This window comes from Pholcus phalangioides, unplaced genomic scaffold, assembly GCF_987345545.1.
Source record: "Pholcus phalangioides strain wild (caught in Gottingen) unplaced genomic scaffold, Ppha-v1.0 ptg000014l_1, whole genome shotgun sequence".
Lineage (NCBI taxonomy): Eukaryota > Metazoa > Arthropoda > Arachnida > Araneae > Pholcidae > Pholcus > Pholcus phalangioides.
The window spans coordinates 8,202,622-8,321,180 of record NW_028301607.1 but is presented as its reverse complement, the minus strand read 5'-3'; the positions used below and the strand labels follow the sequence as shown (position 1 = coordinate 8,321,180).

At 39.0% G+C, this 118,559-nt stretch overlaps 4 protein-coding genes and 1 non-coding gene across 9 annotated transcripts; 2 read left to right on the top strand and 3 right to left on the bottom strand.

Moving 5' to 3' along the window:
* Positions 1 to 1,080: 1,080 nt before the first annotated feature.
* On the bottom strand, positions 1,081 to 33,835 carry LOC149078081 (UPF0764 protein C16orf89 homolog). The gene is made up of 10 exons (XM_089241675.1): positions 33,715 to 33,835; positions 32,862 to 33,011; positions 26,532 to 26,611; positions 24,475 to 24,544; positions 21,743 to 21,896; positions 18,037 to 18,154; positions 16,886 to 17,033; positions 16,614 to 16,733; positions 14,513 to 14,572; positions 1,081 to 1,349 (listed from the first exon to the last, which is right to left on the bottom strand). The coding sequence occupies exons 1-10, from the start codon at positions 33,761 to 33,763 to the stop codon at positions 1,246 to 1,248; spliced, it is 1,053 nt and encodes a 350-aa protein (XP_089097801.1). The 5' UTR covers positions 33,764 to 33,835; the 3' UTR covers positions 1,081 to 1,245.
* On the top strand, positions 25,895 to 25,968 carry TRNAS-GGA (transfer RNA serine (anticodon GGA)). Its single transcript has one exon. It is a non-coding gene; the product is annotated as a tRNA-Ser (tRNA).
* A 13,702-nt stretch (positions 33,836 to 47,537) lies between the features above and the next one.
* LOC149078080 (myeloid leukemia factor 1-like) lies at positions 47,538 to 60,011 on the bottom strand. The gene is made up of 6 exons (XM_089241674.1): positions 59,749 to 60,011; positions 56,761 to 56,950; positions 54,169 to 54,297; positions 53,888 to 54,047; positions 50,389 to 50,536; positions 47,538 to 48,102 (listed from the first exon to the last, which is right to left on the bottom strand). Exons 1-6 carry the CDS (start codon positions 59,790 to 59,792, stop codon positions 47,955 to 47,957), a joined length of 819 nt encoding a protein of 272 aa, XP_089097800.1. The 5' UTR covers positions 59,793 to 60,011; the 3' UTR covers positions 47,538 to 47,954.
* A 4,907-nt stretch (positions 60,012 to 64,918) lies between these two features.
* Positions 64,919 to 91,445, top strand: LOC149078079 (solute carrier family 12 member 9). Of its 3 annotated transcripts, none has more exons than XM_089241669.1 (13): positions 64,919 to 65,070; positions 68,131 to 68,380; positions 68,613 to 68,747; positions 68,989 to 69,123; positions 69,283 to 69,579; positions 74,068 to 74,175; positions 74,368 to 74,479; positions 78,893 to 79,050; positions 79,663 to 79,745; positions 80,087 to 80,211; positions 81,554 to 81,746; positions 84,880 to 85,125; positions 85,326 to 91,445. In XM_089241669.1, exons 2-13 carry the CDS (start codon positions 68,131 to 68,133, stop codon positions 86,187 to 86,189), a joined length of 2,706 nt encoding a protein of 901 aa, XP_089097795.1. In that variant the 5' UTR covers positions 64,919 to 65,070; the 3' UTR covers positions 86,190 to 91,445. The 3 variants fall into 3 exon arrangements, with proteins under 3 accessions (XP_089097795.1, XP_089097796.1, XP_089097794.1); XM_089241670.1 differs by lacking the exon at positions 64,919 to 65,070 and adding an exon at positions 65,271 to 65,360; XM_089241668.1 differs by lacking the exon at positions 64,919 to 65,070 and adding an exon at positions 65,283 to 65,346.
* On the bottom strand, positions 91,443 to 106,861 carry LOC149078078 (uncharacterized). 3 transcript variants are annotated; one of them, XM_089241671.1, is made up of 2 exons: positions 102,794 to 102,921; positions 91,443 to 93,856 (listed from the first exon to the last, which is right to left on the bottom strand). In XM_089241671.1, the coding sequence occupies exon 2, from the start codon at positions 93,816 to 93,818 to the stop codon at positions 91,767 to 91,769; it is 2,052 nt and encodes a 683-aa protein (XP_089097797.1). In that variant the 5' UTR covers positions 93,819 to 93,856; positions 102,794 to 102,921; the 3' UTR covers positions 91,443 to 91,766. The 3 variants fall into 3 exon arrangements, with proteins under 3 accessions (XP_089097797.1, XP_089097798.1, XP_089097799.1); XM_089241672.1 differs by lacking the exon at positions 102,794 to 102,921 and adding an exon at positions 106,688 to 106,861 and having other exon boundaries at positions 91,449 to 93,856; XM_089241673.1 differs by lacking the exon at positions 102,794 to 102,921 and adding an exon at positions 106,683 to 106,841 and having other exon boundaries at positions 91,449 to 93,856.
* Between the last annotated feature and the right edge of the window lie 11,698 nt (positions 106,862 to 118,559).

The following is a 118,559-nucleotide window of genomic DNA, read 5'->3' as shown; positions in this document are numbered from 1 at the left end:
TTACAAATCACTTGAGTGATCTGTGGCATACTTCCAGAACACTCAAGTGTCACACGGCACATTCCCAGATCACTTAAGTCATCCACGGCATTATATTTACTGATCACTACAGTACAGTTCCAGTGCACTTGAGTGACCCACGGCAAATTCTCAGGTCACTTAAGTGACCCGCGCCACATTTAAAAGTCACAGATCTGGAGCACTTGAATGACTCGTGGCAACTTTACAGACCACCTAGTGACCCACGGCACATTTTCAGATTTTTCAAGTGGCCCGCGACTAATTTACAGATCACTTAAGTAACCCGTGGCAACAGAGAAACAACATGGGGAAGAGTAAGCAGGTCTGATGCCCCGGGTGCTAGGTCCGGCTAACTAAGCATCTACTTGCGGCCCAGCGCGGAACATTTCCAGATTACTTCAATGACCCACGACACGTTTTCAAACCAATGAAGTGGCCCACACTTCATGAAGTTGGGCACCCTTGCTTTAAACTATGATCCCCGTATTTCTGACCCGTATTTTCCAGATTTTTTTAAATATAAATTTGTCTTGGCCTTGTTTTTTCTATTATTCAATGAAGTTCACTCAAATTTTTATTTTCCATTGCAATGGTAAATATTATTTTCATAACTTATAAATTGCGTCACGATGAGATAACGAGCGATTATGTAAATATAGTACGTCTGTTACATGCAACTGGGCCGCAACTAGAGACAAAAATTGGCTCTGTCGATCGGGACAAAATTTCCAAACCAGTCCCTTGGCGCCCTTTCAGGTGTGGAGCACGGGTCACCAGATCCAATTTTTGCAAATAACTTTACGCTTGTGGATCTCATTCTCAGGGCCGCAACTGTGGGGGGGGGGGAAAGAGGCGGATCTCGTGCCCCGGGTGCTGGACCAGGGGGGGGGGCGCAAATTTTATTCTCAAACCTCTCCTTCAACATTACAAGGGGGCGCCAAAATACTCATTTACCCCGAGTGACCAAGAATGTAGTTGCGACCCTGCTCGTTTTGCACGTTCCTTCAGAATATAAGATGATATCGGAAGTCAGAAAAATAAAAAAAGATCTTTATGATATTATGCTCAAAATTTTTATTTGCAAAATCAATTCCGATTAGTGACACGAGATGGCGTTACGTATGCAGCGTATGGAATGGCGCTACGTACCGATATGAATCAAGTGATACACTGATATTATTAAAATAGGATAATTCCGTAATCAGGTCTTTTTTCGTACAGCATTCACATAGGCTTTGCGTCGTCGCCGTAGCTCATCTCTAGGCAGAAGCTTATCTGCGTGATCATCGCTATAACACCCATAGAGGTAGTGTGGGCCGAACATCCATCTGAAAGGAATAATAGTAGTATCAGTGTCATCTTAACGCATGGTCCCACCCGGGCACTGCCCGGGAGCCTCAAGAGAGGGGGGGGGGCTCATAAAAATGAAAACAGATTGAAATTTTCGAGAACTTGCCAGGTAGGGACTCAGAAAAGTAATTTGGCTCGGGAGCCCGCGATGCTCTTAAGACGGCTCTGGCAGTAGTAATTAAATTCATATAAAAGTCAGGTGTTCTCTTAACAGATGGGTCGCAACCCCGAATTGCGTCATAGGGGGCTTTGGAGATGGCTCGTGCGACTCCACTAACAGCCTGGGTGCTCTTGAGCTATGGGTCACGACCCAAATCTGATTCGCCGGGACTTACAAGATTATAGGTTGTACAAATTTATTTGCACACCCCAGTAGCACATCAATATAGAACGACGTAGATATTTCGATACCGTTCGACGTCGTTTACCGATGTCGTTCTACGTAAAAATGGCATATATTTGTCTGTATAGTTCGACCTGGCGAAATCCGACGTCGAACTATATCTGACCCCGACACTGTTCGACGTCGTTTACCGATGTCGTTCTACGTAAAAATGGCATATATTTGTCTATATAGTTCGACCTGGCGAAATCCGACGTCGAACTATATCTGACCCCGACACCGTTCGACATCGTTTACCGATGTCGTTCTACGTAAAAATGGCATATATTTGTCTATATAGTTCGACCTGGCGAAATCCGACGTCGAACTATATCTGACCCCGACACCGTTCGACGTCGTTTACCGATGTCGTTCTACGTAAAAATGGCATATATTTGTCTATATAGTTCGACCTGGCGAAATCCGACGTCGAACTATATCTGACCCCGACACCGTTCGACGTCGTTTACCGATGTCGTTCTACGTAAAAATGGCATATATTTGTCTGTATAGTTCGACCTGGCGAAATCCGACGTCGAACTATATCTGACCCCGACACCGTTCGACGTCGTTTACCGATGTCGTTCTACGTAAAAATGGCATATATTTGTCTGTATAGTTCGACCTGGCGAAATCCGACGTCGAACTATATCTGACCCCGACACCGTTCGACGTCGTTTACCGATGTCGTTCTACGTAAAAATGGCATATATTTGTCTGTATAGTTCGATGTAGCGAATCCGACGTCGAACTATATCTGACCCGACACCGATGTAAAAATGCCATACATTTGTCGACGTAGTTTGACGTTTACGATTACGTTAGCTATGATTTGTTATTACAATATAAAACATGTCGCCACATTTCTATTTCGAGAAGTCGGCCCTTTCTTTATCCTGCGGCACACTTAAATTCAAATAAAATAGAAAAATAATTTTTTAAATCCAAGTTAATACGGTTTACAATGTCTGCTTTTTCTAGGTTGAATTTTGGGCAGGGATAGGTTTAAATATCTTCTTGTAAGGCTTATTATTTGTAATAGATTTCTGTGTTCCATAGTATAAAATGAAATGCAAAAAAGATTGCTTTCCATAAATATGATAACGAGAACAGAAGTATTTCTATATGCTTTTTTTGGTGCAATTCTTGAAAATTCTTCCATTAAGTAATAACAGAAATGAACCATGGCCAATACTTCAAAACAAAAACTATTGTTTTTTTTCTCTCAATTGCTCAGTTTCTCCTCTTACACATACATCTCATTTGAAAAAAAGAATTAAATTCCTCGCACTTAAGTACTCAGATACTTTGACCTTTGAAGACTGGACACACCCCGCTTCCCATCTCATAGATATCTCGAAGCTTTCCCAGAGGATGGGTGTATAGTACTCAGATACTGTATAATCAATATCTGCGGCTTCAGACTTCTTTTAAAAATTAATCTGATAATTTCCTTAAAAAATGTTTATGGCGTAACTACAATTCTCACGTAGCACACTAGTTGAAAAACTCTGATGCATAAGTTCTAGTTACATTTAGAATTCAGTTTCTATACTACTATACGAAACACTTATGTGTTCTGAACGTAAAAAATAGAACTTACTGCTTGCTACAAAAAGTGTAACAATAGTGAGCCAGTTCAAAATATTTAATGTTATTTTTAATATTTGAAATAATTATTTGTATAATAATTTATTATAATTCAAACTCATCTGTTATTGTTATTAGATCAAATTTTGACTGCTAAGAATTATATAAATAAAATATTTACAGTCCATATAGCAGTAAATGGCCACCCAGATATTGAATGAAAACAATGAAAAATATGCAATAGGCTTGACAAAACTGTAAAAAGAAACATCACTGAAAAATATTATAAGTGGAATAGGTCTCTGGTATAATTTAGAATGAAAATTTGACTTTCTTGTATTCTTTCACAGGTGATATTTTTTATCCACAGAATAAACAAGGTGCTGCTCTTTCGATTTCAACTGTGGGAAATAATGCAATAATATCTGGACGTATTATGTAGACACATAATTTTGTACATGAACAAAACACCTATTATTTCCTGTCAAACTCAAAAACCTTGAGCAATTATTTTTCTTTTATTTCTTGAAACAGGCATATAGTTATATGTATTTTTGAGAGAGCTTTTGCTTTTACATTTGAAAGTGACACAAACACATGAAACTACTTTAATTTTCATTTTGAGTTGTATTTTTTTATTTATTCTTTTCTTTTCCAATTCTTGCTTTTTCTGTTTTCTCTAAGCTTCATTTTTTTTATATTTAAGCATTCGAGAAGTTGTTTTTGCAGGAATTTAATCTCATTCTTTTTTTTTTTTTTTTGTCTTAATATCTGTATGTAGATAGAAAAGAATTCTCTTAAAAGATATATGTTTGAAAGCAAAATGTATTTAAGATTGTTCACAGAGGAGGGTATCACTTCAGCAAGATTGGTAGTCCTGATTACAATGTCACATGTCATACAATTTGAATAATGTGAAAATGATTGACCCTAGAGTAGGCCACTCTTTCAACTTCATGTGCAATTTGTTTAACGTCTTTAAAGCACTATCAATTTTGTATTTAGAATATGAAATTATTACTCTTAATGCAAAATGAAATGTCTTGCTTTGACTGATTATTGGCATCCTTTTTCCACCTAGTTTTTTTTTTTCAAAACCAGCTTGGACACCGAACGGCAAATGAAAGAATATAGCTTGGTATCTGGTAAAAAAAGCTAGAGTTTTCTCATAACTTTTGATATATATTTTTTAAAACTTGAAAAAGGAAGCCTATTACTGGTGTACTTATCTCACACTATATACGTACAGGATTCTAGAAATTCAGGCCATTTGAACACACCACCAATAATTTTAAATGCATTTTATATGACCTGTTCAAATAAAACTGGTTCCAGTTTTCTGGGGATTAAATGAAGAGAGCAAAGATAAAGCGAGCACAAATAGAATTATTAGACATGATTTAATATTACTCCATATACAAGTTCTTAAAGAGATATTTTCAAACATTGATAAATTTTTTTAACACAGCTACGGACTTTTTATTGCGCATGGAACAGGGTGCTTCATGCCAGCAAAAAATTTCAGCAATCCTATGTTTCAGGCTCAAACTTGATTCGTTAGCGCTCTCCAGATGGGTCATACAAATTCACTTACAATCAGGGATTCTTGAACTATGGGTCATGACCCAAATTTCATTTACAAGTGCTTCCGAGATAGGTTGTACAAATCCACTAACAGCTAACGGTTCTTATGGGTCATGACCCAAACTTGATTCGCAGGGTCTTCCGAGATGGGTCGTGCAAATTCGCTTACAGTCAACAGGGCCGGATTAAGATGTTTGAAGGCCCTAAGCAATTAAATGATTTTGTTGCCTCCCCCCCTTATACGTATATTTCACATAATGTTGAATCTATCAATGGAAAAAAAATTTAATGAAACAATTGTATTTCAGAAGTAACTAATCTAAGACCAGCAGTGGATGCTGGGGAGTAGGGTGGGGAGTAACCACCCCTCCCAAAATCCGGATAATATGGTAAAACTTGGCCTGTCCCGTAAAATACAGGACAATCCTACAATCTTACACAATTAGCCACCCCTCATGACTCATCGCTGTGGATCCGTGACTGTGTCTAAGGTTGAATATATGATCTGGATATTTCTGAGCACTCGCTTTATTTACCTAAAAAGCTTTCTCCTACTTTTTCTAGCTCAAAATCTGATAACATCTTTAAAACTAATGCTATTTACCACATTTGTGTCTAAATTTAGTAGAGATATCAGCCATCTATATAGGGCGCCTTTCATCTCATCAACTATTTGTCGTAGAGGTAAGGTTCCAATCTGAAAAATGCTAAAAATTTGTCCAGAAACTACTCTGTTTCAGTTTTGAGAATAAAAATACAGTGTGCCACAAAATAAAAAAAAATTGATTTTACATGGACACCCTGTCCTAAAAAACCCAATTAGAAAGTTGTTGCAAATACAAAAATCTGCGAAAAGTTTTGGAAGAACGTGTAAACTAAAGGACAAGCCTCTTTCCCTCATTTATGCGGTTCTTTCCAAACTTGTCTCCGATCAGGACTGGACTTAGGGGATGCGAAAAGTGCGGTCGCACCGGGCCGAAAAATTTCAGGGCCGCAATTTTTTCAAAAAAGAAACCTTTTCTTTTCTCGGTAGATGCTTTGGAAATTTTTGATTCAAATTTAATTTTTTCCCCATTGAACTTATTGATTGTGTTAAAGGAGGCTTTCAGTTTAAAGCCCCAAGTATATTATTTTTAGCGTTATTAGGTATGGCAGTAGCTTATTTCTGAAAGGGAAAAGTGTATGTTATGCAGGTGGTCGCATTCTTTATCACAAGAAAGTCTGGCCTTTCTTTCTGCCGTTAAAGAATAACAGGGCTATATTAACAAAAAAAAAAACATGTTTAGAGCATCAAACGAAAAAGGGACACTATAGAAAAGATATCTAGCAATTTTTCCCGCTTGAAAACCTCCCCTCTCGTTAGAGTTACCATCTGGTCTGGAGGTACCAATAGCGCGCACCATGAGCGGAGATACGGGGGGGACGTGGCCCCCCCCCCAGCGTCAAAGGTGGAGTCGACTGATCTAATGTATATATGCATATATGAATTTTCATCATCACCATCTTGCCCCCCCCCAGCAATAATGACCGTTCCCCCCCCCCCAGACTTCCAAGTCTATCTCCAGCTATGGTGCGCACAAGGTGAATATTTGTAGTTTCATTCGGCGATGCTTCTTCCACTACTGATGTTCCATAGTAGTTTGTAGCATGGATATCCCTAGATCAGTGATTCCCAACGTGGGCGTTAACGTCCCCTGGGGGGGGGGGCGATGGAATGTTCCAGGGTGGCGGTAGAAGCTACGGATATAACATAAGATCCTATGGTTTAGATTGAGGTGGGGGAGGGGCGATGGGAGAAAAAAATTTCTGAAGAAGGGGGCGATGAGACAAAAAAGGTTGAGAAACTATGCTCTAGATGATGACTGCCCCGGAGCGAGGCAACTTCGACTGTCTTCTGGAGTGATAAATGCATGCCTTCCTGGAAACCTCTGAACTGTCGTGTTTCTCCAGGAAAGCTTGAGAATTTTTCAGTCGTAAACATTACCATTTGAATCATTCTCTCATATATTCCGGAAGACGGATATACAATGTGTAAATTCTAAATTTTGACAATTTTTACTACTGAACTTCCGAAAACAAAAGTAAGAAGTTTCTCTCTGATTTTATTTTCAATATAATTATTCACCTAGTACAGTACCAACATTAGAGAAATTTTGTTTCATGAACAGAGCCGAATCTTGAATCCTACGAACTACGCGGCCGCAAAAGACGCCAACTGAAAGGGAGTGATTTTTTTTTTTATCACCAAAACATCATTCGCTTACACTTGAAAAATGTCCAGAACCGACCCTTTTCATGAATAGAGATTTCATGCATAAAAACATTTAAGAGCACAAATTTCCGAACATTTAGGATGTAGGCTACGTTGCTTACAGCCCCCGGTAGTTCATTGCCTACTATTAAATAAATTATATCTGAAGTTTAGGCTGATTGCAGCTAGTGTTGTTGATATTCGACACAACCTGTTCCAGAGCGTCTTTTTTGAATTTCGAATTTGAATACTCAAATATTGAGATTGTAATCTTGGATTTTGTTTGTGGCACAAGAATTAAACAAGTAATAACATAGAAGAGCTCATATACAGTGAATCCCACTTATAGCGTTTTCCAAAAACTCATGAAAAACGTTGTTGGTGGGAAAACGTTTTGATGGGAAATTCTAATTGTTAGTAAAAGTTAGTAGATCACGAAAATAAATCGTACTAAGCGAGAAAACTTTAAATGGGACCGTGTTAAGCGGAATATGTTGTAGTTTCAGAATGTTTTTCTTTATTTTTGTGAATTCCACATCCTGCAGCAGAGCCCCTAAGCTGAGATCTGTAGCGGGCCCTAAGCCAGACTTTTCACGGGCCCTAAGCCAGACTTTTCACGGGCCCTTCTGTAATGAATTTATTGCGTGAAAAAAAAGATGGTTATTGTCCCGGATCACAGGGCTGGACCCACCCGGGTACGGCCCGCGGGGCCTCACAAAAATGAGATATAGTTGAAATTTCCGAGGAGCATACATGTAAATTTGCCTGGTAGGGCCTCAGAAAAATCATTTGGCCCGGGGGCCCATGGTGCTCTTAAGACGGCCCTGGAACCCGAACAAAGTGATATATCTAAGCCCCACCCCCCTCCCTTCTGACTGGAAATACTCACCTAATAATTTGTATGTAAAATGCTCCGAAAAAAAGCTCAAAAGCTCACCAAATCCTACTATTCTGAGCCCCCCCCCCCCCGGGGGACCCTGGTCCGTAAAAGGGCTATGGCAACTAGAGTCCTGCTTCGAGCAAATGGGGGCTTACGAAAAATATATATACTTATTTTGCACGATTATAAATCTTTTCAAGAGGCCCCAAGAAAGTCTGCCCCGGGGCTCCGAGAAGGCACGCTACGTCCCTGGGTGCGCGTCTTCCTTCCCACAAGCAGGGTCGCAACAGGGTCGATGCTTGGTCAGCCGGGCAGGATCACATTTTGGCGCCCTTTGTAAAGTTTGGTGCCCTCTCTGCTGGCACCGGACCCGCTTGCCCACCCTCCACTAGTTGCAACTAGATGCTTAGTCAGCCGGAGCAAGGACGCATGTTGGTGCCCACCCTCTCTGATCCGACGCCCGGGTCACACGACACGCTGCTCCCGAGGGCCGCAACTAGAGGGGAGCAGACACGGAACGATAATTATCATTTTTTTGTGTATTTTCCCACATTATAAACTTGCTACAGAGAGGGGGAGACATGAAAATTTTGGCCTGGAGACGTACCGGAAATCCCAGCCTAGGAGCCATGCTGTAGGATATGGGATCCATGGGTTTTTTATAAATTCATTACAGAGTAATGAATATCCGGTAAAAAAATCTGACACAGCGGCCCTGCTTCTGGAGGGTGGAGGGGGGGGCCTGATACACCAATATGCGTTAAGAACAGGGGTGACTCAAGAAGATATCTGTACTTGTGCGGAACCTATTTTTGGTGTCCCCTGCCCACGTTTTTTTTTTTTTTTTGTCGACAAAGCTTCTCACTTTTTCAACTCAAATTTCTCACTCCTCTTAGAACAGTGCCCAAGTGCGGATCCAGATGGGGAGCGATCGCCCCTCCCAAGAGCCGAATAATATGGGAGAAATTTGTCTGTCCCATGTGTGAAATACGGATGATCCAATGCACCTACACAGGAGTCGGTTCTCCGACACATCAACCTGGATCCGCCTGCCTTCACTCCATTCGAAGCTGAAGATGTCTGCCACGGCTTCATTAGCAGCTGAAGATACCTGCCTTCGTTCCATTCGCAGCTGAAGATGCCTGTACCTCCGCTCCATTCGGAGCTGAGTATTTCTGCCTCCACTCATTTCGCAGTTTAAGATCTCTGTCTCAGCTTCTTTCCCAGCTGAATATTTCTGCCTCTGCTCCATTCGCAGCTGAAGATATTCACCTCTGCTTCATTTGCAGCAGCTGAAGATGTCTGCCTTTGCTCAGGAACGGATCCAGGGGCGGGGGCGATAGGTAAGAACCGAATAATATTGGAAAATTTTCCTGTCTCGTAAAATACGGGATGATCCAACGAACTTACACAACCTTTCTTATCCCATCTCGCCCCCTTCTTCAGAAATGTTTTTCTCCCAACGCAATCTAACCCATAGAATCCTATTACTCGTAGCTTCTACCGCCCCCCCCCCCACTGGAACATTCCAACTCCCTCGGGGGCGTTAACGCCCACGTTGGGAATCACTGTTATAAACGAAGCTTATAAACTGACCTGAAAGATCAAACTTCTAGTTCAGTAATTTTTTCAAGACCCAAGGAGACGTCCAAAACAAAGTACATACCTCCACACAATAAGACGACAGGTAAGATCGTAAAAAGTCAATTTTTCTGCACTCCAACTTTATAGTAATGTGCTGCCATCTAATGTCAAATTTAAAAGTGACTCATGTGGTGACGATGAAGTTTAAAGTAAAAAAACTATATTCTTTATTCCACTGAGTTCCTTATAAACGAAGCTCATAAACTGAACTGGAAATTCAAACTGAAAGTTCGGTTATTTTATATGAGCATAAGGAGACGTCCAAAACAAATAACCTCTTAATGAACAGACGACAAAAAAGAAGTCGGTTTGTTCGGTTCTCTACAAGCTAAACTCACAAACTGAACTGGGAGTTGGAACTGCCAGTTCAGTAATTTTTTCAGGACACAAGGAGACGTCCAAAACAAGTGGAAAGAAGCAGACGACAGAGATTCTGATGCTTGCATCGAGCTTATATTACTGGAGGGAGCATCCAGCCGCCGCGACGGCAGCGACATCAAATGTGAGGCGTGACTCGGCGAAAACAAAGTTCCCGCCTGGCAATTTGCCCATAGAAATGTTCGGTCTCTAAATATTGGATTTCGAAGATTAAGAAAAAGGATAGAGAACTCATTTTTTATATAAAGGTGAAAAAAGATTAAATTATTTATTTTTCATTAATACTGGAATAATTTTTTTCATCAATTCTTGAATTTTCCTTCATTATTTCTTGAATTTTCCTTCATTATTTCTTGAATTTTCCTTCATTATTTCTTGAATTTTCCTTCATTATTTCTTGAATTTTCCTTCATTATTTCTTGAATTTTCCTTCATTATTTCTTGAATTTTCCTTCATTATTTCTTGAATTTTCCTTCATTATTTCTTGAATTTTCCTTCATTATTTCTTGAATATTCTTTCATTAATTCTGGAATTATTTCCTTTATTAATTATTATTTCTTACATTACTTCTGGAATAATTGCTTTCATCAATTCTGGATTTGTTTCTTTCATTAATGCTGAAATTATTGCTTTCATTGATTCTAGAATTATATTTCATTGATTCTGAAATTATATTTCATTGATTCTGAAATTATATCTCATTAATTCTGGAATTGTCTCTTTCATTCATTTTGAAATTATCTCTTTCATTAATGCTGAAATTATCTCTTACATTAATTCCAGAATATATTCTTTCATTAATTCTAGAATATATTATTTCATTAATTCTGGAATTATCTCTTTCATTAATTCTGGAATTATCTCTTTCATTAATTCTGGAATTATCTATTTCATTAATACTGGAATTATCTATTTCATTAATTCTGGAATTATATTTTTCATTAATTCTTAAATTATCTCATCGGTGCTGAAATTATTTCTTTCATTTATTGTTTTAAATTCCTGTGGAAGCCATAAGAAAGTAACGGGGGATCGTGTTTGTTTTCACCGAATCACGTGATCATCCCACGAAAGATGTTGGGGGTAAGACGCCTTCATATATGAAGGTGTTTAGAACCCCTTCATAATGATGAAGGGGTTCTAATTGGGGGACACCGTTCTCAGCACTGCCAAACGGCGGAGACCGCTGACGTCATACTCCCTCCAGTAATATACTGTAAGCTCGATGGAGGCTTGATTTATATACAGTTGGTGCTGCCATTTAATCTCGAAATTTCAGGCAACTCATGAGATGATGAAAAGAGAGAGAGTTCTCCTTGTCATTTTTTGTCATAAACTTTTTATGAGACGAAAATTTCGGTAACAAAATTCATAAATTTGCAATAATCGATCTACATAAAGTAGAAAAAATAATTATTTCTTTCCACAAAAACATACGGACAATATGGATGATCGAACAAATAAGTGAAAATACGGATTATGTGGTCTTCATATAGGGTTACCAGATTCAAAACTGAAAAAGGAGGACGCCTGGTGCGAACCTTAGGCAGTGCCGTCTTAACGCATGCCTCCTCCACCCCGGGACGTTCCCGAAGGGCCTCAAGAGAAGAGATGCCTCTGAAAAACCGGACGTGGTTGAATTTTTCAGGTAGGGCCTCCAAAAAAATTCCTTGACTCGGGGGGGCCCCATGATGCTCTTAAGATGATCCTGCCTGTCTGCCCCACCCTTGTGAGGGTCATGGAATTTCAGTACTTGATTCCTTTACTTCTATTAATTTACATTAATTACACAAAAACAGATAAAAAAATTCGAAAAATGACCAAAGTTATCGAATTGCAACGTATATTTGATAAAGAGATGATGAAGCGCTTCAAAAGTATGACAAAAATTTATGTCTGTTCAATACGGTTCGAGCCACGATGAAGTGTCAGCAGTTGGATAACGATAATTATTATTAATAATTTATGAATTTTGTAAAATTAATTCAAATGCCATTCCCTCTCAATGGATCGTGTTTCATTACGATCCAGACCATCAACGCGTTCCTGGAATAATGAAAAAAATTAGTGTATAGAATGCGTTTTTTCCTTTGTGGAAAAAATTTTCTCTTCATGATTTACGTTATTTAACTCGAAAAGTCTGTAAGTCGGGGAGCAACTACATAAAATACTGGGGGGGGGGGGGGCGCAAAAATTATTTTTGCATTGGTCCGCGAAATTCTTCTAAGCCCGAACCTGTCTCCCATTTTTGAATTTAAATATATCAGGGAATAATGCAGTTAGAAACATGTAATTTGTTTGTTGGGCTCAGAAGAGGAAGAGCAACAACAACTGTCTGATTGGAAGTTAGAGGAGGAGGGAGGGAGGGAGGGAGGGGGGGGCGTATAAAAATTTTTAAATTTTTTATATTGTGTACACTGTATTTCTATCCTTAAAACTCGTACAGGGTAATTTCTGGTCACATTTTGAGAATTTTTACAATTAGAACCATATCACTACGATGAATGGTTGATGAGATAAAGGCTGTAACAACACACTGCGAGGAGAAACCATTGAATCTTATAATGGTCATAATATTACCTACAGGCAGAGCCGCAACTAGTGGGGGGGGGGGCTCTGGTGCTCCGGGCGCATCACAAAAAAATGGCTCAAATTTAACTATTAAACCTATCATTCAACATTACGGGGGGTGCCTAAATGAGTAGTTGCCCCGGCTAACCAAGTATCCAGTTACGACCCTGCCAATAGGTATCTTATTTCTGACGATTCACCGTTATATAATATATTGGGTATTTTTTCTTTTAGACACATTCTCAAGTTTGTAATTTACACCTGGTAGCATTTCTTTTACTTCTACAGATCAAACTACATAGTTGATCTACCCATGTTGACCTACAACAATAATGTAAACTAAACAGCCAAAAAAACTGGTACAGGCATGCGTATGCAAATAAAGAGATATGGAACCAATCAGAGTACGGCGCTGCGGTCGGCAACGCCTATATAACACAACAAGTGTCTGGCTTAGTTGTTAGATCGGTTACTGCTGCTACAATGGCAGGTTATCGAGATTTAAGTGAGTTTGAACGTGGTGTTATAGTCGGCGCACGAGAGATGGGACATAGCATCTCCGAGGTAGCGATGAAATTTGGATTTTCACGTACGACCATTTCACGAGTGTACCGTGAATATCGGGAATCCGGTAAAAAATTAAATCTACGACATCGCTGCGGCCGGAAAAAGATAATGCAAGAACGGGACTGACGAGAATCATTAAACGTGACAGACGTGCAACCCTTCCGCAAATTGCTGCAGATTTCAGTGCTGGGCCATCAACAAGTGTCAGCGTGCGAATCATTCAACGAAACATCATCGATATGGGCTTTCGGAGCCGAATCGTGTACCCTTGATGACTGCACGGCACAAAGCTTCACGCCTCGCCTGGGCCCGACAACACCGACATTGGACTGTTGAGGACTGGAAACACGTTGCCTGGTCTGACGAGTCTCGGTTCCAATTGCTTCGAGCTGATGGACGTGTACGGGTATGGAGACAACCTCATGAATCCATGGACCCTACATGTAAACAGGGGACTGTTCAAGCTGGTGGAGGCTCTGTGATGGTATGGGGCGTGTGCAGTTGGCGTGATATGGGACCCCTGATTCGTCTAGATACGACTCTGACAGGTACGTAAGCATCCTATCTGATCACCTGCACCCATTCATGTCCATTGTGCATTCCGAGGGACTTGGACAATTTCAGCAGGACAATGCGACACCCCACACGTCCAGAATTGCTACAAAGTGGCTCCAGGAACTCTCTTCTGACTTGAGACACTTCCGCTGGTCACCAAAATCCCCAGGCATGAACATTATTGAACATATCTGGCATGCCTTGCAACGTGCTATTCAGAAGAGATCTTCATCCCCTCTTACTCCTACGGATTTATGGACAGCCCTGCAGGATTCATGGTGTCAACTACCTCCAGCACTACTTCAGACATTAGTCGAGTCCATGCCACGTCGTGTTGCGGCACTTCTGCGTGCTCGCGGGGACCCTACACGATATTAGGCAGGTGGACCAGTTTTTTTGACACTTCAGTGTATTTATTCTGTAGAACTTGGTTTACTGCTTAATGGTCAATCCGGCCCTGACAGTCAAGGATTCTTGAGCTATGGATCACCACCCGCACCTGATTCGCAGGGGCCTCTGAGGTGGGTTGTACACAAATTCACTTGCAGTTCTGTCATAATACATTTATTGCGTCATGGGTTCCACTAATTTCGGGAAAAAAGCAGTCCCATGGGTCGCGAAGCTGATCTTTTTGATTTTGGGTCGCAACTGAAAAATGTTAAGAACACCTGCTATAAATGGTGAGAATTAATTGTAGGTTCCAGAGAAAAGCATTTATCAGTTCTTATGAATCTCACCTTTAAGAAGAACGTCATCTCTCTTATGGCGCCTGCTTTTCAATAGCTTGCTCTTGTCGTCTATCGAATATAGGAGAAAAAAATATAACCATTTTGTGTGTTATATATTATATAAAATCATGCTCATGTAACATAATGTGGAAAAATCAAGTTCGATCTTATAAGCGAAAAAAAAAACTCTTATATATGGATCGCGAGTAGTCACGGTTCCCCCTTCATTTAAATGAAGTTGTCGTAGAGATTGAAATTATGCACAGAGTTTGAGCCTACGTCCGAGTTACCGTGAAATGAGGAATTCGCGACTGCCGGTGTGGTGGTTGAGTGGTCATAGTTACGGGCTCGCATCACGAGGACTCGGGTTTGAACCCTACAGAGGGGATTTGCCAGGGCGGGACTTGGGTAGGTGCGAAGGTTGCGATCGCATCGGGCCGCAAAATATTAAGGACATAAAACTGAATATTATTACATTCATTACGTATTCGTTCAACTATAACTGCTTTAAAAAGCATGTTTTGTTGATGAAAAATATGTCGATTAACAATGACGATTAATGACACAAATAGGCAGGTGCCGTCTTAACGCGTGGGCCCACCCAGACATGGTCCAGAGGCCTGAAGAGAAGGGACCCCTCAATTGTCGGGTAGGGCCTTAGAAAAATCACTTTTCTCAGAGGCCGTGATAATCTTAAGACCGCCCTGCAAATAGGCCTATGATCATGAATCTGTGGCCCTTACATCATCCTTGAATGGGTCTTTTATTTTTGACAGGGACCCCATTCCCAAGACTAAGTTTCTTAGCTGGCTCTCTATTGTGATTTTCAAGAAAATTTATAGTTTTAAATATTGGAAAAAAATATGAGCAATACCCAAGGCCCCCAGAGCCCTGTCAGCCTTTCCCATGGGGGAAGAACATGAGCCCTCGAAAACAGATTCTCTGGGCACGTTCCCCTATCAGTGGTGCCAGCCACCCAAATTCAAAAATATTTCCATGTTTTTAACATCATTTTACTTTGCAAAAGTCTCGTTAAAATGAGACTGCTTATGCACCTAGACAAACATAAGTTAATATCTCTGGGCGTAATCCCTATCATATCTTTCGGGGGGGGGGGAGCTGTACGCATATAAACATTAAAGAGGGCCGCAAAACTTTTTTCGCACTGGGCAGCTAAATGACCAAGTCCGGTCCTGTGGTCGGCTGAAGTTTGTTTTCCTATGGATTCCAACTTCGTTGCGCGAGTAAAAGTCTCGCCACAGAGAGCGACAGGCCTGCAACGGTTAAATCTTTAATTATAGCTCGGAAAACAGATGGCAGCACTATAATAAGCATTACACAGAAACAAACTTCATGGCAGGTTCACAACACATACCAATCACTCCAACAAGTGCCGATTTGTTAGAAGTTCCGCAATGGAATATGGACGAGGTACATGTGTGGTTTAGTAATAGCAGTAGTAGTGAGGGGGGGGGGTGACATATTGGGTTTGTTCGTTGGATCGCCTGGTGTTTTACGGGACAGATAAATTTTCCCAAATTATTATTATCTTGGGAGTACGATCGTTCCCATCGCTCCCCGTCTGCATAAACGCCTTAACGGAGGCAGATATCTTTAGCTACGAATCGAACGGAAGCAGGCATCTCCAGCTGCGAATGATTCCAAAGCAGATATCTTCAGTTTTGAATGAAGCAAAGGCAAACAGCTTCATCTGCGAATGAAGCGGAGGCAAGCGTGAGTTCAGGACAATGTTATGGTATAGGTTCGTTGGATCATTCCGTATTTTACGAGAGAGACGAATTTTTCCATATTATTCGGCTCTCAGGTTGCCCCAATCGCCCCCTTCTGAATCGGCGCCTGTGTGTGTGTGTGTGTGGCCATTAATGTGAGCAATATGTAGTACTGCCATCTAGTTTCCAAATCGGAAGCGACAAACTGACATTAAATTAATATGCATCGAATACAACACTTATGTTGTTACTAGACTCTCCCGAGGAGAGAGGATACCGGCTTTTTTTCTCTTTTTTTCCCCCATTTGCGAACTAACTGTCAATTGATGCTATTGGTTAAAAACATACAGTATATTTCAATGTCATTTATAAATCTTTACCGATGCAAGTATATACTTCCGGTATGTAGTAGCATCCACTCGGCTGCCTCCAGGACAAAGTTGCGTCGATCCAGTCTTTCCTTAAGAAGTCTGTGAAACCGTACAACGAACAAAGTCCAACTGGATGAAAGAAGTAAAGGAGAAATTTTAGAACTCCAACAAGATTAGAACCAGTAATAAAATGTTGGAAGAGCGCATTAAAGATACGCTTATTAAATGTATAGTGGGGGGGGGGGGGTAAAGAAAAGGAAGCGTAAGCCCGTTACACTTACTCTGCTCCAAGAACAAATCATGAGTGGATGCCGGGAAATCCTTGTCCGCAAGTTCCCGAGCGTCGCGGAAGACGTTCGCGCAGATATAATTCTGCAGAAACTGCACGTTTTCCCTTTGGGCTTTGTTGATTGTCTTGAAATAGCCATTCTGTCCGCGACAAAAGAAAAATATATTTGTTTTGAAATGCCCGCAAAATCATGCTCGGATTAATAAAGTTATAATGATTGAATATGGCAATGGTCAGGTAAGCGGCAGAGGCAGATTTAATGGCGGGAGCATCGGATGCGCGCCCTGGGCCCCGCCTTCTGAAGAGTCTCGAAAAACCCCAATTTCACACTTTTTAATAACTCAAGGGACCCCAATATTTTTTTTCTGCGCCCGAGGCTTCAACTGACCGTATTCTCGAATGAGTGGTCAAGAAAATTGGACTAAAATCAGAAGCGGACTATGTCGCTTGAGGCCCCGAGAGGCGAAGAAAATATTGAGCCCCTGAAACTAAAAAAATGCGCGAAGTTTAGGTTTTTTTCCGGAGGCCTTCAGAAGTCAAAAGGGCCCAGGACTCGCGCTCTTTTGTGCTCTCTAAGTTGTTGCTCTTTCAGTTAGGGCTGTCTTAAGAGCATCATGAGCCCCCCCCCCCCCCGGGACAAGTACGTTTTTTGAGGCCCCACCTGGCCAATTGTCGAAAATTTCAACCGGTTCTCGTTTTGGTGTGGGCCCCTCTTCTCTTGAGGCCCCCAGGCCGCACCTGGTTGGGCTCATGCGTTAAGACGGCATTGCTTTTAGTCACTCGTCGACTTCTTTGTCCCTCTTTTTCTAGGCCACTCAGATGCTTACATACTTTCTTGTTCAGTCAATGACTTGGTTCCTTGCTGCCTAGCCAATCGAAGATTTATGGTTTCGCCACCTGTGTGCAACAAAAAAAATTTTGCTGCCCTCCTCCCATTAAACTAATTTTCTTGGCCACCCATTCCTCAAATTTGCCCTCCCACCCTCCAGAACTGGCCAGCCACCATTGTTATCTCATGAAATATCACGATAGTGGGTGACTGGCCGCCCTAGGCCTTAATGTAAATGCACTTCTCTCCCCCTCCCCCATAATTACGCTTTAAATATAGTACGTAACGCTGGACGGTTCTTAAGGAAGTCTCACCGTTTCCCCAAAGATGAGGTAGATCAGTTCATGGGTCAATGGATAGTCTTTGTATCCCAAACGGGTCATGTACGACCAGCAATCTTGGGTCACTTCGCTTTTCGAATCTTTTTCTGGCCTGAAAGACACAATCACAAATTATAAAGTACGTGGTACATACAATGAGTTGCTACTTTATCATGACCACCTGACAGTTTCAAGTAAATGAGCTATGGCATCACACTGTCCTGTAATTTCGGCCATGTAAACATAATACTGTGCTTGAATTTTCACACCGGTCACGAATGTTTTTAGTGAGAACTGGAGAAACCGCGAGACACCCAGGCTCTGTCGCAAGAAGCAACGTAAGCACTGGGTATTTCCGGTTTTTAGGGGTCCGAAAAGAAAGAAATTAAAAAAATAATAAAATACTTTTTCAATCAACTTTTCACAGGGCCTTGCAGGTGCGAAGGGTGCAGCCTCAACGGGTCGCTAAATTTTAGGGGCCGCAAAATGGAATAAAAATACTTTGATTACATTGAGTTACATTTTGACTTCCTCCCAAAGAAATAGCTTAAAATTCTGTTCAAGACAGGGAACCCAAAAGTCTAGTGTTTTGAAATAACGCCCCCTTCCCTAAGCCAGGGCTCCCAGATTCAGCCCTGGGGCAAATATAAATATTTGGAGGGGTCCCTTATGTAGAGTGTTCTTTGGGCTTGGACGGAGTCACCTCTGCCTGTAATGCAAAAGACAGTCAATTTAGTGGGCGTGAAAATTTGGGACCCTGGGCACGTGTACCGTTTGCTCATGTGAGGAAACAGGCTCTGCTCCAAGCAAAGAGTACACGTGAGGTTGATGCGCTGGGTTCTGGAATAGAAAGAGTGCTGAATTCGACCTTTGACGACTTATTTAAAACTACACAGAAAGGGAGGGAGGAGGCAAAATATGCATCTTGCGCCCCAGCTGAAAGAGTATTTAGTTGCAGCTCTGGGTAGATAATCCGTCGGTTAGCCCTGAAGGCCCTTCCATTGTGGTGTACTGCGTTTAGAGATTGAACTTGAACTACCAGACAGATATCTGCGTACACATATTGTAGACATGCCCCCTTCGCCATCTTACAGCAGAAAGGGTCCATAGGCTGTGATCTTTGGCAGGCCCCAGAACAGATATTTTTTACGTACCCCTCTATTGTGAATTTATAAGGGAAGAAACAAAATTAATAAGTGGTGACTCTTTGGCCGGCACCATTTATTATTGACTGTCCCCCCCCCCGGACTGGAACACTGTCAGCCCTACCATCTCTGTGAGCCATGATTATAAAGCAGTGTGTTCTCTCATAGACGTAAAGTTATTGGAAATACTGAGGGCACTAGATTTTTTTTTTGGGCAGGGGACTCGAACCTAATATTGTCATAGGTTATTATAGAGATGGTGGCAAATATTGGGGGGGGGGGGGGAATGGAGGGTCGGGTGCATGGATCGGATACAAGTTTACGCCTGGCGATATTGTTGAGCGATAGACCTAAATTTATTGCCAAGTGGCTTTGTATTAGTACGTATTTGATATTTGATAGTCGTTCTCTGGTGCTAACGTAAACCTGGCGTCAGGGTGCCTACGACACTGAAGGATCGGAGGGGAAAACATTTTACATGGCCGCAAAATACCTAAGCCCGTTACTGTCAACTCTGTGTCATAAAAAAGCAGCAAATTTTTTTGTAACTTCCACGAAATATTTTACCTGCTATTTACAATGAAAATGCATTTTCGTGAAAATAGCACGTATGTTTACGAAGAATAGAAATGCTTTCTAAAAAAAAATTCCAATTTTCATTTTTTTTTTGCTTATAACATGGAGTTTTCAACCACTTTCTATGAAACTTGCAGAAAATTTTACTCTTTAGATCAGACACGCTGTAAAGAAATTCCAAATCTAGTACAAATCAAAACAATGTATAATTCAATTAGATATGAGCATTTTTTAAGTAAATAATGCATAAAGGATTTTTAATTATTCATGCACACAGGAAATATCTCTATTTTATTTTCTCATAATTTGATGCCAGATATACAAGGTGTGTGATCCCCTTGCCGCATTTCACTGGCAAACCGCAGATCCTAGAGCAGTGTTTCTGAATCGTCGGGCCCTGACATCAGCCATACCGAGCCGTGAATGGTTCTCCGATTCATTTTTACCCATTTCTGCCCCATTAACAGTGTATGACCGGGCGGCCTTCTACTCACATAAACGAAATCAATCGGACCGCGGGCTTCCAAAGGTTGAGAACCACTTTCCTAAAGGCATATACTTGCAATTAGGAAAAAGTATCCAAATAAGTTCTACACGTTATTTGGATACTTTTCTAATTGGAAGTACGCCTATTGGATCAACGGTTCGCCACTAAAATGCGACAAAGGGAGGAATTGAGTAATCACCCTGTTCATGTGTAGTGCAACTTATATAAAATTTCCAATTGAATGGCGTGAAAATTCAGAAAGATATTGGCGATACAGTGAGTAGTAAGTTAAGTTACTGGCTGAAAGTAGCTGGATGACAAAGGATTTGCCGCAAATCGATATTTCGATTATGTTCTGTCACTTCATTATTTCGAAAATATGACTCCCCCCCCCCCATTATTGCGCAAATGAGCGTAGACGTGCATCTGATGATGTATGAGAGAAGAGGGCCACAACTATTATAGAGGGTATCAGATGGGCCCGGTGTCCCGGGCGTTGGACAAGAAGGGACATTGAATTCACATTTTAACTGCTCATTCTACATTGATGAGTGCTAAATGAGTGCTTACCACGGATGACAAAGTATCTAGTTGTGGCAAGGGTCATCTTAGGAACATCATGGGCTTCGAACCAAGTGATTTTCTGAGGCCCTCCCTCGCAAATATACACTCTTACTCTTGAAAATTTCAACCAGATCTCATTTTTGTGAGGCTCCCTGGCCCATTAAGACGGCACTAGTTGTGGCTGTGTGGGAGAAGGGCTTGATCATAACACATGTGTATGATGCAAAAATGAAAAAAAAAAACAAAAAAAAACTGAGGGAAATAATCAAATGACAGAAAATAATAGAAGATACTGATTTGTGGAAAATCCCTTATCATCCAGCTACTTTTGGCAAGTAACTTCAATTACTGCTCACTGTATCGGCAACTATTTCTGAATTTTCACTCCATTGAACTCGAATTTTTATATAAGTCACACTATATATATGGCAACCAAATTATGAAATGAAATTGATATTTCCTGTGCATGAGTAATTAATAATGAGTGCATGAGTAATTAATAATGAGTGCATGAGTAATTAATAATGAGTGCATGAGTGCGCGAGAATTGTGATAAGAAAAAAAAACATGCGATGGAATGAATTGGATTTTTATAAGAAACATTTACCTAAATCTTCGTGAATGTACGAGCTATTTTGACGGAAGCCAATACCAGTATTAAAAATAACAGGTAAAATATTTTTGTGAAAGTTGCAAAACATTTTCAGTATTTTATGATACAGGGTTGATCAAAGACACTTTTCCTCTTTTTTAATTTTTTGTCGGTCCCCTAGAAACGTTCTTGGCACTGGAAAGTGAGTTAAGTATCACGGTTGACAGTGTGACGCTATAGCTCATTTGCTTAAAGCTTTCAGGTGTTCATGATAAAGTGGCTACTGATTTGAACTGGAAAAAAAAACCAGTTACTATATACTCGAATTGCAATCACTTGTAATTGAGCAGCTGAGAGAAACAGTAATCGGACATGTTCCACGACCAATTTATCTGGTTGCACGTCATGGGTGTTTCGATCAGACTCCTATTTAGGGACCGGAGAGGGTAATGCAGCTCCCATGACCCTGGTTTGATTGCACGTCCGAGTACTGTGGAGTAAAGACATTATCGTTAATACTGTATCAAACAATACTATAGCAGGGGTTGTCAAACTGGGAGGTGTCAGGCCAGTGAAAGCACGGGCCCAACTATGACAAGTAGACCAGGTACGAAGGAAGCCGATAAAGGCAAGGTAGGGGCAGAAACAAGGTTATCTTGAAGCATTGGCTCTCCTGGCCGCTGGCTGGGAGGGGGGGGGGGGGCGCTCAAGCAACACCCCGTATATACAGTGTATAAGATAGCAATCTATAGATAAATCTTATCTATGGGGGGAGGGTGTTGCTTCAAGTGCGGAGGGGGGGGAGTTGGGGAGCATGACCATGATAAGATTTGACACTGGTATTTTTGACCGACAACAAATTCAGCGCCACGCAATTAACCGACAGTACGTCACAAGTGAGTGAGTGACCGAGAGATTGGCCGAATGAGTTGGTGAATGAGGTAACGAATAAGCTGGTGAGTGATTGAGTGAGTGACCGTATAAGTGAGTCTCACTCACTGCTCATTCACTCAGTTGTTCACTCACTAGCTACCTGACTCATTTGATCTAGGTCTATCGTCGCTTACTGGTTCATTTACTTACTCACTCTGTCTCTTTGTCGATGAATTGCTTATCTGTAAATTTTCCTAGCGGTGCATTGCTTGGAGGATCATTTTGTCAGTGATGAATTATCCTTTCGGTGGATTGCGTGGTGGTGAATTTCCTGGGCACAATTATTATCGAGAATACGTATACGAAAATTCGTAGGCACTAGGCTAGGCTAGGCTAGGGCTGCTCAGAAGACAAAATTTGTCTGGGAGTATATGGTGCTGTTAAGATGGTTCTCGGATGAAATTCGAAAAAGTGCAAACTTACAAACGCCCCTATTTTGGAAGAAGGTAGGAAGAGACACCCTGTCTTCGGCGTGCCTAGTACTTTACCTGAGACTATAGCCACTAGATATTGCTCCTTATTCCAGTTGTCTTACTTCTCTCACACCCCAACTCCGGTCATATCGCCATACGACAATTTTCAACAAGTGGAATCGGGCGAGAAATGAAAGCGCCATCTATCGGTGGTCGCCAAAGGATCGCTAGGTAAAGTAACTTATTTTCGAATTTTCAATGTTCCTCTCCATGAATCGAACCCGTAGACCTTGACAGTAACCTTCGTGGTGGAAGACGAACACCTTACCACTACACCAATCTGGCGCTCCGGCGTCCCTACTGGGACCTTCATCTCCATGATAAAGTAAGCATATAAATTGATAGGCTGGTGCTTTTTTTTGTAGGTGCTCCCCCCCCCCCTCCCTCCCAGAAGACCACTGTTCAGACGGCCCTAGGAAGAGCTATCAAAAGTTTTTCGGGTTCACATGATCAATTGAAAATGTTCAAAACTAAGTGATGAGGAATTTTTTGTCGACACCGAGGGATGTGAGGCATAGGAGCTTCGGGGTGGGGGGGGGGGGCGCTACACCAAAAAGTTTGAAAACCCCTGTTTTAACATTTCAGAAATATTTTCAGAACAAATGAAAATTCAGAATTAAAGGGAAGGAAATAATACCAGCATTTATATCAGGGAAAATAATATAATTTACGAGGGAAATAATTTGAGAACCATTGAATGTGCCTACGATTATTTGGGAGCCCCCCTACCCTTCAGCACGCCTCTGTTCGTTTGGATCAAGAAAACCATTTGTGAAACCCTTACCTGACTCGTAATTCCTTCTTCAAAAGCCCCTGCAAACCATTGCGACAGTCTCTGCTGCTGTTTTCTTCGAAGAAAGAAAACAGAACTTTTGATTCAAAACAGACTGAGAATGAAACTTAAAGACAGACGCTCGTGAGGAAATCTTGCTGATTTTATAATCCATACACACTCGACCCATGACCCTGGTATCATTTGATGTCACCCACGACGACCTCTAACCTAATTTTGTAAGCAGCACATTTACAGATAATTTAAATCAGTGCTTCTCAACGTTTGCGACAGCCCGCGGCCCGGTTTCATTCATTTTTGTGAGTGGAAGGCCCCGTCAAACACACGATCAACGGAACATGAATGAGGGAAAATGAAATGGCTAATCACTCGCGGCACGGTATGTATGATGTCAGGGTCCGATACCGGGCCGCGGCCCGGCTGTTGAGAAACACTGATATAAATGACCAGCACAGTCCCCCCCCCCCCAAAAGCATTTTCCTGTAACAGAAATGTATTAATATATATATATTTTTAAATAATTCAAAATTAATATTTGTTAAAATTAATTGAATGTTTAAATTCTATAAAATATTTTGAAATATATTTGTGATCGTTTTTTTTTTTTGGGGGGGGGTGCCCCTCTACGCAATTAATGAGTGGCCCGCGGAACGCGAAAAATTTTTTATGTGGCCCTCGAGCGTAAAACGTTGAAGACCCCTATTATACACCTTTTCCTCGAGGTCGTTGCTCGGTGAAGTGATGCGGAAGTTAGTCACGTACATGCACCATGTGGAAGCAGTCGGTTGTATCTTCCCGGAAATAAATATCTTGAACATCCCTCTCCTTACATCCCGTGTGTTATATACTTAAAGTACATGATACTCTACCGGAAAATTTCTGTGGCTCCGCATCTTTGAGAATGTACCAGTACTTATTATAAGTATCTTCTGCGTTATCCTGCGAGGAAAAAAATAAAAAAAAATAAAAATTAACAATTAAAAATCGAAAATGGCTGATGAAGAGTATTCGTGAATAAATACCGGGTGTCTCGCCTGCTTCGAGCTGCCCACAGTTGCTACAGCCGAAAGAAATCTACGAAATTTTGGGAGCATTTTTAATGCCATGGGTTTAAAAACATACAAAAAAATTAGATGTCAAAATCCACCTCTAGATGCTAGATGGCGTTGCTAACGCGAACAGTAGCGCATGACATACTAATTTTCGTGTTTACGTGACTTTGCCTAGGAGTGGAATTTCCGCGCCGTGTCAATACCTTCTAGAGCAATACCTTCAATACCTGCTCTAGAAGGTATTGGCCGTGTGTAGCATGAAAATGCTGATTGGCTAAAAACCCGAAATTCAGGTTTTTTGACCAATCAGTGTTTTTACGCTGTACGCACTATAGAAACCTGCTTCTAGGAAAATCTAGCTTATGGCGGCAAGAAAGGAAGGCGGTCTCTCGTTATCCTCCATCTTTGATTTAAAAAAAACTGGTTTCGTCGCTCCAAGTAACGTCTAATCGTTTAAAATAGTCAGGATAGGGACCTGTGTGTGTGTGTGTGCGCGCGATTGGCTATAGTGGTGATACTAATGTCACACCCGGACTCAAAGGTAACGCTGAGTCAGGCCAAGACACCTTGAGCAAACGGGATCATGGGGGGGGGGGCAGTTTTCTATTCAATGCGACGTCTAATCGTTAAAAAAAGGTATAAAGGACAGTTATTGGCTGCAGTGCTAACTGATGCCGCCGTGCGCATTAATGATGAGTCGGCCTGGAGTTATCAAGTGACTATTAGTCAGGCTGGGGTTTCAAGAAGCCCTAACTCTGCCAATACAGCACCTCAGGAACCGGGTTGTTTTTCCTTCAGACAGCGAGACACTTGGTCAGCCAGGCAGGAATGCGATTCTACTTTTCGTTTCATGTTGAAGAAGCTGTTGAAGAAATTCGGCTTTCCCCTATGTTCTAGCGCCCAGAACGCAACCCATCTACCACCCTTCTCCCTGTTTTGATTTTAAAGTCATCAGTCACTTCTTCCCTAATACTCGATCACTGAATCCGAATCCCTGAAATTGTTAGCTCTGCTCAGGACCCTCTTAATGACATAATGCTCCAACACGAAGGTTTTTAACAACTAGCTGTTGCGAAGACATATTTCGGAAAGAGAGAAAATTCAACTGCCCCTGCGGGGAATCAGTTGTGAGCAGCAGCAGTCAGCATTTGTGAGCTTGGCCTGAGTCTGGTCCGGCCGTCCATGTACGGTCCCTTTCAGTGTACACGAGCTCCAAGGAAAGATTGAGAGATTCTGTGCCTCTGTAGTCTAGTGGTCTAGGGCGTTCACCCGGAAAGTGAAAGGACGTGGGTTCGATTCCCCGCGGGGGCAGTTGAATTTTCTCTCTTTCCGAAATATGTCTTCGCAACAGCCAGTTGTTAAAAACCTTCGTATGGTAGCGAAGAGTGACGTCATCCTTGTATAATGCTCCAACCCCGGACCGACGAATGCACTAGCACCTCCCACTACTGTGGGCACTAAAGCTACAACCAGATACATACTTCATCACTCATGTCACGCATGAATTTTGGCGCCCCGCAGTAGTGTTGAATGAGCAGTGCCAAAAGAATGGCTAGTGGATGGATTCAACTCCTGGTGTCAGTAGAACCATTTGCTCTTCCGTAGTTGCGATCCTGCCCTCTACGAGTTTGACGCAATTGATGGAAATGCTTCAAGACGCTCCTCATATACGTAGTTTAGTGGAATTTTGGTCAATAGTTCCGGATGTAGATAGCTCGAGGACAGATGAAATTTAATTATAGAAACCCTTACATTTTGATGAATCTGATCAATTATCAGCAAGAGTCGTTTCAGATATTAAAAGAACAGGCTTCGGTCTTATTCCGAAGCCCATGCACAGTTATTCCATAAAGTTTAGCAAAATAATACTTCACCCGTATTGCGTACAACTTGTCCTTCAGTCTTTGAGGCACATTATCCATGTTCATTTGGCTCTCGACAACTTTCAGCCTGTCTGATCAAGACACATAGTATATTGGCTCATTAAAATCATAATATGATCAGTATACAGGCTCACCATAATTAACGGAAAGGAATATAAATTGTATGGTTCATTTTAAAAATCAACAAAAATATGAAAAAAGATACAGCAGAGACCGGTAGTTGAATCTCTCTAAAAAAAATAATTATTAGAGCGAGAGAATAAAAAATTAAAATTTGTATACGGTCCCCCCAATATGAAAAATGGCAATTAGTAAATTTTGCGTTTTTCTCTATGAAACTCAGAGAAATTTGTTTCGTAAAATTTGGATCAAAATTCACCTTGATATTAGTTTTAACATAAATAATATTCAATATTCAAACATAACGGGGAATTGTTTGTGGGGAGGACTAACCATTACATGTAAAAGGGAATTACCACTTATCATACGTCAACAGATATGATTCCAACAATACGGAACTGTTCCTCATCAACACGAAAGAAGTGTGATCAGCTGGTTAAATTCAGAGTTCCCTAAAACATAGTTAAATTTTCGGAGAATGGCCACCGAGAACATCCGATTTAACCTCTGTCGACTTCTACTTTCGGGGAAACTTGAGACGAATGGTGCACAGCCTTCAGACGTCACAGATCTTCCCGACGGAATAGAAAGCGCCTGCCGTACTCTAACAAAGTACGAGCTAGAGCGAGATGAAAATCCTCTCACCCAAAGGCTGATGTTATTCATAGGGATTGACGGTGGGAATTTTAAACCTATTATGTGACCAATGTTACTTAACCCCTTTGCGATCAAGGACGTAACATTGTGTCCAAACGCGAGTGGAATAAATTTAAACAAGTTCTCTCTGTTTTCTTTCTCTCATAATCATCGCGAGGCGTTGTTGTAACGAATGTTGTAAATTATTTCTGTACTCCTAGTGATTTTTCCTTTCCTCATATAATGTATCCTTCCACTATTTACATATAAGAGCGAAACAGAACTAGGTAGGGGTGAGGGTGAAAAGACAAATCTACTTTTCTATTATACTGTTTTACTTCCACACATTTGTTTTTTTCCCTTCCTTTTCTTCTACTTTTTTTTCCGATCTCTTCCTTTTTCAAACGCGCGGTTAGGTTAAGATACAAGGTTACCATATTTATCGCCGATTCGTCAAATAGAGATGCTCCAAATTTCTTGCAAATGGCTTGTAAGCGAAGGGTTAATGAAATTTTTTTGGTATGCAATCAGTTTATTTGTGTGAACAATTAATCTCACCGAGTGGTTTTGTGATGTATAAATTCAACTGTATGGTTTTTTTTTTCCATACTTTATTATTCTATTTATTTCTGTGCTTTCATTCAGATATAAATGAATAATAATACAAATATTCACAGTATCCTTTTTAATTGTAAACTCAATCTTGTATGATGGTTGAAAAGACGAGATTTACTCTTTTTTAAATTTTTTTATATGGAATGCTCGTTCAGAATTTTTACAAACATGAATTTATTGATGTTTCCCCTCGAAGGCTAAATCGACTTTCAGCCAAAAATCACGAGTTTTGACTATCAATATCAAGACGAATTTTGATCCAAATCTTACGGTGTAAATTTCTTTGAGTTCCATAGAGAAGAGCGCAAAATTTCCTAATTGACATTTATTAGATTGGAGGCCGTATACATACATTAATTTTTGTATTTCCACCCAATGATGGTTTTTTGGAGTTGTGCAACTATCACCGACAAATTCCGTTCTCCTTGCTGATCATTTTTCATATTTTTGTTGAATTTTAAAATGAACCATAGAGTTTTTATGTTCCTTCCAGTCGATTGTGGTCAAATATGATGAAACAGCCTATATACGCACCAAGTAAATTTACAATGCAAAGAATGATAATAAAGGTCACTAAAATGGGCTCCAGGGGGCATGAGATATCTCATTTCAAATTCATTCATCCGCCCTCACCTCTTGCTAAAACAGCTTGGTGGGAAGAAAAAGTACGGATCGCCAACGGTGTGGGCTCTATGCAGAACATTTTAATTTTAGTGCATGTTCCCTCTCCTAAGGGGTGGAGGCACCGACACAAAAGTAACGATGAATAACGTGGAACCAGTGTATAAAAATACTCTCTATGACGATACACCTGACTATAACGCTATTTTCTGTGGTCCCGGTGGAATTCCTATTCAATAAGAATTAGCGGAAATGGTCAAACTGTCTGCAATTATAACCTGTGTGTGTTTATATACAACGATATTTTTTACATTCCTCTACAATATCGTTAAAGACAGGTTTTACTGTATATACAAAAGACAAGGATCTTGGCCCAAGAAAATCTCGACATGATCTAGGCAAAAGCCACAAAGCAATAAAACGGACTAGTCAGTAGGAACTTAATTGCAAAATAGCAATATATCCAGAGTTGGTGTTTGGTGAACAAGTCAGTAGGAACAATTCATTACAAGCGAAAAGATTCGCTTGTTCATTGTTCGGGATCAGTGTTCATTTTTTTTTTCTGTTTTCTTTTTCTTTTTTTATAGGTTCTTTTTCAGTTGGAAAAAATTATCGATGGCTTTTGTGTCAGTATAGTGGTACCATCTGTTGTAAAAACTGAGGAAAGTGGCGTTTTCAAAGATGCGAGCGCAGGCGTCTTCCTTTCTGAGTTTTTCAATCTGGTAACCTTATATATAGTGTTTTGCGGGAACTGTTAGCGCCGCCATCTATATTTCACATTGTGAGTGTAATGATTGAATATTCGTACCGTCGTAGGTCTGCCTGACAGAAAAATCTGCTCGCATTCCCTCCTTCTCGAAGTTGGGAACCACAATAAACCAACTTAAACCGACCACCAGTGCCGCCTGTGGGAATCAATACCCACACCACGTACACAATAATACGTCCGGCACGTAGTACAAAGCAGATATAGTATTTATATTTACAAAAAGATAAAAATATGATTTAAAAAAAGACAAGTAAATTTCAAAGAAGTCTTGAAAAAATGATAACATTATAATCTGGAACGAAGTTCGACCAGTTCACAAATTAGCCCATCAAAGCTCCAAGTGATGTTTCTTTTCATAAACTCTGACTTTTGGCCAAAACTTTGTCAATAAGCGATAGAAAGCCATTTCACTAACTGACCAGACTCCGACATCAACGATGGCATATACAATAAAAACCTCAGTAAGTCGTCACTCCGGTTAAGTCGTCATTTTAGTTAGGTCTCGTCTGGCCTCCATAGATAACAATGTTATTAAACACTCGGTTACTCGTCACTAATTTCGGTCAACTCACCTGTATGGAAAAGTTTGAGAGAGAGGAATGGATGATTTCTATGGTTTTTCCTTTGAAGAAAAAGCTTGATACAACACTATTATATGTTCGAAAGTGACCATAAAAGCCTTATATACCGAAACGAGGCGCCGAGGAAATTCATTTTTCGACTAAAAAGACAGAAGTTCTTGAAGGGGGAACTAACGCTTCGAGCTAGACATAATTCTTTCATGGGGGCTCTCAATAATGTAGGGTTTCAATTTTAACAAAATATATTTGTTGATAAACCAGATATATATATTTTTTCCAGTTGAGAAGGCTCTCTAATATCTGTTTTGCCCTGCCCAGGGATCCCTCAAGTCAAAATTTGGCCCTGTGTTCGAAATTACTTCATACAGTATTTGTACCATGAAAACTACTGATAAATAATTCAAATCACTGAAATTAAACGTATCATGCACATATAAAACTAATGTGCATTAAACTGTATTGTAGAGAAATGCTAACTATTCTAACATTTGCTCTGATTAGTGTAAATCAAAAACTACTGGTATAAATAGTAAATTTACTAGTGTATTTAACTATAATACGGTGAATTGAATGCTAAACGCGCTTAAAAAGTTCAAAAATTCGTTTTATGTCTTTTATTATCTATAAATTTTATTAATATTGTAGTTTCAATTCATATTTTGATAAATGGTGTATTATTTTAAACTTATAAACATTGAAACCTACGGCACTCCGTTTAAATCGTCACTCCGCTTAAACCGTCATAATTTCTGGATAACTTGAGTGACGACTTATCGAGGTTTTACTGTATTGTGTTCCTTTCAAATCGAGTGCAACTCCGGTCTTATCGCCATGGGCAACTACTGAGTGAGTTGTGCCGGAAGTGTGAGTGTGTCTATCTAATAGTCTGAATGAGAGTGTTGTGTCCCATTTTTCAGTGCTGCCAGCCATATTTCAAATTTTGAGTGAAGATATATACTGAATTGAATAAACCGTGTGAGACCAGACTCTGTCGCATTAAGGGTGCGATTATAGTGCACGCGTAATTCCGAGTCTGGAAACCCGCGTCGTCTCTGATTGGTTAAAAATCCGAATTTCAACTTTTTTAGCTTGGAATTCGGATTTTTTAACCAATCGGAGGTGACGCAGGTTTCATGAATCGGAAACACGCGTGCACTATAATCACACCCTTAGCGATGTAAGCTCAGTACCCGTAGTGTGCGGTCGTGCCGGAAAAAACCCCTGCCTTATAAGCAAGGGAACAGAAGAAAAGAAAAGCGAGAGAGAGAGAGAGAGAGAGAGAGAGAGAGAGAGAGAGAGAGAGAGAGATGATAATAATAATAAAACTACGAACAAAAATGACAGTAATACAAAATATTTGCTCAACTGGGTTTCACATGCTGTGCATCGGTTGAATCAGCAGGAGAAGGAAACCATTAAAATCTTCACTGAAACCTCACTAAAAAGCAATAAATTCCTCTACGACGATATTTTTTCAAATCTTGTTTGGAATTGCTTATAGTCTAACCTTAAACTACTCTCGGTACAACGATATCCTTTATTACGATAAGTCCCTCTATAACGATAATTTCTGAGGATTTTTCGAAACCGCTACAACGATATTTTTTATATCTCACTCAAAATTACCTTCAATGTATTTTTGAATACCTCACCAGTGTTTACTGTCCCGAGAGTGTTTAATAACATCGGTATTTTGCACGATCTACTCTTTGAAAGTGTTTATGAAGTTGTCATGAAGCTACTTTCTGTGTAGTACATGAAAGTGTTTATGAAGTTGTCATGAAGCCACTTTCTGTATAGTTCATGAAAGTGTTGTACGGGAAACAACGTTACAGGGTAAAACAACCAACTGAATTTTGGTATCATCAGCTAATCACAATATATGATTTTTCGCTGCTAATAAATACTACTATACCACACATGCACCTCATCCACATCCCTCTGCCTTCTAACGAACTTCTAACGAAATGGTACATGCTGGAATGTGCGTGTGCGTGTGGTGATGTGAACTTACGCATGTGAAGCTTGTTCGGTGTAGTGCCGCCATCTGTCACCAGTTTCTATAGCTATGAGTGAAGTGCAATGATTGAATGATTGTATCGTTGTAGGCCTGTTGCTCTCTGTGGCGAGACTTTATAATGGAGAGATCGACCAACACCACCTATAGCAGAAGGCCTCTGCGCGAAGCTCGTGACGTCACTGAAGAAGATCACATTACACCTATGCCATTGGATATACTGCAAAAAAAGTAAAGTTAGTGCATGCGTCGGCCAGCTATATCCAATAGCTATAGGGGAGATGACCTACAGTGACGTCATGAGCATTGTAATTCAATCATAACACATCATTCACGTGACCTCTGAAATATAAATGGAAGCACTGAAAAATCAAACACAACACTACATAAGCACTCAGACTGTTAGGTACACACACAGTTACACTTCCGGCACAACTCACAAGGTGGTAAATCGCCTATAGATGGTGATAGACCTGAGTTGTGTTCGGTTTGAAAGAAAGAAGACGTCACAAGCTTCGCGTGGTGGCATTCTGCTATAGATGGAGTTGGATCGGCTCGCATTTGCTCCTCGAAGTTAGTAAGGCAAATAAATACTTATACATGCATTCCATCGTCCTAATAACATCGCCAATTCAGAAGAGATGCCAACAACAGCAAAAAATAGGTGGCGACTGATGATAATGCTGCCTCTCGATATAACGCGCGACAATTCCTCTATAACGATATTTTTTATTAGTCCGTAGAGTATCGTTATATCAAGATTGCACTGTACGTAAAACCTTTCAGAACCCGGCGAGGATTAGTCTAACATGGTATTAGCAACGCGGGGGGGGGGGGCACGCAATATGGAGGAAGAAGCTGTGACGGATTCAATATCACTTATGTAGGAAAACCCCTAACCTGCAAATGGTCACCACATGTCAAGAGATCAGCATGAATTATGTGTATATAGAGATACTAACCAGCCAGGATAGTCAAGGAAACTATTCCATCCAAATTCGTTTCATTTATGTGCTCCGAGATGTACTGGACGGATCCCGACAGGGCATCTATCAAACGTCTGAGCGTGGACTCATCGCATTCCTGTGTCTTTGAGAAGTCCAACAATACAACTGATGAATAGGGCAAAGAAAAATCGTGTAAGATGAAACTTATCAGGCAGTATTATGGTGGAACAATTTCGGGCTGTTTGGCCGTTGTGAAAGAGTAAATATGCTTGCTTAACGTTTCGCCCACACGAGCGGCTCCCATCAACGTTTAAAAAGAAATACGATAAACATGTTGGGCCAACATTGTTGGGGTAAATCGAGAAGCTATCCATATTTAGAATAAGACAACCATACGTACATTTTATCGGCATTGTATAATATTTTATCATATACTAGGTTACCCGTCGCGCGTTGCTGCGATTTCAGAAGAAAGAAAATTCAAGGAAATGAAGAAAAGTGCGCATATGAAAATATACTACATGTCAGTGATCAACGCGGGAACCCCCGAGGGTCGGTATCAAGTAAACATCACTGTTTATCTGGTAGTGATGATCACGGACATCTTCAGGAGTCAATTTAATAGTAAACTACCCTCTAAGTGAGCATCCCGGAAATCGCCAGAAATCGCCATGCGGCTATATTCAGCAGTCAGTGATTTAGTGAGCACCCACTGACAACTTCAGACGTCCGTCGATTACCGTGTGAAAGAAACGAGAAGCAAGCTCATTAACTCATTTATGACCTTCAAACAGACCGAGAAAGCTCTTTCACCATAAACGCCTAAAAGCTCTCAAATCTAAAAACACAGAATCGCATAGAAGCTTACCGATCATCAAGACGGAAGAAAAACTTTTTAGTAAGATCATCCTGATCATAATGCAGTCACTCTAAAAGTCATCGCCGAAAAGGAAAAAAAAACTCTGGAACTCATAAATTTTATATACAAAGCCTCAAAATACGCAAGCGGCCTTCATTCAAGTTTGCACAGGAGGTGCCTCAGACTATATTTATTCTTGCCTGTGCAACGAAAGATTTCGGTCACTTAGATATGACCCTATGTATGTAGAAAGTAGAAAATAATCTCTGCATAAGAAGCCTGGTCAAATAATAACGCGGAAAAAATGAATGGAATAAAGTAAGTTATATATGAACTTTGAGACAATGTCCAAGAATCTGTTCGGAAACATTTTATTTACATGTCTACTTCGAGCAATGATGATTATAAATTCGTCTAATTATGATTATTTATGCGTCTATAAAATATAATCTGCTTCATGGGGGATATAAAGGAAATGCCAGAAATCCGTCCCTCTCTCTAATTTGCATGTACAGAGCTGCTCGCGAAAGTGCCGGGAACCATTCCAGAATCATTCAGTTGACTCCGTATCCTAACCTAACCTAACCGCACGTTAGAAAAAGGGAAGGAAAAAATAAATAATAAAAGAGTAAGAGACACAGAGTATATAAAACAGCGGTTCTCAACCGGTGCTCCGCGGACCCCTAAGGGCTCCTTGTGCACTTCCCTGGGGCTCCGCGGCCACTTGAGGGTAATAAAATAAATCAATAAACTTGATAAACAAACAAAAAAAAAAGAGGCCTAAAAGGTACCGCGATATAAATAATATACATAAAAGGGCTCCTCGAGTTAAACAGGGCTCCGCCATAGAAATTATACACTGAGAAGGGCTCCGCGAGTCAGAAAAGGTTGAGAACCGCTGGTATAAAAGATAAGGTGAAGAATGTAGGTACAAAAAAAAAGTTAAATTCCTTTCAACCTCACCCCCTACCTATTCTATTTCACTCTTATAAGAAAGATACATCATATGTGAGGAAAAAAATCATATCAGGGGTATATTTAGGGGATCATATCATAGGGGATCATTTTTATCATATCAGGGGTATTTTCAAAGACCGGTTGGAATCAGTAGGGGTGGTAAGTCAATGGGAAGAATTTAGTACGAAGCTGTCCTCTGTTTTGCACGACGTCATACCCTTTGTTCGAAAAAAGCGTGTTTGTACATCACACCCTCTATGGTTCACGGATAGCGTGCGGAACCTTTATCTTGAAAAGAAAAGAGTATTCAGAGAGTATAAAAGTGGACGAGGTGACCTATCATTGTTTACTGATAAAAGAAGACTGTTGAAGAAAGCGATAAGGGATAGTAAAAAGGAAGTTGAATCTAGGTTGGCAGATAACATTGGCTCTGACCCAAAATCATTTTTTCGATACGTCAATAATGGATGTAAGGGGACAGTTGGCCCCCTCTCGATAGGAGGCTCAAAAGTAGAGAGCAATGTAGGCATGTGTAGTGCTTTCAATGACTTTTTCGCGTCGGTTTTTAATGGAGATAATGATATTCGATATACGGGTGTTGCATGGGGTAATAAAACACTCAACGATATTCAAGTGGAAGACGTGGAGGTCCTAAATCTTCTAAGAAATGTATGTGCAAGCAAAGCACCAGGACCAGATGATATCTATCCCAGGGTTCTCAGGGAAGGTGCTAATGAATTGTTGGGGCCAGTCGCACAGATATACAGGAGTAGTGTTGCTGAGGGTATCGTCCCGAGAGATTGGAAACTGGCTAACGTTGTTCCGATATTTAAGAAGGGTAGTAGAGAAGTGGTGTCTAATTATCGTCCAGTGAGTTTGACGAGCTCCCTCTCGAAAATTTTGGAAATTATCATCAAAAGGCAGTTTGTGAAGTGGATAGACGAGAATAATGTATTGTCGGATAATCAGCATGGGTTCAGGAAGGGGAAGTCATGTGTAACTAACCTCCTTTGCTTCTATGATTACGTGACTAAAGCTTTGGGTAAGAGCAAAAATGTCGACGTTGTTTACCTTGATTTCCAGAAGGCATTCGATCGGGTCCAACATGGCAAACTCTTGAAGCGTTTACACGAGATTGGAATAGGGGGCAACTTGCTGAATTGGATAGAATCGTGGTTAAGAGATAGGTCGCAACGAGTTATGGTGAACGGGGAATTCTCTGGTTGGACAGACGTCACAAGTGGAGTTCCTCAGGGAAGTGTCCTTGGCCCCATACTTTTTTCACTTTTTATCGACAAACTCGATCAGGGTATCGATGGGATTACTAGCAAATTCGCAGATGATGTGAAGCTAATGGGGGTAATCGGAAATGAAAGCGATAGGGAGTTGCTCCAGACCAACTTAAACAAGATTGCAGCATGGGCAAATGAATGGAGCATGACGTTTAGCGTAGATAAGTGCATGGTCGCTCATTTTGGTTCGAACAACCCACGGTTCTCTTACGAGTTGAATGGTGTCACTACACTATCCCGGATGCAACTAGAGTCACCGATTTGGGAATTCTCAGACGAGCGACTTAAGTTTTCTGAACATTGTTCAGCGGTTGTCAAAAAATCGAATAGAATGCTTGGTCTCATTTTCAAAAAGGTCTCTTCGCGTTCTCCTAAAGTCATTCTTCCGCTTTTTCGAGGCTTAGTTCGTCCTGGACTGGAGTATGCTGTAAGGTTTTGGAGACCATACCTACAGAGGGACATAGACTTGGTTGAAAGGGTGCAGAGAAGAGCTACGCGTGTCCTTATTGGCACACAGGGCTTGAGTTATGAAGAAAGACTTCATTTTTTGAATATGTTTACATTGGATGAACGCAGGTGTCGAGGAGATATGATCGAAGTGTTCAAAATTTTCAATGGGATGGATAGGATGGACCACGAACTTTTAGTACACCGCCAATCGACTGCTTTTACAAGGGGACACCAGTATCGATTGGTGAGGGACAATGCAAGGCTATGGTGTCGCAGGGAATTTTTCTCTAATAGGGTTGTTAATAAATGGAATAGCTTACCCCCGGAGGTAGTAAATTGTAACACAATTGACACGTTTAAAAAGAAATACGATAAACATGTTGGGGTAAATCGAGAAGCTATCCATTCTTAGAATAAGACAACCATAAGTATTCTTTATGGGCATTGTATAATATTTTATCATGTGTATATATTGTTTGTAATTTGTGTTAATTGCATTTTTAATTGGGTTGCTGTATTTTTGAAACATATGACATCCATATTTTTATGGGCATCTTTTTATCAGCCACCTCGTTGGGCATTTTGCCTGTTGTGGCGTTGTATTTGTATTTGTATATACAAAAAAATAAAAATAAAATTGCAAGGTTTCAACAAAGCTTCGGGATGATCGGGAGGGTGAGGAAAGAAGGCAGAGCGAGCTTGTTTGAATTCATTCCACTGGCGTTTGGACGCAATATTACGCCCTTTGATCGTAAAGTGGTTAATTTTTAAAAGTAGTTTTTTTGCTATAACTTGTTACAGTGCGAAATATCAACTTTGAACGGTTGTATTTGCACCTTACGGAAAGTTGTTTTTTTTTATCAGTTAGCGAGAGAGATTGATAATTATACAGTAGATCGCTACTTGAATATTGCGTTGCATGGTCATCATAGTCCTGTAGTCGTTTAGTCAGGAGCAGTCATAATTTTTGCTATAGCTGAATTCCTAAATCCGTCTTTACCTCTGTGTATCAAACTCATCATTGATTATTTGATCATTTTTTGTCGCACCACGGTCATTTTCTGTACACGAGGGCTAATTTTAGACCGGGAAATACAATTTATTGCCGATTCCGAACGGCAGTCTTGTTTTTATACTCATCGAGAGGTTGCTGCGCTAACCCCTGTATGGGGACTCCCTGCGGTAGCAATTTTTCCTGCGGTCACGTCACCGTTTCTGTTGTACCCCTCTGAGAAAGACGAACCGGGTATCGAACTCGCGACACCTCTAAACATCCTTTAGTACTTTATGCGAATATCTTATCGACCTGGGCTACCGCGCTCAGAGAAATTCATCATGTATATATATTTTTGTGATGTATATATATTTGCCCGATTACTTAGATTCATTTTGATTGATGCATGATCAATTGTGGCCTTTTTTATATACTGTGTTTAACGCTTCCATGTCTTATTCATGGGGGAAGAAAAGTTAATGTTGTGTATTTATATAACTATAATAAAGTAATAAATATATGCAAATATATAAATATGTTGTATTTCTACGTGTAAATAAACGTTCCCTGATGTACTCTCCCATGTTTTCGGATTCCTGGAATGTGTTTGAGAACGGTAGTGTAAATATAGGTCATTCTGTCTGCTGGTCACGCATGGGCGGTGATACGGGGGGGGGGCGTCCCCCCAGCATCAAAGGTGGATCAAAGACTGATCTAATGTACATATGTATATATATGAATTGAAATCACATCATCATCGTGCCCCCCCCCCTCCCAGACCATCTCCGCCTATGGGTCACGCTGTCTGTGCGTGGGAGTATATAGAGGAAACCCATATATACTCGTACTAGTTGAGGTTTGTCTTTTGCAAAGGGTGGCAGCAACTCTCATCTGCTCTCACCAATTTAAATAAATTCTCATTTTTCTTGATGTTATAGAATTGCTGCTCACCCTACGTGTCATCATCTTATTAATTCAAATACTACGCATTAAATACCACAAATATGAATGTATATATATTATATTATTATTATAACTAATATAGCTAATAAATATGAGCAACTAAAATAAATGCGTAGATAATAACAGGAAAAGGGGGACGGAATTAGGACACCTCTGATGAAAATCAAAAATTTTTAATTATTTATTTATTTATTCTTGGTTAGAAAAAATCTATTTAGTAGAATCACACTTACAGCACTATTAGGGATAGAGCTGAGTTACTCAAAAATCAATTTTAACTCTAAACAAACTTCCAGAATTAATGATTTTTCTTGGGGGGGGGGGGGATATGGGCACTTTCTCCTTAATGAACAATAAACACGCATTCTATTTTTTTCCCGACTATCACTAGGTAAGCACATCTATAGTTTTAAAGAAGTCCCTGGCATCGAGGGTAATTTGTAAAAACTGTTTTCTTAATGATATTGAATCCTCCGCAAGTACACCCTACAAATGCATAAGAGGCTTACGTATTCTAAAAAAAAAAAAAATGCGTGAAAGTTTGCGTACCAATATTTATCTATAGAAAACTTTCGCACACCTATTGAAATGCACAGAAGGTTTGCTTAACAATACGGGTGGGGTGTCCGGTTCTATTGGTGGTGTCCGGTAACTTTGCCGTAAACTAACTATAACTATTCGGACACATTTTTACAAAAAAAAAATATTAACATGTAGGCTACAATTTTCGTACAAAACACCTTCTAGTGGCGAATGTTGGAAGTTCTAGTGGTCGGCTGAAGTTGGTTTTCTGTGGTTCCCAACTTCAAGGCGCAAATGCGAGCCGATCTCCCCGTTAAAAAGTCTCGCCACAGAGAGCAACAGTCCTACAACGATAAATCATTCAATCATAACACTCATAGTTAGAGAAACTGGTGGCAGAGGGCAGCACTACACATAGCAAGCATTACAGAGAAACAAAAAAAAGCTTCACGTCAGGTTTCACTACACGTACACGCACATTCCCGCATGTACCGGTTCGTTGGATGTTCCGCGAGGGGGGGGGGGCGGGGTGCGTCTGTGGTGTAGCAGTAGTAGGTAGGGCCTCCAAAAAATGACTCGGGGATCCATGATGTTCTTAAGCCAGCCACCTCATTGGGCAATTTGCCTGTTGTGGCGTTGTATTTGTATTATACGCAGGAAAATACGGTACCAATTCGTTGTATTATAACTTTCTTTTTTTTTCTTCCTCCAGATTTCTTTCTAAAATCCCTTCATTAATATATTCCAAAAATTTCGTGGTTGTGGCTGCAGAGAGCTCACATGAAAACACGCTTAATTTATAGACACTGGAATTTAATCCAGAATATTGTTAAAGAAAATCTTTTTCATTGTTCTGCCATGTATGTGCAGATTGCAGATTTTATGTGACCATGTGCTGCCACGTTTTCAGATTTGACCAATGGGAAACTTCGTCCACGGTTTCATATTGGTATTAGAAAAGACTTTGGAATCTTTGAATCTGTCAGAAAATTTTGACTTTATGAAATGAAAGAATTCATTTTCAATTATAATCGAAATGTTAAACTAATTTATCAAACTACGCACAGCGCTTTTTGTTTTGTTTTATATGTTCTTGTATGAGTTACATTTGAAAATTTATATGCGGATTTATATATTGATTGAGACAAAAATGTGCAGTCAATTCGCGATAAGTCGAACTCTGATAACTCGAATATCTGTTTAAGTCGAAGTTTTCACTCGGCCCCAGAACTTTTTCCGTATCTTAGTGTTAAAAATAAAAAACTTTCCTTAACTCATCGTTTTCTTCCTATAAGTCGAAGTTTTCGGGCATGAGAAAAAATTTTGAAATATAGCATTTAGCAAAATATAATTTAGCATTTTACAACAGAATTTGGCATCTAACAATAGAATTTAGCATTTAGCACCTAGCGATAGAATTTAGTAGATCCATTTTCCCGCTTGCAAAAACTGAATGACTCTCACGGAAAAGGGACAAAATACAATAAATAAGTAACAATAAAGAATTTTCCCCTGAAGAAAATGAAAATGTCCTGATGACAGTAAATATATCAAATCAATATAATAAATGTAATGCGGAGGCGAGTCGTCCCATAGTGGATTCACCTGTTTGCATTTTTTCCTACAGGTTTTGGAAAAATGTCTACCCTTCAAAAGGTTAACTGAGCTATTTAGCACATTTTCTACACACAGAATTCTACTAAAAATTTACTAAAAATAATTCGAAGAAAAATCTTATTCAATCAAGTATCCCAAATGTGCTTCTATGAGAAAACACAAGAAAATTTGTAAATTAATATTTGTTCTGAATCCAAAGACAAAATTTATTTACTGTTTCTGCACTAGAGATATTTGTCGAAAGAAGAACAAGGAATCCAAACTTGTGCTGGGGGATTCGACTAAATAAAAGAAAGTCAATTAGAAAAATGTTGATGAAGAGTGAAAAAGATCCTTAACAAAAAAGAGAAGGAACCTAATTCTTATCAGAAATCAGCTTTTCTGGAGATAGGTTGAACTTTTTAGACGTGTGAGAAGGGAGGCGTGTTAAAAGATGAATTATAAGCATTGTGAATAACAAAGAGTTAAATAGCATTTCGACACTGAAAAGTATTGTATTTACCAGCGCTTATTTATCCACTCGAGAACTTTCCTTTCAAAATTATTTTGATGTGTTAAAATTTACGAAAGTGAAAAAAACACTGTCATAAGTCATAACAAATCTGTCATAAAAAATGCCGCCCTTGTAATCATGCCACCCTAGACGGCCGCCTCGTCACCTCATGCCTGGCGCCGGCCCTGTATATATTAATCACACTAATAAGATAAAATGTAAATGTGTATACGGGGTGATTATAAAAAAAACTATCCCGACATATGGGCCCCTAACTATCATACCATTCACAGAAACTGAATGAAATTTTAGCATAAGGTATTTTGAGGTATGCGCTCAAGAATGATATGGAAAACAACAGCGTCACTCTAACAGTTACGGTTACAGTGAGAAAATATCAAATGGCAACACCAAGTTTTTTGTATTGGAATACGATCTCCATGCTGAAAAACACTAAATACCGTTGGAATGGCACCTGCAGCACGAAAATCCCCGGAGCTAGGCAAGGAAAAAGGACTTTGCCGTGCACCAGAGCATTAATGTTCGTTTCATTCGTCACACCGTTTCTTCGGCTGAGATCCCAGCCTGATTAGTCCTCCACAAGGTCATGTGGAAACACAATAAAATGCTTTATTTTATGCTGCTTCTCTGTCCTTATTGGTTGTCCTCACTTTTAGCCTATCTACCGCCGGTGATTTTCATGCTACAGTTGCCGTTCGAACGCTATTTAGGGTTTTTCACAATGGAGAACACATTCCAATACAAAAAACTTGGTGTTGCCATTTGATATTTTCTCACTGTAACCGTAACTGTTAGAGTGACACTGTTGTTTTCCATATCATTCTTGAGCGCATACATCAAAATACCTTATGCCAAAATTTCATTCAGTTTCTGTGATTGGTATGATAGTTAGGGGCCCATATGCCGGGATAGTTTTTTTATAATCACCCTGTATATAACTTGCTATTAACTATTACTTCTACTGCTAAACCAGACATGCACTTCGTCCATATTCCTCTGCGGAACTTCTAACGAATTGGTACATGTTGGCATAGGCATACGCAGAATTTTCTCGAGGGGAGATTTTCAGATTTTTTTCCCTGCAAAATAACACTATAATCTTATCTCGGGGGGGGGGGGGGGGGGGCTCGTGTACGCCAATGCATGTTGGAATGTGTGTGTATGTATAGTGAACCTTCTGTGAAATTTGTTTCTGCGTAATGCTTGTTATGTGTACTGCTGCCATCTGCAATCGATTTTTAAACTACGAGTTTTTTCTCAACGCATAGTGAGTGAAGTGTAATGAATGAAAAATTGTAACGTTATATATAGGCATTTGCTATTAGCTAAAGAATTATGTCATCTTACATTAGAAAAAAAAGAAAGTATAAAATCAATTTTATATAAAACCCTAACCATAAGTAAACTAGTTTTTGAAAAAAGTAACGAAATTGCCACTTGGCTAACAGATAATAGGCCATTCTTATAGACCTGCTAGAAGGACAACCTAGTCCCTTGGGGTCACAGAGTGAATATTCCTAATTTATGTTTACTTTTACTGTATTTTTGTTCTGTGTTACTGTTTTTGTTCTTTGTACTAATTTGTCAAAAAAAAAAAAAAAAAAAAAACCTTTAACCTTTCGAATTTTTTTGACGTAATGTCACGTCGAAAGTTGTACGTATTGAGCGAATTAACCACTTTACGATCAAAGGACGTAATATTGCGTCCAAACGCGCCAGTGGAATAAATTCAAGCAAGTTCTTTGTTTTTTTCCTCTCTCTTCATCATCGCGAAACTTTGTTGTTGTAATCCTATGGAAACAAAGTCAGTTTCTTTTTCATCATCATCCATAGCACATCAGTCCTACGACGGATTCGTTGAGCAGCCGCCACACATCTCTGTCTTGGGCTTTGTTCATTAGTTGGTACATGATGTGGCATTTACTAGCCTTCTCCCTTCAATCCTGCATTCCATCACGTCTCACTGCAATCCGTCTGTATTTAATCTTTCCCAGAATTTTGTGATTTTCTCCATCCTGTGTTGATTTTAAATTTTTAATATCCAGCTTATGCGCCTCCAGCACCATATCGCCAGTGCTTCAAATCGTTTCGCGTCTCTCTTGTTTATGGTCTAAGTCTTTGATTAGTACAGTGCAATACATGGCCGTAGCGGGTAGGGGAGAGCAGACCCCCAAGCCCCCCCCCCCCGAAATATGAGAAAATGACAGGAGAAGATGGCCAAATCTATTGTTCTATCACTTCGGTCCTGCCCTGAACGAAATTTCTGGCTACGATAGATAGATAACACACATATACCAATAACCATGCGTTTTCTTAGTTTAATTGGTAAGTTTTTGGTCGTAAACAATCTTTGTTTAGCAAGGCGATTCTAGATCTTATGTCGTTGCTGCAGTAGCCATCTTTCGTGATCAAGTTCCCAAGTACGTAAACGATGTTACTTGTTGACCTTTAATTTTTGTTATTAAGCGATGAGCTATCTTGCCTATTGCATACATGCCAACCTTGTAAACAAGCCTCTCCGTAGTGGCAATGCTCATCTCCGGAAAAAAAAGTGCCCCCCCCCACTCCCCCGAAAACAATCTTTTTTTTATTCAAAAATCAATTTTCTTCAACTTTAAAAAAAAATTATGAATCTGACATTCTATATTCATCTGCCGCCTGGTAGTCCAGGGGTTAGGGAACTAGCTTCTGACTGCGCAGGTCTGGGTTCGGGCATGGATGTCTACTAACACTAACGAATTCCCTGGACAGATCGTAACGATCTCTTGGGAATGCGTGATCATCACATAGAAAAAATATCGAACAGGCAGTAATACCTGGAACTACCCGGGTTTTCTTCATATAATGGAAGCATTAAAAAAGTGACACACTATTATTTAGGAACCAAGGTTACAAAAGTCACTGCTGCTATCTCAATGCAAACCGGAAATTTTTGTCAATTGGTTTTGATTTATTTTAATTTGCTATTTATTCTTTGGAGATGCGGTCTTACGCCATTTTGTACTTGATAGGATAATGGAATTCAAAGAAATCTTGAACAGCATAAGTTTCTAAAAAAAAAACGAATTTCTGTAGATTTTCAGGATTCGCCGTAGTTTCGCATTTTACGGTACAATTCCGTAGTAGTTGGCAAGTTATTCTATTGACACAAATTGTTTTCATCCCATACTTTTAGACCTTGCGGTTAATCCTCGAGAGTAGTTTCATGAAAAGACATCCTGCCGATAGAGAAAAAAGGTCACCTGCAAACTGTTTTCACTATCCGCCCCCTTCGGATACCAGCATTGTATTCATCAAAAGCCTTGTTTAAAATTAGTTTAGTTAAGGCATTAAATAACCCTGGTGATAGTAGGCATCCTTGTCGGACGGCGCGACAGATGCGAGCTGGTTTGGTATCGCCGCCTTCTAATCGTCTTTTGTCTTGCATATATAGACCATGAATTGGGTTTAATAATCTTCCCGGGCATCCGATTTTTTTGTAGTACTTCGAAGTTTGTTTTGCCTCAGTTTATTTCTATACTCCTATTAGTAATCGATGTATCCTTCCACTATATACATATCAGAGCAAAAGAGAACAGGCAGGGTGAAAAGAGAAATCTACTTACCGCGCGCGCGTACCTCTGCTCCCTTATCTATTATACTGTTCCTTTTCCTAAGGTGCGATTACGTTAGGTTACTTAGGTTTATCGCTGATTCGTCGAATTGAGATCCTCGTAATTTCTTGCCAATACCTTGTAAGCGATACAGGCTAAATAAATGTCTATAAAAACATATGCTCCAAGAAAACCCACCAAAAAAATGCCGAATTTAATGTATCTGGTATCACTACTGTTATACAACCAGATCTGTGGATAGCGTCCCTGAATGTTTAATTTACACTTAGCGACACTATATGGAAGCTCACAATTTTAAACTGAATATTTAGAATGGAACAATCTTATAATTTGTTTCAGTAAAACACTCCTTCCATCCAGTTTTTATGCATAAATCTGTTCTGTTTAAGAAAAGTTATGAATATTAAATAAAAGTTGTATTTTGTGGTCAGTCAGCATGCAGTTGCCACTGTGGTGGTTGAGTGACAGACTTGCAAGAACCTGGGTTCAAACCTCGCCGCAACAATAGTGGTGGTCAGCTAAAGATAGTTTTCTGTAGTTCCCAACTTCGAGGCACAAATGCGAGCCAATCTCCCCGTTAAAAAGTCTTATCACAGAGAGCAACAGGCCCACACAACAGTACTAATATTCAAACATCACACTTTACTCAGAATTTGTAATATACGATAAATTGGCACAGTGCTCAATTTAAAAAAAAAAAAGTCAACATGCAGTTGTGTTATCATGATTTACATATTTTTTTTTAACATCACAAATACAAGTGTTCAATCTTCACGACTCAGTGGCACAAATACGACATGAATTATCACTTCATGAAAGTTTCACTGGTGTACAATACATTCACCAATAACACATATATGAAAACTTCCATTCATTACATGAATTTTCTTTCACTGCCATTGTTATGGGATTTCAAGGTGTTTGGGCCACCATGCAAAAGCTCATACACTCAGTGCTTTGCCAAACGAATGATGACCGGTCTTCAACAATAATGACTCCCAAAAATACTCATGCAGGTGAAACATTCGTTTCACTGACTATGGTCAAACAGCCCTTGAAATCATTCAAATCATAGCACATTTACTACTACTAAACCACACATGAACCTACCGTATATACTCGTACATAAGCCGACCCCCTACTTCAGGACCACCGAAACCGCAATAAATTGAAAACCCATGTATAAGCCGACCCCAAAAAATCCGTGCATTTCAGAGAAAAAAATTCGTATATTCCCATGCAAAATGAATAGCTTACGGAAATTTACAACAGAAAACGATTCAAACCGTTTCTTCTGAGTCTCCAAGCTCATCGTGATCCATCAGATCATCATAGAAAGTGTGGCATCGCCCCTATGATGGGTACGCTGTCATAACCATTGTCACTTTCAAAGAGGATATCATCTTCAGTTCCGTCCATCGCATTGCTGATGCAACACTTTTTGAAGGATCGGATGATAATTTCGGAGGAAACAGAATTCCACGCCTCATGTACCCATTGGCACACTAGGCCAATGTCAGGTTTCTTCAAGGCCCCACTTTTTGTAGTTTTTTTATCATCGGAACTCATCCATTCGATTCACAAATCACTCAAATAGTCTTTGAAAGGCTTGTTGATGCTTACATAAGGCTTTACAATCTTCGTTAGCTCACCTGGTATCAAAGTCAATGATGTTTTCGATTTCTTTGCCTCGTCTTTGACATTTTCGGGGGTTTGAACGTATCCCATACCAATAATGCCGGTTTCTCGAACACTGCTATAAAAATGACTGATTGTGCGGGGTCGATATTTTCTCATCAAAAACTGACCCGAGTATAAGCCGACCCCTCCACTTGAAGAACGAATTTTTCCACAAAAAAACTCGGCTTATACACGAGTATATACGGTAGTCTACATTCCTCTGCAGAATTGATATATGTTTGAATGCACGTGTTGTGACCCTAACGTGAAGTTTGTTACTGTGTAATGCTTGTGTTATGTGTATTGCTGCCATCAATTTATCTAACTAGGAGTGAAGTGCAATGATTGAATAATTGTACCATTGCAGGCCTGTTTCTCTCAGTGGCGAGACTTTTTAAAAGGGGAGATCAACTCATATTCGAGCCTCACAGTTTGGAACCACAGAACCAACTTCATAGCATATTTAATACTACACCACACACGTGCCCTGTGTGTGTGTGTAAACATTAATCTGAAAATTTTTCTAAGAAATTGGTGCATGCCGGAAACCACAGTATGTGTTGCATACATACCATGAAGACAGTCGTTTTAAATAATGCATGTTGGGCTTGAGGAAGTGCTGCCACCTGTCTTCCACCCTACATATTCAATGCCAAATTATAATTTATAGCAAATCCATTGACAATTCGTTGGCACGCAATTCACCACTGGGAAAATTCACCAACAGTTTGTTACCACTGAGTGAATGAGCAACTGAGTGACCATATGAGTAAACTAGTGAATAAGCCAGTGACTATGAGCAAACCAGAAGTGGGTAACCATATGAGTGAGCGACAGTAAGTGGCCACATAGACAATTAAGTGAATGACTGCAATTAGCGACTCACTCACTTCCCCGACTTGCTCATTAGTTTACCTACTCCCTTATTGTCACCAATTCACTCACTATGTCGATGAATTTTCCTAAAGGTGAACAGTTATGTCGAACTTAGAAGCAATATTGTTGGCAATGAATTTTCCTACACAGGAAGTTAGATATTAGCACTACTAGACTAACAGCACAGAATATACTCCTGCAGAATTAATCTAAAGCACAGATTTCACGATTTAAGGCTAGCAATGTCATAACACTCAGAAAAAAATTTCTGAAATGAAACTTAATTTGACTGATGGGAGGCGTCAACAAAAAATTACCCGATCCAAGCATTAACCCCACACAGTTAGAAAACATACCCGATCGACAAATTTATTGGTAAATCTACAAAAAAAAAGAAAAAACAAAAAGAACCATTTACAGCACACTAAGTATATGGTCATGAAACAGGAATCAATCGCATTATGAGTGACTACTATGTATTTCAAGTACACGATGTCAAAGACAAAATAAAAGTAATAAATCTGAGTACAATTAAACGGGCAGGATAGCTGTTTGACAATATTTGCATATTTTGTTTTCTAGAATACATACATACATGAACATTTGCGCAAAAAAAAGGACCACAGAACTCGGGGGAAGGAATAATAAGATAAAAGAGTGCAAGTGTTCTCTCTGTCGCTCATACAAACATTTACTTTTAAATACTTGAGAAATGGAACAAATGTGAACTCTACGAGTTCAATATTCTTGACTCATATTCACAGGACGATTCATTCGTGAGATTTCCTTCCTGGCCTGCGATTGGGCGAGTTGTTGTTCTTCCCTTTCTTTTTCAACAGCCCACCCTTCTTCTTGTGGAGACCGGCATGATGATCGCTGGGAGACACCCTGGGATGAGCAGCAGCTGTGGGAACATACCTTCAAGAGAGAAAATAGATATTGGTTTCGATCACCAAAATTCACTTGAGATGAAAACAAAAAGGCCCCAAACAGATCAAAAAAGAAAATTTGAATTGCTATAGCCTATTTGTAAAAGGTTTGATAAATGGTCAGATATCTAAACATTAGGCAAGAAGACATGTATGAATGCACATGACTGTCCAGACATTAAAATTAAGCTTGTAAAGTACACATACAAGACCACGATAAAACTACTTTAGACAATCAAACCAGAGTTAGATTAATGATTTTGCCACCCTTGGGCTGCATGGATTTTGACACTCTTCTCCCACTCCAGTCAAATTTTCTCTTATTCATCATTTCCTACATTCCCCCGGCTAAGTGATTTTTTTCAGAGGCCCTACCTGGTAAATTGTTGAAAAATTCAACTACTTATTTTTCTAAGGCGCTACTCTTCTTGAGGTGCCCGGGTGGACCTATGAGTTGAGACAGCACTGGTTAGCCCCACTGTACTGTGTGGGCTTCTTGCACCAACTATGTTCCACTGCTGATGGTCATGGTGTTTCAGGCTAGATTCAAACTTCCAGATATGTTGTTCGACAGCTGTGTAGGTGCACCTAGTAACATACCATGGTGCAAAGTTGATACCAATTTTTTTAACTTAAAAATGGACATATGGACACATGATCCAAACCTTTTATTCAAAAAGGGACGTATGGTGACAAAAGAGACGTCATCTCACCGATTCGGCTGTCAAGAGGCTAAATTCATGCTGGATACTTGGTGAACTTTGCCTTTTCCTTCAGAAAATGAAACATTTTAACTACTTGGTAAAATGTTTATAGTTTTACTTTACTTATTGGTGGTTTGGAAAAAGGAATCAAAGGCACCGGGTGAATTCTTTGGAAATAACCTCCCATGAAAGTAATTTTTTTTCAATTGAGACCTGTGATAATTTTTCTGGAGTCAATGAGAAAATCTAAGACTTCACAGTTAAGGTGGATTCACATCTACAGACACTCACAGTGTCGTGTCAGACACATCCTTTAACATAAAGCCAATGAACATAATATCTATTGTATCGTGGCTGTGCAGACATTTTTTATGTTAAAGAATGGTTGCTGTGTCTGACACGACACAGTGTCATTAGATGTGAATCCACCCTTATGCAGTTAACACATCCTTTATCTTGCTTTGTTATTGTTTTAGCAATTAAATAGCAAATCAATAACAAATTAGCAATTTCAATAGCAAAATAACTTTTGTTATTTTGCTATTGAAGGGAAGTTGGTGCCGTAACTGATTTTGAAAGATTGAATCAATATATATTAAGATAGATATGCCCAATGTTTATAGTCCGAAGACCAAATAAATATAGGATTTTGTAAGAACCCACTTTAGAAAGGGATCTTCAATGTGTTTAGTGCCATAAGCATCTATGCCAATGTATCCCAACTATTTTGAAAATGCGGATCTCCAAGAGTAAAGATCAATTTTATACAGACTGCCCCCCCCCCACCTGGAGTAATGGTTAATTTGGAGCAGCCCCCATAAAATCCAAAATGTATTATTTTGTGTGCGATTTACGTATACAAATTGGGTGCAATAAATTATAATTTTACAGCACTAAATGTGTCACTCATGTAATGCTAGTGAATGAAAATGATGCAGCAGACCCCATACAGTATTTGAGGACCCCAGAAATGCACAGGTAAAGAAACGCTGGCAATGCATCTATCAGCAGCAGGACAGCATCCATATGACGACCTGCCATTTTCAGTCTTATATGAGCATAATTTCATCTCAACCCTTAAAATTTCCTTTTTATGGAGCATCTAATTGGGGATTCCATATTTTGCGAAGCTTGACATCACGAATGAACAAAGATCCTATAGTGTTTCAGTGAGCACTAGAATGCTCGAGAACAAAGGGTCAAAGACTGTTGGGAAAGTATCATTGTTCTATGAATTTCAAATGTCATAATACATGCATGCTGTATTTATAACAGGTATGTGAATGACTTAATTTGCATTTAGTTTCACACACAATTATAAGTTTATCAAGATGAAAATATTTATACACTAAAACATTATCCCGATACAGTGCTCACAGTACAGTCGAACCCACAAATAAAGAAATATTTAGTCTCCATCCCAATAAGATGTTTTATTACAGGCACAGCAAACCTTATTTTAGGTCCCTTGAAATTCATTGTCAAACAGGGGGGGTTGACTGTACCCGAAAAATATAAAGGATTGTGGTTCGGTAACAATAATTATGGCTAACAAATTTTAAAAAACTTACTCTGAGCCATCAGTGATAGCCAGAACCTCTGGGTCAGGACTTCTTTCCCTATATCTCGACCCGTAACCAATGCTGGGATGTCCAGAATGACGAGACTGAAACGACTGGGCCTTTTGTTGCCATTCAGAATCAAATGCATCTGCCTCTTCTGCAAGAAATACATATAAATAGTATAAAACACATTTCATGTTAAAACTTAACATTAATTACAAAAACAACATTATGCATGCAAGATTTGATACGGCAATACTTCTAGATTCTGCTATAAGTCTTGTTTCCCGGAAGGTTACAAAAAAAAAACACGCACAAAGACATGGTAGTCTGTCCAGACTTTTTTGCAGGATACTGTTTTTTCTTTTTGGAAATTTTCCTCATTTTTGCAAAAAGAATTATTAATTTTGTGGGAAGCAAAATAATCTAGTTAATAATCACAAAATAAATTAAATGCCAAATTTATATTTCATTAATGTTTATTTTGCGAAGAATCCATTTTTAGATCCAGAATTGTATTAAGAGTCCGGAAAATAGATCTAAATTTTAGCTAGACAGACCCCCTGCATATAGATCGCACGAATTGCAGTCGCTGTTGAAAAAAAAATCTGAAAATCCTGAAATTTGGGTATTCCAACCAATGGGAAACGATATTGAATTTTTAAATTTTGAGTTTTCGTCAAATAGGTATTCGTTTTTTTAATTTTATTTTGTGCAATGATTTTCTAAAGCTAAATACAAATTTTCTAAAGCTAAAATCAAATTTTCTCACCAATGGCCAATTTTCTAATATTACTGATCAGCTGTAGGACACCCCCTCCCCCGTCTGTTACTACATCTAATGCATTACAAAAAGCATCTTTAACCTGTAGCTTGCAAGCACCATCATACCCTCTTATACATCCAAGAGTGCTAGATGCCTCAGGTACTCACGAGTTCATAATATACTAGTTCTAATTCAAGTATATATCAACATGTGTATTACCGACTGTTCGGAATCGTCCCACTGGTACCCATTTCAGGAAATACATTTTTAGTTTCCAGCGCCCCTGTGCCCAAACGATTTAAAGTAATGTTTAGTTATATGTTATGACGTTCTCGTACACAATAACATAGGGGATTTATTTAATGAAAACATTTCATCAATAGGAAACTTTGTGGGATGAATAATTTCAGCTATATCATTATATAATTTAGATTTTCCCATACATTTTCAAAGATGAAGGGCAGGTACGTTTTGCTATTACTGAGAGAGGGATCCATATTTTTTATCATCTTCAATGTAGGTAGGGCCTGTGTAGTTGTACAGACCTACGTGTTGCTCAGTAACTGAATAACTAACATCCAAGACTTGTGAGAAAGAACTATGAGTTATGGCAGTGATTCTCAAGCCGGCGCTCTGGTGGTGGTGGTGGAGTGGTCATAATGATGTGACTCTCATCGTGAGGATCCGTGTTCGAATCCCACCGCAGTGGTGGTCAGCTGAAGTTGGTTTCCCATGGTTCCCAACTTCAAGGTGCAAATGTGAGCCGATCTCCCCGTTAAAAAGTCTCGCCACAGAGAGCAACAGGCCTACAACGATAAATTATTCAATCATTACACTTCACTCATGGTTAGAAAAACTGGTGGCAGATGGCAGCACTACACATAACCAGCATTACACAGAAACAAACTTCACGTCAGGTTTCACTACACGCACAAGCACATTCCCGCATGTACCAATTCGTTAGAGGTTCCGCAGAGGAATATGGACGAGGTGCATGTGTGGTTTAGTAGTAGTGATTCTCAAGTCTCTGGCTTCTGTGGTTCCCTCACCTTGGCGAACATGTATTCACGGTTCACCAGAATAGTCTAACACAAAGAATACATTATATTGAATAGAGGCAATAAGGGACACATTAATAAGGACAAGTCAATGTGGCCTCCCTGACAATGGTTGGAGGTATCTTAAGGAGCTGAGAGAGAGACTTTGAGAACAACAGAGTTAAAGGGTATTTCAAGAGTGATTATATTGATTCTGTTAATAAAAAATACTGACTAGTTTAGTAAAACCAAAATTATATACAGGTGAATGATATCTCTTCTGGGGGGGGGGGGGGCCAGTGAATGATTCACCCTCATTCATAATTTTGTTCTTTGTTAGCAGACCACATTTCCAATGGTTTTTGACTAATAAAGGACTGAATACAGCAATTTTTCACTTTAAATTTTGTGTGATATCAACTTTGTTTTTGTGATTTGGTCATTTACCAATGGCTGAATGAAATATTGAAAAGGGCCAAAAAAAAAATTTTCGCACTGATAGTCATTTTAAAAACTAAATAACTTTTATAAGTCGCCTACATAGGTAGAAGACTTATTTAATGAAAAATAAAAAATTTGAGTTGAAATTTTAAAAAAAAATAGTATTTTTTCCCATGTTTGTTCCCATATAGACTATTTCATATTCCATTTTTATGCTCCTAAAAATAATTGCAAAGATATTTTTAAAGTGGCCTCTTATATAGATGCCCCAGATCGAGAAATCTTTGGCAAACGTGCTCTTTTGGGTAAGCACAAATGCTTTCTTTGAATTTTGAGATGAGGATGGCAGATGTGCAATACGCCATATATGTACTACAATTACAGTAAAGAATGAGGAATACAAAGAACTTCCCAAAAAAAAAAGTCAAAGACAGTTAAATAAGCTTGGGATATCTCTGTTCACATGCTTAATGGATTCTAAGGCAATCCCTGGATCAAAAAGCTTGTGGAAAACAAAAAAAACAAGTTTATACAAAAATAAAATATCTAATGTTTCACTAAATGGTACATCACATCTTCCACCCTCATCTCAAAAAATTCAAAGAAAGTAGAGGTACTTACAAAAAGAGCACCTTCAAAGAATTCTCAATTTGGAGCGTGTATATAAGGGTGAAATGGTAGAAATACCATGGCTTATTTTTGGGAGCTAAAACGTAAAGATGACATGGAAATAAAAATGGTAGTCCTATTATGTTTAGAATCAAAATTTTATCTCCTATTAATTAAAACAACTAGATGCATGACATATTCTAAAAGTTTTTGAAATTACTATCAGCGCAAGCATTTTTTTTTTTTTTTCATTGATATTTCAGTCACCCAATGGTAAATGACCAACTCACACTCACGAATATCAATCTCCTCACAGCAAAAACAAAGTTTGAGAGAATAATTTTCACGATTATTCAGGCTAAGCAAACAAAGAAATTACTTTTATCTTGGAAGAATTTTTTTTGTTACATCATAGTGTTATCGATTGCACAGTGTCAATGAAAATGGTTAATTGGAAACCAGTTTGAAATTTCTCTCACATTACAGCTTCCCAAAGTTATTCAGTTTAAGAACGCAATACAAAATCCAAGAGACACACATGGAAAAACTTAGATCTGAGTGTATTCAACTGTATTGCCACCTCAATAAGTATGATAGCTCGCAAGTGCTATGTACCAAATGCTATTTAATGTCCAAGAAAAATTATGTTATTTACCATCGTCAAGGTTGACATACTCGTGATTCTCTTCCTCTTCTCCCGTGAACCTGTATTTCTTTTTCTCAATCACATGAGCCTTGTCTTCCAGATGGTGTCCTATGGCCATCTTCTGAAGACCTGATCGTGAATCCTGGACGCTCTCTCTAGTCTCCTTCACCTGTCAGATAAACAAAAATACAAGCATTCCAAATTATAAAAAATTGAAATCCTAAAATAAAAAACTTTATCATGAGACTAAAGCTCGCAATTGACAAACATGGCTTAATGAAATTACTCACCCCACCAGGAGCGGTTCTGGTTGAGGCAGAGTGCTGGTACACTTGGGGCCGGCCAGACTCGTCAGTTGTGTACGTCATGACAGATGAAGATGAGAAACTGTGGCAATTTGGATCCTGGCTCATCTGCGCCTGAAAGCAAAATGAAAAAACCAAATGATTTCATTCTTTTCAATAGAAATTCAGAAAGCAATTAGAAATAGCCGACTTCCTGTCACTTACTGCAGGTAAATTTTTACACAAGAGCTCTCATTCACTTTTTAGAAAAACACAGAGCATGTTTCTCGCCAAGGGCAAACGGGACATGTGGTCAGGATCAACAAATTTTCACGACCTCAAAATTGGCTGCTTTTTGTATCATAGGCATGGGCTTACTTTCTTCCTCTGCTTCAAAAAATATATACGTAAGGGGCCCCAAAAATTTATATTTTGCTGAGGGTCTTAAATTATGAAAAACAAGCCTGGGGAAAATCTTACAAATTTAAAACATGAAAATTTAATGGCATAACTTTTCCCACTCACTGTGCCCCTTTCTGTAATCAATGCTTTTTCATGTCTCCCCAAAGCACTTCGATAAAGAATCATTTCGAAAAACCTTTGTCCGGGCTGACACATCACACACAGTTTGAGAATCCCTGCTTTATGGTTTTATAAAATAACCTATTGCAACTTATTCATTGTTCTTACAATACAGGGTGTTTTAAAAAGAATCATCCAATTTGAAATGCATATATTACGAAAAATATTCAACAGGCACTTATAAGATTAATTTCATATTACATGGCCAATCATGTAAGTTTTCTTACAAACCAAATTAAAGGTGCTCAATATATCCACCTTGAGATGCATGGCATATGTCTATACGGTAGTCAAATCCATCCCAAACTTTTGCGAGCATGGTTGCATCTACTGCTGCTGTTAAATGTATCTTCAGTTCGGCTAATATAACTGGAAAGGGAGGCACATAAACAGTCCTTTATAAACCCCCCACAACAAGAAATCTCACACTGAGGTCCGGTGATCTTGGAGGCCAGTGATGTTCAACTGAATCGTCAGGTCCCATATAGCCAACCCATCGTTTAGGAATGTGATTGTTCAAAAACTTTTTGAACGACTAAACTCCAGTGAGATGGTGCCCCACCCTGCTGGAAAATGAAGTCATCCGAATTAGATTCCTACCGTGGGAAAAGCCAATCTTGACAAAAACTGAAGTGGTGGCCAAAGGAAGGGCGTTAGCGCTACTGGTCGGCAACTGTGTGAAACTCTAATTTCCCTCTTTCTACCTATACATAGATCAAAACGAATTAAAAGCTGAACAGTTAAGATTTTTTTTAAATGCAGCAAATCTTAAGGATCGTCTGAAAATGGGAGACTGGCTCACATTTCCGCCTTGAAGTTTTATTCAAACCAATGATTCTAGACCAATTTGCATCATCCTCATACCTTGTCATGTGATATTTTCCCCACTTCCACCAAGACTATTCTGAATCACCTAGGGCCGCTACACACTATTCCAATGTGACATGCCCTAAAGCAGAATATTCCGAAATGTGCGACGTACGCCACAGAACAACCAGTGCTGTTGCAGAACAATTTGAAAGAATTTTTAAGAAAAGTGTAAAAAAACGCCATTATGTTTCCGCCATATAAGACAACCATAAGTATTCTTTATGGGCATTGTATATTTCATCATGTGTATATATTGTTTACAATTTTAATTAATTGCATTTTTAATTGGGCTGCTATATTTTTGAAGTATATGACATCCATATTTTTATGGGCATCTTTTTCTCAGCCACCTCGTTGGGCATTTTGTCTGTTGTGACGTTCTATTTGTATATTTGTATACGAATTTTTACCGCAGAACATTTTCAGTCAGCTGAGAACTTGTTGCAGAACATCGCAAAACATTCTGCTTTGGGGGTGACATGGTTCACTGAGTAGTGTGTAATGAGTTTTACTTAATGATTATTCAACGGTCGCTCCATGAATTATCGATGTGCCCACAGGTTATGTTGCAAGAGCACAGTGACAACTACCAAGTATGCACAGAATGTCAAAACTTTTCCTTGTTATAATAAGACAAGTTCAAAACTGCTGAATATAGAAATCTGATTAATAATCAATAACGTGAAATTTGAACTTGAGTATGGAAACTTGATACTTAATTTAATAAACTAGGTCTTCTGGTCCTATAAATTCTTGTGTTTTTCTTCCGGTTGTCTTTCCCAACAGATTTATAAACCGGTTGTTCATGTCCTTTCACAAAAGTATCTACAGTAAAACCCTTCTTTTACTACAGACACTAAAGGGACAAACAAATTGTGAAAGAGGGGCAATGCTAATCAGGGGTTTGAAAAATGCATTATCCAAAGGAAATTATTCGGCCATAAAGGGTGACCATCATGAGAGGGTTTTACCGTATTGACTTTATATACAACACCTTGTACAAAAGTATTTTAACCAGCAACACACATATTTCCACCCACATATATAAAACTAAAATTGAACTAGCATATCAATCTAAACCTGACAAACATAACATAAAACTATGTAATATTACAACTATGTAACGTGTAGTAATGTATTACTTACGAAATTAGCAAACATATTATCCATGCTTGGAAAGAGGCTTCGTCCAAAACCAAATGGCATCAGGCTGTTGTTGTTTCTGGCTTGCCTGTTATCGAGCATCGGCATTCCCATCTGAGGGAACATACCACCGAACGGGGTCATCATGCTGTCCATCATGTTTTCCATTCTTCTCATGCTTTCCATAGGACCGCTGTAACAGAACACATAAGACATATTATAATAAAACAAAACTTCAGACAGGAAAAAAGCAATCGAAAATTTTTTTTACACGTTACAATAATCAAAACTCGTAAAATCTATGGCGAGCAAAAATAAAAATAAATGGAATTTATTTATGTGTCGTCAAATTGGAAACAGCGGCGACACAGAAATTTGGGAATTTATGTCAGTGTGTGTGAAAATAAACTACCAAAACCTTCCAGCACGGGGTACTTCCCAATGAACGTTTACTTTCTTGTCACCTAGTTTATCACTATGCCAAAACATTGATAGGAACAGCTAATGTAAATCCTTTTTTTATTTGGCAAATTTTCTTTCCAGCTAATTGGCGCTTTTCTTCCTGGCCAGCGATGGTTGACCATTTTCTTCCGTTGTTTTTTTCACGATGGCTATTATCATTTCCTTTGGCACTTTGGGACTGCCATTTACTTTATTATCTGTTATAGTCTAAAGATGAAGAAACCCCTTAGGGGTGACTTCATCTTTAGACATAGTAATAAGCTTTTGTACAGAGCGTGGGAGTTTGAATCAATTCAGTTGGTTAGCATCCGAGGGCTTTTTTTCATAGTTTGTACTTTTAGTGTACATACTGTTTTTCCAGAATGTTAAATTTATTTTTTTGTTGGAATATCTGATTTTGAATTTGCTTTCTCAGGTTACACATTCGTGTTACTTGCATACTATGCTTTTATAGTTTTGATCCTGCAATCACGTTTTAATTGAACCCAGAGAGCTTTGATTGCTCTAGCCATTGCATTATTTAAAAGAGTGTCAGTGTTTTTATTTGTATTCCAGAGAATATATTTCAGGAGAGACCATTATTTGAAGGAAAAAATCATGATTTTTTTCATTTTGATTCTGTATCTGGTCTAGGACGTTATTTTTCATCTCAATCCTAGTTCAAAAACAGTTTTTCATTGTTTTTTGTCAACATTTTATTATTCTCACAGCCATAGTATTATCCCTCTGTCCAATTTTCTTCATGCCAAGAAAGACGTCCAGAAGCACATAGCCGTTTCGCTCTTGGCAACTTATCATACTGTAGAACATTTTTCTTGCCAAAGAAAAAAAGTAATCGAAGGGATTATACTATAGCTGTTTCCAGCAATATGTTCCCAACATCATCCTATTCGGAACATGTTCAAACCTTAAGTTATTCTGATCAACCTGCTGGTCACCCTAGCAAATAGTGCTGGATCGGGTCAGGTGATAAATATTTGCCAAACAGTGACAATGATATTTATGTATCCCAATCCAGAATTTGACAAATGCCAGGTGCTAAACCACTAAGGCGACTAGAAAATGGGTATTGGCTTTCAAAAATATTCTATTCATCATTGATAGGTTGGACTCAAGGATGGCACAAAATTTGCTGAATTCATTACATAACTTTTTTTCCTGTTGAAAGACGAAATCAGGTCCTGAAAATATAATTTATGACAGTTTTTTCTTCAACAAAAAACCATGGTTGTCTCCTGTGAAATTTGGCTGGCGATTAAATATTCTTTCATATTACGAATCAGAAACATAGACAAATAGCATGTCAACATACAATTTTTATATTGGTTAGTATTCTAGGGTTGAAACCCTTGGTTTCATTTTAACATAATTAGCAAATATCTTTTGAATAAAAAACAACAATTTCCAAGGAGTTTTACATGAACCCATGGAGAACTCTTGAGAATCCGTTAGTCTATGCAAATAAGACACACCTTCAACCCAGTCCTAGGGCCCCACTTAGAATCTTAAAATGTGAAAGTAATAGCTACAACTATCACAAAAATACATACAGGGGATACTGAAATGGGTAGACATCAATCATCATCATTTTGCTAAAGCTTTTTTTTCCATTTTCACTTTTTTTGCTAAAGAAATTTTTTATGTAGCTTAAACGCCAGTCCTGTGCAACTGAAATTTGCTGCGCTTGTTGAAACTGGCTTGTTCACCAGCTATTTTCCTCACCAGAAAATAGCTACTAAACTCGCTCAATGTAACTTAGCCTTACAGAGTATTTGATGTCACTCACTCAATTTCTTTTGTGCGGTTTCTTGTTATGGACCCCAAAGCAGAATGTTTTGCGATGTTCTGCAACGAGCACTCAGCTGACTGAAAATGTTCTGTGGTAAAAATTCGTATATACATAATAGCGTTTTTCTACACTATTCTTAAAATTCTTCCAGATTGTTCTGCAACAGCACTGGTTGTTCTGCGACGTACGCCTCACATTTCGGCACATTCTGCTTTGGGGGTAATGGATACAATTTCAAGATCGTGCACCAGCCTGAGGTTTTACGCACATAATAAATGAGAGAATCATCCGAACCACAAATTAATAGAATAGGTTACTTACAAACTAAAGTTAATAATAATAAATAGGGCCTTCTTTTAAGAGTATCTGCAGCGAACAGGGGTGAGGTTATTGAAAACCATGGCCTAATTTTTCAACAGATGAAATTGAAAGCGGCAAATATAGAAATAATTTTCTATGAAAATTGTGTGGAATAGCCTTACTATAACCCAAAGAAATTTCATTGTGGTAAAAGGGGGGGGGGGCTCAAGCCCTCTACAATTTGGGATACCAACCAACCCAAAACTAGTCTTGTATGATGAGTTTTTTTTTTTCTTTGTTTTACACTTTGAGCCAACCTGGGGGTTGGCCGAATAGAAAAGACAGCCCAGATAATGTACAATCCCGAGGAACAACAACAACTGTTGTTGTTGACGCAATAACAAACACGGATGCGAAAGTGTGGGAGTTAATGAACTCACCTGAAAAAGTCATCGTTGAAATCTCGCATCAGCGAAGGATACATGGCTGCGTATTTGTATAAAAAAAAAAGCTTCCTCGGATCAGTAAATAAATCTACGATATCTGTTCAAAGATGGCAGTTCAGTCGAGAGATAAAATGAAAACAACAATGTCGAATATTCCTTGCACTGAATTTTACGTCTACAGCAAACAGCTTGTGTGTAATGGCCCTTTTCTTCTTTTCTATTTTCACCCTACCCACAATGAACGATGACGTGCAGAGATTCTAGAAAACACTATGATATTTGATTGGCTGAGAGATTAGACTACCTGTACATTTCTTGATGCTGTATGTGTGAGTTATGCCAGTTAAACGCGCTCGACGAATCACAAGCTGTTTATTATTTGTGACATACTTGAAATTTATCAAACGTTAGCTGTGATTCGTTCACTTGACAGGATGTACGAGCTGACGCTTGTCATATTATTTTTGTTCGGGTAATTATGACTGTAAATGCAGATGTTTATCTGACACGCTGTCAAGTTTCAATGTCTTGTTCGTATGAATCATTTAATAAAACACTCTATTTGTGGTGAAGTTTCGTTTCCCACCATTGGCGATTTTTCAACGATGATTGGCAACTTTGTTTACATTTCTCCACCCCCCCCCCGGCTGCAAATCCTGCAGGAGACCCCCCTAAGCTGGGATCTTTGGGGAAGGGGGGCGCTATAATGAATTAATATCGATAAAACACAAATATTATGAGAATCACAGGCACTGGGCTGCAGCCCTGTCACCCGTACTCTTGTGGCGGGGTAAAGCCGGGTTTTCCTAGGAGCAGGTTTCCTGTGCCGCGCGCAACGTGATTCGTCCAGCACGACACGCCGTCCACTCACCAGTAAGAAAAGCAGCATGACTGTTTTCCTAAAGAGCGCAATTCGCCTGACGACAGCGCTTTACGTCGGGCGTGATTGGCCGACTGCTTCTGGAGGAGTCAAATGCGTCGTGCGCCGCGCGGTTTTGCCGATATTCTCTTCACTCTTTTTCCTTCCCTTCAAACCGGAGCATGCAGACGACAGAGTAGCTGATGCCAAAGCCATATATTTTATATAGCCGCCCTGATCTGATGCGCCTCGCTGGGAAAACACAAACGCGTAGCGTGATTATGTAACACGTTTCTGTCGGCGCGAAATAGTCTAATTCGGTTCACGCTGCGCAACAAACCTATTCCTAGGAAAACCCGGCTTAAGGGTCATGACCTTGATTGTTATTTTCGGTCACAACTGGCAGTTTCGGGATAAGAAAGAAACTACAAAGCGTTGTGTATCGCAAACATTAAACATAAAAAAAAATGTGACAAGTCAAACCAACATGTATGAAAAAAAAAAAAAAAACAATGACCACACAAATATCAACATTTTTAGCGTGACCATACGGCCCGTATTTCCGGGACACTCTCAAGATTTTCTGTATTTTTGGCCGTCCCGACTTTTTGGCAAAAATGTCCTGGTTTTTCCTTAGAGGAGAAATATATACAGTAGAGTGAGGGAACCCTATTTTTCTGGTGCAGACAGTAAAGGTCACGTGACTTATAAACAATCTTTCCCCCCCCCCCTCCCGCGGCCATTTTCCATGTGTTCACCCTAGACCAGTGGTTCTCAACCTTTGGAAGCCCGCGGCCCGGTTTCATTCATTTTTGTAAGTTGAAGGCCCGGTCAAACACACGATTAACGGAACGTGAATGGGGGAAAAGGAAACGGCAGATCAGTCGCTGCCCGGTATGAATGATGTCACGGCCCAGTACCGGGCCGCGGCCCGTCGGTTGAGAAACACTGCCCTAGACTCTTGGAAGCATCGTCTGCTCTCGCGTGTTATTTTTGTTAATAATGGTGCTAATGTGCTGTGCTTACGCTTGTGATGAGAAGAGTGTGGAAGGGAGACGAATTACGTTTCACAGGTACGTAAAATCGTTCTTTATTTTAATTTTTTCAAATATATATTAGTCATTAAAGTTTGCTATGCAAAAGTGCGTTTTTTCGTTAAATAAGGTGCACATTCTTGCTAATTTTTAGATAAATATTGAAATTAAGTTTAACAACTAAATGGTTATAAATATTTCTGCACTCTTGAATAAAAATTTAATTAAATTTTGATCTATTTGTCACTATGTTTCACAAGTATGTTGATGTTGTTCTTGGCGACCAAATTTTTCGCCAACTACTGCAGCTCGGATGCGTTTTCTCAACCCATTTTTGACAGATCTTCCGATTTTTAACCAAATTTCACACAAATTTTGCATATGATTACTGGTTAATTAACATACCTGAGCAGTTCAAAATTCATATAATTTTTTCAATTTTTTTTAATTTTTGAAAAATCAAAGTTAATTTTTTGTATTTTTTTTTTTGAAATAGTATGATCATCATACTTTTCTATTTCCCTAAAATGATAATTTCTTGGAGAGGGCGATTTCCCCATCCCCAGCTTTTACAAAAATTTAAAAAGTAACAGTAAGTGAAAATAAATAAATAAAACGTTAAATAAATAAAAAAATAGATTCAGAGGCCACAGTAAAGCAATTTTCAAAGTAGTAGCTGGAGGACAAAAAAAAAATATTGCTCATAAAACATAATTTGTTAATAATTATAACAATTTTAACATGCTATTTGGATTTGTATTCCAATAGTTTCGTTTTTTTGCCTTGAACTGACACAAATATTCTTTATTTTTCAGTTTTCCTAAAGATCATGGAAAAAGGCAGCTTTGGGAAATCAATCTTTGGAGAGAAGGCCTCGGATTACTCCAAAATTTGCTCCAAGCATTTTACAGAAGACTGTTTTGATCGGGAGAAGTTCATGGCTAAAAAAAGCTTGTTGGAAAGTCACAAAAGAAGCGGAAAAGTGATGAAAATTCAATGTGCCTAGTAATGCAGGGGAACAGCTTCGGATTTTGCTGACTTTTGATGACAATGGGGGGAGGGAAGTTTGAAGGTTGCTTATGTCATCAACCACCTCTTTTTGAAGATATGAAATATTCTAGACTGCTGACGAAAATTTTGCTGACAGGGGGTGGGTCAGTGTTTTGCTGACTTTTGCTCACAAGGGGGGGGGGTCAAAAATGGCTGCGAATCTGATTACGTAATACTTGAATGGCCTCTGAATTCCTGAAATGTTGAAAATAAACCGCTCCTTTATTAGGTACTTGTACTGATAGTCGTTTTCACCTTTCTTATAGTTTTCATTGCCTCGTCCAGCAGCAGAACTTACGAAAGCTCAAAAATGGAAAAATATCCACAAGAATTTGGAGCCTTTGCTTTAACGTTAGTTTTATTCAAGCAAGGCTTATAACTTCATGAGGAAGACATTCAAAAAATGCTTGTCACACCCATCGGCAATGCAAAAGTGGTATCAGATGGTCAACTTGATGAATGAATGTTTGAAATCTGTTGAAGAGACTGGTGTGGAAGTAGTCTCTATGACTATTGATGGCACCAGCTGTAATTTTGCAACAACCAAAAAATATGGAGCCACAATATGGAACATAAAACCATATTCAAGCATTTATTTATTCTCAGCATTGTTTCATACATCATATTTATTCCTATCGTGTCATAAATCATATTTATTCCTATCGTGTCATACATCACATTTATTCCCATCGTGTTTATGCATCGTATTCCCAGCATAGTGTTTATATATCATATTTATTTGCAGCAACGTGTTTATACATCAGTTATTTGCATCATATATCATCAGAACTATTGAATAAACAATTTGATGTTTGTTTGACTTTTGAAAATTTTTGAGTTGAATTTTGAACGGATGATTATATTTGTGAAATTTAAAAGTTGGTGCCACATGCACACAATATCTAATAAAGTGTTCTTCACTGTGTTTGCTTTATTATATCACTCTTGAGGTTTTATGTTTCATAAGTATTCAAAGTTTACTTTGAATCTTAACTTAATCTTTGTAAAGGTTTTAATTTAACTTTCCATTCAACTTTTTAACCAATACAAAATAATTAACAGTATCCACTTAAAATAATTTAACATTGTGATTGGGGGAAATCTCATATGTAACAAAAAAAGAAAAAAATATTTACAGGACAAAAACATTATTGTAAATTAGGATAGGATTTTTAACTACTGAAAAATTATTTTAAAAACCAGTAAACTTAAAATTATTTCTTTCAGACATTCTGAATTTTCATTAATTTGTTCTAGAATTTTAATTAAATCCAAAATATTTTTCAATTCCGAAATTATATTTTCATTAATTCTAGAATTAATCGTCTTTCATAGTTTTCATCCATTACTCTATGCAGATACTCTCTGCATACCCCGGCAAAAAACTCCGTGGACAAACTGTGCGATTACGAACTCGCCAAATAACGAAGCGCGTAAGATAACCGCTAAATATGGCAGCTTTGCTTATATAAGTCATGTGGTATACTCTGAGCACCTGTTCGGAAGAGCGCGTGAATGGGCTTTCGCCATCTACTTTATTTCTCCTCGATGGGGTTTTCCCGTATTTTACACGAAGTCTACTTGAATTTTTATTCTTTATTGAAGTCAAACACTGAAATTATTTTTCAACTCATAAATTATATTGTGATAATTACAACTATAAATGAGAATATTAATCTCTCACATTTGTCTTGTTGGAGAACGCTTTGTTTTTCGTGGAATTCGTTTTAATGCACTGCAATTTGCAGTAATGCTTCATTTCCCTCCATTGTGATTTTTCGGAAATTTCAACAATATGTGGCAACTTTGTGCGCCATTTTTGGTGATAATTGGCAATGTCCCGTATTTTCCCGTATTTTGAATTTTAATTACCCACATTTCTCTCGATGAAATATGGTCACCCTGAACATTCTTCTCACATACTTGCTGAGTAAATCTTTTTCCAACAAAATTAATTTAAATTCACTGTGGTTTACAGCAGCGCTTTATTTCTTGCATTTTCAGCTGTAATCAGCAACGTATCTTTTCTTTCTTACAATATTTGGCGACAACTGGCGGTATTCCAAATCCGAAATCTCCATCTCTCGGAGTTTTCTCGAAGAAATATGGTCCACTATTGTGGACATACCTGATGCAGCTTATCACATTTCATGTCTTAAATCGAACATTGGATAACTTGATTATTAAACCTCGTTTCATTGGATAGCGACACCGGATCCCCACCCACCACTATTGCACATACAAGTCCGCAAGAGTCACATGTAAACAAACACAGTGAATCATTTAAGAGGATGATGGTACTACCTGTGATAAGTTACATAATATGATCTAATTTTATTTACAATAGGGGACAGTTCAATAACTACTTCCAATGTATGTATTATTAATCGATTAATTAACTAATTGATTAATTTTTTCCTATTGCAATTTATTCGTAGCTATAGGGGGTGATGAAAACATTGCATTGAATGCCTTTGTATAATTAAGTAGAGCCTATTGTATTTTATGATGTTTCATTTTAATGATGTTTACCGTGGGCAGCTGCACAGTGTATTCATCATCATTGCTGCAAAGCTCAGCACATTTTGTTTTTCGTTTTTATGTGTTGTTTTTCCAAGTTTTATCAGCCCCTCCCTTTCTAAAAAGATGGTAAATTAATAGGGGTAATAATAATAAAAAGAAGTTTATATTTATAAATTTTAATTATAGTCCTCCATATCCTCTGCAAAATATTCATTATCATAACCTTTATTTCATTGAGGTTTTTGTGTACCCCCGCTGTATGTGACCAGGCAGATGCTGACAATTGAACATTTTTGTCACAAAGTGCTCATTTCCTGCATGTGAGGGCTGATTAGACAGAGACCTACAGTTTATTGCTGATTTGGAACGGCAGCTGTTTTTTAATACTCACAGAGATGTTGCTGCGCTAACACCACCCCTCTTACCAGTATGGGACTCTCTGCGGTAGCAGTTGTTTTCTGTTATCTGTTGCGCCCCAGCATCAAGAGTTTTTTTACAAGGGTGAATCGGGTATCTAACTCGCAACACTTTTATACATTCTTTGGTACTTTGGATGAGTATCCTATCAACCTAGGCTACCATGCCCGTCAATTGAACAAAATAATTTAACAAGTTTTCTCAGAAAAACGTTCCACCTTTGCACACATAGGACAGGGATACGAAGTAAGGCGAGCCAAGTCCGCAAAGCAGCATGGCCTTTCAATGACAGTTTGGTGAATCGATCCAGTTTGTTCGTAGGGTTTGCTTGGTGGTGATGATTACATAGGGTCTGCTTAGAAAATGGGTTCTATGGTTATTAATAAATTAGTGTCAGTAACTAATAAGTTCATGTTGGTTAACCAATTCATTAAAAACCAGCTTTTTTTACAGTTTTGGAATAAACTGAACTTTGGTGTGGATGATATCCACTACAAAACGGATACTTTGCACTTTAAACATTAGTGCAAAGTGCCCTTTTTAAAGTGAAAAGTATTCAAATTATAGTTCCATGTACTACCCCAATTATATTTATATTATAAAATAGCATTTTTATCAAATTTCCTTCTTGTATTCTCTCGTATAGGCCTTGGTCAAGCAGTAGGCTATTGAATTAACCTATGTTAGAAATACTATATCTATTTTATGTCCCTCAAAAACTCCAAATATACAATATAGCAAACCTATAAGGGATCATTCAAGTGTTACGTCAGCATGGATATTGGGAAGGGTTTGGGTTTTCTGACTTTTGATGATGGGGGAGGGGGTTAAATGATGCTTATATCATCAACCACCACTTATAAAAATATTAAATATTCTTAATAGTATCTTAGCTCGGTGTAACAAGAAAAACCTTTCCCTAGTTTGTGGGCACCTGAACTAACATTCTTTCTGTTGATAAGTACAATGAGAGTCACTTTAGTGATCGCTAAATGTTAAGCGAATCCTTCAAGTGTTCGAGAAATGTGTAGTTGGCAACGTAAAGTGTTTGAAAAATGTTTAGTTGGTCTTACTTAAGGGCTCTAGAAATGTGTCTCGGGAGCTTAAGTGCTCTGGAACTGTGCTGCACATCACTCAAGTGATCCCTAATTATGCCGTGGATCACTTAAGTAATCTGGGAATGAGCCGCAGGTAACTTAACTGATGTAGAACTGCACTGTGGGCCATTTAAGTGCTTCAAATCTGTGGCATATGTCACACAAGGGATCTCTAAATGTCCGAGCTGCTCCATCATGTGCTCTTGATATGTGTTGTGGGCCACTTAAGTGCTCTGGAACTGTGCCACGCATCACTCAAGTGATCCATAATTCTGCATAGTGCCATCTTAACGCATGGGTCCACCCGGGCACTTCAGAAAAATGAGACAGTTTAATTTTTTGATAATTTAACAGGTAGAGCCTGAGTAAAATCACTTGGCCTAGGGCACATGATGCTCTTAAGATGGCTTTGATTCTTCCGCAGATTACTTAAGTTGTTTGAGAATGGGTCCCAGGTAACTTGAGTGATGTAGAACTGCACTTGGGGTTGCTTAAGTGTTCTAAAACTGTGGCACATGTCACTCGAGGGATCTCTAAATGTGCCATAGACTGCTTAAGTGTTCTGGAACTGTTTCACGATTCACTGAAGTGATCTGTGAATGTGCCACAAATCTACTTGAGTGATCTAAAAGTGTGCCACAGGCTGCTTAAATGCTCTGGAATTGTGGGTTAAATGAGCGGGTTACATCATCGATGTGTAAATGATATGCTTAGTTCATTTTTACAAAATTAGAACTGAGGTGTGGCCAAACTTGACTCTTAACCCCGAGGGCCACATTTGGTCCAGGGAACATGGGTTTAGTATAATCAGGCTTACAGGGTGGGTTGCAATGAATTTCTTGAAGGGAAATTTTGAGCTCTTAGTCTTCAAATAGCATTGAAATGAACAGAAATTATTATAATAACAAAGGTATTTTCTTCTTAAATTTGATCATCTGGGGGGGGGGGGGGGCCATGAGACATCCCATGCCCTCCCTCCGTGTACGTCTCTTCCTTAGTGTGCCTTAACGCATGAGCCCATCCGGGCATGTCCTTAGAAGAATAAGAAAAAAAAGTTGATTTTTTCGAGAATTTGTAAGGAAGAACCTCAGGAAAATCACTTGGCCTGGGGGGCCTGTGATGCTTTTAAGACGGCTTTGCTTTGATCCCAATATACGTTAGGAGATAGGGGACAGAGCTGACAAAATTCCTGGCGGGTGTTAGACTTTTGCTGACAAGGGTAAGGCGTTGTCAAAAAATGGCTAAAAATGTGCTGATGCTATACTTGACCTGCCCTAAGCAGTAGGAAGAAATTGCCAAAAAGAAAGTCGCAGAGGAAGAAAAAAAAAGGTTATAATAAAGCTGTGTTATTTTTACTAAAGTTGTATTTACTATTGTCTTCTGTATCTTTTTGTAGATGGGTGACGTACAAGTTGATGATACAGAATCAGGTATACCCAAAGCGCACACAATTTTAGTCCACAGAAGAAGTTTCACTGATCGCACACCGCTGCTCCGCAACTTATTCGGAAGCCTATCATCGCCATCTAATGCTAGTTCTGTGGTGCTGCCCAGTGATAATGGCCAACGTAGTCTTGCCACATTTTCTGGAGTTTTTGCACCTGTTGCTTTATCCATGTTTAGTGCTGTCTTGTTTTTACGAGTTGGTATGTCTTTATCTGTTTCCGTGTGAATAGGTTATGTGTGATGGTGTAATAAAAGTAACCATGCTAATGTCATTATTATATCTTTATGAATGATCAATTATGCCATTTCCTTTTTATTACATTTATATTTTGCTGAAGCCGAATTGGTGCCTTTTAGTGCTGGAAAACTGTTTTTTTAGCAAGCATTTGATGGTACGTTTGGTACTTTATTCTCTCATTTTTTCTTGTCAAGGCTTCATCGTTGGTCACTCTGGAATCCTGGATACTTTGGCAGAACTTATACTTTCGTACATAATTCTTGTATCTACTATTTTATCAATATGTGCAATATCTACCAATGGAGCTGTTGAAGGTGGTGGCGCTTATTGTATCCTTTTTTACCAGATTTTGTATATCTCCTACATCTATTATTTTCTTGATCTTACACCGTCTTTCCCATTTACAAACTGATTGTTCAAGTCCATTTCAGGTTTGTGAACACGAGTGTCGATTTTATTCCCAATTTTTTAAATGCTTATGTTATTTGTATTTGACTCTGTTTTTTGTGAAAGCATAAAATATATAAAACAAAATATAATTCTACAAAATTTTCTTGACAAAAATACCAGTTATGATTAGTAGAGCATTAGGACCAGAATTTGGTGGCAGTATTGGCACATTGTTCTTCATCGCCAACATCTTCTCCAGTGCTTTATACTTGACGGGATGTGTTGAAGGAATTGTGGACAGTTTCGGACCATCAGGTTTCATTACCATTCCTATTTACTTTGACTGAATTCCTTATGACAATTTCTGTGTTTCTAGATTTAGATTATTCTGTGACACCAGGTATTTCATGCTTTTGTGAAGCTATTCTTTACGAACAATTTGATTATTTCTTGAATTTTTTTGTTCCACAACAGGTAGTTTCTTGTCTGGTTTGCCGAGTGGAAAATGGTGGGATTTTCTATATGGATCAGCTTTGAATTTTTTTAACCTGATTGTATGCCTTGTGGGAGCCTCAATGTTTGCAAGAACCTCAGTCGTGATATTTTTTGTTGTCATCACAAGTGCTGTGTCTGTGTTCTTAAGCTTTATTATTTATCAGACGCCTCGTATGGTAGACATACCAAAGGAGAATGAACACATGTATAGTCTTAACATCACTCAAGCTGAATACACTGGTTTCAGTTGGTATACATTTTCAACGAATGTTTGGGGTGAGTATGCATGCATTTTAATGATTTGTGTGCAACTTTTTCTTTTGCCAAGTTTGTTCCTCCTTTTCATATTTTCTGACCTCTAAGTGCAGGCGAGTACTTGATAAATGTTTATGTACTGAACTGTACATTTTAAAAATTTATTACAGAATTAATGGTTCAAGAATAAAAATATTGGATACATTTAGTGCTTTAGGATAAATTACTTTATGTCTATCTTGATTGCAGGACACATAAAATCCTGTACAGTACGCTTTAAAAATGAACAAAACATTAATGTAAAATGGAAGTTTAAATCTTACAAAAATTATTCAAACTTATTTTCACTCTTCTTTTGTAGATTGAGAGCATCTCCCATTTGGCCCTTTCCGCGACGCAATACCCCTCCACTTAACAACCCATGTAAAAACTGGTTTGGTTTTGAGGTGTAGCTTGCACAGCATGGGAGATTTTAATGGTTAATTTTGTGTAGGCACACCCAAAAACCAGTTTTTGTGCAGCTTGGAATTACAGAGAATTGTTATGTATTAATTTTTAACTAGGCCTGATAGTGCAGAGACCAGATAGTCACAAGCCATATAGTCTAGAATCTACTGTACTTGATAATTTGAGTTTCTTATAAAATATCAAATATTTTTTGAGAATTTCAGAAAGTAATATATATTTGTTAATATTTTGAACAAAAAATATATCTCGTAGATGGAAAGTTTAAGAAATTGCTGGCCACCTCAGGAACCGTCTCAACATCAGATATTAGCCTAACACCCATACCCCTTTTACTGATTGTTTTTTACTCATGCACACATAATTTTACTTTTAATATGAGTCACAAATGTGCATTTAAAATTGATTATTATTCAAGCTTTGTGGACATGTATCTATAAGCACTGGTACTTGGGGGAAATGGGGGGGGGGGTGGTGTTAGGTAACCGGAGACCCTCCACCACAATTTTTTGGAGGGGGGGGGCTAAAATATCTTCCCCATTTGCCAGAAACATGAATGTGTAAATTTTCACTTTTTTTGTGAATTATTAACTGGTTAAATCTCTTATTTCACTATCTAAGTTTTGCCAGAAACTTGATACATATCCCTTGTTGTGTGAAAGAATGTTAGAAAACAAAGAGACAAGTCTGCCAGTTTTCCGGGTCATTTTACTGGTGTGACACATGCCGGAGAGTGGTGAGTGGTGCTGCAGCTGACCATTATGACCTTGGACAGAGAGAAGTTGTCCACCTCTGGTAAAAGCAGAAGTTTCGGAAATTGAAAAATTGAAATCTTAGGAAATTTCAAGAAAATAACATCTGTAGACTAACATGGGTATAGTAAACATTCACATGCCATTTCTGAAGTTCTTTTTCCCCAAGAATTTGTCCATTCATGTTTTTGGCATAAAATTGATGGTATATTGTTGTTGAGGAAGGTGCGCCTGCCGCATGCCCCCCATAAGTGCAGCGCTGCATATCCCTCAGTATTGCATAAGCGTGCTTTGATGAATATTACAAAGAAGGAGGAAGGACAGTGGGAGGGGGGCGGGTGCCTATATAGAGATTTTGGTGGTAAGAAACTACAACTGAAGCCATCTCCATTCCTTTATCTCTTTTTCCTAAACAAAGATGAAGATCCAGTTTTCGAAACTTCTGCTTGTATCAGAGGTGGTTAACTTCTCTCTGTCCAAGGTCATAATGGTCAGCTGCAGCACCACGCGCCACTCTCCGGCATGTGTTGAACCAATAAAATGACTCGGAAAACTGGCAGACTTGTCCCCATGATAACTAGTGTAACCTCTTTACTCCAGAGGTACACATTTGTATATCTCATTTTTTACAGTTTTGAATGGTTTTTAATGTTTTTTTTGTTTTTTTTCAAGTTAAGACCTGAGGTATACATATACTTGTACCTAACTCAAATGATCCTAGTGAAGATATTGACCCTAATTAATTAATTTTTCTTTTAAAGAGCATTTTGACATACAATAAACACAAATCAATCAACTAAAAAAATTTTCAATAGTTTTGACTCAGGTGGGAAGAGGATAGTAAAACATGGACAATTCAGTCATTCACCCGCTAAGATTCCATAATGCTATGGCGTCTACAGCCATCTCTATCATATGAAGCGGGAGAGCCAATTTCCTGCCCAATATTATAATGATAGTAATAAAGAAAAAAAGAAAAGGAGCCTTTAGCCATTTAAATGTACAAAACATACTCTTTTGCCTCCATCATCAACACTCCTTAATTTTATGGCCACTTGCTTAAAGGGCCCCTTCAAAGATTGCGTAATAGCCGCTCCGCTCCGTATTCTTTTCTCTCTCTCCCCTATAATACTGAAACCTATCTCTTGACCATTGTATTGCCACCTGCAGGCAATTGACTTTATGGCTTTATTTCATCTATTTACGCATCTCTTCCATGGGAATATGTACCTTTTCTGACTTTCTTTGCTTCCTCTCTTCTTTCTTTTCCTTCTCTTTTATTTGTACAAACCTCCCACAGAAAAAACGTCCTCCTCCCATATCCTTCGAAAGATCATAGGGGGTGAACCCGACCAATAATGCTTAATTTAATACTAATTTGTACCTATGTAAACCTCATCACGCAATAGATGGATCTTTCTTTGAAGACGGCCTACCAATTGGAAAAGGGGGTTTGTGCCCCTCAAAACTTTACTTTTTGAAAGTTTTAAAAAAATCAAAAGTAGATTGATTAGTGCAGGCTAGAAATCAAGTTGAGAAAAGGATGTAGCAATTAGAATTTGTTTTTAGACATGGTAAATTTTCCATCGGACACTGCGATCATCCGTGACAAAAGGATGGAGGAAAGGTAGGAAAGAAATTCTTACCACATTTTAAGTAAATTATGGAGGTTTAATTAAAACCCAAACTATGAGAAATTAATGGCGGAGATGGCAAAATTATAAAGAGTGTTTAAAGGAGAGTTATTCCAACATCAAGTTAAAATTATTATAATTGAACATATAGTATTCTGTCTATGTATTATGCAGATTTTGGTATCGGGATGTTTGGATTTTTTTTAATTGACTTTTTATTTGTGTAAATATAAATCGGTCTTTTCATGATTTTTTTGTTTGATTAAATATTATTTAAATTTAACAGTAACATGATTTTTTCTTTCGTGAGTCATCTTTTCTAAATGTGTGTTGGACCACTAGGAACCTGGGTTAAATCTACATAATTGCATACATATATATTCTTTCAGTGGTCCGATATAACAATAAGCAGGGTTGCGCTGAATTTGGTGATTTCTAATTTTGCCAAGTCTTTCCTTCTTGCGACATGGATTTTTTTTTTTTGCTCTCCTAACATCTTCAACATCTGGAAATCAATATGGGAAAAAAAAGAAAAGAAATTTGGCACTCCTTTTTTTTTTGCCAAGTTAGAACATCTGGAACCAATGAAGAAAGCATTGGCTACAGGATTCACCGACCCATCACATTGGGGCTTCGAGTTCTTATTCTGGCAAATCCAACACCAACCGAGTTTCTTGGTGCGATTGCTGTTTGAAACCATGCTAGTGGCACACTTCGGGGGAGAAACTATATTTTTTACAATTATTCATGCTGAATTCTGTCAAACTCCGCAGACTAGACTTTTTTATAGGTGAGCTCAGAATGCTCATCTATAAAAAAAATTGAAATGTTCCCCAGCAAAAAATACACGATGACAAACAGGGCTTCGGCTCAATACATTTCAATAATGACGAACATGACATAATGAGACCTAAGACGCTGGTGAAAATAAGAAATGAAAATGGTGCAAAAAAAATAGATAAGGGTAGCATGTTACCTTCAAAAAACATTACTGCCACCAATGAAAAGTTTAGAGAGCTAGCCAATGTAATCAGTTGGTGACACAAAATAATCACCAAATTTGGCACAACCCTGCTTATGGAATCTTAGCCAATTCACCTTTTACCCGGACTTTGAATTCCTCCACTTCTTCATAAACTGATACCTGTCCATTTTGTTCATCTATTTGCATTCCCAGCTAGAGGCAAGGCATCAAAAATTATTGTTTCTTCTGCAAATTATTCCATCAAATTACATCTGTAGTTTGAAATTTCACCGATAAACCATATTTTCCCACATTTTTATGTAATTATTATTTTGATGCCCATAAGATTACATGAAACCAAATTTGTGATACATGCTTCTTTATTATGTGAGTTACCTTTTTTAAACAGAATATCAGTATTTTGGTTTTAAAAGATGTTATTCTGCTTTAACACAGAATTTTATCTCTCAGCTTGATTTATCAAAAATCACCAAGCACGCCATCTTTTGGCCACCCCTGACCTAAACCGTCATCCAAATCTTTTGTCAGAAATTTATCAGTAAAGGGGTCCATTGTAATTATGTTTAATACACCATCAAGAGTTTCTTACATTTATTTAAGATCTATTGGCATAATTTTTTTGAAATGAATGGTTTTTTTCATTGTTATTTAAATATTTATTCATTGTCAACAGATCATTATGGTCAGGATTATACAACAGGTTACCCGACAAGTTTTGCTACAGTGTTTGCTGTGATGTTCAGTGGTGTGACTGGAATAATGGCTGGTGCGAACATGTCAGGTATTTGCTTTTGGTATATCAAAATTTGGGGCTTGACAAATACCTAGTGCCTGTCACCACATTTTATATTGTTATTTTTTTTCGAACTTATAGATAATGTTCTTTTTTCCTAAACTTCATTTAATGAGTGTCTGAAGTAATTAGTAGTATAATAACCTGACGCACATTCATGGTACTTTTCTGTATGCTTAGGTGATTTGAAAGAACCTGGGAAATCCATTCCGAAAGGCACCTTAACTGCGTGTGCTTTCACATTCATCACTTACTTGATTTTATGTCTGTTTTCTGCAGCAACATGCTCAACGTGAGTTTTTTAAATGAAATATTTCTTTAGTTGATCCATGAAATGATTTCGTTTATATATTTACACTTTATTTACAACAGATAATATTTACATAATACAAACGGGAATGCTGGTAGAGAAAAATGTGACCCATGCACGGAGAGACACACAGACACATGCTTCAGTGAGTAGGACAACATCAACAACAAACAAGCATACCCAGACATCTTTGACTTCAGATTTCTGTTGTGTTGCCACCAGCAGAAAATATAATAGTTATACAAGCTGTGGAGATACCCCAGCGCCATCATGTGGGGAGCACTACAGTATCCCCTTGTAGTCCGAAGGATGAGGAAAGAAGAGAAGAGAAAAAAAATTAAATTTTAAAAGTCACATGCTTCGATGAACATAGACTGTTTTCCCAAATATTTTTGCTGGTCGGTGTCTTTTTCAGGATGCTTTTCAGAACGATGGAAGTTTTTAGCATGGATGCATCTGTCTTTTTGTTAGGCATCTATCTTAGAAGGCAAAATGTCTTCTCATCACATTTCAGCACTTCGTACGGTCCATTGTAAATGGGGACGAGTGCTTGTTTCACTGTGTCTGACCACAGGAAGACGTGGGTGGTATTCTTCAGTTCCAAATGTATGTAGAGTCTCTTTTCACCATGCGCCGTTGCAGGAGTTGGTTGTGGCGGCTGCCTCTGGTCCCTTAGAATAGAGATGAATTCTGTGGGACAAGGTATGTTGTTGCTACTGTTGGTGATCAGATCGCCAGGCAATCAGCGTTCTGTGCCGTATACAAGTTCTGCTGGTGTGGCTTTGTGGTCTTCTTTGTAGCAGGATCGTAGCCCTAACATAACTGTTGGAAGTGTGTTCACCCAGTTCATATTTGACCTAGCTATCAGAGCTGCTTTCAGTTGTCGATGAACTCTTTCTATCATCCCGTTAACTTCAGGATGGTAAGGTGTCATCCTGATGTGCTGAATGGCAAGGAGTTTTGTTAGTCCGCGAAAGATGAAGCTTTCGAACTGTTGACCTTGGTCTGTTGTTATTTTCTAAGGGGTTCTGAAATGACTGATCCAACCAGAATAGAATGTCTAAGCAACAGTGGCTGCTGTCATGTCCTTCATCTGTAAGACTTCAATCCAGCAGCTAAATCAATCAATGCAAGTGAGGAAATATGTGTAATCTTGGGATGATGAAAGTGGACCAATGATATCGATGTGGACATGTTTGAAACAAGCATCTGGCATTTCAATTTTTCCTTTAGCAGGAACAGTATGTTTGTGCACCTTTGACTTTTGGCAAGTCACACAACATCAAGTCCAGGTGGTGCAGTCTTTGTGGCTTTGATACCTGGGTGACATAGATTGTGAAGAGCATCGAAAGCATGTCTTTGAAGAGTATTCGGTATATATATGGACGTTCTTGATTGGAAGATGTGTCACACCAGAGTGGTTTGTCAATACCAGCTAAATTGCAGATGTCTAGTCTTTAATGAGGAAAAATGCTTGAGAGAGTCCAGTTCACTGTAGGTCACTTGAGCTTCTGCGATCTTGGAATAGTCTATTGATAGAGGGCATGCAATGGCTCATATTGTAGAAAGAGCATCAGAGACTTGGTTTTGTACACCTGATACGTGTCGTATGTCGATAGTATGTTGTCCAATGAAGTCAAGATGTCGTGTTTGTCTGAGAGATATCTTGTGAGGCTTTTTACGAAACGCAAATGTCAAGGACGTATGATCGGTGTAGAGGATGAAATGCTTTCCTTCGATCACTGCCACATACGCTGCTAATATCTCTGTCGTAAGCGCTGTAATTCATCTCAGCTTTGGTAAGCTTCCTGGAGTAGAAAGTGAGAGGTTGCCAGTGCAAGTTGACAAGCTGTTGTAGGCAGGCACCGATTGCTGTGCTGTATGCGTCTACCATGATAGAGAGTTCGGCTGATGAATGTGGAAAAGCAAGACGGGTTTCAGAAATGAGTTTTTGCTTGCAGTCTACGAAATCTTGATTTGATGTTTTCGTCCACTCGATCTTCGCATTGCTTTTGACTTTTTTTGAAGATATGAACATAGTGGAGCTTGTGTTTCTGCTAACCCAGGAAGGAATCTTCGATAAAAGTTCAACATTCCCAGAAAACTTCAAAGTTCTTGGATGGTTGCCGGTCTAGGGAAATCTTTTATCGCCTTCACTTCATCATGAAGAGAAATCCCCTTTGATGATATCCTGTGTCCAAGAAATGTGACTTCATCTTGGAAGAATTTGCACTTCAGAGAGTTGATCTTTAGATCATGCTCGGTCAGTCGTTTGAAAACTATGTTCAGGTACTGTTTATGCTGTTCAGAGTTCGCTGATGCGATGAGGATGTCATCTATCTATCCCTCTGAAAAATTGAGACCAGCCAACACTTGGTCAATGTACCTCTGGAATGTCTGGGCGGCATTGCAAAGTCTGTAGGGCATGAAAGGAAATCCATAAAGCCCAAAAGGCATGATGACAGTAGTCTTGGGCACGTCAGCTTCTGCCACTGGAATTTGTTGATACGCTGAGACAAGGTCGATGGTTGAATAGATTGCATTCCCCTGAAGCATGTGGGTTATGTCATGGATTTGAGGAATGGGATATCTGTGTCTGGTGTGTTGATCTTATTTAGCTGATGGTAGTCACCACATATACGCCATGCACTGTTAGGTTTCTTGACCATATGAATGGGACTGGCCCCATGCATTGTTAGATGGCCGACATAATCTTTGTTTTTGCATGTCCAGAAATTGCTTTTTGGCACAAGGTAACTTTTCTGGAGAGAGACGGTGAGGTTTAGCAAAAATTGGCTTAGCCGTTGTCTCAATGATATGCTCACAGCATGGTTTGGCATTCAGCGAAGATTTACTGAGCTAACTTTGATAAGTTGCGTCACCGTCAAAAAGTTTGATTGAATACACTTCTGACTTCTTTAGTTGACAGTGTGCAGTAATGCAGTAAGGTGGGCTTGCTTCTTGTATCTTGTTGGCCAGCTCTGCATGGTGATCTTATTTAGCTGATGGTAGTCACCACATATATGCCATGCACTATTAGGTTTCTTGACCATATGAATGGGACTGGCCCCATGCATTGTTAGATGGCCGACATAATCCTTGTTTTTGCATGTCCAGAAATTGCTTTTTGGCACAAGATAATTTTTCTGGAGAGAGAAGGCAAGGTTTAGCAAAAATTGGCTTAGCCGTTGTCTCAATGATATGTTTTAATATTGGCATTCAGCGAAGGTTTACTGAGCTAACTTTGATAAGTTGCGTCACCGTCAAAAAGTTTGATTGAGTGCACTTCTGACTTCTTTAGTTGACAGTGTGCAGTAAGGTGGGCTTGCTTCTTGTATCTTGTCGGCCAGCTCTGCATGGCCTTCATTTCAACTTTTTCTGGGGGGGGGGGGGGCAAAGCACATGTACTAAATGTATGCATATATATATTTGTATATATATATATATCATTTTTAGTGTATTTTCAAAAGCCAGGGGGCAACGGCACCCCCTGCCCCCCCCTAAATGACGAGCCTGCAGCTCTGCCGTTTTGTTAGGGGTTAGTGGGCTATTGGCAGCGAGTATAGATCGAGTAGGGTTTAGCAGTTGTTGCAGGAACAGTTCTGTCAATATTTCGTCTGAAACACTGTGAGATTCCGCTCTTTGTTTTAATTCATGGAGAATGTCAGACGGTTTCCCATCTCCTAATGGCTCACAAGCAAGAAGTATCCGAAGCTGTGTAGACGAGGATTCACTGCAACGTGTGACTAGTTCACGCTTTAGTTTTTCGTATGGCTTCGAAGTTGGCGGGTCAATGAGAATGTCTCGTACTAGAGATGCGTTATCTGGAGGTAAATTTGCAATGATGTAGTTGTATTTTGTTTTTGACTTTGTTATTGGTTTTGGAGCGGCCAACTGGAAAGTGCTTTCACACATCACGAACCATAACGAAACATCACGCACGTTGAATGGCAGTATAGCTGCAGCACTCCCCTTTGCCATGGTGGTTTCTTTTGTTTCACATGCGGTGTTGCCAATCTTTAGTTTATCCATGCAATGATTTCATTTATATATTTACACTTTATTTACAACGGATAATATTTACATAATACAAACGGGAATGCTGGTAGAAAAAAATGTGGCCCTTGCACGGAGAGAGACAGGCATGTGGGTTAGTGAGTAGGACACCATCAACAACAAACAAGCAGAGCCAGACGCCTTTGACTCCAGATTTGTTGTGTGTTGCGACCAGCAGAAAATATAATAATAATTATACAAGCTGCGGAGATACTCCAGTGCCATCTCGCGGGGAGCACTACAATTCCTTACTAATAAATTGAAGAACTGTCACATAGTTTTTTTTATGTGAAGTTTTTCTTTGAATTTCACTTGCTTTTTTATATTGTTTTGTTACAGTCGTTTATTAAAGAACAATTACCTGTACATGCAGTATATAAATTTTTGGCCCCCGCTTGTTGTGGTTGGTCTCGTATCTGCTACCTTGTCAGCATCCTTGAGTAATCTGATTGGGTCATCAAGAGTCTTAGAAGCTCTGGCTAAAGATGAGATATTTGGTATGTTGCTTTCATATTAGTTTGAAAATACAATAGCAGTTTGACATATTAATTTCTACTTACTTTCTTTCTTTTTCTATCAAACCGAGCACAACTCAGGTCTATCACCATCTCTGGGCAATTTACTACCTAGTGAGTTGTGCCGGAAGTGTAATTGTGTGTGTACCTAACAGTCTGAGTGCGTATGTAGTGTTGTGCTTGATCTTTCAGTGCCGCCATCTATATTTCAAAAGTGATGTGTTATGATTGAATTACATTTATACTGTTTGCAGGTCTGTTGCTCTCTGTGGCAAGACTTTTAAAGGGAAGACCAACTTCAGCCGACCAACGTATTGGTGACGTATTAATTTCTACTCAATTGTATACTACAAGCAGTAGAAGCTTCCAGATTACAGAGTTGTGGTTCAAAGAAAATTGATCTAAACGATCTGCATTACTGGCTATTCTGAGCCTGTAGTATTCATACTCCTGAGGAGTATGTGAAAAATAATCAGCAATATGGCGGGGAAAAAAAAAACAGAAGGAGCAAAATTTTTTTTTAGGAAGGAGGCAAATTTTATGCAGGAACAATAGTTCATTCAATGAAATTGGATTTTGTTTTATTTATCATAGGAATAATTTTGAGTCCTGTTGTGAAGATGATTTACAGCGGTAATCCGGTTGCAGCTGTATTTGTGTCATGGTTTTGTGTGCAGGTAAGAAAAGAAAATAGTTTTTCTTTTACCTTGAAAATGTATTTTCACTAGTCACTAAGACCTTTTTTTCCTGTATATAATTGGAACCTTGAATGAATGCAGACGGAAACATAATAAGAACAGTCTATATTAGAATTTTCATTCATCGATATCACGTTTCTTTTTTCCTTTCCTTATTTATTCTTTTTGTTCTTTATTTTAATTTATTTCTCACTTCTGCTATTTATCATCCATGAGTTTCAATATGTTGATGAATTGATAGATTGGCTGGAAAATGAATTGATAATAATTACCAAATTACGTTTTAAGTTTTTATGAAAGATTTAATTTTTATCCTTTAGCTGATCCTGTTTATAGGATCATTGAATACAATTGCACAGATAACATCTGTATTCTTCTTGCTGTCCTATTTTGCAACAAATTTGGCATGTTTGGGTCTCGAGTTGGCATCTGCACCGAATTTCAGGCAAGTTTTGAAGGAAAAAAAAGTATTCTAGTTAGTGGCATGATTTATTTTGAATGTGTGTGCAATTTGAAATACGGCATAAGTTACAAACTTCGTAAAATTTATAATTTTTAAATTTTTTTACCTTCATATACTCATGAAAATGTTGGTGAACTTGTAAATAGGATGGTTTATTCAAAAAATTTGTTCTGGATTTAAGTAACTTGAACTTGTATATCTTCAGAGGGTCTATTTTTGTTGTCAGCCAACTGAGAGAACATTTTGGAGGTCTGCGGAGCAATTCCAACATTATTTGCAATTGTTATATCTTCTTGCTGCCAGTACAGGATTGACAGGAAAAAAAGAATTAAACGTTAATGCAACACGTAGAATGAAGGTTGTTCAATCATTATCATATGGATGTTTGTACCTTTACAAAAAAAATCTTTCTAATGGTTTGCATGAATTAAAATTATGAAATTTGGCATAGGGCTGTCTCAACTCGTGGCCCATAGGCCTCTGGTGCATAAAGTTCCTCCACGTGATAGTAAGATTTGACAGTATGACTTTCGAGAGTAAGTATATGAGAATTGGTAGGTGTACTTTCAACCAGGCATGGATCCAGAAGAGTCTATCATCCCTCCCAAGAGAAAAACAATGTGAGAAAAATTGGTCTGTCCCATAAAATATAAGGAGATCTAAAACCAACAAACACAATTATTCACACCTCTCACCAACAGAGGGGTCCTCGGGGAGGCACGTTCTTCCCCTCCAAGCTGACTTGCTCTCCAACATATTGTCCTGAATCCGTGCCTGCTTCTAACCAGGAAGGGCTGTCAGAACATCACTTTGTTCAGAGGTCCATGATGTGGTAAAGACAGCCCTGGTTGTGTAGCAGGTTGGCAATCAGCACTTTAAAACAGCAGGTCTCAACCTTTTTTGACTCGCGGAGCACTTTTCAGTACGTAATTTCTATGGCGGAGCCCTGTTTGACTCGGGGAGCCTTTTTTATATATAATTTTTATGGCGGACCCCTGTAGGCCTCTTTTTTATTTGTCTATAAAATTTTCTGATTTATTTTATTTTCCTGAAGTCGCAGCGGATCCCCTGGGAAATGCACATAGAGCGCCGGTTGAGAACCGCTGCTTTAATACATAGGTTTTTGAGTGGTATTTTGGAGGTTGAGAGTTTCGCAGTGTTGAAAGCTTTTAAAATTTTTCATTAGTAATGCAATGAAAATATCTATGTTCTAGACATATTCATTGCTCTCATAAGCATCAAATTTTCTGTGTGAACGAAAATTAATTGTTCAAATTTTTTCAACACACATCCATGATTTTGTTTTTGCTTATTTTAATTTTAGGCCATCCTTCAAATATTTTTCATGGCACACAGCGTTATTCGGGTTGTTGGGATGTCTCACTATGATGTTTGTCATTAGTCCTCTGTATGCCTCAGTTTCAATCATAATGTGTCTGCTACTGGTCATCATTCTACATCTCCGTTCTATTCCAGTACGATGGGGATCTATTAGTCAGGCACTAATCTTTCACCAGGTAAACATAGTTTTAATGTTACCTTTTTTGCTACAGGAAAATTTAATTCACAAATGCCTATTTTTTAATTACTCTTTTCATGCAAGTACTTGACGATACAGTAAACTTTCAAATGACTGATTGAAGACAAAAGATTGACAAATTTCTTTTAAACCGAAATATCAGAAACATATATCATGTTGAAATTTTATCAGTATGATTATATTAAACCTTTAAACTTTGCAATGTTCCCTAAAATTACACTTATGTGCAAAATGAAGATAATTTTTTTTTTTTTCAAATCAAATTTATTGTTATCATATAACAGTACACAAAAAAAGAAAAAAAGGAAAATTTACCAAGGAGTCAATGAAAATAATTACCCATTCTGGTAAATGCTAGTAAAAATTAGTATGGAAAACAGAATACTCAACTAAAAAAAAAAGATAAAAATTATTCAAATTAAAATAAAAATTCATGGCAACAGAAGAGTGTAATTTAAAAGCAGTTCTACATGCCGCATTTAAAAATATAATTTTTTTTTGGATGTTGGAATAAAAGCAAAAACGACTAGATGCAATGTAATTAAATTAAACTGTTACGTTATTTAAGAATTACATGAGCAACAGAAAAACATTGAAACAAATTTTCTATACCATCAAGTGAGAACATATATTGCTTGACACATTTTTTAAAGGATGATAAACTAGTATTATGATTTCTGGTGGTAATGTATTGTAGAATTTTGGGATAAGTAAAATGTTTCTACAACAGTGTTTTATGAGGTAATGGAAGTGAATACATATTATTTAGTCTATTTGAAGATAGAGATGCATAGGCGGAGATAGACTTGGAAGTCTGGGGGGCATGGTCATTATTGCTTGGGAGGGGGCACGATGATAATGTCAATTCATATACATTAAATCAGTTGACTCCACCTTTGACATTGGAAGGGGATGCCCATGCCCCCCCCCCCCATATCTCCGCCCATGTAAAGATGTATTTGAAGGCAAGGAGAATTGACCTTTGAATAGGAGGACAATGGATTTATAGAAATACACTGAAGAGCCAAAAAAACTGGTCCACCTGCCTAATATCGTGTAGGGCCCCCGCGAGCACACAGAAGTGCCGCAACACGACGTGGCACGGACTCGACTAATGTCTGAAGTAGTTCTGGAGGTAATTGACACCATGAAATCCTGCAGGGCTGTCCATAAATCCTGGAGATCTCTTCTGAACAGTATGTTGCAAGGCATCCCAGATATGTTCAATAATGTTCATGTCTGGGGATTTAGTTGGCCAGCGAAAGTGTCTAAAATCAGAAGAGTGTTTCTGGAGCCACTTTGTAGCAATTCTGGACGTGTGGGGTGTCGCATTGTCCTGCTGAAATTGTCCAAGTCTGTCGGAATGCACAATGGACATGAATGGGTGCAGGTGATCAGACAGGATGCTTACGTACCTGTCAGAGTCGTATCTAGACGTATCAGGGGTCCCATATCACCCCAACTGCACACGCCCCATACCATCACAGAGCCTCCACCAGCTTGAACAGTCCCCTGTTGACATGTAGGGTCCATGGATTCACGAGGTTGTCTTCATACCCGTACACGTCCATCAGCTCGAAGCAATTGGAACCAAGACTCATCAGACCAGGCAACGTGTTTCCAGTCCTCAACAGTCCAATGTCAGTGTTGTCGGGCCCAGGCGAGGCGTAAAGCTTTGTGCCGTACAGTCATCAAGGGCACACGAGTGGGCCTTCGGCTCCGAAAGCCCATATCGATGATGTTTCGTTGAATGGTTCGCACACTGACACTTGTTGATGTCCCAGCATTGAAATCTGCAGCAATTTGCGGAAGGGTTGCACGTCTGTCACGTTTAATGATTCTCGTCAGTCGTCGTTGGTCCCGTTCTTGCATGGTCTTTTCCCGGCCGCAGTGATGTCGTAGATTTAATTTTTTACCGGATTCCCGATATTCACGGTACACTCGTGAAATGGTCGGACGTCAAAATCCAAATTTCATCGCTACATCGGAGATGCTATGTCCCATATCTCGTGCGCCGACTATAACACCACGTTCAAACTCACTTAAATCTCGATAACCTGCCATTGTAGCAGCAGTAACCGATCTAACAACTATGCCAGACACTTGTTGTGTTATATCTGCGTTCTCTGATTGGGTCCATATCTCTTTATTTGCATACGCATGCCTGTACCAGTTTTTTTGGCTCTTCAGTTTATAATTGACGTAATGTAAGCATTCCAAGATGTTGATGAAGTTTGTATTGATGGTGTAGTAAGATTATTTGTGGTGATTCTAATTCTCTTATGGAGGCTGATTATAGGACAAAGGGTTGAAAGGTAATCAGAACCTCAGACAGTTAGACCATATAGTAGGAGTGATGGAAACAAGGAGTAATAAAGAGTTAGTAAAAACGACTGATTCAAGTAAGAAACAAAAAAGGCTTTCATGGCCATCGTGTAAATTAGAATTAAGCTTAAAATTTTTCGGGTTTTTTGGTCGACGTGAAATAGTTTTCGTCTTTCAATGTTTCGTTCACACGAGTGGTGAACATCTTCAAGAAATCTTACGTGACAGCGGGCAAAAGACTACTACTTATGCCTTCTCCCTGCTTGAGTCACACTGCCTCGTTGGGATTGGTCTGTTGAGCCATTCATGAACAGGGATTCAAACTATATTACAATATTTTTGAATTCAGTATAAGTATACAGTGCAAATCCTGTGTACTGATAATCTTTTTAACTATATTACTCTCAGGTCCTGACACATTGTTATGGTATTAATGTATTCCATCTATAATGATAAATACTGTTGCAATGCTTCTTTTTTGGTCCATTGAACATTGTTATGCAACAGTTTCACTGTATATGTTTGAATTATTCAATCATTACACTTCACTCATAGGTAGAAAAATTGATGGCAGCATTATACGCAAGCGTCACATAGAAACAAACTTCACATTATGTTTAAAACACATACACACACATTCTGGCATGCACCAGTTCATTAAAATTATGTAGGGGAATGTGTACGAGTTGCATGCACGGTTAAGTAGTAGTATATGTTTGAGATTATAAATGCAAAGGTATCCCTGTGTGATAGTATATTCAATATTCTCTATTATGTAAAAATAGGTGAGGAAATATCTTCTCTTACTGGACAGCAGAAAAGACCACGTCAAGTTTTGGCGCCCGCAATTCCTCCTACTAGTCGCAAATCCTAGGTCATGTATTCCACTGATGACATTTGCTAATGATTTGAAAAAAAGTGGATTATATGTAGTTGGGCATGTGAAAGTTGGTAGCATCGAGGAGAATGCAGTTGGTGATCCAGTCGCTGAGGAATATCCCTTATGGCTTCTGCTTCTGGATAAACTGAAAGTGGGTATTTATAAGTATTATACCTAATTTTCTGGTTCTAAAATTTTAGACAAAAATTGGCTAAACTGTTTTTCTGTCTTAAACAGCCAACATTTTTTTTTTTATGTATTTTATATTTGACTTTAATAAGCTTAGTTTCTTGTGATTTTAATTATTCACAGACTGAGCAACATGCTCAACCTCTTTTTCTTCTTATTTAGGTTAAGGCGTTTGTAGAAGTGACGATGGCCAACAGTGTTCGAGAGGGTTTTCACCATCTTGCTCGGGTTTCTGGCTTGGGTGCTATGAAACCCAACACCGTTCTTTTTGGATTTTACGATCGTAACAGACCCGAAGACTTTTTTGAGAAAGACTCGATGTACAAGGAGCTTCAAAGGGTTGTTTTGAACGACCAGGTATTTTTGCAATTACGTGAGGATGATTCAGATAGATATCTCAGTGCACAAGAGTACGTGCAGATGATCTGGGACTGCATATTCCGCCTGCAAAAGAACGCATGCCTAGCCAGGCATTTCCATCGACTAAACAAAGAGCAAATAGTCAAGAAAAATGGTAAAATCAAATACATAGATGTTTGGCCAATGAATTTCTTCAAGCCAGAGAACTTGTTGACCATAGACAACTGCTGGCAGTTCGTTATGCAGTTAGCATGCATCTTGAACATGGTCACAGGGTGGAAAAAGCACACCAAAGTTAGAGTGTTCATGTGCATCAGTGCTCATTCTGAAAATGCAGAACAGCAGATGTCGATATGGGAGAATATGTTGCGTCTCCTTAGAGTAAATGCGTCTATAAGTATTATTTTTTGCGATCATATTCTCGGGCTTTTGGATTATGATGAAAAAAACTTACCACTTATTAACACTGGGTATTTTTCCGCTATAAACGCTTTGATAAAGCAGCACAGTCACCAGACTGGTGTGTTATTTATGTATCTGGCTCCTCCTCCTGCGAATCCCAAAGAACATTTGTCGTATTTGGAGAAGCTGGATACCATGACAGCTAGTCTTCCTCCAGTTCTTCTCGTTCACGGCATCATGCCAGTGACATCCACTACTTTGTAGGAAGCATATAGTTTTAACACAGTGATGCTATCAAAGATTACTATTTTTTATTTAAGGTGTCGGTGTATATTTAAGAGAATTTCATTTTAATTTTTTTAACTTGTGTGCGTGTATGTCTGTGCACTTTTATTTTAAGCATGGAAGGAATCTTGTGTCACATGTGCGGTACTGTGATGAGAGAAATGTGAGGATGAAATATTGATGTTTTCATCTATTTGATCTGTTCTGTCTTTAATATTTTGTTATTTCTCTTTGTTTTCCTGTTCAAAGCCAGTCAATCTAGTTCCTTTATTTTTTATTTTTCAATAACATTACATCCAATTAATTTTGTTTGATCAGCAAATTTTACTGTCATTCAGGCTCAAATGTTCCGTTATTCCTATGGGATGTGAAGCAAAGTGTGTCTGGTTCTTCAATGCAGAGCTGCTCTTAACAGACATGACCTGGTGCAGAAATAATAGGGGAGGCCGGAGTGCATCTAGACCAGCATTTCTCAATCTGTGGTCTGCAGCAGTGGCATAGGTGGTCCGCAAACAGATTGGATAATTTTATTCTAACTGAATGAAAAATGGGGAGAGATAGACAGCTTTTTTCCTCAGCCCAAGATATCAAGGAAACAGATATTTTCTGAATAACTCCACACTCACTTGATGAAAATTCAGCATTATTGGTGTAAAAAAATTCCAGGATTGATGAAAATTTAGAATTTATGCAGGAAATAATTCAAGAATTGATGAATGCTCCCAACAATTTACCTCCAACAGGAAAGGACCCTACAAAGCGAGGGAGGGGTGTATTAGGGTCTAAATTGTTTATCCCAGTGCAACCACACTTGTCGCACGGGGGCGACTCTGCTTCAATGTCTTTCATGTTTAAAAATCGCATATGATTTACCGTATATACTCGTGTATAAGCCGACCCCCCCCCCCCCACTTCAGGACCATCAAAACAGCAATAAATTGAAAACCTGTGTATAAGCCAACCCCAAAAAATCCGTGCATTTTAGAGAAAAAAAATTCTTATATTTTCAGGCAAAATGAATAATTAAGGAAATTTACAATAGAAAATGATTCAAACTTTTTTATCTATTTCTTTTGAGTCTCCAAGCTCATCGTAATCCATCGGATCATTGTAGGGGGTGTGGCATCTTTGTTTTTATCCTCATCTGGGCTGTCATTGCCATTGTCACTTTTAAAGATGATATCATCTTCAGTTCTGTCCATCGCATTGTTGATGCAACACTTTTTTAAGGATCGAATGATAATTTCGGTGGAAACAGAATTCCACGCCTCATGTACTCATTGGCACACCAAGCCAATATCAGGTTTCTTCAAGGCACCACTTTTTGTAGTTTCTTTATCATCGGAACTCATCCATTGGATGCACAAATTCCTCAAATAGTCTTTGAGAGACTTGTTGATGCTCACATCTAAAAGCTGTACAATCGACGTTAGCCCACCAATGATGTTTTCGATTTCTTTGCGTCTGCTTTGATATTATCGGTTCTGTGGGGTTCAAACATATCCCATACAAATAATGCTGGTTTCTCGAACACTGCTACAAAAATGACTATTGATTGCGGAGGTCGGTATTTTCTCATTAAAAACTGACTCAAGTATAAGCCGATCCCCCCCCCCCACACTTTAGGAACAAATTTTTCCACAACAAAACTTGGCTTATACACGAGTATATACAGTAATTATGTTTTATGCTTTTGTACAGAGTCAAATGACATATTCTGAAAGTTTCAAAGTCTCTTCTGTGTGATTTTTTAAATAAAAGTTTGGTTGTACTGTGCTCACCGCGTAGTGAAATCATCTTGGAGAATTTTGATTATATTGAACGAAGTGATTTTTATGACCAGTGAATGACAAAATGAGCATTTGAAAAATATTTACATGCATAGTATTTTAACATACTGTAATGTCAAAATTTTATGTGCACTATGCCGATGATGCATAGTGCTGTTAAATAGTAAGTCATTATCTTTCACTATTAATTAACCCTCCGTCGAGCACAACATATAAAATGCACAATGTAAAATGAGTTTGCAATGTGTCTGAGAGACACATTGTGCCCAACAGAGGGTTAAGAAAACTGTTGTCTCACATTATATGATGACTTTCTAATAAAAAAATCTGGGATCATTTGTTCTCTTAGCTACTTGAATTTTTATACTTTACCTATGGTAGTTTTTACGATGGAATCAGTTGCTTGATATCATTTGTGTGTGAAAAATCATAAAAGTTCCTTTAGTGTTTGGCGTTAGCTCTTCTTTGCTCTAGTATTTCGATTTGCTGTGGGAAATTTCATCGAAAAGGAGTTGGTTTTATCAAGTGAGAATTCTATGATGTTATAGCATTGATTTGAATTCATTCTTAGCAATTCAGAGTTTTTACCAGTGATTTCAATAGCGATGGGGCACCGTATTTGTAGCGTTTGATGTACAAAAGTTTTTCAGTTTTGTGTAATATTTGTGGAAATGTGTGTTGTGCACACCCAGTGCAAAAGTTCGAACAATTTTCAATTTTTAAAGAAATGTAATAAACATAAAATTCTCACACAATTGAGAATATTCCCAAATTAAAAGTTGTCATTATGAGGTGATTATGTGCCGAAAATTGTTTCGTTTTAAATGTTTCTGGCAATGGAAACTGGATTATATTTCATAACATAAACAAAATTAGTATAAGTTTTTTTAATTAGTTAAAAGAAAAATCAATATTCTCGATTATTCTCCAATTTTTACTTCCAGGAGAATATTCTACCCTCACATCTCTAGTCACAAGATTTCTGATTGATTTTCCTAGGGCCTACTTTTGAAAATGCTATGGATTTGTAATTGCTGAAAAAAAGCCTTTCTCATTTCAACTTCAGTACTTTAGTTCTAATCAACAATGCATCTTAACAAACTAGTTCTGTGAAGTCCTTGGACTAGTCACAAAATTTCAAAATAATTGTTCTTAACCTCTGTGACCCCCGCTCCCAAAAACTGGATGCTTTAATGAATCCATGATGATTAAATTACTTTCTGAACTTTTGCAGTGTTGTGGGTGTATTGCTGTAATTCGATATAGTGATGTTCTTGAATGATGTTATGTGAGATGAAAAATATTTTTACCCACTCAATGTGAAAAGAGCTTTTCGATTAAACGTTCTTAAAATTGGATTATACGTGTCTCCAATATTTTTTAAGATCATCATATTATATTATTATATATGGCAGACCAATCATTTCACAACATATCTTCATGATTTTAACTTTAAGTTAACTTTTAACTTTTTAAGTTTACCTCGCAATTGATTGCTGATGTATGTATGCCCTTGATGTTAAGTTATATAGACATGCAGGGCATCTATAATTGTACTCAGTATGCTTTAAGCTGTCTACAACTTTAACTACCCATCAGAAAGCTATGAAACAATGTGTTTTCTATTTATGAAATCAAAATGTTTGGGAACATCTTGAGGAAGGAATGGTAATGAATTGAGGGGGGGGGAATCAGTACTAGAATTTGCCACTAGATGGTGTTTTCTATGTAAATTAAAGCGTATGTGCTATTTTATAAACATGATGATTCTGCAGCCACACATGCAGAAATGTTTGGTTTTTAAAGGGGCTTCGAACATTCTTTCCAGCCCTTCATCAAGACTTTTCCCAAAGATAAATAATTTTCTGATAAGTAACTTGGTTTGCAAATAGCTCATGACATGACAACGTTAGTGACACACAGTTATCGGAGATCTAAAATTGTATTATAATGTAACTTATCTTGTAGCATTCTTGCTATTATATTTTATACGTAAAGATATTTTGGTGTTGAAGTTAAAAAAAAAGAAGATATATTTGGTGGTATTTATTTTTGAGCTTAGCCTTTATTAATTGTATCCTTGAACACTAGTGCATCGTAATGTATTTTATGACAGAGGTTCCCAAAGTTGATAGGTCCTACACCACTAATGTTCACCTAGTCTCTTACACATTATCTGACCACAGGCATCTTCCGTACATGTACATGTTTCAAGTTACCAACCAACCACACAGAAGAAGTTTATATCTATATATTATATATTATTATAAATGGGTAGCGAGCTTCCAAAGTGCAAGGAAACAACTGATGTGGATTAATATGATTAAATCGATTGTTCTCTACCTTCTTTTCTCCCCATCTGAAAGAATTTTCTGGCTATGGCTCCTGGGGTGGTTCCACCTTTAGTGTGATTACATTGGCTATTCTATCATTAGGGTTATACAGAAATTATTGGATCAGAATAGCAGGCCATTCTTGCAAAAGCACAGAGGTTAATTCTGGCTCTGGATGAATTGTTACCCCCATTACAGAGCAACAGAACTGTCTGGAATGTCACCAGAGTTGTGTTTATGAGAAGGAGGGGAGTGGGGAGACAAAACTAAGCAGGTTACAGCCCCAGAGTGGAGAATTTTCACTAAAATAGGAGGGCAAGTGACTTTGGATATGCCTGTTCTCACCTTGTTGTGACCCTGCTCTGAACGAACTTGTCAGTTTGTAGTTACTAACAGATGAGGTTGTAGCCAAAATGTAAGAAAATGACTGAAAAAAGGGAAAGAGATTTTCCAAACCTATTGTTCTACCACTTTGCCACCTTCCAGAACAAAATTTCTGGCTACAGGCCTGCTAACAGAGGACATCTGAGTATTTTCTCTGCATGCTCGTGGCTCGATTTCCCAACAAGATTCGGGGGGGGGGGGGTTTCAACTATTGTCTGTAATAACTCCATTGAATTTCAAAAATATATATGCGCTTTTCTGACGCTCTATTTTTGTTAAAATAGCACCTCGAAAAACCATCCCCTCCATGTCTTCCAATGGAAGAATTGTGACAGAGAGTAGGCACGCATCACTGTGGAGAGTCTTGTGTTAGTTATCAATTCAATTTGTGCGCCCTTTATACAATTATCACACATCACCAAAGCTTTTGAAATTTTTTTAGTTGACTTTTCTGTTTATGAAATGAGATTTTTACATTCAGGCACATAACAGTGATATTGTTCTTTTTTGTCTTTGGATCTCACAGCATGTCTTTAGTGTGCAATATCTGCGATAACTTATGTTGTTTGCGATAACTATATAACCATATTGTTATTTGCAGATGAAATCCTGTCTCAAATTGTCTTCACATGCATGTGGTTTTCTCCTTTCTTTGTTAAAATTCTGTCATCACCTGTGATTGTATTTATAGTTACTAATAATGAAAATAAAAAATTCTGTTTTTGCAATTTGGCATAGTAGGTAATTTTTATTTCAAGTTTACAACAATTAACAGTAACAAAAATTACGAAATGAGGATGCGATAGAACATAATTATCCATCAAGTAAACAGGAGATTTTTTTTTCATCAATTTATACTGACTTAAGTTCAGTTGAAAATGGAAGAACCCCAATTCACATTGAGAGACCCTGTTTTTCTTTGGGTAAGAGACAGATGGCACCTGCATGAGAGGAATGTATAACTTGTGCACTCAACAATCGTAGGATAGAAATTTAAACATTCCTCAAACTTTGAAGACACCGGCATGTGGCTAGGCATATTTTTTTTATTAGTATGTAAGAGCACGGGCTACAGTGAGACCTTCGTTCTGGTCATATCTGCATATTGGACAAGTACGTTCCGTTTTCAACCATTCGGAAATGCAATGCTTATGAAAAATGTGATTACAAAGTAGAGGCATCATTTCTTGACCAACTTCTGCTTCCACAAGGCATATCGAACATTCTGGCTTCTTGTGCTCGTTGGAAATCGTGAAACTGGGCAAATGCTCTGTTATATTTTCACTTGAACCCAATGGAGACACATCGTCGATCACGTCTTCTGCCGCTCTTGCTCTGTTCAACTGTTCAGCTATTCTCAAGCCGTTCATCATGCTTTCTAGTATCCTCACTCTGACAATATTGCGTTCTGCCACTGCATACGCTACTCTTCCATCGCGTACTACTCGTGTAGGCTCGGCTACCGTTCTATCGTGTACCACTCGTATAGGCTCGGCTACTGCTCGTATTGGCTCGTCCGTTCTTCTAACGCGTTCTGTTCGCCTTCCATCACGCACCATCAGTACCCCGATCAATCTTTCTGCACGATCTGCCCATCGTGTTTCGTTTTCTCTCTCATCATGATCTGTCCATGTTCTATCATTTCCCGCTCTTCCTCTATCACGCAGTATCGTCTCGTTCCATCTTCCGTCACGTTCTGGCGTTCCGTTCCATCCTCCATGAAGCTCTGCCATTCCGCCCAATCCTTCATCACGCCCAGTCCAACTATTATAATTTCTAGCTCTTCTTCCATCACGCTCTGTCGTTTCGTATAGTCTCGTATTACGCTCTGTCCATGTTCTATTGTTTCTTGTCGCCGCGCTCCCTCTTGCGTTACCTGCAATCCATCTTCTACCGTTACCTGTCGTTTCGTTCCATCTTCCACCACGCTCTGCCGACCCGTTCCACCCCCCATCATGATCATCTATCCATATTCCATCATTCCCTGATCCTCCTTCATTACGCTCTATCGTTTCGTACAATCTTACATCATTCTCAGTCCATGTTCTGCTGTTTCCGGTCGCCTCGTTCTCTCTTACATTACGATCTGTCCATCTTCTACCGTTTCTCACCTCTCTTCTGTTACGTTCTATCATCTCGTCCCATCTTATATCGGGCCCTGCCTGCCCGTTCCATCCTCCGTCACGATCTGCCGGATTGCTACCATTTCCTGGCCCTCTTCCACTACGTTCGGTCGTCTCGTACAGCCCTGTACCACGTTCTATCAATCTTCTATTGTTTCCCGTCGTTTCGTTCCGATCTATCCATCTACCGTTTCCCGCACCTCTTCCGTTACGCTCTACCGTCTCGTACAATCTTATATCACGCCCGGTACTTCCTCTGCTGTTTCCTGTCGTTTTGTCCCACCTTCCATCACGTTCTGCCCAATTCCCATCGTTCCTAGTCCCTCTTCCACCATGTTCTGTCGTTTCGTACCATCTTTCATTCCGTTCTGCCCAATTTCCACCGTTTCTAGTCCCTCTTCCGCCATGTTCAGCGGCCTCGTTCCGTTCTGCCCAATTCCCACCGTTTCTAGTCCCTCTTCCGCCATGTTCAGCGGCCTCGTTCCGTTCTGCCCAACTCCCACCGTTTCCAGTCCCTCTTCCGCCATGTTCAGCGGCCTCGTTCCGTTCTGCCCAACTTCCACCGTTTCTAAACCCTCCTCCACCATGTTCTGTCGTCTCGTACCATCTTTCATTCCGTTTTGCCAATATCCTGTTTCCAGTTCCTCTTCCGTCATGTTCCGTCGTCTCGTTACTACCTCTCTCATTCAGTTCTGCCCAACTTACAACGTTTCCGGCTCTTCTGCCATCATATTCTGTCACCTCATTCCATCTTTCATTCCGTTCTTCCCAGCTCCTACTGTTTCCAGTTCCTCTCCCACCATGTTCTGTCGTCTCGTTCCATCTTCCACCACGCCCTGCCGACCCTACATGTTCCGTCAAATCATTCCGTTCAGTCCATCTTCCGTTTCCTCTCTTTCTTCTATTGCGTTTTCCTCTTTTGTTCCGTTTTCCACCACGTTTTGCTGCAGTATTCCCGATTGTTCCGTAATGTTCCATCCTATTCCACTGTCCTCGGGATTTTTCTTATGAGACCCCTGAAGAAAAAAAAGATTTCCTTAAATTCTCATTTGTTAAGACTTAGTGATTTCAATGAATGGAAATGAAAGTAATTTTTTCATCTCGCCATGTTTTAAGTACATATAAATTAGAAATTCCTCCTGCTCTGAAAAAAGTTTGATATTTCGCTTATCTTCACAGTAAAATATTTCGTTTCAGATTATATTAAATACAAAGTTCATCCGAAAGGGGGCGGGGATTAGGGGCCCCGGTCCCCCAAGAAATGTTAAAAAAGGACATATAATGGATTAATGTGCTTAGGGGTTATTAAGTATTAAGTCAGCATCGATGGGAGGTTTCCGATTTGCTGACTTTTGATGATAAGGGGGGAGGGGTAGATGATGCTTACGACATCAAACACCCTTTATGAAAACATGAAATATTCTTAATAGCATCTTACTCGCTGCGTCAAAAACGAGTAAAACCTTTCGCTAGTTTGTGGGCACCTGAACTAACACTCTACCTGTTGATATGTCCCCTACACACAGCCACTTCAGTGATCTCTAAATGTTTCATGGATCCAAGTGATCTGGAAATGTGCCGCGCGTCATACAAGTGATCCGTGATTATGTCGCGGATCACTTAAGTAATCTGAGAATGTGCCGTGGGTAACTTTAGTGATGTAGAACCGCACTGGGGCCGCACCGGTGCTCTAAAACTGTGCCACATGTCACTGCAGGCATCTTTAAATATGCCACGGATCGCTAAAACGTTCTGGAACTATTGCGAGTCACTTAAGTGATCTGTGAATGTAGAGATGTAAAATTCTCGAGAATAATCTTTCGGAGAATATAATTATACTACTATATTTTACTAAATATTTTTTGCATTAAAAAATAAATTTTTGATGGTCTGGGGGAAGGGGCTGCGAACACCCCCCCCCCCACCCACGAACGTCTCTGATCCCACCAATATGCGTTAGGAGGTGGAGGGCAGAGCTGACGAAATTTTTGCTGACAAGTGGGGGGGGGGGCGGGGACGGTGTCAAAAATTTGTTGACGTAATACTTGAACGGCCACTTAAGTCTATTGTCCTGTCACTTTGGTTCTCCTCCGAAAATTTTTTTCGAAATTCTTCTTCCAAATGAAATCTGCCATTGCTCATAAATCGTTTTCTTCTTCACATTCTTTGCTCGTAATGTTATACTAAGAAATGATACCTAACAAAACAAACTAGAATTTGAAATCTACGGTCAAATTCTCAAAATCCGAGAAACGACAGTGAAATTGAACATAAACTCCCGCTCTCCAATTTAGCAATAAAGTATAGAAAAACTGATGTATGCGTCAATTCCAACTTTTTAGTAAACAAGGCAATCTGGAATTTGTCAACTTCTGCTATACACAATAGTCCAAGATAACACCCTCTCTCCTCGTAAATACTTTTCTGTCTAAGAGCGAGACCCCCCTGGACTTTATCCTCCGAAAGGTGATGTACTAATAAGACACCGTACTTAGCTGGAAGTAACAGTTTACATATTTGAATAATTCCTTCAAAAAATCATATTACAAGATTTGATCACGTAGGCCCTCTATGGACTCGAGCTATGTGTACAGATGGCCCTGGTTCTATGCGATTCTAAAAGAAGTCACACTTTCACACTCCGCCACATTTCACTTAAAAGCTCGATTTCTTTGGATCCAAATGTATTTTATCACAAATGTCTGTGGCCCTCTCCCCTCAGTCAAGACCCCCTTTCATTTGATTTTCACCCATGCCCCTTAGAATCTCTTAGTCTATCGTTTGGTAGAAGATTGTTGATTTTTTTATGGACCTTTCTCTCCGCAGAGAGTAAGAAGGCAGGCCTACATAAGGATATTGTACTTACATAACAACAACTCACAAACATGAGATTGTGAGTTGTTGTTTGAGGAGATACGGGGGGGAGGGGCATTGCGTCAAAGGTGGAGTCGACTGATCTAATGTATATATGAATTGATATCATCATCATCGTGTCCCCTCCAGCAATAATGACCGTGCCTCCCCCCCCCCCAGACTTCCAACAAGACCACCAGTTGAGAAACACTGAACCACCTCCTAAAATGCCCAGACCAGTGGTTCCCAGACTGTGTTCCACGGAGCATTCTTGGATTTTTTTGTTGTTCCGTGATGATATTCATGGTTGAACGGCAGAACTTTTTCTACAAAACCTCAATATGTTCAAATGAACATGGAAAAAAAAGAGCGATGGAATAGATTTTCATCGCTCTTTTTTTCAACTTAAAAAGTTGATTTCAATTCAACTTAAAAAGACACTACGTTGGCGTTTCTCTGAACACAGACTATCTCTAATTCCTTCTCTTTCAATTTTCGTGCCTGAATATATATTCAGGCAGACCTACATAATGCTATTGTACTTACATAACAACAACTCACAAACATGGGCGGAGATACGGGGGAGGGCATTGCCCCCCAGCGTCAAAGGTGGAGTCGACAATGTAAATATGTATGTATGAATTGATATCACCATCATAGTGCGCCATACTGTTTATGTTCAACGTCAAGGGAATTTCGATTCATGTCGTGAGAGGGCACAGCCCCCCCCACCCCTTTCCCCCATGTGTAGTAGTCTCTGCTCTTAATATACATATTTATTATCATAAATCATTGTGCCAGATCTTATCCGTATTCAACTGAGGTCCCTGCGTGGCCCCTACGGGGGTGGGGGGGGGGGGCTGACAGAGCTCGAGCCCAGGGCCCGAGATTATTCATATCATTTATGTTTTTCACACTACAGGCTGTTTGCACAGCGGATATCTCTGCAACCGTTGGCTTTAGAAACATACTTTCAATTACAAAAAGTTTTCTAACGATCTGCAGTTACTTAAAATATCAAAAATTCTTTGAGGGGTCGTATACATGAAAAAAATAAGGAAATTAACTTTCTATACAGCCCCCGAAAACTCAAAAACCCAATTAGAAAATTATCGATCGGTCTCTCTTCTAAGGCAAAAAAAAAAAAAAAATCCACTTTTCTAACTGCAATATTCACTGAGATATTGGAATTCGTAAAACGGAGGAAAGTTGGGAGAAAACAGCTTTGAAAATGCAGGTGAAAGGGTTTTTGTCGCATTTAGAGTTGTTTTTTTTTTCTCAAATTTTTCGAATTTGAATATCTCAGTGAATATTGCAGTTGGAAAAGTGGATTTTTTTTGTAGGTATCAGGGAAGACAACTTTCTAATTTGATTTTTGAGCACACGGGGACTGTATAAAAAGTTAATTCTCATTTTTTTCCATACATACGACCTCTCAAACAAATTTTGATATTTTAAGCAACTGAACGTCGTTTGAAAACTTTTTGTAATTGAAAGTACGTTTCTATAAAGCCAACGCGCGGTTGCAGAGATATACGTTGCGCAAACAATTTGGGAGAAAGTCTGTCTTACTTCATCATAGATGGGTCCGTGAAGTCAGGGACGGGCTTAGTTATTTGGCGGCCCGGTGCAAAAAAAAAATAAATAAAATAATCGCGGCCCCTCTAAACAAGGATTTTCCAATAGGGTGTCCACTCCAGGGTGTCTATAGGCACTCTGGTGCCCGAGAACGACTGTAAAACTCCTTCGTAGTCATAAAAAAATGTCATTTGGCAATAAATATGGACATGGTGTCGCTTCCCATTAAAAAAATTGCAAGTGCGCCGCAGGCACTTGAAGATTTGGGGCTCTCAGGGATAGAAAACCAATTATCTACCTAAGAGTCAAAACCCTCAACCTTACAGTCAAAACGTAATCAAAACATTTTTATCCCCTTTTGCGGCCCCAAAAAGTTTCCGGCCGCACCCTTCGCACCTGCCCGAGTCCTGCCCTGAGTGAAGTCTTACCTGGGAGCCCAACAAAGATCTCGTCTTATGGGGGGCTATGCTGCAGGATGGGCAACAGTCGTTGGGACTCAAGAGGTTGGAGCCCTGTCATCCTATTGGAGGTACATTCACGAATCAAGAGCTTTTATTGTAACCATCGCCAGAGCTCCTGTGCAAGAACTCTGGCATGTGCTTTAAATAATCATGAAAATGTTGGAATTAAACATGAAGCTAATCATTGAATTATAGGGTGTTTATTTGAGTTGTCGTTTTTTTACACTATAAACTCAATATTGAGGAGGCTCCACTAAAGATCTCAGTCTTGGGGGCATGATGTGCACAGAGATGCTCGCGGGGAAAGGGAAATGTGCCCCCAACTTTGTTTCCTTCCAGATGGGGGCATAATGTTTTTTATTTTGCCTGCATTGACCTGTTTCGTTGCGCATAGATTCTCAAAATGACGTATACAATACAGGGAAATTTCTTTCTTCGCAGCAAAAAATCTCCACATATGTACTCAAGCATTCTAATTGCGGAATGCGAGGAATACTTCGCCGAGACCTGCCCTCAGGGCAATTTCAACGGCTTACAGATGGCCTGGCAGGCTGTGCATTCTAATTCTTACTCATTTCCAGATTCTAAACGTACATATGGTTATAAACTTATTAACCATGAAAAAAATGATGGCATTCTTAGTTACTTTTGTCCATAATACAAACGGATAAAAGTAAAATTTCATCAGTGACGCCTTTCAGAAAACAACTACACAGTACTATACTAAAAAACCGCTAAAAAACATCATTAAACTAGATTTTTTTCTGCCATCTATCGAGTGAAAAACACAACTGATATGATTCAAACTTGGTTTTCAATTTATGCATTTTATGAAAAAAATAAATATATTGTAATATTAATAAATACTTTATAAACAATAATATTAATTAAATTATTGTTTTTGCTCCAAAACTTTAACAGTTACTATTTATATACAGTAAAATTATATCTATAATTTCCCTACAACATGTTGCATATAATTATAATCGAAAAGCGTATCAAACAATTTTTTCGATTATAATTACGCTTTGTATATTTAACTTATATTATTTTACTTTGCACAAATATCAACTATTAAAATTTCGCAGCTAATTAATTAATACAATCTAAATTATTAACTAAAAAGTATATATAAATACATATTATAGTGTTTTTTTATGCGCACATGATCTTATATTAATTCTATTTTGAATCATTTACAGTTGTGTTTTTTATTTGATAGATGACAGAAAGAGTTATAGTTAAATGATGTTTTTCAATATGTGGCCGTGAAATACATACTGTACAGTATAGTTCTTTTCTAAAAGGGGTATTTCAGCAGATAAAATTTTATTTTTACCCGTTTGATGGTCATGGACAAAAGTAACTAAGAAAGTCATCATTTTTTCATGATTTCTTCTTTGAAAGCTCTTCGGGATCCGGGATTTTTTAGGGTTCCATGGCATTTGAACACGCGGAACCCCTAAAAAGCCGTCAGGGAACACCAAATGGAAACCCGTGCATTAAAACAGTGGTGCGCAAACAGTGGGTCATTTGTACCCCCCCCCCCCCTTCTTCAGGGCTGGGCTAGACCGCCCATTGGACTAGCCCAATGCCGTGAATTTGAGGACTGAGTGGCCAAGAGAATTAGTAAAATGGGGGAAAGGCGGAAAAATTTGCGTAGCTTACACGCAGTAAATCCTTAAAATCCACCTTTGCCCATAGAAGGGGGGGGGGGGTTGTCTAGGCCACCGAGTGACCAAATAAGTGACCTAGAGCGTTTGCAAGCATGTGAGTGAACAAAGAGAGTGCGAGCTCGTGAGTGACCTAGAGAGTGTGTGTGCAAGCATATGTGATTGACCAAAAGAGCGATCTAGAGGAAGGGGCGGCTCTTGTGCTCAATGAACACACTGGGCACCAAATCCGAGATGGGGGGGGGGGACTCGGGCAGAGAGCGCTAAAAATAGTTTACGCATGGGTGGAGATTTTTCTCGAGCCACCCCGCCCCGTCTAGAGAGTTAGGGACCAGGTCAGCGACGGACCAAAAGAGTGATCTAGCGTGTGTGAAGTATGTAGGGCCGCAAATAGATATTTTGTCCCCCGGGGCAAGCTAGCATTTTGACGCCCCTTGTAAGGGTGAATTCGGCGCCCCCTTCTGGTTCAGCGCCCGGGGCACCGGACCCGTCTGCCCCCCACTAGTTGCGGCCCTGGAAGTATGTGAGTGTCCAAAACAGTGTGCAAGCATTTGAATGACCAAAAGTGACTTAAGCCCGTTTACATGGGCAATATATATCGAGAATCTTCACCAATGACTGCTCTCCGTTTCGTCCCTTACGAAGGAAAAAAGACGTCAAGCGGGTGCTAGAACCCCCAATGCTATCGCAATATTTGCACGTGATAAGAAACAGGTTTTAAATCCGCTTTTTTCTATTTCCCATGTAAACGAGGATTTAGAGACAGGATATTTATAGAGGTGGAGGGGAGGGGGCAAGAGAATTATTGTAGTATAGGGAGGTGAATTCGAAGAATGAGGGGTCTAGAAAATCCGACTCCAAAAGAAGAAAAGCAGCAAAATTCCTGTAGCCAGAGGCGGATTTAACACGCGGGCGCGCGCCCAGGCCCCATCTTTTAAAGGGCCCCGAAAAACCCAAACTTCACAATTTTTCTAATTTAAGGGGCCCAATATTTTCTTCTGCGCCTGGGACCTCGACCGACTTTAATCTGAGGCCGTGTCTGCCTATATACGACATAATTAGAGGCGGATCTATGGTTTTGTCACCTGCTGGCCAGACAACATTTGCTGCCCATCCAGGGCCGTCTTAAGAGTATCATGGGTCCAGGAACAATTGATTTTTCAGAGGCCCTACCTGGAAAATTTTTGAAAATTTCAATTAGTTGCCATTTTTATGAGGCCCTCTTCTCTTGCGGCCCCCGGGTGAGCCGATGCGTTAAGACGGCACTGCACCCATCTCCTATTTTTATCGGAATTTTTGGACGATTCATTCCTCAAATTTGTGGCCCTGGGCTATAAGCCTGCTGAGGCTTCGCCCCAGCCTAATTCTTTTGATCATTGACAGGTTTGCACATTGACTTGGTGACTCTTTTTGTCACTTAGTGACCTGGTCCTTCCCCCCCCCCCAGGTCATTCACATGCTTACACAAGCTGAAGGTTATTGTTTTGGTCACCCACAGACCTACAACCCAGGACCGTAATTAGGCAGGATCTACCGGGGACACTGCCCCAGGGCCCCCGAGTTGAATTGGGCCTCCCAAAACATGTACTCACTATGCATAATAATAACCCTTTCGGGGGGGGGGAAGGCTGCCCCGGGGCCCCGAGAAGGCATGCTACGACCCTGTTATAATTCCTACCTCGCTAAGTCTTTGCTTTCACATGCTTTAAAGATGTCTATGTCGCCACTCTTTTGGTCGTTCACGGACCTTGCCCGTTGCGTCTAAGTCATTCCAATGCTTGCAAACTCCCTAGACTCTAAACGGACATAATCCTTTATCTCTTTAGGAAAGCTCGGATTCAATGCTTAGGCGTCGGAGCTTATGGACTGAGGCCATTTGAACACCCCCGACCCAGACCATTCCTGAGCGCGGTGCAAGAATTGGAATTTAGGCCCCTTCTGCCCCCTCTTCCAAGTGGGCCCTGTGCGGGAGCACCTGACTAGTTTACCTAGTTTTCTTCTTTGAAAGCTCTTCGGGATCCGGGATTTTTTAGGGTTCCGTGGCGTTTGAACACGCGGAACCCCTAAAAAGCTGTCAGGGAACACCAAATGGAAACCCGTGCATTAAAACAGTGGTGCGCAAACAGTGCGTCATTTGTACCCCCCCCAACAACTTTTGTAAGAGGGCTGAGTTCCCCCCCCCCAATAGTTTCTGAAAAAACAATGCAGTGTACCCTCCACCTCCTGCGTACGCGTTTGAGTCCCGTATATACGGGACGGCCAGCAACTTTCAGCCCCACCCCCTATGTTTTCTTGGTTTCGGCGCCTGTGATTCAGTGTCGTCTTAACGCACGGCCTCACACGGAGGTTTCAAAAGGGGGGGGGGGGCCCTCACAAAAATGAAATCCGATTGAAATTTTCGAGAGTAAGCATGTAAATTTGCAGGTAAGTTGCAGCGGATTTTGGTCGGTCGTGTTCCCGGGCGCCATTGGGGCCCTTAGATTTAAAAAAAAGTGTTAAGGTAGGGATTTCAGCCCCCCCCCCTTGCGCGCCCGTCATCAAATCCACCCCTAAAAATGCATTAGAGGGGGGAGCATAGTGGAACTATAGCCCTGGGTGGCGAATTTTAGGAATGTGTGGTCAATTAGTAGAACGAAAGAAGGGCGGCGTACAGGTGGAGGAGACCCTGTTTAACCCTTTTATTGATTCTGAATTTTCATTAATTGGTTTCAATGATTCTGAATTTTCATTATTTCCTTTCAATGATTTTAAAACCCTTCAGAAAGGAAAAATCGAAGCGCCCCCCCCCCCGAGAAAATTCTGCGTACGCCTATGCCACCAACAGATATTTTTAGCCAGGTACGGCCTCAGAAAAATTACAAGGCCCCGAGGGCTCAATATGCTCAAAGGACGGTCCCGGGTGGATTTATGGTCTGGGGCCGTTCAAGTATTACGTAAGCAAATTTTTAGCCATTTTTGGCCCCCTCCTTGTCAGCTCTGCCCCTCTGAATCCTAACTCATATTTTCATAAAGGGTGGTTGATGACGTAAGCATTAGCCAAACCCCCCCCCTCTTCCCTTGTCATCAAAAGTGAGGAAATCGGAACCCCCCCCCCCCATCGATGATGACGTAATACTTGAACGGCCCTTTTCCCTCACCTGTATGCCGCCCTTCTTTCATTCTACTAATTCACCCACTCATTCCTCAAATTCCCCAGGGCTATAGTTCCACTAGGCTCCCCTCCCCATGTAATGCATTTTTAGAAAAACAAATTTTGCACGTGCTACAATAAATAATTCAACTCGAATATTGTAAACAACCTCCCCTTGCATTTGAAATACAAATAGTATTATAATAATATGTACTGTACACAAATACCTGTACATAAGTATAAGAAGAGAACACTTACTTGACGGTTGTATCACTAAAAATGCGACCTTAAACCCCGATTATTATCATAAAAGCCTATTCGAAAATGGCTGAAAAAAAGAGAAGTTATAATCGCCGTCCTCTTACGTTACTGTCACAATGGGGACCTTCCCGCGTACAGGGAGAAAAAAAAAATATATATATATGCAGCGGGCCTCCCGATTGGATGATGGTAGTTCCGGTACACGTGACGTTATTGGCTGTTGTACTGCGTAACTCGCGGCCGTACCCATTGTCTTGGGCGGTCCCCCATCCACAGGAATTTCTTTCATCGATTCTGAATTTTGCAGTGTTTATTATGAATTTTCAATAGTTCTGAGATTGTTTCTTCCATTGGATATGAATTTTCATAAATTTAATTTATTTGTGAATTTTCGATTTTTTGTTGGATTAAATTCTCGAACGTGATTTTCATTCATTTTCTGTTAGTTCTGAATTTTTTTTAGAATTTTGGAACTACTTCTTTCATTAACTTTGAAATTTCTTTGCTGTGAAATCATTTCTTTATGTTGAGATTTTATTGCTCGAGGGCAATTTATTTTAAGATAGTTCTGAATTTTTCATTAATTTCTTTCGTTAAATCCGGATTTTCATTAATTTCTTTTGTTTATCTTCAATTTTCATTAATTTCTTTTGTTTATCTTCAATTTCCATTAATTTCTTTCAGAGATTCTGAATTTTTATTGATTCTGAATTTTAATTTTCTTTCAGAGATTCTGAATTTTCATTTTCTTTCAGAGATTCTGAATTTCCATTAATTTCTTTCAGAGATTCTGAATTTCCATTAATTTCTTTCAGAGATTCTGAATTTCCATTAATTTCTTTCAGAGATTCTGAATTTCCATTAATTTCTTTCAGAGATTCTGAATTTCCATTAATTTCTTTCAGACATTCTGAATTTCCATTAATTTCTTTCAGAGATTCTGAATTTCCATTAATTTCTTTCAGAGATTCTGAATTTCCATTAATTTCTTTCAGAGATTCTGAATTTCCATTAATTTCTTTCAGAGATTCTGAATTTCCATTAATTTATTTCAATGATTCCGAATTTTCACTGATTCTGAATTTCCATTAATTTCTTTCAGAGATTCTGAATTTCCATTAATTTCTTTCAGAGATTCTGAATTTCCATTAATTTCTTTCACTGATTCTGAATTTCCATTAATTTCTTTCAGAGATTCTAAATTTCCATTAATTTCTTTCAGAGATTCTGAATTTCCATTAATTTCTTTCAGAGATTCTGAATTTCCATTAATTTATTTCAATGATTCCGAATTTTCACTGATTCTGAATTTCCATTAATTTCTTTCAGAGATTCTGAATTTCCATTAATTTATTTCAATGATTCCGAATTTTCACTGATTCTGAATTTCCATTAATTTCTTTCAGAGATTCTGAATTTCCATTAATTTATTTCAATGATTCCGAATTTTCACTGATTCTGAATTTAAAACAATTTCTTTCGTTTATTCTGAATTTTCATTATTTTCTTTCATTGATTCTGAATTTTCATTAATTTCTTTCATTGATTCCGAATTTTCATTAATTTCTTTCATTGATTCTGAATTTTCATTAATTTCTTTCATTGATTCTGAATTTTCATTAATTTCTTTCATTGATTCTGAATTTTCATTAATTTCTTTCATTGATTCTGAATTTTCATTAATTTCTTTCATTGATTCTGAACTTCCGTGAATTCTGAGGTAATTTTCTTTTATTAATTCTCAAATTTCATTATAGCACTGAAATGATATATTTCCATATAATTCTGAATTTTTATTGATTTTTTTCCGTGTGTTCTGAATTTTCGTTGATATTCTGAATTACTTCTTCCATTAATTTCGAATTAATTTCTTTCAGTAATTTCAATTTCTTTTATAAGTTTTGAAATTTCATGCGTCGACAAATATGCTAGATGAATATCCATGTATTTATAGTCATAATTACCATAACATATAATTAACAATCCGTGAAATTGTATTCATTGATTACAGTAAAGAAAAAAAAAATAAGTTGGCTTCGTTCAAAATACAGGACATATTTTCTATCAGATATTCAGGACGGCCGAAATTGGGGTTATTATGGTAAATGTGATTAATACGGCTATCATACATTATAACCGGTTATTGTGCGTACTTACCAAGCGTTTAAGTAAGTTTGATAAGTTCCCAAGGTTTATCAGTTTTACTAGCGATTATGCATAATACCCAAGCGTCGCGTCGATGGTAAACATGATAAATCTTGGTATATGATATACTATACAATGATAATTCATGCATGTATTGTATCATTATATCGGGGGTACGATAATAAGATTTGTTATCGTTATATCGGGGTCCGACTATATTCATCACACGTACTAGACCCATTTGGAATTTTTTTCATATTTATAAAGTTCACTAATTACACTAAGGTGTTATACATAATCACAGAAAAAGGCGGAAAATTGCAACTATTTATCAAATTCGCCAACGACACTTGGTTATTACGCATAATCACCGGTAGACCGGTATTACACTATAAAAGTTTGATAAAATCCCTTTCATAAAACTTAAAAAATCCAACTATTAAAGCTTATAGGTTACGTTCGAGCAAATACAACCGATAAGCTTATTGATTAAATTTTTCATATTTTATAAAAGGATAATGTAATCCTGGCCGTAAAAAGTGATAAATTTATCAAACTTACCAAGACGATTGGTATAAGCATGCATATAATAAACCGATTTATCAAATTCACAGTGACGTGGTCATCCTTAGTTGTGCGTTAACTTTAACAAATTCTTCAAGCATTCAAAACAGCTAATCAAACACACAATTAAACAAACAATTCTTTTTTTTTTCGATCAAGCCGGGATTACACAATAAAAGTTTGATAAAAGTTCTTTTATATAACTTGCAAAATGCAACCAATAACATCAGCAGTTGCATTTTTTCGGATGTAACCGACATGCTTATTGATTGGAATTTTCAAGTTTTATAAAAAGAGCTTTTGTAAAGCTTTTATATTGTAATCCCCGCCTTAGGTAACGATTCTGGTTGTGATCAGATAGCATCCATTATAACAGCGGTTCTCAACCGGTGCTCCGCGGCGTGCAATGTGCACTTTCCAGGGCCAAAATAAAATAAATCAGTAAATTTGATAGATAAATATAAAAATTATATACAAAAAGAACTTCTCTACCTAATATTGAAAAGGGCTCCGTGAGTCAAAAAAGGTTGAGAACCGAACATGGGATATTATGGGACACCCTGTGTTATCCCATAAATTTGGAGAGATTTTAGGAAACAAATCAACAAATACAGTATAGCGCGACTGATCGGATTGTGACACAAGGGGGGCGAAAACGAAAACATCCACCGATAGGTGGCACTATTTGGCGTCACGTTAACAAAATACAGGGTGTCCCATAAATTCGTAAACAGTTTAAAAACTTGAAGGAATTGATTGGTATATTGGAATGCGATTGCGGAAAAATTACTCTCACACAAAAGGGCGTATTTTTTGAAACAGAAAAAAAAAAAAAAGATTTGGTTTACATTTTTGTCGGTACAGAAGTCCCCTTTCTTTGATCTCTTCTGTGTCCGAAACGATCGTAAAGGTATTCGCGGCGGAGGTGAGACAACCTCACCAATATTGCTTTATCCGCCAATTTCCATAATCACAATGAAAACCTTATGTAAGCTGCAGTAACAGGAAAATGAGCGCGTTAATCGTACACCCTGCAATTTATAGGGCTCTGATTAGTTTTTGGGCAGCGCTCTCTTCCGACAGAAATAATATACAGTTACAGAATCATTTAGGGTAACTGCGAATTACATGCATTTAAGCCTATAGAAATCTGGATTCTTCTTAAAATCATAAATACTTTACTATGAGTTGGTGGCCCGCGGGCTTCGTGGGCAATTTGACCCGTGAGTTCTGAAAAGTTGGAGACCCCTGTAATAAAAAAACAAAGAATTTAGATTCCAAATTAAATTTCACAGAATGCAGGTCGGATCCGGCCGGAAGGAGCTCCTTCTCCTAAGCATTCCAGCTACGAAGTGAGAGGCACGTTTACAGCATTTTTTTGATCGAGGCTACTTTTTTCTAATCGGCCAAAAGCGATCACGTGACTACATCTGTCTGGCATCATGTATTTAGTTTATGAACGAGATAAGAGAGCTTATGTTTATGATTTGACGGCAGTCAGTCGGGAGTGGAAACACTGTTTGGGATATACAGTCGGACTTCGTTTATACGACGTTTCACGAGGCCGGGTCGAAACGTCGTATAAATGCAAAAGTCGCACAACTGAGTCGAGTAAACCAGGGTCGGATTAAAGTCGGTTGAGGCCCCGGCATAGGCGGAGATAGACTTGGAAGTCTGTGGGGGGGGGGGGCAAGATGATGATGATGATGTCGATTCATCTATACATATATGCATTAGATCAGTCGACTTCACCTTTGATGCTGGGAGGGGGCAATGCCCCCCCCCGTCCCCTCTTCCGGGGCCCTTCATATGTTGGGACACCCATGTGAGAGCCCGGTACGCCCGCCGTTTAGTTAAATCCACCTCTGGAAACATAATCCCTCCCCCAACATCCTATCTCTCTCATCCCGTCAATCAACATAATCTCCCATCAATATAAAATATTGCAAAATTCAATGTGTTTTACTGCATCTCCTATAATCTATATATACATACAGGGCATCCATAATTAAAAGACTATATTTTAAAGTAGCTTACAGACGAAACCTTTCATCAGAAAATTGTGAAATTTTATGGAGGACTTCATGAAGTGATGGAAATTTGTTTCAGAGGGGAAAAAAATTAGTTGCACACGTCGCCACCAAAGGGCGCTTTATTAAGAAATGACACAATTAGGCAAACGTTTGCAATTTTAACAATTGTCAAACATTTTTCAACAAAACATGTTCCACATCAGTGGTTCTCAACATGGCCCCCCTAGTGGTACTGGAATATTTCAAGGGGGCCACGGAAGAAAATGGAGAAAGGGGCCATGACAGGTGGTTTGGAGGGCTGCAGAGAGCTGAGAAGAAAAAGCTTGTGAAAAAAAAGTGTGAAGAAATTAAGCTTTTATATTAGTGACAATACTTACAGAATCCAACAAAACTACCCATAAAACCAGGGCCGTCTTAGGGCAAGGATCCACCCGGGCCTCACCGCCTACATTTTACTGCAGAATATAGGATGGGGTTTTTCGCAGGCCCCCCGGCTAGATTTTTCACAGATCCCTCCTCTATATAAAATTTAGTGTGAAAAACAAAAAAATGATGAAAACCATATCAGGCGACGGGCTGCTGCTCTGTCAGTCCCACTCTTGTGAGGGGACACGCACGGGGCGTCTCATGTCCATAAGTGACACCACCTTATGATATTTTGTATGGTATAATAGTAGGAAATATGCAGGCTGTTTATATCCAGCTAAGTATGGGACTACCATAGCATCACTTTGCCTAAGGGGCCCATGATGTTGAGACGGTCCTGAATAGAGCTCGGATTAGCGGGGAGCTCAATAAATTCTAGGCCAGTGGTCTGGGGGCCAATCTTCTTTGCAAAATTTTAGTTCAGTATAAATTCACTGAAAAAATAAGAATATAAGATAATTAAGAATACACAGAAATACTTCCAGAAATTGTTGAAAATTCAGAATAAGTGAAAGAAATAATTCTAAGAAAATTGATGAAATTTCAGAATTCATGAAAGGAATTATTATCATGCCGCGCATTTGGTAAATATAAATGGCGTTATTTTTGAGAGATTTAAAGTTGAAAACGTCGGACAATTGAGGTTTTGCGTCAATTCACCTAAGTAGAAATTCTATGTTCGAGTAGTCGCCATTAGAACTACTAGGAGTATTTTTAAAAGAAATGTTTAATTTGTTAATCAGATGCTAAGATATGTGTTCTACTTACGTATCAAGAATAATAAGACACCATGCATATATTCTTGATAGGGTGGGAGTATGTTTGTGTATATAACTTTAGTATTTTTTCTATATTATTCTTTTTCTCTGTATCGCCACTAGATGGCACCGCTTAAACAATTATTATCTATGTTATTTTTCCCGCCTTTTGAGGCAGATGTTATTTTGTATCGGCTCGAGTCAGTCGTACCTTTGCTTCATCTCATTAATAAACGTTTTTCGTTATAATTGAAACCTTTGCGTTCTACGTATGTAACGCCGCGTTCGTATACAGAGCTGTTGATTTTTCGAAATTTGTGAAACCAGTGACGCAATGAGTATAATATCAGGACTTAGAACCCCTAGAAAATAATAATATAGCATGTGAAGGCGCCATATCAGAACTGTAAATGAAGAACTGTAAAATTTCGACTCAGCTAAGAAACTGCTGCGAATAAAGTTCAACCGCCGTGAAACATAGCGCAAGAGCCCCGGAATGTTAGTGAATTTGAACGACCCATCTATCGGAAGCCCCCAGCGAATCAAACATGGGTCGTGACCCATGTTTTGGTTGCGACTAAGAACCCTTGGTGTACGGTATGAATGGTTCAACTTCAGCTTGAAAATATGAAGAAAAAAAAATTGATAACATTAACCGAATTCCTGATACTACCAACCAATCGGATGTTTGGATATTGGTTCAATCCGCACTCTTTTGATCAGCCGAACCATCGTACGATGGCGAATATTAAATAACGCTGATACTATTGAAACCCCTACAACAACTTTTCAATTATTTTAATATATGTACGTCTACGACTACAAACAACATCAATACTTATAATATTAACTTTTTCCCGTATTTGCTATTAAAAACCTATGTTTAAAATAGTGTTGATAGCTTTCTATATGGGCCATGAATTTCTGACAAGTGCGTATAATAATTTAAAATATGTTCGTTATACATTTATATTGCTAGATGGCATTGCAATACAGGCTTTCTAAATTCTAAATGTTCCGCGACTGAAGTTAAGGGGCCGTTCAAGTATTACGTAAGCAAAGTTTTATCCATTTTTGTACAGTAATTCAAGTATTACGTCATCATCGATGTGGGGGGGGGGAAGAGGGGGATTCCGATTTTGCTGACTTTTGATGACAAGGTGGGGAGGGGGGGGGGTTTGGATAATGCTTACGTCATCAACCCCCCTTTATGAAAATATGAATTAGGATTCAGAGGGGCAGAGCTGATTACGAAATTTCGCTGGGGAGGGGGGGTGGGGTCAGCGTTTTGCTGACGGGGGGGGGGGTTAAAAATGGCTAAAATTTTGCTTACGTAATACTTGAACGGCCCCTAAGAATAAAAAAAATATTTCTCATTATTTCAGTTTAGTTAAAATTTATACGGCGTATACAATGTATGCACATATGAAAAAACACAGAGAGCATACCTTTGTGTAGTGTAACCAAAGTACAACAAATTAATGGCTTAATTTCAACATTGAAAAAAATGGATAGTGTCCTTTACCTCTGATAACACACAGTTATTGCCAGTAAAATGATATATTGTCCGCAAAAATTATTTCTTCCATTATTTTTTTTTTTCCGCGAAGTAAAATTATTTCTCCTAATAATTATTATTTATTATTATTATTTTTTTTTTTTGCCTGTTCGCAAATTATTTCTCTCACATATTTAGTTCCTTCGGTCCTCCAATAACTTCTTTCATTCATTCATTTTAGGCTGGTCCGCAAATTAATTCTCCCATGGAATGGACACCGCCTAATCGCCCGTGCGTGAAATTTTTCAACTATTTTCACCGGTCCGCAGCTGAGAAAAGATTGAAGAAGACTGATCTATATAGATAGGATATTCCCGCGCCGACACTTGTAGATGATTAGTTCCAATGGAGGCGTAATTTCTCTTCGTCCAGTTGATGATGTAACTGTTTCACTCTCGACGGTAAAACTTTGTCTAAAACAATCATGTGTGTGCTCTATTCACTTCGCGTTACAACTGATCAAAACTATGCCTAAGACTAATCGATTGGCCAGATAATTGACTCGAGGCCCTTTATTGTGGGTATAAACAACGTTTCATTGTCCTAATTGGCCATTATAACACACCGAAGATATCCATCACCTATTACGTCAATGGAAACAAACGTAGCGTGAGTCCACCGGCACGAGAGTGCTGTTAGCCCACATTCCCGCTGTGGCCACCAAACTAAGGTCAAGGCAAGTCACGTTTCTTTTTTCGTTTGTTTCCTTCTTTTGTTCGATTTATGATGTATCGAGTGAACATTATGAATAACGGTTATTATGCGTCACAATTTTCAAACATTGTTATATTGGTAATTAATTACACGCTGGATGAAATATTGACAACACCTGTATTTAATCCCGATTATTCAGAGTGTATATTTGTAGATATATTGTTATAGCCCTATCAAGGTCGTAAATATTTATTTTCAGAGTTCTCCGTGAGAAGGGGTGACCGTGATGATTCTTCGGAGCCCCGAGCTTTGTAAGGCCCTGGGTGAGCTAATTATCTGTAGAAAGATCAATATCCTAGCTCTGCGGAAAGATTAAAATTCTTGCCTGCAGAAAGATTAACATCCTGGCTTTGTAGAAAGATTAACAAGAATCAAAGCCGCTTGGAAGTTCTCTTAATGCAGCTTTGACAAGAATAAACATCTTAGCTTTTTGTAATAGATAAGCTAGAGATAAAAGAAAGCCTCCAACACATTCATTAGAATGCACAAGATACTCACACCTTTCAAGGGGTGGGAAACTCTCCTGAGCATTTCTAGAGGTAAGCAAGAGGTCTACGCATTTCTTATGAGATGAGAGAGAGCCTCTCACTACATGTTTCTATGAGTACGCCAGCTGCATTTCTTATGATATAGGAGCTTCCCGCAAATTTCAAAGGCTACGCATGTTTATAATATATAGCACCAATATTTCTACGCATTTCTGGGAATACACGTTTCCAGCACATTTCAATGGGTACGCAATCCCCGCCATTAATCTGCCCCGATCCCCTTGAGACCTCTGCAGTTGACGATAAAGCTTTGCTTTTTGTAGTGCAATGGTTCCCAACCAGTGGTATAAATCAAATCCCTGGTTGTACGCGACAAGTAATTCAAGTAATAAAAAAAGCGCAAACACACACACCATGAGATTATGGAACTGTGTACAAGAGAGTGTTCACGCATCCTACGCATTTCCATTAATTAAAAATTCCTACTTTACAGTAGCCTATAGGCGAAACCAGTCATCAGAAAATTGTGAAATTTTGTGGAGGACTTCACGAAGTGGGGAATTTGTTTCGGGGGATTAGTTGCACGTATCGCCACCAGAGGGCGTTTTATTAGGAAATGACGCATTTAAGCAAACGGTTAGAATTTTAACAATTGTTAAACCGTTTTACAATTGTTACTGCAACAAAACATGTTCCACATAATGGCCATCATTTTCAGATACCATGTGAAATCGCAAGATGGCATGTTCCACAACTGACTTAAGTACGCGCGGGGAAATGCTAACGAGGGAAGACGCGTAGTCCAGGACCTTTCCTGGCCACGGCGGAGGCTCACCTGAGCCAACATGCCAATGAGGGAAAACAAAAGCCTCAAGCTCAATAGAGCTAAAAAGACATCAGAAGAGCTCATCGGAATAAGTTGTATATTGTGTAATAGAAATATTTAAATCTGTATATACTTTTTTTTTAATATAATGTGTTTTTTATTCAATGTTCATGTGTTTTATATTTTTATATGCATAATAAAGCTGCCGACACCGCCCAGCCCCCCTCATCCGGGGCAATGGCTAAAATTGACAATGGTCGATAAATCCTGGGCGGTGCACGGTATGAAATGGAAATGGCGTGAAATGATGCTTTAAAGGTCAGGTAAAGATCTTGGATTGTCACGACTTATCCAGACGTTTCAAATGCCCCTAAAGCCGAAAATCGCATGGCGGAGTTGAGAACCCAGCGGTTCTCAACTTTTTTGACTCGCGGAGCCCTTTCTGGTATGTAGTTTCTATGGCGGAGCCCCGTAGGCTATTTTTTGTATTTATTCATCAAAGTTACTGATTTATATTTATAATATTTAAAATATTTATATATATATTTTCAAATTTACTGGTTTTTTTAATTTTTCTCGAGCTGTTGCGGAGCCCCTAGGGCTCCCCGGAGCACCGGTTGAGAACCACTGGATTAACCTATTAAAATTTTTTTTTTTTTTGAAATTTTTGGCCGGATAAATTATATATATGCGCACAAAATGTTGTAAACGTAAAGCACGTAAAATTCCAAAATCCCCAAATGGGGATCGTAGCAGCTAATAGGTTAAGGTCCGGTGATCGAGAAGGTCATAGATTAGGGAAGTGCCGGCTGATGACACGCGTTCTTCTGTAAAATGTGTTTTAAGAACATTCTTAACACACACTGCAATGTGTGGAGGAGCATCGTCTTGCATAAAGATTGTGTCTGCAAGACAGTGACGTGCTTGCAGAGCCGGAACAATTTCGTTCAGTAACAGCAATGCATATCGCTTCCTTTCGGTGAATGCAACGGAACATCTGAGATAGCGTGCGGATTTTCTGGTTCCCGAATTCGGCAGTTTGAGCATTGACTGCACCATCCAAGTGAAAATGTGCTTCGTCTGTCCAGGAGGTAATCCAAGGCCATTCTGAATCGATCTCAACGCGAGGTCGACACTACACTGCAGTGAGAACCGGAGTCGAGTCGTCGTAATCATATAGAAGCAACCTCTGCACAAGTGAAAGTTTGTACAGATAACAACGGACGATATTCCGCATGATCTTATAGACATGCATGGACCGCATGATCTCATGAACGTGGCGTATTGGACGCCTGTGCTACACGCCCGACACTAGTGCCACGAGAATTCGAAGCTCTGTCCTCTTCCACCTGAAGCGAAACCACCTGTACTGCGTCTATAGAAACGGGTTCTTCTTTCTCTTCCGGAACGAACAGCCAACGATCTTGTGGTTCCGCGAATTTCGTTATCATACTCCGATCATAGACTTGGTTGAAGGGGTGCAGAGAAGAGCTACGCGTGTCCTTATTGGCACACAGGGCTTGAGTTATGAAGAAAGACTTCATTTTTTGAATATGTTTACATTGGATGAACGCAGGTGTCGAGGAGATATGATCGAAGTGTTCAAAATTTTCAATGGGATGGATAGGATGGACCATGAACTTTTAGTACACCGCCAATCTACTGCTTTTACAAGGGGACACCAGTATCGATTGGTGAGGGACAATGCAAGGTTATGGTGTCGCAGGGAATTTTTCTCTAATAGGGTTGTTAATAAATGGAATAGCTTACCCCCGGAGGTAGTAAATTGTAACACAATTGACACGTTTAAAAAGAAATACGATAAACATGTTGGGGTAAATCGAGAAGCTATCCATTCTTAGAATAAGACAACCATAAGTATTCTTTATGGGCATTGTATAATATTTTATCATGTGTATATATTGTTTGTAATTTGTGTTAATTGCATTTTTAATTGGGTTGCTGTATTTTTGAAACATATGACAACCATATTTTTATGGGCATCTTTTTATCAGCCACCTCGTTGGGCATTTTGCCTGTTGTGGCGTTGTATTTGTATTTGTATTTGTGTTTAACATTCATTGGACCTTTTCGAATCTTCCAAGTCCAATATTGCCGAAGAGCAGTTACTGCGGAATTGCTGTTTTGGTAAAACAATTTGACCAGAAAGCGCCATCTCGTAAACTTATTGTCATTGTGAGTTGCAAACACATTGAGAAACGAGATCTCCGCAAATGTTTCTAGGTTTTATAACAGCTGCTGCGTGACATCACATAAATTTACATGTTTACTACAGGTATCCAAAGTGAAACGTCTTCTAGTGGCGAAATGTGCAACTAATTTTTCCCCCTGAAACAAATTCCCCTCCCCCTCTTCATGAAGTCCTCCACAAAATTTCACACTTTTCTAATGACTGTTTTCGCCTGTAGGCTACTTTAAAATAGGGTCTTTTAATTATGGATGCCCTGTACTTCTGTGTTTCGGTGAATCATAGATTTTGTAACACCTTTTTTCTTGTTTCGTTAGCTGGATGGGACCCTTTGCGGCCTACATTTAATCCATGAACCACAGGTTGTGCACCGCTGGTCTGTACAGGGTTCACTAAGTATCATACGCATATTATGTAGGGATAAGAAAGACTCCGACGCATTTTTAGGAATACGCAAGCTACCAACGCATTTCAAGAGGTGAGCAGGTCTCCTGAGAATTTTCAAGGGTACGTAAGCCTCATGTGCATTTCTTGGAATACGGGAGCGTCCCACATACTTCAAGGAACATTGTTTATGGTAACTCTAATGCTTTAACGCATTTCCGGAGGATACGCAAGATTCTTCACATTGTGGGTACGCATTCCAATGGATACGCATTTCGACGCGCGTATGTCGCTCTTTGTATACTTCTTTAACATACCTGGCAATGCAAGCCTCTACGCATTTGAAGGGTGGCTATGCATGGCCCGCGGAATCAGCTTCACTTTAAGAAATTAAGCGAATCGGGATTTTTTTTTTTGCAAACATGTTTACCATCCCCTGATCCCCCCCCCCCCCAAGCCTGTTAGATCAACTGCAAGTGGGCGGAATCAACTTCCGTACAAAGTTTAAAAATAAAAGGAGAGAGAGTGAGACAGATCCTTTCGGGGTGGTATAGGAATACGCATATGTAGTATAAATTATAAGTAAAGATAGAGTATCTCTCTCTTCCTCGGTCGTTTTTTTCTTATTATTCTCGGAATTCGGGGTGGGGGGGGGGAGCACTATCAGCTGTTCAAAATCGGAGAAAAAAATTCTCCTCGAGAAAAAAAGTGTGGCATTTTACAGAGGATTCAGTGATTTCCTCTGTATGAGCTATGAAGCTGAATCACTGAATACTTGGTTGAAATTTTAAAAACAGTTCACAAAAAGGGTTAAGGTCACAGCGTTACGAAAGAAATAATACAGTAGTGTGTGTGTGTCTCCATCAGGGATGCACTGCACAACCTTTTCAGTGCGCGGGCCGGATATGAGGTATTTCTACCTCTCGGGGGTCAGAAACTTGCGGGATAGCACCTGTATTTTACGAGACATGCGCGTATAATTTTGGCCGTCCCAACTTTTTCATAAAATGTTCCGTTTTTTTTCACTCACACATTTCCAACAAGACTTCGTTGAATTTTTGAAATCAAGAATTAGGTTTATTTTCATGACGACATAAACTATTTAATTATGACTCTATAATAAAATTAATTACAGTCGCATATTGTTCCGGATAATGTCTCTCACGAGTACTCGAGATGGCAAAACACAAAGCAATTTGAACGGCAACACAGATTTATTTAGAACGGAACAGCTACTTACACGCATTTACAAGCAGTGATTTGACAACGCGCTAAACGGAAAGCATCTAATATACGGCTTCTCAGGCGCACGCAAGAAGAGAGGTCTTCTACCTTAACTCAATTTTTCGCCGTCTCTCTCTTCAATTTCGCCTTGGCGGCGCTTTTAATTAGAGGAACCTTCCAGAACATTCTCCGCGATTCTCGCGAGATCATTACATTTCTCTTGGCGCTATGACTTCGCCAAATCATCGGAGCTGTCATCAAATTTGTTGTTAATTCGGCGAGATTTAGAGAAATCCGTGGATGACTATTTTTCAGGTGAAAAATTACATAATACACTCATGTCCATAAATTGAGGATAATGCCAGCTCAGGCAAATAAAGGTTCAAAAACAAAACAAACGTTACTTATTCATAAAGCCCATTTATTAAACAAAAGATAAAGAACAAAAACAATGGTGTATGTATGATACCATTCATAAAAACTGCGATTTTTGCTGCCTGGAGCAATTGTAAAAAATATCTCCTTTACAAAAACTTACTATCACATGGTTGGTATGATGGTTAATACATTGTATGTCTTCCATGCGATCAAATACAGTCCGTACAACGCCTAGGCATGCTGAGTATCAAATTATCGATCTGATCTTGGGGAAGATCACTCCACTCAGCAAGCAATGCTCTCCGAAGTTCCGGTACACATTTAGGAGGTGGTTGACGGGCTGCAACTCGTCGGCCAAGCATGTCCCACACATGCTCTATCGGATTCAAGTCAGGTGAGAATGCTGGCCATTCCATACGGGTTATATCCTCAGATTCAAGGCATACGTTTACGATGTTTGCTCGGTGCGGACGGGCGTTGTCATCCATAAACATAAATTCTGCGCCCATGGCACCCCTAAACAAACGTACACGTTGTTCCAGAATGATGTCCCGATAAATTTGGGCTTTCGTGGTTCCGGTTTGAACATGCAGATCTGTTCTGGAACCCAGTATAATTCCACCCCAAACGAGCAATGCTGCACCACCGTAACGGTGTCGTTCAATGATGTTATCTTGGTGGTAACGGATACCTGGCGTTCTCCATATGAAAGTCCGACGTGAATCAGACTGCAAGCTAAACCTGGACTCGTCGGAAAACATCACACAAGCCCACTGTGACGATGTCCACATTGCATGTTCTCTGCTCCAGGCTAATCGCTGCCGACAGTGAGTTGCCGTGAGCGGAACACATCTGACAGGCCTGCGAGCATATAGACCAATATCTCCCAAACGTCTGTACACGGTTTGCCTTGAAACTGTGGTACCCGTGGCTGCAGATAGCTGACGAGACAGGTCGGATGCTGTGCTCCGTCTGCTTCTTTTGGCAGTTACTGCCAAATACCGGTCTTCGTTCGGCGTTGTAACTCGGGGGCGACCGGTACTGTAACGTCTACTGACATTTCCGTTACCTTGGAATCGTTGCCAAAGCCTAGAGATGACACTTTGGCACACAGGCTGCCGATAATTCTACCACGTAAAAAATCATCCACATGCGTCCTCTGTGTCATAACTGCTTATGGCACTGAGCGCCTTACAGAACTCTTGTGAACAATTTCGCTTCTTTGCCACCATTCCTTATATACCCCCCTCTTACACTCTCGTCATTGTGACGTACTGGTGGCTTCCTGAAATTTGCATATCATTCTTGCAGATGCGTGTGATAATTCTACAGGTGAAATGTTTACTTTAGATTTCGATTTCCGTGTGATTCTGAATTATCCTTAATTTATGGACATGAGTGTATTTATTTTTCGTTAGAAGACATTTCAATTTGTTTCATGATGTGTTGTTGGTCGAGAAGATCTATTAAAATCCGATTCAACTAATTTCCCAGTTTTTCTTTCACCATAATCTTAACGAAAATTTGAATGTTAGAGAACAATGCGTCTAAAATATCTAAACCTCTTCAGTTACAAAGAAACAAGAAACAAAAAGTATATTATTGACTCCGATTTTTTCACGTATAAAATATTTGACATGAATGTCGCTCTCCACTTGTTAATACAAGATATACGGAAGACTGGATGTTGTATAAAATATTTTCTTTTTTTAGCTTATTGGCACAAAAACTGTGTGCAAATACTAATCTGGATTAAATTTACATTTCTGGTACAGCCGGGAAGTTATGGGTTCTGTATCTACCTGATATTATAAAAAAAAATATGCAATGGTGTGTGCATGCGCGTGTCTGTATCAAATACGGTCTTCGTTCACAATTAATACTAATCAGTTAGGTATACTATGTTACTTAAAATTCAGTAAAGCCTCGATTATACGACGCAATTGTAAGAATGAACATACACTGGTGTAAGAAATTAAGAGAATTTGTAGACTTGGTCGATTATCTCTAGAACTACTGTACCGACTTTAATGAAATTTGATATGTACATACCTTG

What these genes read in the sequence shown, in the direction of transcription:
- LOC149078081 (XM_089241675.1), bottom strand. Translation starts at nt 33,763, where the DNA reads ATGATCAGGATGATCTTACTAAAAAGTTTTTCTTCCGTCTTGATGATC. An exon ending in TCTCAGCTGCTCAATTACAA is followed by an intron (nt 18,155 to 21,742) that starts GTGATTGCAATT and finishes TGTGTCTTTCAG; the next exon opens with GCCAGAAAAAGATTCGAAAA. An exon ending in GGAAGTATATACTTGCATCG is followed by an intron (nt 14,573 to 16,613) that starts GTAAAGATTTAT and finishes TATATTCGATAG; the next exon opens with ACGACAAGAGCAAGCTATTG.
- LOC149078080 (XM_089241674.1), bottom strand. Translation starts at nt 59,792, where the DNA reads ATGTATCCTTCGCTGATGCGAGATTTCAACGATGACTTTTTCAG. An exon ending in ATAATATGTTTGCTAATTTC is followed by an intron (nt 54,298 to 56,760) that starts GTAAGTAATACA and finishes TTTTGCTTTCAG; the next exon opens with GCGCAGATGAGCCAGGATCC. An exon ending in GTATGTCAACCTTGACGATG is followed by an intron (nt 50,537 to 53,887) that starts GTAAATAACATA and finishes TATTTCTTGCAG; the next exon opens with AAGAGGCAGATGCATTTGAT.
- LOC149078079 (XM_089241668.1), top strand. An exon ending in GGACAGTTTCGGACCATCAG is followed by an intron (nt 69,124 to 69,282) that starts GTTTCATTACCA and finishes GTTCCACAACAG; the next exon opens with GTAGTTTCTTGTCTGGTTTG. An exon ending in TCTGCAGCAACATGCTCAAC is followed by an intron (nt 74,480 to 78,892) that starts GTGAGTTTTTTA and finishes GTTTTGTTACAG; the next exon opens with TCGTTTATTAAAGAACAATT.
- LOC149078078 (XM_089241672.1), bottom strand. Translation starts at nt 93,818, where the DNA reads ATGGAACATTACGGAACAATCGGGAATACTGCAGCAAAACGTGGTGGA.